Source organism: Castor canadensis, chromosome 7 (genome assembly GCF_047511655.1).
Source record: "Castor canadensis chromosome 7, mCasCan1.hap1v2, whole genome shotgun sequence".
Classification (NCBI taxonomy): domain Eukaryota; kingdom Metazoa; phylum Chordata; class Mammalia; order Rodentia; family Castoridae; genus Castor; species Castor canadensis.
In genome coordinates this window covers 37,093,372-37,194,352 of record NC_133392.1, presented here as the reverse complement: position 1 = coordinate 37,194,352, position 100,981 = coordinate 37,093,372, and the positions used below count along the sequence as shown (strand labels likewise).

The 100,981-nt window shown below is 37.9% G+C and overlaps 2 protein-coding genes across 6 annotated transcripts; one reads left to right on the top strand and one right to left on the bottom strand.

Annotated features, from left to right (window-relative positions):
- Nucleotides 1–8,635: 8,635 nt before the first annotated feature.
- On the top strand, nucleotides 8,636–58,679 carry Pde6c (phosphodiesterase 6C). 2 transcript variants are annotated; one of them, XM_074078743.1, is made up of 22 exons: nucleotides 8,636–9,115; nucleotides 15,782–15,934; nucleotides 16,040–16,129; nucleotides 16,985–17,125; nucleotides 20,897–20,971; nucleotides 21,968–22,032; nucleotides 22,134–22,200; nucleotides 23,850–23,897; nucleotides 28,578–28,727; nucleotides 29,269–29,412; nucleotides 30,446–30,514; nucleotides 35,257–35,403; nucleotides 35,642–35,749; nucleotides 36,132–36,241; nucleotides 41,893–41,980; nucleotides 51,553–51,653; nucleotides 53,364–53,471; nucleotides 53,559–53,622; nucleotides 55,362–55,436; nucleotides 55,551–55,634; nucleotides 56,165–56,321; nucleotides 58,405–58,679. In XM_074078743.1, exons 1-22 carry the CDS (start codon nucleotides 8,636–8,638, stop codon nucleotides 58,464–58,466), a joined length of 2,586 nt encoding a protein of 861 aa, XP_073934844.1. In that variant the 3' UTR covers nucleotides 58,467–58,679. The 2 variants fall into 2 exon arrangements, with proteins under 2 accessions (XP_073934844.1, XP_073934845.1); XM_074078744.1 differs by lacking the exon at nucleotides 55,362–55,436.
- Nucleotides 58,680–59,724: 1,045 nt separating this feature from the next.
- LOC109689969 (protein FRA10AC1 homolog) lies at nucleotides 59,725–100,447 on the bottom strand. 4 transcript variants are annotated; one of them, XM_074078747.1, is made up of 15 exons: nucleotides 99,849–99,974; nucleotides 99,487–99,566; nucleotides 97,215–97,288; nucleotides 95,963–96,058; nucleotides 95,790–95,835; nucleotides 93,179–93,255; nucleotides 92,117–92,200; nucleotides 91,597–91,681; nucleotides 73,969–74,014; nucleotides 72,161–72,274; nucleotides 71,039–71,081; nucleotides 69,193–69,305; nucleotides 67,714–67,752; nucleotides 64,337–64,415; nucleotides 59,725–61,925 (listed from the first exon to the last, which is right to left on the bottom strand). In XM_074078747.1, the coding sequence occupies exons 2-15, from the start codon at nucleotides 99,487–99,489 to the stop codon at nucleotides 61,883–61,885; spliced, it is 942 nt and encodes a 313-aa protein (XP_073934848.1). In that variant the 5' UTR covers nucleotides 99,490–99,566; nucleotides 99,849–99,974; the 3' UTR covers nucleotides 59,725–61,882. The 4 variants fall into 4 exon arrangements, with proteins under 4 accessions (XP_073934848.1, XP_073934846.1, XP_073934849.1 ...); XM_074078745.1 differs by lacking the exons at nucleotides 99,487–99,566; nucleotides 99,849–99,974 and adding an exon at nucleotides 100,218–100,447; XM_074078748.1 differs by lacking the exon at nucleotides 99,487–99,566 and having other exon boundaries at nucleotides 99,849–99,987.
- Nucleotides 100,448–100,981: the final 534 nt, after the last annotated feature.

The following is a 100,981-nucleotide window of genomic DNA, read 5'->3' as shown; positions in this document are numbered from 1 at the left end:
CTGTATATTTCAGATCATCTCCAGATTGCTTACAATGCCTAACACAATGTGTTATATAAATAGTTAGGGAATAATGACAAGAAAAATGTTTGTACATGTTCAGTATAGACACAATCATTGTATGCTGCTATGTAAACAGTTGTTAACTGTATTGTTTGGGGAATAATAACAAGAAAGAAAGATCAGTAGAGGCCTGATCAACCTAGGCCTAGCTACATACTGCATAAACAAGACAGAAGGCAAACAAGTGCTGGAGAGAGACTGAGAGTCTGAGGAGTAGTGGAGACCATAGCAGGGTCTGTCACTCCCACAGATTCAGCATAGTGCTCCATGTGCAGCAAGTTCATTCTGCTTTTTTTTTTTTATCTTCCTAGAATTTTTTTCCTCAAATATTTTTGATTCACTATTGGTTGAATCTGTGGATGCAGAATCCAAGGATAACTGGAATTCCAAACAACCCAAATAAGGTGTGCTGTAGAGCTCCTCCGCAGGAAGCAGGTGTTCGCTGGCATGTGTCTGTGTATAGTATATATCTATATATCTGGGATGGGAAGGGATTTCAGGGCACTTCTATCTCCCATTCAGTGCTTGGATCCCCTCTTCCATGTTACAGAGCACAAGTCTTCCCATTTCTGCTCAACTCCTCCAGTGACAGACAGTGCCTGACTGAGCCTAACTGCCTTTGGACAGTTATTACTACCAGAAAAGTTCTCTGAATCCCTGCTGGCCCTTTCAACTAATTCTCCTAGAAGACACTCCGCTGGTCCCTGTGCACACTGTATGTGGAATAAATGCAGGAGATTTCAATGCATATTTATGTGATTTTTTTTCACAGCAACATGTGTTCATTTATTTCTTAGGTGTTTACAAATCCATTTTTCTCCTCTCCTTTCCCTGTTTTAATGAAACATCATGAACTGTAATGTTGTAGATACCAGCAAGGAAAAATAGTTTATTTTGGCCTCCTCTCTTGGCTTTCTTCATGATAACAAATATGTGAATTCAGGTCAACTGATGTTTTTAATGTCAGTGCTTTGAAATTTATCCTCATAAAATAACTTTTCAAATATGCATATATACATAATATCAAAGGAAAAGTGTTCATAGTGGTTACCTCTGGGTGATAGGACTAGAGACATTTAAAGTTTATTTTTCTTTATACCTTTTGTATTTTTCAGATCTTCTACAGGGAAATTGTTTAATCAGAAAATAAAATAAATACTTTCTTTGCCAATATTTTCCTTGCTTTTTGTCCAGAAGTAAAATTATGTTTTAAATTACATCTTATGATTGTATATAATTCACACAAAGTTTGCCTACTTGCCGTGCTTTATAGAGAAACAGGTCATGTTTAGTTCATGTTGACATCGCCTCCCCACCCCCAGACTGCATAAGAGACTTGTGCGTACGAGGGGCTTGATCAAGAGATGTTGATTCAATTTTTTGGTCCGATGTCACCCTTCCTAATATCTGCTTACTCAGGACTTAGCACTTGTAGCACAGATGGATACTTATCCTTCCAACAAAAGAAATCTGCACTCATGGGTTTTGTCTGCCAGCCCTTTCCTCCCTGTACCCCTTTCCAATACTCTATAAACCCGTGGTCATAGTTCCTGGTCTATGGAATGCGTCACGTGTCACTCACAGACAAGTTTTACAAAAGAGGTCTGTCCAGTCAGTCATTCATGTCTCTCTTTTCTTCTCATCTGCTAGGGTGGAGCCTCCAACAGCCTGGGCCTCCTTTTTTGACTGAATTTATGTGAATGAGGAACAAACTTCTATTGGATTAAGCTATTGAGATTTGAGGGATTACCTGCAGTCCCTCAATCAATGTTAATGTTAACACTAGCAGCAGCAAACAAGTCACTAACTGCTGGAAAATACTGAGAAATGTTACTATAATTGAAAGAAGAGCTAATGCAAGATATTTATGATCTTATCCTCAAACAAATTAAGCATTTTCAACCACTCCATTTTGTACAAACTGACACATTTCCAAGATGACAGAGAAGCCAGGAAAAATGAACAGCAGGGAAACTGGGCAGCATTCATCCTCTGACTGCATTTAAAAATGCCAAAATCAGTGGTTGAAAAAGGAAGACATTAGTAGCCAACTTTTTCAGGTAAAAGGAGTCAAACTAATTTTTTCAATAGTGTTTCTTCAGTGGTTTTAAAGCCATCCATCAACCTTACCAATTTAGTTGAAATTGGTATGGATCCCACCCTCTGAATTGTCTCCGAAATACCTGGTCATAGTCCCCAGTTTGATGCAGAGAGCTCTCCTGAGAGCAATGTGCAGATGAAGGATGTGCCTGAACTCCTGTGCGTCGGGGCTGCCCTTCCATGGTGGACAATGTCGGGAACAGAGGGTGTGGCCACGGTAAGGTGGCTACAGACTGAGTCCAGTGGAATGATCAGAAATTCTCTTAGTTAACCCTGGCTGGTGTCGTTGGCGCTTCAACCTCATATGCACGTTTTTGGTTATTATATAAGGATAACTTTCTGGAGAAATAGCAGCAGTGGAACATTTTCTCAGTGGTAGAATTAAATGTGCTTATATATAGAATACCTCTATACATGCTTATATATAGGATGCCCATGTGTTAAACAGAAAGTTGAAGGAAGTTAAATCATTCTTTGATACATCTGTAGGTTTTTGAAAAAGTTGCATGAAATTTTTATTGAATTCTTATATTAGTGTGAAGCATTTTATGGTACTTGTCTGGATTTTAAATCCCTGAAGAGTCTTTGTATATTTGCAAATGGTGTGATGTCTCTTTCACCTAATTCATGATCTTTTAAATTTGGTCATGACCAGGCTGAATAATACTCCATATTGTATATATACTGCATTTTCTTTACTCGTTCTTCTGTTGATGGACACCAGGCTGATTCTCTATCTTAGCTTGTGAATGATGCGGTAAACATGGGTGTGCTGGTGTCTCTTTTATGGTGATTTCATTTCCTTTGGGTATGTACCCAGGAGTGGTATAGCTGGATCATCTGGCAGTTCTATTTTTAGTGTGGAGGAACCTCAGAATCGTTTTCCATAGTGGCTGAACTACTTCATATTAGTGCACTAATTCTATATTCGTGTATAAGGGTTCTTTTTTCTCCACATCTTTGCCAGCATTTGTTATTAAAACATTTTTTGATAATAGCCATTCTAACTGGGATGAGGTGGAATCTCAATGTACTTTTGAGTTGCATTTCCTGATGGCTAATGATATTGAGCATCTTAATATATTTATTGGTCATTTGCATTTCTCTTTTTGAGAATTGTCCAGTTTTAGATTGGATTATGGTTTTTGTTTTTGTTTTTCTCATGGTACGGGGGGATTTGAACTCAGGGCCTCATGTTGGCTAGGCAAGTGCTCTACCACTTGAGCCATTCTGCCAGCCCTTGTATTACTTTTTTTTTTTAATTGTTAAGTTTTTTTGAGCTTTACTATATTCTGGATACTAATCCTCTGGCATATATTTTTCCCATTCTGTAGGTTGTCTCTTCATACTGCTTTGATTGTTTCTTTGCTGTGCAGAGCTTTTTAATTTGCTTTAATCTCATTTATTGATTCTTGCTTTTGTTTCCTGGGCTTTTGGAGTTGTAGCCAGAAATCCTGTGTCAATCTCTTGAAGTGTTTCCCCTATGCTTTTCTGTAGTAGTTTTAGAGTTTCTATTCTTTGCTTTAAGTCTGTGATCCATTTCGAATTGATTTTTGTACAGGGTGAGCTTCAGGCAAATTTCAAACTCCTACTGGATACCAGTTTTCCCAGCACCAGTCGGCCAAAGATGTGTGAATTTATTTCTGGGTCTTCTATTCTGTTCAGTGGTCTATATGTTGCTGCCATGTAATACTGTGCAGTTCATTGTGTCTATAACTCAGGTATTGTGATGGCTCCAGCTGTGCTCTTTTTTGCTGGGGAATTTTGTACTTCCACATGAATTTTAGGATATTTTCTAGTTCTGTGAAGAATGTCACTGGTATTTTGATGGAGGTTTCATTGAATCTGTAGAGCACTTTGGGTAGTATGGACATCTAACAATATTTATTCTCTTAATACATGAACATGGGAGGTCTTTCTTTTAGTGTGTTCTTCAATTTCTTCCTTAGTAGAGGTCTTTCATGTCCCTGTTAGATTTATTTTTAGGTGTATAGATATTTCTCATGTGTGTGTCTTTTAAATGGGATTACTTTCCTGATTACTTTCTCAGTGAATTCATGTTTATGTGTAGAAAAGCTACAGAGTTTTGTACGTTGATTTTGTATCCTGCTATATTACTGAATTCACTTATCATTGCTAACAGTCTTTTGGTGGCATCTTTAGGTTTTTCTATGTGTAGAATCATATCATTTCACACAGAGATAATTTAATTTGGCTTCCTCCATTCCTATTTATATAACTTTTCTCTCTTTCTCTTGCCTAATTGCTCTGGCTAAAATTTCTAATACTATATTAAATAAGAGTGATGAGAGTGGACACCCTTGTCTTGTTCCTAATCTTACAGGGAATATTTCCAGGTTTTCTCCTTTCAGAATGATGTTGGCAGGCTGGGGTGTGACTTAAGTGGTAAGGCACTTGCCTAGCAAGTGTAAGACCCTGAGTTCAAACTACAGTACACCTAAACAAAGACAAAGCAGAAGGATGTTTCTTGTGGGCTTGCATATATAGCTTTTATTTTGTTGAGATATGATTCTTCTTTTTCTTTTTTTCACAGTACTAGAATTTGAACTCAGGTCCTACACCTTGAGCCACTCTACCAGCCCTTTTTCATGATGGTTTTCTCAAGATAGGATCTTGTGAACTATTTGCCCAGGCTGGCTTCGAACTGCAATTCTCCTGATCACTGCCTCCTGAGTAGCTAGGATTACAGGTGTGAACCACAGGTGCCTAACTGAGGTATGATTCTTCTATGCCTAATTTGTTCAAGGATTTTATCATTACCAGACGTTGAATTTTATCACATGCCTTTTTGCATTTGCCTAGCTGACCATGTGATTTTTTACTCTTGATTTATTTATGTGATGATGCATTACTTTTATTCATTTGAGTGTGTTGACCCATACATGCATCCCTGGAATGAAACCAACCTTATTTTAGTGTATGATTATGGTGCACATGATTGAATTCACTTTGCAAGTATTTTGTTGAGAATTTTTGCCTCGGTGTTCATCAGGAATATTGATCTACAGTTTTCTTTTTATTGTTGTTGTGTCCTTGCTAGGATCTTAAAAACCTATACATAGGTATATCAATAATAATGATGAGATTGAATCCGTAGTAACAAGTCTGCCAATAAAAAACAAGACTGGGACTGGATGGCTTCATTGTTCATTTTTTCTTTTAAAGAAGAACTAATACCAATGCTTCTCAACTAGTCCATAGAATTGAAAGGAAGAAAGCCTTTCCAAACTCATTCCATAAGGTCAATATTACAAGATTAATTTTAGAGAGAAGTAACCTAGTAGTGTCATCTCACATGTCAAAACTTTCCAGGATTCAAAATCCTTAGTTGAACCTTTGAGATCTCTGTAATCTACACCCACTAGACCTTCCTGACTAGTCTCTAGTTGTTCTCCTTATTACCCTACACTCTACACCCCTGCTCTGCTGGTACTGCCTGGAACACACTCAACCTCCACCTTATCTTCACCTACTCTCTATGTGTTCTCTTTGCTGAACTCTCATAGCCATGTGTATTTATCACATTTTGGCATTTGTCAATTCTGTTCAATGGCACACGACTTTCCTTAGACCAGTTTCATCTCCCTTACCAAACCACAAGTGTTGTAAAAAAGTCTGGAACCAAAACTTCTTCATCTCTCCTGACCCATGAAGTGTAAATGTCAGAACTGACTTAACTATGTTGCAGTAACAAAAGACCCTTACATCTCAGAGGCTGGAAACAAAACAGGTTTATTTATTTTGTTTTGGTGGTACTGGGGTTTGAACTCGGGCTTTTTATTTGCTAGGCAAGTGCTGTACCTCTTAAGCCATGCCTCCAGCCCACAAAACAGGTTTATTTCTCACTCGTGCTACATGCCCATCTCAGGTCAGTAGGGGCCTCTGTGCCCTGCCATCTTGACTTTGGGATTCAGGAGTGAATCCATAAGAAACTAACATGGCAGCAGGGAGAAGAGAGAGCTGGAGAGTTTCCTAGTGGAAATTAATCATTGGTCTCTGGAAGTGGCATTTCTGCTTATGGCCCATTGACCCAAGTTAATCTTATGCTCTACAAGAGGAGAAGATGCAAAGAAGAGTAATCTTCCCATGTACCTGGGGAACATGACGCGCCTACAACAGTAGCTACCATAATGCCTTGCTCATAATGGACAATCAATAGACATATGATAAAACAATAAGCATATAAATGAGTGGTAAAAACAAATGAATGCTGACTATAATAGATAATGTTTCTTTTTCAAATTAAATAAGAGAATATAAACACATGTGTGTTTTTGGTTTTTCCCTTTAAATACAAATCTGGGTATGAAGGGGTTGAGGTTGGAGCTCAGTGGTAGAGGGCTAACAACAACAATAAAACCCAAATATGTCATGGAATACAGGTATGCGTTTCTCTACATTTAAAGAGGGAAGAATGGAACCCAGGAATTGTGAGCAAACCACAGACTTCAGGAAGAAGGAGAAATTGCTCCATTGTCACACAAAATAACTGTGTAGAAAGGAATATCCAACACTGTGTTAAAAGAGGCTGACAATTTGGTAGGAGGGGTGACTCAGTTGACTCAACTCTTTCTCTTAGGAAATATACCTCTACATAATTAGGAAATTATGACATGCTAATAGGATGTAATGAAGTAAATAGTCATCTGAGGAGGACCCTCCTGAGGCTAGACTTGGTGTGACATGGAGAGGTACAAGCAAATGTATGCATTTGACAAGATACTTTGAAGTAGCAGGTGGATCTCAGCCATAAGAACCAGTATAACTCAACTAATGCCAGTTTGAGCTCTGTTCCCCTGGAAGAACCATGTTCCAACAAGAACCTCTCAATTCAGAGCCTAGAACCTGTGGTCTTGAACCTGTCTTTTCCTTTTGTGACCAGTGTGATTACTATCATTCTAGCAAGGTGAAGCTTTAAGTTTACAGCAGTAAGAAAAACCTGTACACTGTTTTTTAGAGCCAACTCAAAGGGTGGGCGTATAATAATTCTTAGTGTGACACGCTCTGTGTTTTTCTCTTAAGAGACTGTGTCCTATTAGGTTTGTAGCTTTATTGAAATGTTTACAAGAACTTCCTTAAGTTTAGAACCAGCGTTTAAATATTCCAGACAATTGACTCATGAAATGTGTAGTTTGACTTGTTACATTCATGACAGTGTTCAAATATTTGGGGAAATGTGCTTAATAGATGTAAAAGCTTAATAAACTGAACATTAAACAAAACTAAGTAGGGCTAAGTGTTCTTTCCATGTCAGCAGCCCCTGAGACATTCAAGATCCTAGCAACACAGAAGAGAGCTATTGCCCAGTGGATTTGCTAAACTACCTTGGAGCAAAAATGCATGATGCTCCCCTATTACTATTAACATTTTAAAAAATTCAAGCTAACATGCCTAGCAGGAAAACTCAGCAACGACATGGTTCACTTCTTGTAATTATGTCTCATAACAAATGTCATTATTCAGTTTGTGGATTGTAGGCAAATGTTTTGCTGTGTTCACCTCTGTAGTAATAAGCCCAAGGTTCATATCTTTTTTTTTTTTTTTGAGGTATTGAGATTTGAATTTAAGGCCTTGCACTCGTTAGACAAACATTCTACCAGCGAGTTGCACTCCCTCATCCTGCTCTTTTTGTTTTCAGTTTATTTTTCAGATAAGGTCTCATGCTTTCCCCCAGGGGTGCCTTAGACTGTGGTCCTCCTATCTCTGCTTTCCAAATAGCTGGGATTACAGGCACATACTACCACACCCATCCCCTAAGGTTTTGTATTTTAAAAACATGTCTGAGGTCAATCAAGCTTTCAAAAGTGAGGGTAATTGAGAGGGAAGGGCTTTAAACCAAGCAACCCGAGTGATTAGAAGACTTTTAAGGAAAGAAAAAGATTAGTATTCACTTTTAGGTTGTTTTGATGCTAAACCCTTCCATCTGTCCCAATGTTCATTAAACTTCCTATATAAACAAACAAAAACCCCCAAGCACCTCAAGATCTACACACAAATACTTCTTTTAGCTATATCAAAAGAACAATTTAAATTGCCAGTAAGTGATAACGTAAGGTCAGTGATTCTTCCTTGCTGTGGGTATCAGCAGTTCAGTTATTTTTCTGTAATAGCCCTTGAACCTGACTGATCTAGGATCTAGTCCTGGCTGATCTAGGATGCTCTGAGGACTTAGAGGGCTGATAATGCCCAGGGATTTAGTGTCCTAAAGAACTCTCTAATCCTCTGCTTCCTGAATGCCACCATAAGCCAGGACCTTCTGTCACGTCCCAGGAGTCTTAGGCAGTTTGGAAGCTCTGCTAAGCAAGTTTCCGCTTCACCTTTAGAAGGGTTATGGGTACCATGTAGGGATTCCTCAGTCACTTTGATCAGGATGTCTCTCCTTCCAGTCACACTGCCTCAGGTAGCATTCTAAGAGTCTTCCTTTCTAAACAACTGCAACGCGAGCCCCACCATGGGAGAGATCAGCCAAGACGCTGTGGAGAAATACCTCGAGGAGAACCCTCAGTTTGTCAAGGAATACTTTGACAAGAAGCTGCAGGTGGAGGCACAGGGGCAACTCTTGCAGCACAGCACAGGGGTGAGCCAGACCAGCATGCTACTCCCCGAGCTGACACGGGCAGAGGAGTCGGCCCTGTGCCTGGAGCTGCTGCTGTCTGTGCAGGCAGAGGCGGGCAGCAGCGAGCTGGCGACTCACAGGGCCCTGCAGAGGCTGGCCCGGCTGCTACAGGCCGATCGCTGCAGCATGTTCTTGTGCCGAGCCCGCAACGGCATGCCTGAGGTGGCATCCAGGCTGCTGGACATCACCCCAACCTCCAAGTTTGAGGACAACCTGGTGGCCCCCGACAGAGAAGTCGTGTTTCCATTGGACATTGGCATAGTGGGTTGGGTCGCTCACACGAAGAAAGCCCTTAATGTCCCAGATGTGAAAAAGGTAGGTGCCCTTTTGATAGCAGGGCAGAGGTCCTAGCGGGGTCAGGGAGGAGTCACTGGGAGACAGCTAGCATCATCCCGTGACATTGGTTCAGTTAAAACCCAGGAAGGGCAGGCAATGGGGAAAAAGGCGCAACCCAGGCCAGATTTAGCAAATAAAAATAGAAGGCTTCCAGTTAAACTGGAATTTCAGATGAACAACGAATAATGGTTTTCAACATAAGCATACCCCATGTGATGTCTGACATTTTACCAGGCGATCTGGTAAAATGGGTATGGTGTGTTCCACTTCTGCCCTTCTACTTCCCCCATTGTGTTGGGTGTTATCCTTTGAACAACAGTAGGTGAGCAGGCCAACCACAGGGAGATCAGCCATCAATGCCCACAACGGGGACTTGATCCCGTGTCCCTCATTCACAACCCTGGGAGATTTCTTTGGGATGAACTGGCTCATAAATTGATCCTTTCATCTATAGACCAAATGTGCAAAAAAAAAAAATTACAGCATTTGAAAGTTCAAACATTAGATTTGGATCATTCCAGATGTGAATTTAGGTGATCAAGTGCAGTTGACCACTCCTCCCCCAACTCAGATCTATGAAGAATGAAAGTAAACTGGACATCTTTACCCTCCTGAAGACCAAAGGCACACTGGAACAATACAATGCAGTGTTGTACTTTTTATAAAAACAGAAAAATTAACTCTTCTTCTGTCCATTTTAGAAAAATTGCAAAATGCTAATCAACTATACTCCCTTGCGTGGCAACAATCATGAACACCAGCCTGAGGCGTCTCCTGACAGCCCATTCTCTACACCTGAGTCCCATTATTATGATTTCCTATTAACAAAATGGAAGAGATGGATTATGCTGGAGCAGAGTTGAACGGGAGGGGCACAGTCCCTGAAATGCTCTCTGTCGGGATCTAGTGTCAGCGTGTGATTTAGGCAGCTGGAGAGGCAGGAGGATAATCTCCAAATGCTTCCTGAAGCTGATTACAGGAGGGGCTCACACAGACCTGGAAGGAGCAGTTCGTTAAATATTTGCACCACTCAGCAAACAACTGCAGGACATCCCAGTGCAAGGGTTGCTCTGGGGCACTTAGCATCCTGGTTCTTTGTGGTCCTTCCCTTGGGAGTTTAAGCTGGTTTGAGTTTGCTTTTGAGGCAAAAGCAGCTGCTTCAGGCGGCTAAACTGGTATGTGCCCTTAAGACCAGTTTCTCTTGATCCCAGCTAGAAGTCTCCACAACCTGAGGTTTTCTCATGAAAATATGTTTCTTCCCAGTCTTCAACTGAGTCCATCACTGGGACATCAAACTTAAGAAGTTGACATTTGAGAATTTCTTTCTGAGGATTTTTTTAAAGGAGAGAAGGGAAAATGATTTCTGCTGTAATATATTAAAGAGCTCAGTTTTCCAGTTTGGTGATAAATGAAAAGAAAGGAGCTGCTTAAAAGATGAAGTGGTCCATGGTCACAAAGACAGGGCAGTTCACAAGTGGATATGTCTCTCCTTCTTCCAAGGACTCCTGCCATTCTGAGTGGGACACAGAAGAGTGTGCTGAAGACAGACATCTGCCGGAGCTCAGAGAGGAGACAGAGGCCTCATTTGCACTCCCTTGCTTGTGATTGTAAACATTTCCCCCAGCAGAGCTGTGCTTTTTAACTCTGGCTGTACATTAAAATCAAATTAGAGTAGCTTAAAAAATACTGTTGCTGAGACCCTCAGTAGGTCAGTTATAGCAGGCATGTTTTCAGGTTGCAACATAGACAATGGGATTTTTAAAAGCCCCCAGGTGATTCAGCCAATGTCAAAAACCACTGGTCTATTGGGCGAGTGGATGTAGGAGAAGGAGGTGAATTTCAAATCAACTGTGGAATAGTAGAGATGAACAGGGCTTGGCAAGTCTTTAGCCCAACTCTGTCCTGTAGTGGACGGGAAGTTGAGGGCAGGGAGTTGTACCTTCCCCAGAGTCCATGGTACATGTCAGGGACTGAGAAGGGCTGGAATAGAGTTGAGGCCTCTGACTGTGGCCTGTGCTCTTCCACCAGCCCTGCATCACTGAGGTTTCATCATGTTTTAGTCTTGTGGTGAATCTACAACCAGAGAGGAAGCAGAAACCAATGTTCTGAATGGAATTTCCCACTCATTCTTCACCTCTCCATTGTACTTGGCAATTTACAAAGCATTTTCACATTCTTAATCTTATTTGATCCTGACAAAGACCTTGTGCAGGAGGCAGGGACCCTTTGCATTTCCATATCTGAAGCAGTCCTTCACTCAGGGACAGGTAGGCAAGATGTGGCAGGTCTAGAATGATAACCAGGGTCTTTGAGGCCTCCTTCTTCCTGTCCACACCACTGCCCACCCGATGTTCCTCTAGTTAGCAGTGCGGCACAGGTGAGAGAAAGACTGCTCACACTTAGATGACACAGAGCTGGACACTCCTGACCCTGGAGGTCCATGCAGGTGGTAACAAGGAAGTCACCTGATTTAGGGTGAGCATTTGGGCATCAGTCAAACCTGGGTGCTGATCCAAGACTGAAGTTTGGTAACTGTGTGATGGATTGAATTTCCACCCCTGAGAAATGGAGATAACCAAATGTACAGATTAATAATGCATAAAGTGCTGACTCGTAATGAGTGCTTAGGTCATGATTGCATGCAATGACCATCATTGTGCCAGTAGGAGGTTGGGGGTGCAGAGGCCTGAGGGTAGGTTGCCAAAAAGAGTCAATGACTGTTTTAAACCAGGTTATGACCAGGAAAACTTGTAACAACAGGAAACTGAGAAAATCCTCTTAAAACTAATTCTTTCTTGTTCTATGGGAAGAGCTGTTCATTAACTGTATGATGTTCCTGAATCTGACTGTGGTCTAAAGAAAAGCCACAGGAGAAGGTTGAGGTTTTTCAAAAATTAACAGGGCGCTTACAGTTCCCTTTTCTCCCTCCTCCTTCTTCCTTCCCACCTCTCTTTCTACCTCCTGATCCCAAGAGTTAACTGTTTAGTTAGGATTTACCCACAGTGAGGCCCAGGAGGGATCAGATGCCCTGTGCACTAAACAATGTTCTCTGCTTGCCTTCAGGAGCTTCTTTGGAAAAAGGCCACCAAGAGAATTTAGAAGTCTGAGAAACTTCACTAACAACCATTTGAGCTAGTGAAAATATAAGAACAAGAAAGCCTTACCTCCCCTGCCCTGTAATTTGATTGTTTTTCTAGGGCCTTCAGATTCGGGAATGTGCAAGCATTAAATTTTGAAAGTTATAAGCCATTTTCTTGAAACAAGGATATGTTCTTAAGTTCTAGAATAAAATTTTGTTCTTTATCTAGAATAAAATGACATCAAGTTTTGAAGCTGCAGAGTGAAGTGTGTTTGGAAAGAAATACTACCTGCCTCCACCCCTGGTGCATGTGTCTGGAATTTTGTTTATTCTTTTTGTGTCCAGGACTGCTGTGTAAATGAAGACAATCTGTAATGGATGCTAGGGTAGGAAGAAAACAGGATGAAAGCCGGCCCAGGCAAGCAATGGATTAAGAGAAAGAATCTAAGGAGGTCTGGAGACATCTGCCTTGACAGTGAAGAAGCTATGGGAAGCAGAGAGAAGGAATAGATAAAGTGGTCAGAAAAGAAATATGGCTGGGTCATGGTGAGAGCACTGACCCTCGGAGGAAGGGTGTTTCTGGGCACCAGAGGCCTATATCCTGCTAAGTCAATCCCTCAGTAACTATAATTGGTTAGAAAAGCTAGGACTAGAAGCAAATTGGTAATTGCAAAAGAGAGCAGAAATCTCAGGTTTCTCTTTCCAATATCTGTGGAGCATCTGCTACATGTCACACACTTTCCTTTTTCTTTCCTTTCTTCTTCTTCTTTTCTCGGCAGCATTGGGATTTGAACTCAGATTCTTGCACTTGCAAGGCATGTTCTATCAACCTGTCATGCTTCAGTTATTTTTAAATAGGGGCTCGAGTATAGGCCTGGGACAGCCTGGACTTTGATCCTCCTACTTATGCTCCCCATGTGGCTGGGATGACAGCTGTGTTCCACCATGCCCAGCTTTTATTGGTCTTGCAAACTTTTTGCTCAGGTTGGCCTCAAACCACAATCCTCTTTGATCTTTGCCTCCCCACTAGCTGGGATTACAGGTATGAGCCACCTTGCCCTGCATGTCATATGCTTTTCTGAGTATTCTCCCCAAATTCTTGTTCTGTGTTTACACTGTGGACTTTAGGTAGTAGATAATATCAAATTCCCCCTTTCAGGTTAGAAAACAAGGGCAGGATCACACAGTTAGTAAATTGGGGCCTACTTTCAGGCAAAGAAGGCTGAGTCCAGACCTTCTCTGTTATGCACTGGTGCCTCCCAAAGAAATAGCTGGTTTAGGTGCTTCCACTTGGGAAGGGAATAGTAGAGCCTTGGGCTGTAGGGCCAGCATTGTGAGTGGCCCCATTTCTAGGGATCCTCCCTGGGAGCCATCCCAGTGGGCTGAATATGAGGATTCCCCGGAACACTTAGAAGTGCTGATCCTAAGGAATGCTGAGCCCACTTTAGAAGACTGGAACTAAATGAGTCTGCAGCGGGGTCTTTGACTTATCCGCAGGGATTCTGAGGCACAGCTCACAACTACTCAGTTCAACTCTGAGTTGAGCCGGGAGTTCTATTGGCCAAGGAAACTTTGTTCCCTGGCAGAAATTCTGCCTGGAAATCACACAGTAGTAGACTCTCACAGTTTTTCTTTGGGAAACTGAAGAATCCAGCCTCCAGAGTTTGTGCTGTTTTAGAAGTGCCATCAGCTGGAAAATGAAAATAACTCAGCTTATAAAAGGAATGCCACATTAGCTGTGGTTAGAGAGTTTCAGTGTTGTGCTGAAAAAGACCCTCGTTCAAAGGGAAGAATGTCAGAATTCATGAGGGGCTGGGTCTACATCCATCTACAGTGAGCATTCCCTGAAATTGCAGTGAATATGTAACTGCCTTCCTTGACCTTCACAAGCCTTTCCCTTTGTGCATCTCTCTGAACTTATCACTTAGCCCTCACCATGACCAGGGCAGGCTCATCTGTTGCATCTACTATAGGAAGCTTGTATCCAGAAGATTCGCCTTCATCTCTCCTGAAGACAGAAAGATTGGCCTGGCTTGGTGGTTCATATCTGTAACCGCAGCTACTCAGGAGGCAGAGATCAGAAGGATCATGGCTCGAGGCCAGCCCAGGCAAAAAGTTAGTCTGACTCTGTCTCAACAAACAAGCTAGGTGTGGATGGTGCATGCCTGTAATTCCAGCTATACAGAAGGTATAGGTAGGAGGACTGGAGTCTGATGCTGGTCCAGCTAAAATTGAGATGCTAATCCAGCTAAAATCGAGATGCTATTTGATAAAATAACTAAAACAAAAAGGACTGGGATCATGGCTTAAGTGGTAAAGTACCTGACTACCAAGAACAAGGTCCTGAGTCCAAACCCCAGTAACAACAACAAAGAAAGAGAGAGAGAAATAGAGAGAAGGAAGGAAGGAAGGAAGAAAGGAGGGAAGGAAAGAAGGAGGGAAGAAAGGAGGAGGGAAGGAAGGAAGGAGGGAAGGAAGGAAGGAGGGAAGGAAGGAAGGAGGGAAGGAAGGAAGGAAGGGAGAGAAAAGAAAAAAAGGAATGAAAAAGAAAAACATAAAGGCCATTAGTGTGGTTAAAACATTGAAAAGCTGGAAGCATCTGATGTTGGCAAGAAGGTGGGCTTCTCACATAGGGTCAATGAAAGTAAAAATTTCAACCTTTCATAAAACTAACCTGTGTAAATAAAAATTGCATTTAACCTGTTGATCCAGAAAAAGGGATTCCTGCTTTGGGAATCCCACATATAAAAGCAAGAGCAGCAGTGAGTAGAGCAGTGTTGTTTGTAGTGGGGAGCACTATGAACAGACTGGACCCTTGGAGGACAGTTGAATGGTCACAGAGCATCCATAGTGTGGAGTACTGTGTAAGAATCTGAGATGAGTTCACAGCCACATGCATTGGTCTGGAGGGATGTCTATAAGATGATGTTAAGTGATAAATGCATGACATAAAATTACAAAAGGAAATTTTATTTAAAAAAAGAAAAAAGAAAAATCTTTGTCCCAGCATAGAGACAGGCATATAAGGAGACGTACCAAACAGTTGATAACAATTTCCTTAAGTTGGAAGGAGTTAGGAAAATTCTTGATTTTTTTCTTCAAGTTACAATATGGGGGTTGCCTGGTTTCAAGTACATCTTTACTTTTATAATTCAAGAATGATGTCTGTGGTCTCAGCCCTCTCTCCTTCCCTGTCTGTTGCAACTTTGCCTCCCCCTCCTTCCTTTTATCACCTCATTTTCTAGTTGGCCATGAAGTCACCTCTTTCTTCCTGAGCCAACCTCAGCCTAGCCTAGAGAGTCACAGCTCAGGTGTGAAGTATTCCTTCTAAAAGGGACAATTTCATTCTATGCAGTCATAAAAAGATGGTTGTGTATGAGGATGTTTGTTGCCTCTGTGTCCCTTTGTCAGAATAGGTCATCATGCAGTGACCATGGTCACCTTCCCTTTACCTGGCTTATGAGAGCTCTGGTTATCTGTTGACAAGATTTGGATTAAAGAGAATGTCTTAGATCTACTGCTCCATGATTCTGTGCTGCTTTGCAAATGTGAATATTTTTTTTCAGAACAGCCATTTTTCTGACTTCATGGACAGACAAACTGGGTATGTCACTAGGAACTTGCTGGCAACCCCGATCATGGTGGGCAAGGAGGTCCTTGCTGTGGTCATGGCACTAAACAAAGTCAACTCATCTGAGTTTTCCAGACAAGATGAGGAGGTAATGCTAACCCCAGGTGTCCAATCAGAGGCATGGGAAATGTTTTTGTTGTATAACCAAAAGAAGGTGTCACAACCATAATTTGTTCTTCTCTGCCATCCGTAGGTCTTTTCCAAATGCCTCAGCTTCGTTTCTGTCATCCTAAAGTTTCAGCATACCAGCTACCTGTACAGTGTTGAATCCCGGAGAAGCCAGGTAAAGGGGAGGTGACTTTAGTCACTCCGTGCTGACCTGTTATGACAAAGGGTCCTGGAGGCAACAAGCCAGACCTCTCCTACCCTCCTGAGGATTTAAGTCGTGGAGCAGATCCCCTTACCTTAATCCTCAGGGTCCTCTCATGGTCTCCTCTCCTTTCTTCCAGCTCTCCATCTGTATGCACAACTGGCTGGGCTTTTTTCAGCCCAAGTCCTGGGATCTTTGGTTTCTTCATCTATGGGATAGTGATGATAATTATAGTTCACGTGATTGGCGTGACCATTAAGTAGTCATTAGTTCTCACATAAAGCTTTGGAAGTTCCTCTGTTACAGTAAAAGCTATTAATTCAAATTGAAAAATCACTTCTTTGAGCTTCACTCTTTTTATGAGGCAGAAGATGAGAGATGCTAACAGCCAGAAACCACAACTTCCTCATTCATGCAATGCAGGAGTAGGTGTTGGGATGGAGGTTTCTAAGGTCCCTTCCCATTCTAACTATCCAGGTCAGTTATCTGTAGCTAGCGATGGATGCAGGAAGGAGTATGTGGTTTTCTACCCATGAGGGACAAAAGGAGCCAATGGATCCTCTATAGCCAATGGGAGAGCACTTGCCCCTTGAAGCCAAAATAGTTGGACAATCATGGCTTCCACCCATGGAACCCATATCCTTGCAAAGGTCTCCATATCATCCCACTTAGAGAGTCCAAGTATTTGCTGGACATTTACATATTCAAAACTAGCATCTCAGTGTCTACTGATATGCATTCATTTCATTATGCACCCCATGCTTTCTTTGGGCTAATGTTCTATAGTGTATTTTGTTCTAATTGTTTTCTTCTTAAACCTACTTTCAGATCCTTATGTGGTCAGCCAATAAAGTATTTGAAGAGCTCACAGACGTTGAGCGACAGTTTCACAAAGCACTGTACACAGTTAGAACATACCTGAACTGCGAACGATACTCCATTGGACTGCTGGACATGACCAAGGAGAAGGTCCTCACTGTTCAATACATCTTGTCTCCCTTAAATTCACCTAAAAGTGCATATGAAATGAAACATGATCCATTGAAAAATGAATGCACTATATAAATAATCAATTATGGCACAAGAATCAGTGCCAAGTAAGGCGTGGTACAAAGGCAAAAGTGTGCGTCGTGGGGTGGAAAATGATACAGGCTTGAATTTTGGCTTTTCCATTCCCTAGTTGTATGTATCTTCAGCAAGTCTGTTCTGTTTTTATTAGTTAATTTTTAGATCAGTTTTAGGTTTTTGAAAAATTGAGCCGAATGTAGAGTTCCCATAAACATCCTCATTCCTCCCACGCCTGCCACCAGGTTCCCCTGTTGTTAACATCTTGCATTGGTGGGGTACATTTGTTACAGTTGATGAACCAGTATTGATGCGTTATTAACTAAAGTTCATTCTTGACATTAAGGTTCACTCTGTGTTGTGTAGTTCTGTGGGCTTTGACAAATGCACAATGTCATGTATCTGTTTTTACAATATCATATAGAATAGTTTCAGTGCCCTAAAAATCCTGATCTCTTCCTATTCAGCCTATTCTCACCACCTCCAAACCCTTGGCAACCATTGATTTTTTTAAATGCCTCTATAGTTTTGCCTTTTCTAGAATATTTTATAGTATATATCATACAGTATGAGGTTTTGCAGACCAGTTTCTTTCATTTAGCGATGTGCATTTAAGCTTCCTCTATGTCTTTTCATCACTTGGTAGCTCGTTTAAAAGGTTTTATTTCTTAAAAAAAAATTTAAAATAATTGATCAATAATAATTACATATATTTATAAGGTACAGTATGATATGTTGGTAAATGTACATATTGAAATGATTATATCAAGTTAATTAACATATCTGTCACCTCATATACTTTTTCTGGCAAAAACATTTAGCCATTTTGAAATACAGTACATTATTATTAACTATGGTTATCCTTTTATGCAATAATTCTTGAAAACTCATCCCTCCTGTCTAACTGGAACTTTGTAACATTTGGACAACTTCTCTCTATTCTCCCTGCCTACCACTCCCCCAGCCTCTGGTAACCACCATTCTACTCTGTACTTCTGTAAGTTTGATGTTTTTAGATTTCACATGTGAGATATCACTATTTGTCTTTCTGTGCCTGGCTCTTCATTCAGCATGATGTTCTCCCATTCATTCATGTTGTCATAAAGGATAAGATTTGCTTCTTTCTAAAGGGTGAATATATTCTATTATTCATGTATCCATATTTTCTTTATCCATTCATCCCATTTAATAGACATGTAGATTGATCCCATGTATCAGCTTATCTTATTTTTTTAATTACTGAATAATATCCCTTGGTATAGCAGTTTCTCACTTTACCTATTGAAGGGCACCTTGGTTACTTCTAATTGGAGCAATTAATAAAGCTGCCAAAAACACTGCATTTAGTCTTTTGTATATACATAAGTCTTTAACTCATTTGGCTAAATACCAAAGAGAGCAATTGTTGGGCCATATAGTGAGACTGTGTTTATCTTTGTAAAACACTGTCAGACCGTCTTCCCAAGTGACTGGATCATTTGAATATCCATAGCCTCACCAGAAGTTGGTGGTGTCAGTATTTTAAGTTTTAGCCACTCTAACAGATGTGGTGTCATCTTTGGTGTTTTAATTTGCAAACCCCTGATTACATACGATGTTGAGCATGTTTTCATAAGCTTATTTGCTACTGTATGTCTTCTTTGGTGAAATATCTGTTTAGCTCTTTTGCCCATTTTTACATTGGGTTGCTTGACTTCTAATTGTTTGGTTTTAAGAGCTCTTTGCAGCTACGCATGGTGGAATACACATGCAATCCTTGCATTCAGGAGGCTGAGGTGGGAGAATCACTTGAGCTCAGGAGTTCAAGACCATCCTGGGCAACATAGCAAGACCTTGCATATTCTGGATAAAAATCCTTTATTGAATATGCGTTTTGCAAATATTTTCTCTCAGTCTGTGGCTTACCTTTACATTCTCTTACCACCAACTTTTATAGAGCAGAAGTTTTTAATTTTGTTCATTATTTTAAAAATTTCATGGATTGTGCTTTTTTGGTGTTGTATCTAGTCTCACCAAGTCCAGACTCAGATTTTCTCTGATGTCATCTTCTAGAATCTATAACTTTACATCTTACATTTAAGCCTATGACTCATTCTGAGTTAATTTTTATGAAACGTACAAGGTCTGTGTGTAGATTTGTTTTTTTCCTATGGATGCCCAATTGTTCCAACCTAATTTGTTGAAAGACTGGTCTTTCTCTATGGCCTTCATTCCTTTAGCAAAGGTTCATTGATTATATCTATATAGGTCTATTTCTGAGCTCTCTATTTCTTCTACTGCTCTATCTGTCTATCATTTTATTAACACCACACTGTCCTGATTATTGTAGCTTCATAGTATGACTTGAAGTCTGGTGATGTCAGTTCTCTGACTTTCTTCTTTCCAGCCGATCTTTCAGCATTCCCTATCTGAAAAATGAGAACATCTCTTATCAGTTGTGAAGATTTGAGAATACCCATAAAAAGTATCGAGTACACAGTAGGTTCATAGTAAATGATACTATCATGACCAATTTGAGAATTTTTTCTGAATTCATTTTAAAGTAGAAATAATGAAATATTTCATTTGATTCATAATATAATGCTCATTTCTCATCTTGGTTACCTCTGTTGGAGGTCTGGAGGTCAATATAATAGACACTGTATCATGTATATTTCTTGCTACCCATGTGATTGGTAGTTGCTTTTCAGAGTCATAGGTCTTAATGGACAAATATAGAATCAGACATCAAGAGAACTGGGTTCTGATCCTGGTTTTTTACTTTCTAGCTGAATACATTGTTTAGGATGCTTTCAACTTCAACAAACATCAGATCCATGTAAAGCATCTTTATCAAAATGATGTTTAGAAATCCCCAAATAGGGCAGTTCTAGGGCAGGCCAATTCAGAGCTCAGTATAGTCACTAAAGTCCTAGGTGCTTTCCATTTTTCCTGGCAAGGTCTCTGCTATCTGTAGCACATTGTGAGGTCTTTTTTGATGGGGGCAAGATGGCTGTTGCAACTGAAGGCATGACACATAGACATGACAAAACAGAGACATTTCCTCAAAATGTCACTTTCATCTGAGGAATACCTTTCTCCAACAGCCCCTCAATAGAGTTGTCCCCCTTCTTCACTGGCCAGAACTGGACCACATACGTGCCTTCAAATTTATCCTGGCACTTCATATAGGCCAGTTATTGGCTGGGCATGGTCCATCTTCCCTGAAGAAATTACCACTTAATAGCCAAATTAAAGCAGGTTCTGGTAGTCAGAAGAGGGAAGAATGGATGTTAGGTAAGGCAACTGACATTGTTGGTTGCTCTGAGTGCTCTTGACAAAACCTCTTAGCCTACCTGGATTTAGTTTTGTTGTTTGTAAAAGAGCTACCATACCCTGAGTACTTTGAACTATGTGTCAGAGTAGGTTTTTGATAGGTATTATTCATTTACTCCTCACAACAACCCTACATTATAAATTCTACTATTATCCCTATTTTACAGATGAATGAAGGTCAAATGACTTGTCCCCAGTCAATTTCATAAGCAATATTGCTGGGAGTTACAGATCTTATCAGGTCTAAAATTTCAGAGCTATTGAGATTAACATAAAATATACAAACACATACAATTCAAATAAGGTATGGTTAAGTCAAGAACAGTTTGTTTAATAATGTTTAAATATAATTGTCTCCAGGAATTCTACGATGAATGGCCAGTCAAGCTTGGAGAAGTGGAGCCTTACAAAGGTCCAAAGACACCAGATGGCAGGGTAAAGGCAAACATCATTCTTGCTCTCTGTTGCACGTATTAGGGGTTACACATAAGAAGCTGCACACAGAAGAAAGAGCACTGGCCTGGAAATCTCTTGGGTTTTGTCTTATACTTTCAGTGAGATCCTGATGTAGTAGAAAGAGCATTGGACAAGGAGTTTGAGGCTCAAGCCCCAGCTCTGTCCCAATCAGCTGGGTGGTCCATGCCCCCCACTTCCTCTTCCATGAGGTCAGGGCTTGGTAGATCAGTGGTTCTCAACAGTAACAACATACAAACTGTTTAAAGAAGCACCTGGGCCCATCTGTAATTATGATGGATTGAGAGCTCCAAGGCAGAGCTGGGCTACATTTACTTTCATCCTCAATTGCAAACTTCACAGAGGCAGGATTCTTGCTTGTTTATCCACCACTGTCTTCCTGGCACACAAGAAAGGGGTTAATGGGAGGGAATGTGTCCAGGTCTCAGGTTCTTCATCTGCCCCAATGTGATAGAGAGACGAGTACTCAAGTCTCTTCCAGCTTTGACCATGGACCCACTGATCCCCATCCCCTGGAAACAGCACTGGCAGGGCTGTGTGCCTCCTGCATGATGGACAATTGATTGCACTGAGAAATCATTAGACCTTTTTCTAGTGAAATTCTTCACATCGTGTGTGAAAAGGGATCAGTTAAAAATAAAAACAGATCAGCTGGTGATTAAGTAGTCAAATATACCCACCCCCCACACACATACATATCCCAAAGCTATTTGGGTGAATGCAAATTCTTAAAATGAAATTTAGTCTATGTAACCTTAGTACTTATAAACAGTCAATACTATTTCTTATTTTATTATAAGCTTGCAATTAGGATGAGTCCTTTGGTAATTTATGTTATGCAGGAAAATGCGGCTAGGAAACCAGGTACTGTTTGCACAAGTTTTAAATACAAGTTCTTCAGTAAAAAGTGTTGTCTTTGGGAAACATTATGTGCATAATCTCTGCCTTCTCTCCTAGGAAATCATTTTTTATAAAGTCATTGATTACATTTTACATGGAAAAGAAGAGATCAAAGTGATTCCGTGAGTGTTGTCACAAAGTAGCTGAAAGAGTTGCCATTTTATTTTTGCATATGTTGCATTTCTCTATATAGCAATATTTTCTTTCTTCTATTCTTCTTAAGGACACCTCCTGCAGACCACTGGACACTCATTAGCGGGTTGCCAACATACGTTGCTGAAAATGGATTTGTAAGTTACTGGACAAACTCTAATTCTAAATTCCATCATATGAAACTCATATTAGCTAAGAATAGGTATAATTGTCAAAGCAAGAATGAACCCCATAAGGGTGAGGTAATCACTTCCTTTGGCATAGGATAAAGGGAGAATAGTCGTGGCAATTGAATGTAGGCTAACTTTGAAACTATATGAAAACATTTAGTTAACATGAGAAAGATTCATCCTTCCTTCCTTATTCTACAGCCAGACAAATTTTAGACATTCTTTCAAAGTTAGAGCTATGATTCGTGGTAGGTTTACTTCTATCTCAAATGCCTTGGTCAATGTTTTGAAGAGAGAGAAAGAGAAGACTTCTGAATAGTGAAAGAAAAAGTTTGGTCTCTAAGGTCTTGATCCAACTGTTAATATTCTTTTGAGGTCTTAAAGTATGTTCTTAAACACATATTGCTGATGAAAAGTTCAGAAAAGAGGAAAAAGCTGGGTTTGCCTCTTCAAACCACACTTGAAGGATGTTCAGCCCATCAAATAATGTAATACATCCAAATCAGATTATGAAATTAATGGATAGCACAAAAGATTCTTTAAATTCTCAGGTTATGAATTCTCATGAAAACTTTGATTTTCCTCTCTTTGTAAGAGAAGTACAAAACTGGTTGTAGTTCAACTACCTTTTGAAAGTCCTTAACTGTGGTGCCATGGGGTTTGACAGGGTTTGGTGTGGTGGGTGGGGAACCCCTTCAAACCTACTCCCAAGATTCTTAGATTTTCAGGAATTTTTGAGCAAGTTGTTAAACTGATAGCAGCTTGAAACCCCTCATGGTGGGAGTACTGACACCATGCAAAGGGTAATTGATACCAAGCAAGGCGTTCCCAGCCCGTGGCCAGGAGAGCTGGTTTCCCAGTCTGTCTCTGGAGAGCACCATTCTAGTTTTATCCCATGAATTTGAACAATCACTTAATCTTTTGGAATTTTATTTCCTCATCCTTTAAAAGGAAAAGCTTAAATTTAATCATTAATATCCTTTCAGCCTTATAATGCTGTGATTTTAAGTATCTAATGTAACTTTGGTGGGAAGAAAGATATAGTCTTTATTATGACCGATTTGTGAATATGACCTGAAATACAGATAATTCACAATGACCTTCTTGTTCTTTTGGATGTGAGCAATATTTTCTAAATTCTAGTAGTTAAAGTGATATTGTACAGTGAATCCTTACTTTGGTACAACCAAAAGGCTGTCTGATTTTCTTCCTTCTGTCCCTTAGTCACATTCTTCTTACCTGAATCCCTCTTTAGGAATTAAAAAAGGCAACTCCAGAGCCAATCATGGCTCACCTGCCCCAATAGAATGGACTTTCTGTTCACTTTTCTCCTCTTCCTGGCCTGAACAGTGAGTTGTTTTGAATTTGAAGGGGATTCCTCATAGGCCTGGAGAGTGGGGAGTAGCAGAGATGGTACTGAGTATCACCCAGTGACGCAGCAGAACAGAAGCTAACGTCAATGAGCTGGTTAGGTCCAGTGTGAATAATTTGCCTGCAAGCAATCAAGAGCTATATGAGACCCCTCATTCTTAATGTGCTCTTTCTGTCTCCCTTTGTGGGTGTAATAACTCCACCACAGCACATTTCAGGAAGACTTGTCTCCTCTCCCCTCACAGATATGTAACATGCTGAATGCCCCTGCGGATCAATACTTCACCTTTCAGGTAACCATGCCCACAGCCAGGCCGGGGTGGGGATTAGATGCTTTCCCCTTCCCTTCATCCCGGGTCTGCTTTATGCTCGGGTGTGGCCAACAGGCAAACACAGGGCCCTCACCCTGTCTGCACCGGTGGCCACCTCCCAGCAAATTCTTCAGCAAAAGAAGGGACTAGAGAGGAGAAGAGAGGGGACAGGGGGCCCTGCCATTCCTCCATGCTCTCCTACTTATGGTCTTCTAGTGGCAAGACAGAGCCTAACTCATTACTGGTGTTCAGTAAACATTCTTTGTGTGAATGATTGATTGACTATAGACTGTAACCTGAATCCAGCCCTGATGGTGGCTTTCTCAGTAGCCCTTCCTGCCCTTATTGCAACTGTGATCAACAAAAGAAAAAATTCTTATTGGGTACCTAGATTTTACCCATCTTTCCCCAACACACAGAGACCTGTTTCCTGGAGAATACACTTTTACTCACCACAAAGGTGCCCTTGAACAAGCTCCCTCTGTGTTTGCGGCCTGACTGACCCACTCCTTCCCACCATCACAGCTGTGTCCCCTGAAATTCATATGTTGAAAACTTGATCCCTAAATAAATTTGTTGATGGCATTTGTTGGTGGGGCTTTTGGGAAGTAGTTTGGGTTGCATGAGGTCATGTGGGTGGGGTCCCCATGAGAGTATTAGTGGCTTCATCAGAAAAAGAGAAACTCCGCTGACACTCTTGCCATCTTGCCATGTGATGCTCTTTGCCGTGTTAAGATGCAGCAAGGAGGCCCTCTCAGATGGTGGAGCCGTGCTATTGGACTTCTCAGCCTCCAGAATTATGAGAAATTTGAATTTCCTTTCTCTATAAAGTATACAATCTGTGATATGCTATTATAGCATCAAAAAGTCAACAAAAGCAATGACTTTCTGCTTGGACTTAACCATAGGACTTGGGGGCTCATTCACCCCCTTTTCATCTAGTACACCAAAAGGGCCAGCATGACCTTTCTGCTCCAGCATGACCTTTCTGCTCCAGTGTCCTCTGTCTTTGCCTACCATAGAAGATAAGCTGGCACTTGCTCCACACTCTCTTCTTTCTGCCTGCTGGCACTTATTGCTGTCTGTTCTACATTCAACAGACATTTAATTAAAGCCCTAATCCAGGTTAGGAGTAGAGACTACCCTCCCTCCCCAGTGGGCACTGCTGCTGTCTATCTTTCTGTCTGTCATACAGACTCACAGACACTGCACACACATCTATGCCTGGATGGAAAAGTCGGCTTCCTTGTGGTGTGACTGGTGTAGCCCCTGCCGCAAACCAAACCAGGCCTTGGGAAAATCTGTGTACCCCTGCTTGGTTACATAGAGGGTTTCCCCTGGATCTGCGTGCCCATCACTTTGCTTACTGATGTGAAAATACCATATGGTCCTATTGGCTCTCACTCCTTCCTCCCTATAACAGCAGCCTGCTTGTGACCATACTGTGCCCAGCCTTGACCCCTATATTAATGGCAATAGGGTGCCAGGGTAGAATGCACAGACAGGAAAAAAGGATAGTGCTTTTCTAGTGTCTGAACTTTGAGCAGGGAGTGGGGATGCAGTTCTCCCAGAAGAACCAGGTACTTGCTGAAGTGTGAGGGACTGTGCTTTCTCTCAAAACACACTGTGGATACTGTAGGAGCAGTCACACTATGGGACAGCCTCTCTGGTCACCTTGAGAGGAGGCTGGGACCTCCCTGGGGCCTGGGCAGTTCCCCTAGTGCAATAAACCTCCAATCTGTAGGGATTCCCCAGTACTCCAGGAATGTTGGTGTTTTGCTCATGAAGTATGCTTCTCTGAGCTCCAACTGCCAATGGCCACTGTCCAATGGCTACTGTGCTCTGAAATCCACTGAAGCCTGGCTCTCCAGGGTGCTCCCAGCCAGTGACTGAGCATGGCAGGTATACTAACACAGGCCCATCCATCCTGAGAAACAACCAGACTTCTCTAATGGGCAACATTGGCTCTAGGAATCCCCAACAGCCCTGTAGACTATTCTAGAACTGCACTGTACTTAAGTATTTGCACTCAACCTTCTGTCCTTCCTTTTCCCCTTAGCCAGGGTCAGGACTATGTCTCTAACTGACAGCTTTCTAGGCCCCTTAAGGCTCTCTCCCCCACTTTCTCTCACAAGCACCATTCCCTAGAATAGATGCCCTCCCCAAACCACCATCTCCACCCTCCTTTCCCATTGTCTCTACATATTCATGGGCTACCGCATTTCTTACTATTCCCTGTTGCACCTGATATGTTTGATGGAAAAGTCAATGATTCAAAATGAGCTAATGTCAGAGTAAACCTGGAAAGGCAGTGTTTCTCAAACTATGTCCCTCAAAGCACTTTGGACAAGTTTCTTATGGCTGCTGTAACAAATTACCTCCACTGCCTTGAAGCAACACAAATAAATATTATCTTACAGTTCTGGAGGGCAGTATTCTAAAATGAGTCACACTGGGCTAAAATCCAGGTTTTGGCAAGACTATGTCTGTCTCTGAAGGCCCTAGGGGAGAACCAGTCTCCTTGCTTTCTCCAGCTCCTGGAGGCTGAAGGATTCCTTGACCTGAGGGCCCTTCCATCTTCAAAGCCAGCATCTGCATCACTTGCTCTACCATTTTTATCTCCTCTGATTCTGTATCCACCTTCTTCACAATTTCTAAGGTCATGTAATGATATGATATGATATGATATATCTTGGAAAATCCAAGATACTTTCCCTATTAGAAAACTTAATTCCGTCTCTACTTTAATTCTCCTTTGCTATGTAAGATGTCAAATTCACAGTCTCCAGGGATTAAGATGTTGACATCTTTGGGGAGGTTCCACAGTGCTCTTTTCTCTTACATCAATTAAAGTGATCCTAATTCAAAGTGAGGGAAAAGTACATAGAATTTTTCTCAGTTTTTAAGTTTTTTCCTATTAATCTTTCTTAAATCTTAGGTTCCTTCTATCACTTTGCTGTCGAAGATCTAATTAATGTCAAAATGCATGAATATGGACAGATAGCCAACAAATACTTCCCAAAACACCAAGAAGTAGTTAGGAAAGCTTGTTTTGAAAGCTTTAAGACATGCATTTGGGTATTTAAAGTTGTCGTTCTGCACACATGTGGTAGGCTTCCTGTTCCTGGTTTTGTCCCTAGTCCATTTGATGATATAAGAATAGAAATACTTCTTAGTGTTTCCCAGGAGGAAGCCTTGGAGAACATCATGCATTTCAGTATTCTAAAGCTTCGACTGTTAGGATCCATAAATAGAGATTTAGTTTCTCTGTTTTTTGTTCTATAGTCTTCATAAAGAATAGTGATACACAATAAGCAGGTTATTTGCATTACTTCTTTACATAATAAATAATTGTATGCTCAACACTGCTCTAGCACTTATGTGAAATCTAATAGTTTATGCAATTGTCCCTGACTTTTAATAAGTTTTAAAGACCAAAATCAATAATTTTGAAGCATTTACAAAGTGTCTGGATGCTAAACTCTATAATCTAGGTAAAAATTGCTGGGGTAGAAAAGTAAGAGAAGGCTTCATGGGAGAGGCAAGACTTAACCTGGGTCTCCATGGGGACTAAATAAAACATGGGTGGCTTAAAGAATGAGCAGTGTGGTGTGTTGAGTGCCTGGTTCTCTTTGCCTTAGCTGCATACTATGCAGATACCACATTGTGGTTTTCATATTTGAAAAATCGTCAGAATTCCCCAAGCAGTGTACTTAAGATGCATGCCCAGAGACTGAAACAAGCTAAAATGAATGTGTTGCATGTGGTCCTTGGGTCACGTTTTAAGAAACACTGCTGAACCTTTGTGCCTGTGTCCCTCCACTAGACTGCAAGAATCTTGAGGGTAGGGCCTGTGTTTTAGTCACTTTTGCAACTCAGAAACTAGTCCAGTTCTCGGCACATCATAGGGGCTTGACAGCTGCTTACTAAATTCAATGTACCATAGAACATAAGACTTAATGGATCAGTCAGGAAAATAGAAACACGCTAGGTATTTCAACAGAGAGAATTTAATAGAGGAAATTAGCTAAATAGTCATTGCAAAGTGGAAAAACTGAAAATGGAACAGTGAGGTAACATGATGGTAAGAAACTTTTTCCATCCCAAGGGCTGGGAAACAAAGGGTAAAAGAGTTGTTAAAACATAGCCATTCGGTTCTAGTTCAGAATGCCTGATGGATGGATTGTAGAGTACTTACAATGGCTACATAGTTCAGCCATGCTCTGATGCAAACTGTGAATTGTGCATATAACACACAAAGATTTACTTAAATTAAAAATAAAGTAAGTTGTAGATGGTGGGGTTGTGGCTCTCAAGGATAATACAAGGGAGCCTTGAAGTGATGAAATCACCATCTTGATTCTAATGGTGGTTGAAGACTTTCCCATCAGGTAAATTTGTGTAAAACTATAATTTCACATATGTACACACATGTAGGAATAAGTACATGGAAATCTGGTGAAATCCAAATGAGCTCTGTGGATTATGCACGGCCTCGTGGTTTTGACTCTGTGCTATGGTTATCAGACGTTACGCTGATGGAAACGGTGAGGAGTACTTGGAAGTTCTATGTACATCTCTTGCGGCTGTGGATCTGTAACTATTTCAAATTATGAAGCAAAAAATAAAATAACCTAAATTCCTTTCTTTTCTTTTTTGTAGAAAGGACCTGTTGATGAAACTGGTTGGGTCATTAAAAACGTCTTGTCCCTGCCAATTGTCAACAAGAAAGAAGACATTGTGGGAGTGGTGACGTTTTACAACAGGAAGGATGGCAAACCCTTTGATGAGCATGACGAGCACATTACAGAGGTGAGCAGAATAATGAAGTAATGGCGGTAAGTGAAATTCATGAATTAATAGAGAACACATAATTGTTATTCTAGAATGATATTTGAAAGGCAATTAAGATGTAAGTCATTAATAGTTGTAATCAAAATGTTGTTTTGTGTCATTTCTATTTCCTGACTTACACAAATTTCTATTAAAGTATAAAGTTTTGGTTTAACCCCAATTCTTTCCAATCCTGTAAAAACAGGAAGGAATATTTCTATTTTCCTCCTCTCTTCCCTCTTCTTCCTCCTTCTCAGTCTCACCCTTAGTCTTCTATCAGATTTTTATGTCTTGCTTTATTCTAGTGGTGTTTGTAATTCATCTCCTGCAACAGAGTTTTCATGATGCATGGCCAATTTTATTATGTGGGTAGTAAATTCATATTTTTTCTTATGTTAAAATAAATGTGTTGTTGATGGTGGGAGGACAAGCAATTGGTGGGGACTCATGCAGAGTACTACCCCCAAATCAATTTTCATTTAACTTTAGAGAATGTGAGTCACATTTTTTTACATTCTAGACTCTTACACAATTTCTTGGATGGTCTCTTTTAAATACTGACACCTATGAGAAAATGAATAAGCTAGAAAACAGAAAGGACATTGTTCAGGAAATGCTTATGAGCCACATCAAAGCCACTCCCGAGGAAATCAAATCTATTTTGGTAAGTGGGGAGTCCAGTTCTATGGACATTAGGTGGTATTTAACCGTGGCTTCTGCAAGTCTCCAGGAGTCTGACAAATGAGAATAAGTTCAGTCCTGGGATAAGAAAAGGAAGACAGAGAAAGAGGGGTAGGAAGAGGCACTCAGTGTCCAGTGCACACAGATTATGGCTGGAAATACACATACAACTGCCGTAAGTGGCATGCAGTAATAAACATCTGTCCCTCTCTGCGTGTTTGTGGGCTGGTCAGGCTTGACTGAGTATGGCTCCAAGATGTGAGTCTGGTTTGCTCTGTGTCTTTCATCACTCACGCACCAGCAGCTCTCTCATAGATGCTCCTTTCACAGTGATGACAGAGGCACAGAAGAGCAAGCCCATAGACTTCAAGTCTTCGCGAACTTCAGTTCCTAAAATTCTCATTGACCAAAGCAACTCACATGACCAGGACCAACATGGTAGAGAGTTAGGAAGCAGGTGGAATTTTGCTAACAGTGTTCAAATTATCACAATGCAGAGGGAAAAGATCACATACCCACTGCCACTATTCCTTGCATTTCCCTAGCTTTTCAAGTGTGTGTACATGTGTAGTTTGGGGCAAAGCATTTGTTTGGTTTTGGTTTGCTAGGGGTGCTGAGAGTTAAAAGATTTGATTTGAGAGTTTGAAATGTTAAATATGAGAAGGTTTGGGGTGGAGGGAACCATGTGAAATTGTTATCAGCTATTAGAAAAACAAATGTAAGCTACCAACTTTTCATTTTTTTTTTCTTACCTATATACACACAACCCATAGTTTGATTTGGTTTAGTTTTTAAGATGGTTACTGTTACATGTTGGCAACTAGAGAAATCAATTGTATTAGTTTATTTATTTATAATCAGATGCTACAGGTTTTCTTTGTATCCATCATATGTCCTTGTCATGGAATAAGGATGCAGTGTATTTTGAATATGTTTTAACTGATTTTAATAGTACAGGAATCAGATAGAAATCATCTTCATAGGAATTTCACACCTCAATTGCATTTACGTTCTAGAGATTTAAAGAGAAGTTAAATATGGATGCAATTGAAGACTGTCAAGAGAAACAGCTTCTCACAGTGTTGGTAAGTGTTTTTCTTCTATCTTTAAAGCCTTTTAGATAAATGTATTAGGACATGCTTTCTTGTTTTCAAGTAAATGTTAACTTTCCTCTTCCCTGACATTTTTCAAGACTAAAAACAAAGGAGTTTTTTTTTCCAAAGACTGATCTTTTGATTTCCTGCTTTTCTTCACCTTTGTTCCTTAGAGCTCAATTCACAAACATGATTTACAATCACAGATAAACTAGATTACTGCATGAGGCCTCTCAGGCCCAGAACCTAGGGATATCCTGGCCTCGTTTGTTTTAGCAGTTTTGGATTGAACCTTAGCCACCCCAGAAATGTGCCAGAGGTACAGTAGAACATGGGCCCGTCTAGGTTAATGGCATCTGCCATCTCTAGATTCTTTTCTGGAGTTTAGAGAATTTCATTGCTTCCCTGTTGTTGCTGTCAGGCCAGTGCTATTATTTCTGGTTGAAGTTAATGTCTTCATTTCTCACCCTTGGTTTTCATCATGGCACTACTACAGTTAAATCTATTTAATCAGTTCTTAATTTTAGAGGTTTTTTTCTTTTTTTTAATTTTAGAAAGTATACTTAATTGTTGTTATTGTTGGTTTTTGTTGTGGCTTTGTTGTTTGAGATATGATTTTGCTTTGTTTTGAACTTGTGATCCTCCTGCTTAGACCTTCCAAATGCTGGGATTACAGGCATGTGCTTAATTCTTTTTTTTTTAAGCTTCCAACTCTATGTTGGAACATTTCATCATTTAATCTATTTTGATTATCCTTTCCTCTATTTAAAAAGCTTATTAGTCATAATTCTCTTAAAGATCTCACCTTGATTCCTAAATCACCTCTGGGTCTGCTTCTACTGTCTATTTTTCAAACTTGGGTTTCAGTTATTACATACTGTTTTAAAACCCACTTCATGATTTTTTAAACTAAAGACCAGACATTGTGAGTGAACACTTGTAGGGGCTCCGAGTGCTATAATCTTTTTGCAAAGAGGGTTGGGTTTTCTTTTGTCAGGTGAAGAGTATGCTTTTAGATTCTGTTATGATGTTCTGCAGTTTTGCACTTTCTACTGGGTGGAGCATAGATCTGTGACCCTGTGGACTTGAGATATTTACCAAGATTTTAGAGTCTGACTAAAATTGAAATAATATCACATTCAACTTCCTACCTGCTTCACCCTGTCCTCCTCCACCCCTTCCCAATCTGTGATGTAAGTGCTCCTTCTAAACTAAAACACACTAGCTATCTCATTAGCTCCCTTCCCCCCTGTCCCAATTTATTGGCCCCAATCCTCCCATCCTGGCTCTTTGCCCTGCTGCCAAAGACCAGTGGCCTTTGATCCCCTTGTCAAGGGCTCAGTTCCCACCCTCCATTGTTTTTGTATCACCTGAGGCTTGCCTTCCTTCTCTCACTTTCTTAAATTCCATCTCTGAGCACCACCTCTTATGCCTGGTTCAGAAGACAGCCCTTCTTCCTCCTCACCTGCCCTCAACAATACTCATCTTGCAAAACAAAACTGTAGTCAACATGCATGACACTAGAAATTCTCTCATTCCTTGTGTACAGGAGGAAGGACCTTATGTTGCAGAAGCAGTGAAATGGCTCATATACTAGAGACACCAAACTCTCAGACTATTTTGAATGTAAAATCTACTTTGAGCTAATCCCAAGTATTGTTGCATAAAATTTAGGAAATTAAAACAATAAACAAATATGCCAGTGGAGTCCTCCCAATTACCATGGCATAATTTCTCTACTTGTGGTTACTTGTCCATCTCTGCTCACCTGTGTTGTGCTTTAATTTTAGGTTCTGGGAGGCTCAGCCCTCTTTGCTAGGTGTGACAAGGGCTCTGTGTCTCTTGCCAGGAAGGAATAGAGTTAGCAGTGCTATAATGGGCAAGGAGGTGATGAACACCCTCCAGCTCTCTTGGATACCTTGGCACCCCTTACCCAGCCATGGAAGATTTGCAGAGGGTTTCCCAGGAAAGTGACTTATTCCCTCATCCTGAATCTAATTTTGTCACTTATTCGGCAATCACTGAGACATCCCATAATAAAAGGAACAGTGCTAGGTGCTGAAGGCAAAAGACATTTTGATCCAGGTTTTGGTTCAAGAGGCCGCTAGTATATCATCTGGTTGGGATTCAGTGCATTTGGGAGACAAAACACAAGCAATGCCACTGCCCCACGCATGCGCTTATGAAGCACAACATTCCACACTGATGTCGCCACGCGGAGAGGCATGGTGCTAGGACCTGAGGGAAAGGAAGGGACTGGTGATGAGGGCTGCAGGGAGGTGTGGGAAGCAAGGACAACACAGGCCAGGGTATGGGGACACAAGAGAGCATGCTGTCACACAGAAACCAAATTGGCTGGGTATGACTGGAGCACCAATTGGAAGGAGAAAAAAGCTGCCTGCCGGCTGGCATTGACCCAAAACAAGACTGTGATTTACCTGCATGCTGTGTCTTGGGAAGTCACCTATCAGACTTGGCGGGGGTCTCTCTGGGAACAGAGGGAGACATCCGGGCTGGATGCAGGAGACCTGAGCAGGGCGACTGCATAGCCATGAGGGCTGGGGGAGTCACAGTGCCCACTTCTTAGACCAATAGACAGCTTTTGTCTGTGTCAATCTGTCTTTATCACAGACTTCAAAACTGCACTTCTTCAAAACCTGCCTTTCTGTGTTGGAGTAATATTTTATCGGCTTGCCTGTGACTGCATGTGGGGCCTCGGAGTCATTTCTGACAGCCTCTTACTTTGTTTCCTCGAAAATGCACATTTACACTTTAGTGTGAGTGATCCTGCAATGCAGTCAAAAGTATGTTCACTGTCTTTATGTGACACTGTGGGACAGGGCCTAAGACATTGTCCATCAGGGAGGCCACATGGCATGGACACCCCCACCTCACAGTTCTCTCAGCCTCCTGCTCTGATTCACTTATTGCCTGTCATGTTTCACAGACAGTGACTGTGCCTGCTTCATTCATTGCTTTACCCATAATGCCTAGAACACATATAGGTACCAAAAGAGATTTGTGAATGAATAAATAACAAATGAATGAATAAGAAGAAGGGCCTGCCTGATCAAGAAAGGTTTGAGAGAGAAAGAAGTCGGGGAAGCAAAGTACAGAGTTTGTGAAGTGTTCCTATGGGCCGTGGATGGAATCCTCTCTAATTTTCTTTGACAGATGTGAATGAAAATTGAGATTACTTTTAAACTAAAACAATAAAGAAAAGGGTTATGCTTACTTTCCCATTTCACAGCTGAGGCCTGTTCAGGTGTGGAGATGTATCTCATCAAAACGCAGAACTGAACACTGGTTTCTCGATTCCAAGCCATTGCTTTGCAGGGAAAAACCATCTCTGCCTAAAGGGACCAGTCAGAGAGTGGCAGTGATGAGGAGGGAGCACAGGAGGACATTGGAAACCCCAGCAAGGGAAGGGCAAGAGTGTGAGGGGCCAGCCCTGGCACAGGGGTAAGGGAGCCAGAAATAATAATTTTGCTTAAAGCAAGCACATACCATTTCACGTTGAAATTTGTATCACTAGAGAATGAGCTGTTCAACTTACTGAGGGAAGAGACCTGCCTTTTCTTACTTCTGTGGTATTAAGGACGTACCGTGCACCCAGGAAATAGTCATTGAACTGATTGTCAATAATAGGTCACTACAGGTCCATTGCGTACACCCACCCAGCTGCTGCTGATGCCTGTCTCTTGGTGTTTTCTCTCTGCCATGGAATCCTCTCCACTTCCTCCTTCCTTCTTTCCCTTTCTCCCTCCCTCCCTCTTCTCTCCTTTCCTCTCTTCCCTCTCTTCCCTCCCTCCTTCCTTCCTCCTTCCCTCTCTCTCTCCTTTCTTCTCTCCTTTCCTCCCTTCCTTCCTTCCTCCCTTCCTTCCTTTCACCAGCTCAGCTCCATTCCAGCCCCTCTGGAATCCCTCCTCTTTTGATTAATGTGGGATTCCATTTCTCTCCATCACTAAGAACACAATGCTGTGCTCTCTAATTATGCTAATATCTCACCTTTCACTGCTCTGTAGTTTATAAACGTCATTAAGCTTCTTAAGGATAAGCTCCATATTTTTATTTCCTAAGTCATGGTCAATGCTCGAGTACTTAGTTCACTGTTTTTTCACATACTCCTAAATCCTAATGAGAGGTGAATTCAAAGACATGCCTACACTATCTATTACACACCGTGGCCGTTCATTCATTCATTCATTCAGCAAACATTTACTGAGTACATTCCTGGGACAGACACTGCAGCTTCTGAGATATGGCTGCAAATAAGAGAATGATTCCTGCTCTGGCAGAGCTCACAGTCAAGTGTGAAACCATCACTGAGCAAATAAAGAAAATACTAGAGAACTGAATTAAACAACCACCCAAACTTACTGATGAAGAGAAAGGAGGAGCATTGAAAAAAATGCGTGAGGCTGCTATTGCTAAGCGTTTTATTTTGCCTCATGGAAAGAAAATAACCACTGGGGCTGGATTTGGAGTTGAACCCCATCACTTAAAATGTTTTTCTAATATGGCTGACTCTCAGTTTCACTGCCTGTAACGTGGGAATAATAATGGAGGTTTGTTGTGACCATAACCTATGCAAACTGTACAACCCCGGGCATGGCTTGGTGAATTGCCTGAGGCATTATTTAATCATAATTTTGCTTTACATTCAATGTTGGGTATGTGAGCAAAAAGGGAAAAGCTTGCCTGTGATCTGAAACAAACTGTCCTTTCGACAGAAAGAGGACTTGCCAGACGCTGAGGCCGTGGACCTATACGAATTTCACTTCAGTGACTTCCCCATTACAGAGCACGAGTTGGTTAAATGTGGCCTACGACTGTTTTTCGAAATAAATGTGGTGGAGAAATTCAAAGTGCCTGTGGAGGTTAGATGGTATTTCATTAAATTGCTGTTTGATTCTGTTGCTGGGTTTTACTAATGTTTTCTGCAGTTCAAAAGATTAACTCAGTTTGGATTCTAAATTATCATTAACTTGGTAAATACATCAGCTTAAACTCTGTCAACAAAACCAACACATATTTTTAGATAAGATTGACACAGGCCTTCTAACCTTTAGAATTCTATTCCAAAGTCTGAGTGGTGTTGTCGCCTTTGGGTCACAGGTTCTTACCAGATGGATGTACACCGTGAGGAAAGGGTACCGCTCCGTCACTTATCACAACTGGCGACACGGATTCAATGTGGGGCAGACCATGTTTACTTTGTTGATGGTAGGTACAGAGGACTGGAAATCGTTGTAAACCTGGGAATTTTCTGCTTGAACAGTGTGAGAAATGGGTATGATCCATCTTGACGGATCTGTCATTTTGAAATTCATGGGCACAATCCCACAAACCCAGTCCCCTTGCAGGTGACCCCAGAGATATGGGTTTCCCTGGACACTCGGCTGGATTATCATTCAGACACCCATGGACTTGCTTTCTTCAAGAAAAATTCAGTTGCCTGTTAGGTTGTAGAATTACCCAGAATTCCACAAGACTCACAAGAAATAAAGCACCCTCGAGAAACATGGTGGGTCCTTCTGCCTCGAAGGCTGACCTGGCTACAGAGGTGAATTAATCCACGTAAGTATGTCTCTGTCTATATTTTTAGACAGGAAAACTAAAGAAATACTACACGGATCTTGAAGCTTTTGCCATGCTTGCTGCTGCTTTCTGCCATGACATTGACCACAGAGGCACCAATAATTTGTACCAGATGAAGTAAGTGAACACATGTGAAATGTTGACACATAGTGGTGGATTGTTGACGGCACCCTTGCCCCTTGGCCTATTCAATTCCCCTTCCATATGTGGGCACATCAGGTCCATGCTCTGCTCCCTGCTGAGTTTCAGCCCTCGTGATAACATCTGCTGTTTCTTCCAAGTGCTTCCATCCCCCTTTCCTTTCTGTTTCCATGTTGAACACATTCTGCCTCACTCTTACACTTTTGCCTTTTTTTTTTACCACTTTGTTTAATCAGAATGTTGAATTCACATATTAAAGTGCATTAATCTTAGGTTTACACTTCTGAATATCTCAGAAACGTGCCAGCTGCACCTAGAGAACACTTCCTCCTGGGCTCAGTACCCTTCATTTCCTGGTCCTTTGGCTTCTGCCAGCCCTCCTTCTGTTGGTCATCCATCCTAGGTCAATGCCAACTTCCTCTCTAGCCCCAAGAAAGATAGCACACTATTAGGGTGCAGCCTCAGGGGCAGACAGATTTGGGTTCACAAATTATTTAAACTTTCTAAGTCTCAATGTCCTTATTTGGAAAATAGGAGTCATAATAATGGCATTCAACATGTAAGGTTGTTACACAGATCAGATGGGATTGTGCATATGAAGCCCTCCGCTCATGATGGACTCTAAGGGATTAATAAATATTGGGTGTTATTATCACTCTATATCATTGGCATTTCTCAAAATTCATCAGCAGTGCTCTTGGCCAGTCCAGCTTGTTAGCAATGACTTAAAATTGCTCTATCTGCCTCAGCCACACTTCGCCCCCATTTCTGATGCATGACCCACCCCTCTCCAGAGGTAAGGGAGAGGCGTGTTAGAGATGACAGCTTTGGAGTCTGAACTTGTGGAGTTCACTCCTCCTGGTTGAAGAATCTTGGGCCAGTCATGTAATCTACTTGAGATCCCATTTCTCAGCTATGAAAGGGTGTAACATTGACCTCTCAGAGACTGTTATAAGAATCAAATGAAATTACAAATGCAAAACCTACATAGTAGGCCCTCAAGAAAAATGTATCCTGAGAAAGTGAAGTGCCTTGCAGACAGTGAAGTCTCACCTTCAGCCATTCTACCTACTAGGCTTTGTTTTGAAAGGAGGCTCTCCACTGAGGCTTGAGGCTGGGATGTCTTTGTCTGCAGAGGGTCTAGCCCCTGCTGAACACATGCTGTCCTGATGGCCATTGGAGTTCTCTTCCTCCCTCCCAATCAGCAGTGGATTCAGGGATTCAGTCCAAAGAAACTAACATTTATTGAGCATTTCTTGTGTGCTGGAGAACAAGCTAAGCACGTGATACCCACTGCCTAATTTAATCCTTGCAGCACCCCCACAGAGAAGGTACCATGTACTTCTCTTTTACAGAAGAGCAAAGAAGCTAAAAATATGTAAAGTTACACTTGCCTAAGGTTGTAAGAAGCAGCTGGATTTGATGTGGCATCTCACCTTATAGGTTTTTAGCCCCATTTCAGACCTCTGTGTTGCCCTGAAGTTTAGTCAATTGAAGATTTTGTTTTGTTTTGGGTCAGGTAGTCTAGGCTGGCCTTGAATTTACTACCCTCCTGCTTCAGTGCCCTGAGTGCTGGGATTGCAGGCAGGTACTACCACTCAGAGCTCTCTGTTGGTGTTCTTAAGCCATTTCTCTTCTTCAATCTGGACAGCAGGAATGTGTAAAGATTAAATGAGTTCATGCATGGAAGTGTTTCCCGACTGAGGACTGGGACAATCCTGCCTTCTTCAGCCTTAGCATGTCTCTACACCCTCTAGCAACTCTGCTAACATCCTGGGATGAAATGCAGTCTCTTTGCACACTGTCCTGTGATAACAATTCTTGATGAGTCTTTTTAATGCACCCCAATTGTGTTGGAAGTATGAAGTCCACAAAAGTATTGAGACACTGCGTTGCAAATGTAGTTAATAAAAAAGGTTAACCAAGACCAAATTATTCTTCTTATACAGATGATACTAAGGAGGTTACCTTGAAGTTACCTGAAGCTGTTGGGACACAGATGACTCTGCTTCCTGGCTGGCTTGACCTTGTGCCCTTGGTCTGATTACTTGTCTCCAAATGTCTGACCTCCTTGCTTCTGGCTTCTCCCTATTTCCCAGCCTTCTGCACTTTAACAATGCCCTAAACCTATTCCTTCAAGTTCTTGTGTTCTCTCTATTCACTTCACTTTTCCAGTTGTTTTCTATTTGATGCTGTCATGGTCTATAGATTTCTCTCATCCCCTTTTCTCTGTTTTGTTTTTGAGTTATCTGGTCTTTTGATCCCTTTCATCCTATCCTTGGAGAAATGCAATTATCAGAAAAAAATAGTAGGACTAGCCAGGCATAGTGGTTTACTTCTGTAATCCCAGTTTACTCAGGAGATGGAGCAGAGTATCATTGAGTTTGAGGTCATCCTGGGCAAAGTTAGTGAGACCCTGTCTAAAAACAAAATACAAATAAAAAGGACTGGGTGTGACTCAAGTGCAAGAGTCTGGGTTCAAATCCCCAGTACTGAAAAAAAAAACCAATTTATTGAATTCATCTCACTCTTCCATCTAGTGTAGGCCTCTTTCCCTGTAGACCTTCTTGTGTCTTCCAGTCTGTATTTATTATTTTCCATGATGGGGAATCCACTTTCTCACAAGATAGAGCATTCTTTTTTGGTGTGCTTCTAATGATTGAATGTTCTTGATGATATTGAACTGAAATTGATCTCCTTACAATGTCTGCTTCTCCTAGTGCAAGTTCTCATCCACTAGCTATTCCTGCATATATTAAAGAGAATTTTCATGGCCCTCCCCAAAGCATTTGCTTTTCCAGGTTGAACATACAAAGTTGTTTTAACTGGTTTATTTTTTTTAAGTAATAGTTTCACATGTTGCATTTGGTTGTAAAGTGTCTTTACTCTCTTTTACTCTAGATTAGTTTCTCAATATTTGGTATTGTTCAGGATGTCAATTTTTTGAAGACTCTAGGCTAGTTATTTTGTAGAATAGCCCTCAATTTTGGATTCACCCAATCGTTTCCTGATTACTAAATTCAGGGTAAATATTCTTAGCCAGAATTCTTTGTAGTCAATGCTGTGTCATTCTCTGTGCATTGCATTGGGAGGCCCATACCAATTTGTCCTATTAGTTATGAAGCTATTTGTGGATGATATCCAGCAGGTGTCTTTATGTAAAATAATTTTTTTCTCTTTATAAGTAATAAGTAATATTTTGAATATAACATATTTGGCTGATTTTTTTTTAATTCATATGTATGTACAATGTTTGGGTCATTTCTCACCCCTGCCCCCACCCCCTCCCTCACCAACCACTCCGCCCCCTCCCTCTTCCCCCACCCGCTCGATAAACGGCAGAAACTATTTTGCCCTTATCTCTAGTTTTGTTGAAGAGAGAGTATAAGCAATAATAGGAAGGACCAAGGGTTTTTGCTACTTGAGATAAGGATAGCCATACAGGGAGTTGACTTGTACTGATTTACTTGTACTGATTTCCTGTGCACGTGTGTTACCTTCTAGGTTAATTCTTCTTGATCTAACCTTTTCTCTAGTTCCTGGTCCCCTTCTCCTATTGGCCTCAGTAGCTTTAAAGTATCTGCTTTAGTTTCTCTGCATTGAGGGCAACAAATGCTATCTAGTTTTTTGGATGTCTTACCTATCCTCCTATCTCCCTTGTGGGCTCTCACTTTATCATGTGATCAAAGTCCAATCCCCTTGTTGTGTTTGCCCTTGATCTAATGTCCGCATATGAGGGAGACTATACAATTTTTGGTCTTTTGGGCCAGGCTAACCTCACTCAGAACTATGTTCTCCAATTCCATCCATTTACCAGTGAATGATAACATTTCGTTCTTCTTCATGCCTGCATAAAATTCCAATGTGTATAAATACCACATTTTCTTAATCCATTCATCAGTAGTGGGGCATCTTGGCTGTTTCCATAACTTGGCTATTGTGAATAGTGCTGCAATAAACATGGGTGTGCAGGTGCCTCTGGAGTAACCTGTGTCACATTCTTTTGGGTATATCCCCAAGAGTGGTATTGCTGGATCATGTGGTAGATCAATGTTTAGCTTTTTAAGTTGGCTGATGTTTTTAAATATAAAATAATTAAACACTTCACTCCCTTCTAACTGGAATTGAACTTTATCATTATTATTATTATTATTTTAATTTGCATTTGCAGCATCCCTCTGTTGGGTCTTGGGGGCCCTCCACAATCTCATAAGGCTCCCTGTGGTCCACTCTGTCCAGAGCCATGCTTAAAATTCTGCTGATATCCATCCGCTGATAGCCAGAGTAGTCCTGGGAGCACTGAACCGAGACTGTGTATAACCACTGTTTGGAGTGTTAGAGAATGAAGGACGGTAACCATTATATCCTCCTCTGAATCCATTGGCAGGGCCTTGGTATCCATTCATCAAGCCTCTAGCACCATGGGAACCTCCACAAGACACACCGCGACTGTTGTAGTAAGGCTGGCTGCTCTGAGGAAATCCAGAGTAAGACTGGCAGCATGGTTCAAGTGGTAGCACGCCTGCCTACCAAACATAAGGCCTTGAGTTCAAACCTCAGTATAACCTAAAAAAAATTTTAAAAAAATAAAAATTTCAATGTTTACACAGAGCAGGTATGCTGATATCTGTTTAAATTATGACCAATTATAATATCAATCAGACAGAGCCTAATTGCTCCCCAATATGAGCATTTGATTTGGCTTGCCACATCCATCAGAAAGCTGTCAGTGACTCTTCCCCTCTGTGAATTCTGTTCTCCATGAAGTAAAATAAAGCTTCTTTAAGGCTGCTTCCCATATTTCTGGTATCTTCCTTCTTAAAATGAGTTAATCCATATTTTCAAGTCAAAACTCTTCCCATCGTCTTCAGACCTTTGCCTCAGCCTCTTTCCCCCTTCTCTTCCTTTTACCTTTCTACTTTCAGCATAGCTTCACCTTCCTGGGACAGGAGGCACTAAAGAAACCCAGAGTACCAAAGGCTGAAGATACAGCTGTGACCTAACTCTTAACAAGAGGGAACCTTAAATTTAGATTTATTTACCTTCTTGGGTCGGGGGAAGAAATGATACTTTTCAGTGATACTTTTGTTCCTAAAAAGTCTTAATCAACACTCTCTAGGCAGATAGCTTATGAATTTCCACAGATTTACTGCATGTTATAGAAGTCATTAGCCAGATGCTGGTGGCTCACACCTGTAATCCTAGCTACTCAGGAGGCAGCAATCAGGAGGATCACGGTTCAAAGCCAGCCCAGACAAATAGTTTGTGAGACCCTATCTCGAAAAAACCCATCACAAAGGAGGCTGGTAGAGTGGCTTAAGGTGTAGGCCTTGAGTGCAAGAAAAAAAAAATCATTATGTACCACCACAAGTCCTAGGGAACTAAAAAATTTTAGATACAGGGTACAGGATGAACCAAACTTCCTAGTTTAAACAATTCAATCATTTATACATTCAACAAATGTATATGTGTTACTTTGTGTTACTTTGACAATTTCAGTCAACTGGCTGGGAAGGTAAAGGGGAGACATGAAAAAGAATCGTGAGAGATGGTAAAGATTCTGTATTGTTTGAACTTATGTGTGATCTTTGAACTGCTGAACTTATGGCATACCCTTTTCATCCTAGGTCCACATCTCCACTAGCAAAGCTTCATGGGACTTCCATTTTGGAGAGGCACCACCTGGAGTACAGTAAGACTCTCTTACAAGATGAGGTATGAAAACCTTTCTCTAGGGCAGCTCACGGGTTTGGAATCAAAGCACTAACCTACAGAAAATGCTTGGAAAGAAAGTGGTCCCAAGTTATGGCACTGACAACATGTACCCTTACCTAACTCAATTGACAGAAGTCGATATTGCAGTAGTGTTTGCACCACCAAGCTGGAAGTAGCTGGAACAGAGGATAGGAGAGCCATGGGAAATGGCAGAACCTCTATGTCCACGGGTAGAGAATGAAAAGCATATGGTGGGTGTGAAAGGTCTCTGTGCCCCCTAAAGCACACATAAATAAATATAAAGGGGAAGGAGGCTACAAAGCCACTGATTTTCTTATTCATTCATGGGGCACACACTGCAGAGCATGGTGTGTACCTGGGAGAAAGTAGGGCTTTGGTAGTGGAGGTATATGTGGATTAGAATATAAGACAGGATCAGACAGCTGCCATCAAAGAGGCCCTGCATTAGGCCCTGGAGCTCCAAAGGGAGACGCCACATTCATGGAAGGGAGTAGATCAGGGACAACTTAGGCAGCAAGTGGCTTTGACCCCCTTCCATTTATTATAATTGGCACTTAACGTGTACTACTAACTTTCCAAATATCAATTTTAAGGGGTATATAAGAATGTGGAAAAGTTATGGACATAATCTAATTAAACTTTCTTAAGAAAGTTCCAAACCAAAACAACTCAAATGAGTAGTTATCAGATTGAAGGACCCACTAGTTTTCACAGGCAGAGAATTTGTTAGAATTATGTGCTTATTTGGAAAAATACACTCTGGGAACTGGAGCTTTTCTCACCTTCAGGAATAATCTTTTATTAAAGGCTCACATATCCAAGTGTAGAGATAAAACTCTGAGATAATCTGTGATTATTATCTGTGATTGATACAGCATCTGACACCACACCCATCCTAAATGTGCTGAAGCATTTCTCAATCCACAGTGCCATTGTGTCTTTGCCCACTTTCTACTGCTATAACAGAATACCTGAGACTGCATAATACAGTCCAAGGTTTATCTTGGGAAATCAAAGATCAGGCATCCATATCTCCTTGACTTTTGGTGGGGCTCATCATGGAAGAGCAAGTGAGTGCATGAAAAAGAGACAAAAATGCAAGGGTCTAAGTAATAACCCACTCTGGTAAAGACAAAGCCACTGCCTCATCACTTTTTTTTTTCTTTTTTGGTGGAACTGGGGTTTGAACTCATGGCTTTATGCTTGCAAAGCAGGTGCTCCAGCTTTTGAACCACATCCTCAGCCCCCTTATCACTTTTTAATGGCCCTGCTCTCATCAGGTCTGGGGACAGAGGGTTCTTGGTCTGGTTGGAGAAAAAATTCAAGGATGGAGATAGAGGTAACGTAGTTTAACAGGTAACAGGCTTATTAAGGTGAAAGTACACTCTTGAGACAGGAGCTAGGCAGCTCAAGAATGAGCAGTTGCCCCACGGGTCTTAAGATTTTTAGTTTTTATTGGGTTTTGCATACATGGGGTTGGTCATTCCTCGGAAAAGGGAAGGAATTTCATGGGAATTGAGCTATGTGTCATCATCCCTGCCCACATATCAGGTGAGGGAGTGTTTTTACTGAAGATGGGCAGGCCAGGACAGACACGGCTCCTGGGTAGACACTGGTTATGTGTCATTAACTCCTCCTACATTTCAGGCAGGGAAGTTTTTGTCCTGAGAAGGTCAGACTAGGACTTTCCATTTTTGCAGGCTACAGGGGCTGTCAGTCACTAAGACCAAGCTGCACATCGTGAGTTTCACTGACAGCACTGGGCCAGCATGTGTTTGTTCACTTTTTAAATCAAGATTGAAGCCATTGTTCTTAACCATCAGCTTTCCTAATTTCTTGCCTAACCCCTAAGTCACTATCACCTCTCAACATTGATTTTAACATGAATTTGGGAGGTGACAAACTATATCCTAATCACTACACCTTTGTGACTGTCGATGGTGGTTCTCAGCCACAGGTACTTGAACCAACTGCTTCAGAATAATCAATTTACCAGAGTGTGGGTGGGTAGGCTTTTAATAGCACAGACCCAGGCCCCTTTCCCACTTTCTGACCAGGCGTCCTGTTTGGGGACCCGGAATCTGCATTTTGAGCCAGACCTCTATTAATTCTGCTGTGCAGACAGAACTTCTCCCAGACACAAAATTCACAGCATGGATAATAACTGTTCTATGGTAATTAAAAGAGCAGAGCCGAAAGTAATTCAGGAAGGTAAGAGTAAACTGTCATTATCTAATCTGTCAAGAGTCTTTGTTTTACCTGTGGGACAAACGTTGGTTTCTGAGTAAGACTTTTCTTTACAGCCCTTGTGACATAGTGAGGTAGAGTAAAATACAATCCATCACTTAATTATATTCACTTATTAAGAAAAATGCATCTAAAAAGCTATAACAGAATATGTAAATGCTTAACACTGGAAGGCTCCTAGGGTTTTATATGCTTTCCCTGCTGGGCTTTGACAATTTACGATAGAGGTACAGTCTTCCATCTTAATTTTTTATGTTGTTTACTTTGCACTCTAAACTGGCTTTGATGGCTACATAAAGACTTATTATTCTTTCTAAAAAGGAATTCTGCATCTCAGTAACCCACACTATCTCTTCAACAGCCTGTCTACAATACTATTCAACCTGCTAATTGCAGACTTTTAAAGCTTTGTCAATAGAGTTGCTAGGCAACACAGCCACACAGCCTGTTTAGGTCAAATTGAGCACTAAAAACAAGTTGACACTTTTAGCCAGGCTTTTTATGTTTTAGGGAAACAATGTAGTTCCTTTGTTTTTTTATTCTGTAAAGAAAATACACATACTAATTTCTTTTTATTTTGAATAAGGGAAATCCAGGGGATTTATCCAGCAATTTTGGTTTTTGTGGGCATTACTCAGACATTTATATGGCTTTGAAATGAAATATCCTTATATTTCTGTACAGCTGGACTCACAGCTTTGAGGAACAGAATTGTCTGTATTCTAAACCAGATAAGAACCAACATTTTACCTGAATGAATAGGTAGAAACTTTGTTAATCAAATTTGTAGGAGTATACTTTTTTGTTTGCTGCACTGGGAATCAAATCCAAGGCTTTGCACGTTACATAAGTGTTCTGCCACTAAGCTACAGTTCCAATCCAGTGTATAAATTTAAACACTAAAATATATTGTAGAGATGAAAAAATAAATTACTCAGCCTAAATAGCAGAACTCAGAACATCTCTTTACAAAATATATATTCGTTTTACTTATGCTTTTTCATACCTATCCTTTAGCCTGTCCCATCGTATACAAAGAAATAGCGAGGAAGAAATTAAATTCTTTGTGCAGAGTTACTGGAGAGGACAGGACATGGTGGCAGTATTTTCCTGTGGATGTCAAAGGCACCACATTGAGGGTTAGAACTGTGCCTACTTCTCTGGCTTTGACTTACCTGACTGCCCCAATTAGAATGAAATAAAGCCATTTCTCTCTGCTTTGGCATGCTAATGGAATTCATATATTGCCATTTTAATAGTCAGAGGAGAACAAAAATAGACTCTGTGAGTTAGTGAAACCAGCTGAGCATCAGGAGCTGGCCTGGCTGGAGTGGGGTTGGAGAACAGGCCCGTCTTGTGTTGGTGCATCTGTCCCTACATAATGTTTTCAGCACAGTGTGCAGGGGGAAAATGGAATATCGTATGCTTATATATTTTTAAAAATTAATGTCTTAGAGTTGTTATAAAAATTACATATGCCCTCTAGGAAAATTCAAGCAATAGGGAAAATGACAAAGACAAATACACAAAGAAAAAAATGAAAGACTTCAAATCTTACCATTCAGAACTATTTCCTTCATTAACATTTGGTGAACTTCATTGCAGTCACCCTATGTATCTATGTAAGCAACATGGAAAGAAATAATTTTTGAAAAATGAGATTACAAGCTATTTTTTTAACTCAGAGTTATGTTTTCAATCAACTTTTTTGAATGTGTGTGTGTGTGTGTGTGTGTGTGTGTGTGTACATACACTAAACTGAATCCCTGTAAAGCATACAATTCTATGAACTTTTACCTTTTACTTTAATTATTAATAACTTTTTTGCAGTACTGGGGTTTGAGCTCAGGGCCTCCCACTTGCTAGGTAGATGCTTTACCAGATAGGCCATACCCCAGCCTCTGTTGCTTTTAGGTACTTTTTCAGGTAGGGTCTCATGTTTCTGCCCCCATAGTGGCCTGGAACAGCAATCTGCCTACCTAAGGCCTCTTGTGTAGCTGGGACCACAGGCAGTTCAAGTGGGGTCTAGCTAATTTTTTGCCCAGGCTGGCCTCAAATTGGCATCCTCTTGATCTCTGCCTCTTAAGTAGCTGGAATTACAGGTATGAGTCATCATGCCTGGCGAGTTTTTACCATTTTGTACACTTGGGAAATCACCACTGCAATTAAGATACAGAACATTTTTACCACCCCAGTTGATTGCTTGTGCCCCTTGTAGTTCATCCATCTCTCTGCTCCACTGAAATGTTTTCAAGCCCTAAAGATTAGCCTGCATTTTGTAGATTTTAGTAGGTGCAATCACATAATAAGTGGTCTTTTTCTTCTTTCATGCAGAAAAATAATTTGGAGGTTTGTGTCTGTCAGTGATTCATTCCTTTTCATTGCTTGGTAGAATTCCATTTATCTTAAATAAAAGGCATTGGGTTGGAGCTATAGCTCACTGTCAGAGCAGTTGCCAGCATGTGCGAGGCTCTGGGTCTGACCCCCAGCACTGTAAATAAATAAATAAAATATATATGTATATATATATATACACACACACATATATATGTATATAAGTATATATATTAAATAAGCAATTCACAAAGATCCAACTTTATGGATGTGGGTATTTTTAATCTCCAGTTTTTTCAAAAAGAAGATTGAATGGAGTTTCCAAAACTACATATGATATTAAAGAAAAATAAATGCTAATGGAGAAATAAGGAAAATTAGATGAATCAAGGTAAAGACATACACAGCCAAAATGTTTATAATGAGGTACATTTATTAGACATTGGCCACAAGTTTGGCTAAGAGCTTTCTAGCAACTAATACAAAAACAGAAAACAAGATCTTTTATATGAATCCATATTAATGACATAAAAATAATCAGAAACTTACACTCAAGTAAGGCAGAGTGGCTCAAGTGGTAGAGTGCCTGCCTAGCAAGTGTGAGTCTCTGAGTTCAAACCCCAGTATCACCAAAATAAATAAATAAAAATAAAGAACCTCAAGTAAAAGGATAAAAGAAAATAAATAGATAAATACAAGAATACAGAATTAAGAAAACATGTGGTACATGGTAATACACACCTGCAGTCCCAGTACTACAGAGCCTGAGGTAGGAGCATCATGAGTTCTAGGCTACTCTGACTATAAAGTGAGATCCCATCTCAAAAACAAGAAAAAGAAAAAGAAGACTTACAGAGAGTTTTAGATGAAACTAGTAACAATGATGATATATGCTATATCGTTTGATTGGTGACTGTGACAGGATTTCACTATGTAGCCTAGGCTGGCCCTGATTGGAGACACTCTTTCTCAGCCTCTTTAGTGCTAGGATTACAGGCATGTGCCTAGTAGCTATATTTTAAACTTTGTACTTAGAAATAAATAATATCTATATTTTAAACACCCAGGTATCATTTATAAAATTTGATCATATAGTAAGATGGAAAGCAAATATAGATTATAAAAAGTTTAATGTTCTTACCAATTTTCTCTGATGATAATGGTCATACACTTATTTTTTCCTTCTTTTTATTATTAATGCATGTAACAGGTACAACATATTAATGGATTTCTCTGTGACATTTCCATATATGTATGTGTGTGTGTGTGTATATATATATATATATATATATAAAATCTTTGGTCATATTCACCTCCCAATTGCCTTCTTTTACCCTCCCTCCTTTCCTCATCCCTTACCTCTCCCTACTAGTTTCTCTACTATTTTAAGTTCATCTTTTTTGTTTTTGTAGCTTCCATATATGAGAGAAAACATGTGATACTTGTCTTTCTGCATCTGGCTTATTTTGCTTAGCATGATGATCCATTCTCCTGAAAATGCATGATTCCATTCTTCTTTATGGCTTATACTCCACTGTGTGTCATACATACTGTATTTTCTTTATCTATTCATCTGTTGACAGGTACCTCGGCTGATTCCATAGCTTGGCTATTGTGACTAGTGTGACTGTGCAGATGTCTCTATTGCATGTTGATTTCATTTTCTTCAGGTGTACACCCAGGAGTCATATCACTGGATCACATGGTAGTTCGATTTTTAGTTTTTTGAAGAACCTCTATAATGATTTACATCACGGCTGCACTAACATTCCCACCAACAATGTATAAGGGCTCCCTTTTTCTCACATACTTGCCAGCATTTGTTAGTTTTTGGTTTTTGGTAGTAGCTATTCTGCCTGGGATGAGATAGAATGTCATAGTTTTTATTTGCATTGCCCTGATGGCTAAAGATGTTGAATTTTTTTTTCATATATTAGCCACTGTATTTATTCTATTGAAAAGTGTCTGTTCAGATCATTTGCCCATTTATTAGTTGGATTGCTTGTTCTTTTGTTGTTAAGGGGTTCTTTTTGTATATTCTGGATATCAGTCCTCTGACGAATGGCTGGCAAAGATTTCCTCCCATTCTGTAGTCTATTTCTTTGCTCTCTTGATTATTTACTTTGGTATGCAAAGACTTTTTAATTTGATACAGTCTCATATATCATTCTTGGCTTTTATTTCCTGAACTATTGGAGTTCTATTTAGGAAATCATTACTTGTATCAATATCTTGAAGTGTTTTGCTATGTTTTCCTCTAGCACTTTCAGAGTTTCGGGGTGTTAGATTAAGGTCTTGATCCATTTTGAGTTGGTTTTTTGTACAGGTGAAAGATAGGGTTCTAGTGTCAATCCTCTGCATGTGGATATCCAGTTTTCCCAGTACCATTTGTTGAAGAAGCTACCTTTTCTCCAACATATATTTTTGGCACCTTTGTTGAGAATCAGATGGCCAAAGCTGTGTGAATTTATTTCTGGAAACTTTGTTGGTCTGTGTGTGTGTGTGTTTATGCTAATACCATCTTGGTTTTGTTACTATAGCTTACGCCAATTTTTAAAAATGCAATATTGTTTCATATTGAAAAGTAAAAGAACTTTCATATTACAGCTGTTTTATTATTTCAGATTTGAAAAATCTATCACTTAAATGGAGAATTGACAGTATTAGTCCTGTTTATTTCTAATCTCTCTCTTTATATGTGGCTTTTTCTTGCATACGTATATATACTTATCAAATAGCAACAGGTGTCCAGGCTTACAAACATAAGTAATACGCACTGACATAATTGTTGCATAAAAAATACTGATTTGGTCAATGGTTACAGAGTATATACTCTGTACAACCTGGTAGAGACAAGGAAGTTTCTGACCTCCAGTATTCTTTGAATTCAGCAGTGTTTGACTGTTGTTTGTTTGGTTTTTGTTGTTGTTTTAATAAACAGGGTCTCCCTCTGTCACCCAGGCTGTCTTAAACTCATAATTCCTCTGCCATAACCTTCCAAGTGCTGTGATTACAGATGTGTGCTACCATGCCCAGCTGTTTGCCTTTTTAAAAGGATTCTGTGTGCTGTAAATATTAATTTCTCCACAGCGTGAGGCATTTCCAATCTTCTGGCCCTCCCCGTATCTTTCCTAGCACAATAATCAAGGCTGGTTTTAGGGTTGTTGAATCAGCACAGTTGGTGTGATCAAACCATGTATGTTGCTTCTGGAACAAAAATGTTGACATGCCACTGGGTCACCAAGAAAGGGAAAGCCACCACATACTAAAATCAGGAGATTAAGTGAATTAAAAATGACAGATGACCCACTTCCCTTCCCCCTCCCTAGCTGATCCAGACCAGGTTGAAATAACTTGTTCCAAAAGATTTCACTCAGAGCTTCTGGTCTGATCTGCCCAACAGGGCTGCGCTGAACTGTGCCAAGTAAGAAACTGATTTTAATCTAGACACTTTTTAATTTTTCTTTGTTGTAGTTTGGAGTATTTTCTAGCCATCATTCTCTCCATCCAAAAAGGCTGACTAGTTACTACGACTTAACATATTTTTTAACAAATTCCAACTTTCCTTTCACATATATTTTTTTGTGAAATACCACTTTCTTGTCCTAGAAGATGTTAAAAGATGACTTTAATAAAGATTATATATTGCATAGCATAGTCTTTAGGACTTGAGTTCTTATCCAACTGTTACTTCCTAATATTTCAATCTCCTGGAATGACTAAAAGTCATATTCAGCCTTGGGTTGCAATTCTGTGTGAACCTGGTGCTAGCCTAAAGACTACATAGCAATAATGACAGACCAAGAGTTCAATTTTATAGCAATTTGCATTTTTAAGTGATTTATTATTGCCTTATTCAAGTCAACACTCTATTGAGCTTTATTGAGGATTGACTAAGTGCTATGCAGTTGGTCAGAGCAGCTGCTATTATGCTTGTTTGAAGAAAACAAGCACTCACAGATGTTAAGGGCAGTGTCCAGGATTGTACAACTACCAAGAGGTGAGGCCAGGGCCTACCCCTGGTTGACCACTGTTGAGAGGTACTGTAGGATGAAAAGAGCTCAAACTCATTGTAGGCATGCAGTTTTGATTTAGATACCAGTTCTGCTCTGGTCTAGCTAGTGTGAGGAGATTAAAAGCAATCAAACTGCACTTAAAACCTACTTGCTGGTATGAAGTCAGTTTTGCTATTATATTTGGCTTTTGGTCCAGTATACTTTTTATATTGTGCTCCCTCTGTCTCTACATTGGTTAACAGACTATCTCTTCTTTCCTCCTAAGGTCATTTTTCTGTATTTTATCACTAGCAACTTCATTTGGTAATAGCACTCTACATTTGTCCCTTGGCCTATATTTGGAATATCAGGCCTTTAACCATTCCAAATTTTATACTCTGGTTTTCTACACTACAAAATGAAGCTAATGTATATGTGAAGAGATAATTAATAATAATAAAACCTCTTTGAACAAAGGTCTAGTAAAGTCTTTGACAAATATTATTACAAGAAAATATTTTTAGGATAATGAGATGATTTTGTCATTTCTTCCCTAAATATACATGAGTACTAGAATAATGTACAGTTTCTGAATGATGGTTTCTATGCTCACTCTAAAGTTACCTGGCACATAATGAAACAGGTCAAACAACTGGACATCTAGAAATTCTTTATTAAAGCAACTTAATTAATTCAAGCAAATTTTTAGTCTATTATTTTTTTAATGGTCCTGGAAGAAAACACTTTTATTTACTCTAAAAATTTAGACATGGACTACCTGAACATTAGTTATTAGCATCTATATTTAGAGTTTAAACTACCTTACTCAAAATACAGAAGCAGGGTTTACTTAAACCATGAGATTAAAAACTGAAAGCAAAAAAGCACTAAAAGCCCTAGATTTCTCTTGTTAAGCATAGTTTGTTTGTTGAACAAAGGCAAATTAATTAATTCAATTTTATTTTCATTTTACAGAGTTTAAACATTTTCCAGAAACTGAACAAACGGCAGTTTGAAACAGTTATTCATTTGTTTGAGGTTGCAATAATAGCAACTGACCTGGCTTTATATTTCAAGTAAGTACATACCTGCCCAACAACAGATATCCTTACCCTCTGTGTGAGTCTGCCTTCCACGAACTATCTTTGAACTGAAGTTCAAAGGCATGCACACAGTCTGTTTGCTCTTCTTTGGGGATATCAATTATAATCTCCTCAGGAGAGATTCCTGATAGTGAATTTACTAGTCATTCAGACATATATTTTAAAACGTAAGCTCCCTGTGTTAAGTAGCTTGCTATCTGAAAAAGATGGGATTGAGGAAAATGCAGTGAAGTTTGTTCATTGCCAGAGCAATGATGTCAAGAAACCTCATACACTGCCTTTTTGTTCTGGTGAATTTGCCATGGTCCAGAATTTGGTTATTTGTTGCCTCAACCTCATGAATTTGATCCTGTGAGAGTCTGAGAGCTGAACACACATGAACCAAACTCACACAAGTGAGTTATATGCAGCAGAGGGCCAAGTTATTTATAATAATAATATTACCAAGGAGACCAGATTCTCAGAATGTCTGCACATTTTCTTGTAAGTGAAATATAAAGTTACTTGGTGAACACTGGTTCAAACAAAGTGGGCTAATTATGGACTCCAAATATTCAGTGACTTGGGCATTGTCAAATTTTGCCTTTATGATCTTTCTTAATAAAAAACTTAACTGTGAAATAGTCTAGCTATGAAGACAAATACTGAGAACATAATGAATAGACAAATACCCATAGCCCAGATTTAGCCAATGTTAAATTTTGCCACAGTTGCTTCAGATCTGTTTTAAAAGAGGAAAACAAAATTAGTGATGCAACTGAGGCATTCCTTCCCTTCTCCCAAGGATATCACCATCAGGATATCGATGTATATTCATCTTTTCCATCCAGTTTTATATGGCATTGTTAAGAGTGGTTTACATTTTCCCTTATATAGTTTCATACTGTCTTTACATACCTCTCTGCCAATTGCTTTTTGAGGATTTACCCTTGGTAATCAATGGCGAGCCAATTTATATGTTTCAACTATACAGAGTATTCAGCTGTTGAATATTTCCTAATTAATTTACTCATTCCTAGATTGTTTCTAATTTCTCATCATTGCCTACAATGCTACATTATATGTACTTGTACATACTTGAGAGTTTCTCTAAGGTATATATCTAGGAAAGGGAATACAGCAGGATTTGCGTATGCTTGATGTGCCTCTTTGCAAAACTATGTTCTTGAATAGTTGTGCTCATTTACAATTCCCATTGGCAGTGTATAGTGTCACTGTGATCCCATCTATGGGATACTCTGGATCTAAGCACACTTAAAATGTTTTGCTAATCTAGTGATTGTGCAATGGTATTTTATTGTTCACATTGTATTTCCTTGATTACCAGTGAGACCAAACATCCAATTATTTTGGATTCTACTTTTCTGTTGTTTATATGTGCTGTGATATGCTATCTGTCTGTGGCATCTATGTTTGTTATGGTCTCCTTTCTCACTTGTAACTTAGTTTTAATGCAGTCAGACGTACCTGTTTATTCCCTTTATGTTTTGCACCTTTTCTGTCTCAAGCCTTTTCTATGCCAAAGCTCTCCAGCCATTGCCTGTTTCCTTATCCTCCGGCCCTTTAGACTTCTGTGGACAACCAGAGGCAAACTGAGAACCTGAGATGTTAAAAGTACACATTTAAGGTACTTTTTCTCTGCTTTTATATGGAAAAACTGTTGTACAGCTGTATCTTTTCCAGGAAGAGAACCATGTTTCAAAAAATTGTTGATGCCTGTGAACAAATGCAAACTGAAGAAGCAGCCATCAAATACGTCACCACTGACCCAATCAAAAAGGAGATTATCATGTGAGCAGCCAAGATTCTATTTCTCCTCACAAAAACACCATATTTTGTATTTCTTTTTATCTTAACAATTTTTCTTTTCTATTTAAGGGCAATGATGATGACTGCGTGTGACTTGTCTGCTATAACCAAGCCCTGGGAGGTACAGAGTCAGGCAAGTCCAGCTGTGTTTCTTTCCTGCCACACTCTCAGGTACTGTCCAGATGCCATGAAAAAGTCCACACAGAGGTCTCTGGCTACCTCAGAATTCCATCCTCACAAATTACAAACATCAATAAGACAAGTCATTTGATCAGACACAAGAATAAAATAAGTGCAGGAAACCTGGTCAAGAAAATGCTTTCTTGAAAGAATTCCTTATCACTGAGCAGGTTGGAAAAAGTTTTATATAAATTCCAGGCCTGGTGGCATGTGCCTGCAATGCCAGTAGTTGTGAGGTGGAGGCTGGAGTACAGAGAATTTGCATACATTGCAAGCCCTTGTCTCAAAAAATAAGCAAGCAAGAAGTGCATTTTCCCCACAAAACTTATACAAAAATAACTTTATAAAAGAAGAGGGTTTAAAAAAGGCAAAGCTACATTAGCTTTAACTTCTCTTGACCACTCTCAAGGACCCCTAGTGTACTTCAGAGGCAGCTCCGGGAATAACAGCCATGGTTCTCAGGAACCAAATAAAACTTCCCAGCACAGCACACAGAGCCTGTCCCAACCTTCTGTAGCTCACACTCCTGGGATCATTTCCCATCAGTCTTTCCATGTCCTCACCTCGCACTCCAAGCTCCTACCCACATAAGCTCTGGACAGCCCATTTATCATTGCATACAACCTTACCCTCCTGTTTCCCTGGCAAACTATGATTCACTCTTGATAATACAGCGTAATGCATCCTCCCTTCATGACACCTTTCCCTCTCTCTCCTTGACCCATAGCACTTACACTCTCAGTATTAGAGCACTTACCACATTGATGACATGGCTGTCTTCACAAGATTGTAAGCATTTTTAAGAAAAAGGTCACCTCTTAGGCTTCTTATCAAGCCTGGCTCATGCCAATGTCAAGCAGCCAACAAATGTTCATGGAACATGATTTTTTTTTAATGATATAAGCTAGCCCATGAATATCCTCAGACTTTAATCAAGTAAAGCTATGTACTGATTTGGGAATGTGTGTCTATTCATACACATAGACATGTGCTAGATGCTCACATACAGGACAATGGAGGATTGAAAATGTAGGAGCTTGAATTATAATGGACATTGTTTATTTTTGAGACAAGGTGTTGCCATGTAGCCCAGGTTGGACTTGAACTCATGATCCTCCTATCCCAACCTCCGGAGTGCTGGGGTTATAGGCCTGCACCACCACATCAAGTAAAGCATAATGTTTTATGGAACTAAACATCCTTCCATTCCCCTTCTGTATTGCTAAGAGGTGGTGATACAAATAGGATAGATACAATCAGAATTCATCTAGAACACTAAAATAGGAAAAGAAAGTTCTCTTTCCTCATTTCAATATAATCTGTCAATGGTACCTTTTTCTTTTTTTGTGGTACTGGGGTTTGAACTTAGGGCCTATACCTTGAGCCATTCCACCAGCCCTTTTTTTTGTGAAGGTTTTTTTTTTTTTTTTTTGAGATAGGGTCTTGCAAACTATTTGCCTGGGCTGGCTTTGAACCATGATTTTCTTGATCTCTGCCTCCTGATTAGCTAGGATTACAGGTGTGAGCCACCGGCGCCAAGCAATGATATCTTTTTATAACTTCAGAGCATATGGTTTGATAATACCGCAAGCACTGACTGGAAACTCTACTCTTAAATGACCCTCATGCTAACAAAATGCAAGTTCTGTATTAATGAGCAGATGTAGTGAACTGAGCTGTTTTTCTTTGCAGGTAGCACTTCTGGTTGCAAATGAATTTTGGGAACAAGGCGATCTGGAGAGAACTGTGCTGCAGCAACAACCTATTGTAAAGACCTTGACATAAAATGCACTATTTATTCAAAAGTTCCAGTATAAATAGGTCTGTTTTGTTCACTAAATGTTAGGAAAGCTTCTTAAAAAGATTTATTTCTCTTTCTAGCCTATGATGGACAGAAACAAAAAAGATGAACTACCTAAACTTCAAGTTGGATTTATTGATTTTGTTTGTACTTTTGTATACAAGGTAAGAAACAAATTGAATGAACTATGTAATCATTTAGGTGAGATCTTGCCTTATTCTGGGATCTGATCAAATGAGCTATTTCTTTCAAACTATAACCAGAGTGAGCCAGATGTGGTGGTGAATACCTATAATCCTAGCTCTTGGGATTACTGGAGGCAGGAGAGTCCTGAGTTAAGGCCAGCCTAGGCTATATAGTGAAACTCTATCTCAAAATAAACTGTAACCAGAATTTTTAAAAAGTCACCCACAGGGAAAGCCATTAGGGATGACTGTTTCTGCACATTAGCTTGAAGTTTGACCCTAATTTCACTCAGGGTGGAATAGAAGGTTTGAGAACTTAGGGTGTGAGCCTTGTACAGACCTACTTAGGCAGGCAGCAAAGACCACCTGTCCTCCCCAAGCTTCTAAGGCACTGGGTTAGGTTCATCCCAGCAGCTCTGAGCATTGCACACCTTACAGCAACTTTTCTGCCTGTGAAAAATCCTGAGAATCAGTTCTTTCATTAGTTTCTGATCTAAAATTCTCTCCAGGAGTTCTCACGGTTTCACAAAGAAATCACACCTATGCTGAATGGCCTTCAGAATAACAGAGTGGAATGGAAATCCCTGGCTGATGAGCAGGAGGCAAAGATGAAGGTAACTGAAGAGGAGGTGAAAAAGCAGGAAGAAGGAAACATGATTGGAAAAGGTTAGATGGGATCTGCGTTAGCTCCCTGTGACGTGTCCCCAAGTCAGGCTGAGCTGGATGACATGTGACAAAAGCATAAAAAGTAAATGCAAATAGGAAACCTGCTTTGCTGATGTAGGTTGATGACTGAAAAAACTGATTGGTAGTTTTCAGGACTGTTTCTCCCCCAGGCAAGATCTATGTATAACTCTAGACAGAGTTGGCCAATCCTATCAAAGTAGAGGTTGAAGCTAGGTGTCTTCATCCCTTTACAAGGTGATTTCCTGAGGCACCTCTGCAGAACACTGGGCTTTTAGGAATAATATGAAAGAGCCATGGAATCTGTGGGGTCAGGGACAGGTGAAAGTATAGCTTTAGCTTGACATTCCACATTAGCTATCAAACTCTGAACAATTTGCTTAAACTCGTAGCTTAACAGTCTTCTCTGTATGTTTTGCCAATCCCCAATTTAAGGGAATCCTATCTATGAAGTAAAGCTGGCCAGCTATGTGGAATGACTTGAAGGATACTCTAAGACTTTGCTTGTCCCTCAAATGTCTCCACATAGTGCTATTTTTCCTGGTTGGAAATTTCTGTTCCTAAAGTCACTCATCAGGTGTAACATTGTTTTTAGAAAGCCTGTTAAAATGCTTAGGATTTTAACTATGATTGTCCATCAAATAACTAAAATGTCATCTAGAAAGTGGAATGCTAACTTTAGTTGTGACAATTTAGCACTCTGAAGGTTTTCTAAGAAATTCCTATTGACATCTGTGTGAAAAGGCCTTAAAAGAAGATTCATTTCACCGGGCCTGGTGGCTCATGACTGTACTCCTAGCTACTCAGGAGGCAGAGATCAGCAGGATCCGGGTTCTAAGCCAGCCTAGGCAAATAGTTCGTGAGAAAAAAACCTGTCTCAAAAAAAAAACCTATCACACACAAAAAATGCTGGTGGAGTGGCTCGTAGTGCAGCCCTAAATTCAAGCCCTGTCACCACAAATAAATAAATAAGTAAATAAATTTTAAAAGACAGTACATTCCCTTTCGATTGGTTCTATTGTGTTTGGTGGCATTTCAATAAATTCATAAAGGGCAAGAGTATGCACCTTAACAAAGTTAGAACGTCCTTTAGAACAGAACCAGTAATTTCTGACTCTCTAAACCCATTACTAATTTATTCACTGGGTCTGTTCTGTACAAGACTGTGTGTTGGACAGGCCTCATCTAGAGGAAGAGCTAGGCAGTAAGCAATCAAAGCATAATTGATGATCCAACTGTGAGCCACAGGGAAAGCATGAGTGTGTACCTGGACCACAGGAAGGAGACTGTGCTAAAGTCTCAAGTCAGTAAGCCTTGGCCCATACAGAAAGGGTAGGGGTGGGGAAGGAAGTGGGAAAACAGAATATGCAAAAATGATGTTGAGATGGGAATAAGCTTGCTGTAATTAAAGAATTTAAAAATGGGTCCAGAGAGCAAGGAATCCCAAGTACCAGATGGAGCTGGCAGTGCAGGCAGCAGCCAGACAGTGCACGGCCTGAGGTCTAGCAAAGGATTTCCATCTTCTAGTCAGTAGAGGACTTCAGTAAAGAAAGTCCTCCTGACTTGCACTACAAAAAGATAAGAGAAGTGATTTCTACTGAGCATGTGAAAAGCAATGGTATTTTTCCTTTGTTCCAATTTATGTTAAAGAGACCATCAGGTCCTTTAACTAGCTCCTGATATTTTATTACACAGTACACGAACATAAGTCTTCTATACCTTATTTGTGTAAAAATTTACTTCCAAATTTTGCCAAAATTCTTCTGGACTAAGAGCACTATTTTGTGTCCCCAGGCATCAATTTTTGTGCATCCAGCTCAGATTTCCAGACTGCATAGTATCAGTGAGAAACAGACATTAGTTGGCTAACCACTTGCCAGATATTTTTTTTCAGGTATTATTTTTAAATGAACCAACTGTGAACAAAAATTTCCCTTAGTACTTGCTATAGGTTAATATTACTAATTAGGCTACAAAGTTGACACCACATATCATGCAAGTATTAAAGTAAAAACACTGTATTTATGCTGGTTCCTAATAACATTGCTTTTCTGTTTTTTAACAGCTGCCGAAGATTTAGGAGGTGGTAGTGATGACAAAAAGTCCAAAACATGTTTAATGTTGTAATATAATCCAACTGGTCCACACTTCAAATATTGTCTTAGTTTCTAAGAAAAACAGAAAACACTCAGAAGAACTTCAGGAAACCTCATTCAGCAACCCAAATCAAGTAACAGAACAAAAGGTTCTTCAGAGAAACTATCCTGTGACTATCAAGAGAATAAATATTGCTAGCCTGAAACCACTAAAGGTAAAATAAAGTTCAAGAAAAGTGCAAAATAGGACAAAATAGGTGTATTTTTGGTGCTAATTTATTTTAAATTGAAAAATATGCAATCCTGAAACTAGTCAGGAGTTTTTAAAAAGTTATTATTGGTATTTATTTGCTAAGGTTGCCATAACAAATACCAAGGACTGGGTGGCTTAAACAACCTATTTATTTTTACAATTCTGGAGGCTAGGACCCAGGGGTTCAAGATCAAGGTGTTGGCAGGGCTGGTTTCCGGTAAGGCCTCTTGACTTGTTTTGTCGATGGCCTGACTTCATGTGGACCTTCCCTATCTTCATGTGGTTGTTCCTCTGTGTCTGTGTCTAGTAAGTGCTACTGGATTGGATCTACTCATATGACCTCATTTTAATCTTAATTACCTCATTAATGGCTCTATCTTCAATATGTTGTACTAGGGATCAGGACTTCAACATATGATTGGCAGGTGGGAGGTGGGGGATTCAGCCTGTAACATTCAAAATTGTGATTCATACCTAAAATCACTTACTAAACTAAGAATTTCTCATCAATATGTCTTAATATAAAAGTAAATACAGTATAGAATAACATATGAAAATACAGTATAGATAACAAAGAAAAAAGGATATGTATTACTACCTGAGATACTTATCTTCTCTTTCCTCTACCTTTTTATCCTTGAAAAAGGCATGAAGACCACACTACTTTTGGCAGTTTATAAAAACTGTTTTTGTTCTATGCCTCTCTCACTTCAAAGTCTAAAATCAATTATTTTATGTGTAACTAAGAATATGTTTAACATTCAGAACTATCTTCTCATTGAAAGAACTATCAATTTATAAGACAGTACCTGAATAATCCAAACACAAGTTAAATCACCTAATAAAGATTCAGCATTAAGAAGCATGTGATTTAAGCTAGATGTGTTGGCATATGTCTATAATCCCAGGTGGAGGCAGGAGGATCTTGAGCTCAAGGCCAGCCTATGCTACAAAGTGAGACCCTGTCTCAACCCCATCCCCCAAAAGAAGCATGTGATCTGATTATACAAGAACTTCATCATCAAAACAGTCTAGAAAAACTTCAATTGAGATTACTTTATAAAATGATTAACAGCACTATTTACCAGGCATTCTAAATATTAAACTGTCAAGAGAAACTAATCAACTACTTCCATTACATGGCCTACATTTGTCTACGTATCACAGAAATTTAAGATGTCTTCTCTTATTAATCTATAATTGAAGATGAAGTTAGAAAACAGAATAATAAACACCATATATTTTGTCATAGTTTTTTGTCAAACAGATCAAAATTATAATAAACTGAAGATTTATGTACCTTCAGTATGCCTTGTTATACAAAAGATAAAGTTCAGTTTTAAGCAGCCAAGAAATAAATCACCATTTATTTTCCTTTTAAAGTTAGGCACTTTGTTTCTCACATTAGAATGTAAAAGTCTTGAGAAGGGTGTTTTGTCTGTTTTTCTCACAGCTCTATCTTGGCACCTGGAATAGTGCCTGGCACAAGGTACTCAATAAATATGAATGAATGATATTTTAAATAAATGTTATGAAAAACAGGTATAAATAAGGAATGACTTACCTTGGTAAGTGACACATGCACTCCTTATTTTCATTACTTAAAATAATTTTGAGACTTTACTTCTAGGATCACTATTACTTTAGAAACCACGTAAGAAACTATTCCTTCAGCTTTATGTAGTTTTTGAACCCAAAATATCAGTCAGCTGAAACAATTTCCCCTCCTCAGTCACTAGAAATTGAATTGAGAGTACTGATATGCTTATTGACTGTATGCCAAATATATGAACTTTACTTCAGAGTCAGGGTAAGAAAGCACAACCTCACATCCCTCTGGATCAAGGATCTGCTGTCCATTACTGACTGCACTGAGCTGAAGTGTGAGGTAGGTATCTAGGTAAATGTTTAAACTCATCACTTCAGTGGCCTTTTCAAAGACTCCTTAAAAATATGACTCCTGCTGGGCACAGTGGCTCATGACTATAATTTCAGCTACTTGGGAGGTAGAGAATAGGACTGTGGTTTGAGGCTAGTCCTGGCAAAAGGCAGCAAGACCCCAACTCAACCAATAAGCTGGGCACAGTGGTATGTGCCTTTCATCACAACTCTACATGGAAGATATAAGTAGGAGGATTGTGATCCAGACTGACTTGGGTAAAATCATGAGACCCTATTCAGAAAGTAACCAGAGCAAAAAGGGCGGGGGAGTTGGCTCAAGTTGTAGAGTGCTTAGCAAGCATGAGACCCTGAGTTCAAACCCCAGTACTGTCAAAAAAAATAGATTCCCATTATTTGCTATTGTGTTGAATGGATTACGTGTTGTGGTTTTATATCATGATCTAAATTTATAAATGAACATGATGTCATAAACCACATTTGCATTACCAATCAATATATGAATCTATTTTAAAAGGGTGTGTAGATATTTTTCTCAGTTACCATTTAATTTTTCAGAAAGTTTATTTTCTGATGATCACTAAGCTATGAATATATTTTTATAAGAATACTTAACTATATATATTCCACTACTAATATCAATTTTGTATCAATTTTGCTATTGGACATTTCAAACACTTATCCTCAGAAATCAAGATTCCTTTTTACTCACTATAAGGAGTGAGATGAAAAAAATACCTTCAAGATAGGAGGGGACTTTGACATAATGTTTAACATTAATAAACCTAATTAATTTACTGCTTTCTGACAGAAGCTCAGAAATGACTGCACAATTATTTTCTAGATAGTTCTTTTATGACAATGCCCAGTGCAGTGCCTCCTACATAACAGAAGCCTGGAAAATACTTGCAGACTTAGTGAATAATGATTGTTTAATAAAAGGAAAAATTCAATACTAGCAATTTTAAAGACACTAATTGCTTATTGTGCAGTTTAATGCAAATCATTTCATGTTCAAGTGTCACTTAAAATAGTATATCATATACTAAGGAACTATTGGTGAAACAGAGTTGTTGAAAAGCAACTGAAGATATAGAAGGAACAGGGAAAAGTGTCTCTAACACAACTAATGAGCTTCCCAAGCATGTGTCTTTCCTGAGAGTGGCTGAATGTTTATTACCAAAGACAAACCAATCAAGATGGCAGATAAACGTTCATGAAGATTGTAGATAAGCTTCCGTGAAGTTTCAAAGTGTACTTTCACATTCAGAAATACAGGCTTTCTCTCTCTCATTTCACAGAAACAAATCGTGAAAATACTCATCAAATTCTTCTTCCCTATTTAAAAGAATAATATATATATTGATTAAAATCAATAATTACAATAAAAAGTTATTAGGTAAGACATTATATGAGATTAATAAAGATATTTTAACATATTGGATGATTCTTCTATAAATCTATGCATTTCCATGATTCAACCATTAAATAATTATTAGTTTTTGAATTCTTAGATTCAGCCATCAAATAATTCTAAGAATTATAATATCTATAATCACATATCATATCTATACTCGGATTGATTAAAATGAAAATATTTCACATGCTGGCACCTTTCCCAAAATATATTACCTAAGATTTTGCTTTTAAGTACTTTGTGAAATGTAATTGCTCTCTTAACCTTTTTTGATTTGTTTTATACCTCTCTTTTCTTTCTTTTTTCAAACTACAGTCTGCTTATGAAATGAATGGAAAAGAAACTATTTTTGAGGAAAAATAAGTCTTACTCCCAAGAATATGGGAAAATCTGATTAGTTTGCAGTATTTTATTATTCTGAGAATAGTAAAAATATTATGTACCAGTATCTATTAAAAAGTTTTATCTAAAATGAAGATAGAACTCTGAAATGTTAAGTTTGATTATAATATATTCAAAATACTACGACAGGTATAAAGTATTAAATAAATGTTAGTGCTAGAAGTCAGCATGAGACAGGAGAAATAGCACAGGCTTTTAAATCAGACAGTAACCCTAGTTCTGTCACGTATTAGCTGTGTGAGCAAGTTACTTCTCTAAACTTAGTTTCCCTATATGTAAATAAAAACAATTTACATGCCTTCATAAAGTTGTGAGGATTAAATGAATACAGTTTTTTTTTCTTCTGGGAATTGGGAATCAAGACGGGTAATAAAAAATTAGACAGCCTACCAATCTCTTTAGAAAATGTTCTTTTAGGTCAGATACAATAGGACTTCTAACATTTGGTTTTAAATAATTGAGACTATATAAAACCATCACAACTATGTTCAAATTTAAATTAAAAATTTACAGAATTAAATACAATTAATTAAGGAATTATCTGCACTTTGGTATTTGTCATATGCTACCTTTTCACTAGCATGACAACAAAAATGCACTAGGATTTTAAAAATATATTAAGGACTTACATATACAAAATTGGTGGGATATCTATGCGAACTTAGATGCTTAGCACCTAATAATGTCAAAAGTGTTAGATACAACAGGATTTTTTTGTGTGTGTGGTGCTGGGGGTTCAACCGGGACCTTGCTCATACTAGTCAAGTTCTCTACCACTAAGCCACACCTCAACCCACATGCGTCTTAATTACCTACACAGGTGAGCTGAGTCTATGTCCTCTCCTGTCATTCTCAGATATAAAGCTCTTCAAAGACAGGTTCTCAATAAATGGTTGGAAGTTTAGTTAATAGTTTATATTGGCCAGGAATATTTTACAAAAGTAATGGCTTTTAAAATAATCTGATCTATAATAACTGTATTTTGAGAATTCTTGTTGACCGAAAAAAAAAACAGTAAGGTCACAGAAAAAGAGAAAAAGTAATCTTGCTTTAAAAAGCCTCTTTCTGGTCTGGGATGTAGATCAGTGGTACAGTGCTCACCAAGCATTCTCTAGGCCCTGGGTTTAATCCCAGCACCAAAAAAAACCCCAACAAAAACATAAAATAAAAATTATCTTCCTAACATACATGAATTTTGTCATAGTGAGAACATGCATAATTTGCAAAATGTATTACAATCAGTTTAATGAATTATAATCATTCAACAGGTCTCTTTCTCTTATGAACAACTCTGGCTAGGGACTGATAAAATGGAACTACAACTTAATGAGCATTCATTGTATTTATCTGTAGGCATAGTACCATGTACTTTGCCTTTTTTTTTTACTTAGCCTTCACAACAAACTCTATGTGGTAGTGATTTTATCCATTTTTAACAGATAAAGTTCAAGTGGTAAACGTCCCAGCTGGTAACATTCCAGCCCATACCCAGTGTTTCTTCTTCCAACCTGCAGCAGAGAACAAGGGTACTGATTTATTTGTCTGGGTGTTTGCAAGGAAACGTCCCCATGTGTATAAATCTTCAAGGGGCTTCTCAGTATGGGGTTATTATAATCTCAGTATCATGGAACACACTGACCTGGAAGTTAGTAAACAGCCCCTCTGAAGGAATCCAAGCAAGGTCCAGAGAGTCATCTGTTAAAGTGAACTGATGAAAGTTCATTCACCAGGAGGAACCTGAACACATTGGCTGAGTGTGGTTACAAACAATGGCTGGTAATAAATTCTCATCTTACCAAGATAGATAGTCCTTAGCATTAAATATTCATGATACTGAATTTTTTCATTAATAGTTATAAAGAATGCCTGTGGTCATAGCTTCCTACATGGATTAAAAAGGAATGTATTACCTATTAACATTAGCACTTACTGTGATTTTTCATCTGTCCCTGGTAGTGGACCCTTCCAAAGCTCAGATTCTGAAGCACTTTCTTCCTCATCAGCATTTCCTATACATTTTTAAAAAATTAAATGTATTATATTTAAAACACATTTTGAACCATTCACCCCACAACCTGAATTTAACTGCACTATAGCTTCAACTTTTATGACCCTCTGGAAATTTAATTTATTCTTCCAGATACAATAAAAAAACCAATAATGAGAAATGCCCAAGTCCCAACAAAAATGCCTCATGAAAAACTTCTCTAAGTTACACTAAGTAGAAGCAGCAACTGATTTAGTTTCTTCTTTTTCTTATTCATGAAAAGACATGCAAGTTAAGATTTTTATAGAAAACATATTTATATTAGGACCCCTGCCTCGAGAACCATTTAAATTGATTTATTATTGGAGAGGGATTATTTACTAACATAATTACCTCATGGAACAGTTTTATTTCCTAACATTATTCAGTATTTAATACTTTTTAGTTGACTATTCTATGATGATTCATTTGAAACATGTCTATTTTGTTATAGTTTTAAAATGGAATTATCTTTATTATTTTTACTGATTTTAAAGGTAATACATACTCATTGTCTAAAATGTAAGCATTCTGGATATGTTTAAAGTAGAAAGTAAAAGTATCCTAGGTTCATGGGTAACATAGTCACTGTTTAGGCTTGGCTGGCTCTTACAAACTTATAATACATGTATGTATATAACACATATAATGCCTTTTAACATAATTAATATTGGAATTGGTACTTTAACTCAAATTTGTCTGTCAATGAAGAATGTCCCTTAGTTCAGCCAACACAAAAAATAAAACAACATTGATTTGCCACGGTGGTTCTAGCCTTTCACCCATTGGACTTTGATCTCTAAATCAATGCGTATGTCTGAACTTTAGTCCTAACTGAATCTGTTGTGGCACAAATTTTAACAAAAATAGCAAGGGGGGATGTCAATGTCTAATAATCTACATACAAATGTTGATAAAATTATAGTCAGGAAGAAGATTTCTGCTAAATGACAGCCACCACAAGAACTAGATGCGTAAAATTCTCAATTCTTTTTTTTTTTTTAACGGAAACTCACTAAGATAAAGCACAGAAAAACCAAGTATGCCTAGTATAGTTATCTCTGTTAAGATGTCAGAGAACAAAACCTACAAGGCCTTTAAAAGTGGGAAGCTAATTTCAAAAAATATGCTCCCTGTTTCCTTTCTAAGAGTACTTCCCATATGTCTGCTTTCCTAAACTAATTTTTTGGTATCAGACAATCCAATCGTACTAAAAAACCAAATCAATTTAAAACATTAAAAAAAAACTTCCTTTGAAAGAGTATCCACTGAAAACGTGGTCAAATAGCCTTAGAGAATCAAGTGTACAAGAGTAGACTAAATGACATTTAAGGTCCCTTATAACTGTAAATCTAAAATATCCTAGTTCCCTGAGGAAGACAATCACTGCAATTCATTGATGTAACTGCTACAACCTGCAAAGGTAGGTGGGGTGTTGCTAAGGAAATGAGAACAGTTAATACAAAATGATGCTCTTAACAGTTATCACTGTCAAATCTCTGCAATAATTATTGGCAAGAGGGGATCAGAACTTAAGTCACTGATTCTCTGAGTTGGAAGGGGACCTTGAAGGTCTTTCAATCAAACCTTTTATCCAAACAATTCATCCCTCATTGCAACATCTACAATAACATGTTGCCATCTATCTGTGCTACTTCCTGAGGCAACCCATTTTTTCCGTTCCTAATCTCAAACAGTTCTTAATGCCAAATTTTTTCATAAAACGAGGCAGAAATGTGTTTTTAGGCAATTTTTATCCATAGGCTATAGTCTGCCAACCAGTCACCAAAAATAAGTTTCATACATAGTAATAGCCTCCAAATATCTACAGTTTCCATGTCCACCTCCTTCCCTCCTCTCTCATCCCTTTACTTTTCACCAAGCTAAAATCTGCAGTTCCACCAACATAATTCCTGCTGTTCCAATGACACAATTTCAAGTTCTCGCAACACTTTGGTTGTTCCATTCCTAACCTGCTTCAAGTCTTCAATATTCTCCTTAAAGTATGGTGCTTAAACTGCACACAATTTTCCTAAATGCTCTGAATAATGAAAGCAGGTCTATCATCTTCATTTGTATGGATATCACATGATACTTAAGAACTCACTCTAATGAAGAAATGGCAAAGTCTCCAATAATCATGATAACAAATGGACAGGTTAGATTTTTACAGATTTTACTTTTGATCTAGTCAATTCTAGAAAACAAACACAGAATCTGTTTAATGTCTGGTATTTTTTTTCACTGACATAATAACAATAATAGCTATAGGTTATCAAGGACTTCCTTTGTGTCAGGAACATACTTTACATGTATGTTTTCTCACTTGATTCTGATAATAATCCAACAAAGTAGGCCTCTTTAGTGTTGGGTTTTTTTTTTGAGATAGGGTCTCTCAATCTATTTCCCCATGGCTGGCTTCAAACCTCAATCCTCCTGACCGCTGCCTCCTAAGTAGCTAGGATTACAGGTGTCAGCCACCAGCACTTGGCTACATAAATTATTTTTTTAAAGAGCCTTCTGTATCACAGTAAAAACAACAGAAACAAACAAATGGATGTCCCCTTTTATAAGCCCATAGGTGATTCTTATCTCAAAACTGCCAGGAAAGATTTAACACTGAGTTTTATTATTTTATGGTACTATTAATCATTCTACTGGTGGTTTCACTATTTGACCATTGGGAAAAATGGTAGCAAATCTGTGATCTTCCTTTGTATTATGTAAAACTTTTTGGTATGCATTTGTCTGTATCAATTCTGCCTCTTGCTTTATATTACTATTCTATCTTATTTTTCCATTACTCTAATTTAAAAAAAAATGTAAGTCATTGTGAATACTTTTTGGAATGTTACAGAGAAAATATAGAATTTGCAGCAAACAGTGAAATTACACTTCATGTAATCAATCAAAAACAAATGATTACTCAGATTCACACAATGTAAGAATCTTCCTTGAAGCTTAACCTCCACCCATACTTTTTCCATTCTAGTCTCACGCTTCTATTTCTCTTCTGTCACATTTTATAATGTAAAAGTGAAATGCATATCCATTGTATTTATTGAAAATATTTTTAATATTCTTTATACTTAAAATAAGAAACTTTTAACTTTTCTTAATTGGGGAATAAACATTCACTTTTGTTCCTCTATAATTTTTCTCATATAGTACAAAAACAGAATAATTCATATCAGGGCAAGATATAATTCACGAAAAACCTAAATTACAAATACTCTGAATCTATATATTTCTACTTAATAAAGAAAGGCTTGATACTTAACTAGTTACAGAATCTTCTGATTTCTTTAAGGACGAATGCCCTGAAAAAGAAACAGCATTGTTTTATTAAGTATCCTCTTGGGGTGATATGACAGTTGCAGCTACAGTCATAACTCTTTCCAAGTCTGGTTTTCTCTCACACCTATGGGTAAGGCTAAAGAAGAACTGTGGGCAAAGAAGCTGAGGAAAACCCAAAAAGTAAGAAATAAATCCAGGACAGTAAGTTGATTTGAAGTATGTCAGTAGTTTAAATGCAGCAGTGATGGTAAGCATTTATTAATTATTATGAGCCAAATTAAGGTGATCTGGCTAAAGTGGAGATGAACTCTTTTAATTTGGAATATGTAGTGATTAATATGGTATTATGGTTATGATATGAATGTATAAATGCAACAATATTATTAAATGCAAATAAAAATTCAAAACTCAAGTGACATTTTCACATTCATTAGTTAAATTTTACTTTAGGGTTGGGAAATGATTAAGAGAGACAAACAGGCATTGTTTCAAATACCAACTCTCAATAAACAAGAGAATAACAGTATCTTCTATCTATTAATTTTATCAAGTCTAAAACTTTGTGATAATATATATTTGAGTATTTTAAATCCACTAACATAATGAATATATCATGATACACAAGAAGAAAAAAAATGCATGTAAAAATGCAACTCAGCTAATTATATTCGTAGCTGGAGCAAGGGAGCCCTCTCCTGTCCAAATATATGTTAACAATATATCTAATTTGATTTAGCATTCTGACTCACTGTTACAGCCAATTTGATTCTACCTTATTATGGGTTGAATAAGCTACTAGAAACAACATTCATAGTAGCTAATTATGTGCCAGTGCTATGCAAACTGCTTAATGAATTATCTCATTTCAACTTCTGCATAATCCTATGAGGTGGGTACTATCATTATGTCTTTTACACATGAAGAAACAGGCTTAGAGAACTTAAGAACTGCTAAGGAAACGTAAGTAGTTGAATTTGATATTTGTTAAGTATATTTGCACAGCACCCTGTAGGTTCTGAGGACATAGAGTTAGTGAGAAAAATCACACAGATCATTATAATAAAAATCATAGCATTAAAATTTTATGCTGAATTATAGACTGTAAAAACAAAGTATCTTCACACTCTTATTTGATTCTCTTCAATGAGCTAGTATGAAGGCAGGTATTCACGTTACCCCAACATACACAGGAAAAGTAAACAAATTCAGTCTCTTTCCCAAGGTAACAAGTCTTGAATAAATCAGGAATTACAATGCTATTTGCAATATTATTCAGTATTATAGTACCTGCCAAAAATGAATCAAAACCAACCCTTGTTCTTAAAACTCCTGCAAATCTCTATAAATTCATATCAAAATTCTCAACCAGTTTCCATTCAACTATAAAGCAAAAATTTTAAATGCATTCACCAATTAAATTCCGTATTTGAGATATGGCAGGTTATATTTTATGTTTCTTTTACCTTTATCTTTTTTCTTGGAGGCCTCTTCTGTAGAAGACAATCTAGATTTTTTATATGATGACTCTTCACAATCTTTTTTAGCCTTTCTTTTTTTTGACTTTATTTCTTTTCTCCTTTATTTTAAACAATATGAAATTAAAGTTAACTTTTTCAAATGACCTTACAAAAAATAAAAACCGATGAGCAAAAAAAAAAAAATCAAATCAGTTTAAAGTACTTATTTTTAAATGTAATTTATACAATAAGGAACCTTAAATGACTATGTACATATTTTAGGTGAATATATTAAGACAATTCTGTTAAGATAATGAAGCCTAAACACTCTGAGACAAAGAATTTCCTCTCTATATTTTATCCTTTATCCATTTAAAAGAGAATTACAAAAATAAATTTCAATCCCTCCACTGAAAAAACAGAAGCAGGAAGAAAACTGATGTAACAGCTCAAAACCACTAGTAAACAGAAAATTCTCTTCTTAAGAATAAAGGAATATAATAAGGAAGAAGAGGCTTGTTATCAACTTGTATGTCAACTTTAGACAATTTATAATTTATCCTCTTATTACTGTGGCTTTATCTCTTTATCTCAAGCTTCTCAGTACCATGCTTGGCAAGAAGTTGAACAATATACTTGCTTAAGAAAAAAAAAATACTAAGAAATACTAAGGAGGCCAAGGTGATACCAGCAAAGAGGACAGAGAGACAAAAGAGGAGTTTAAAAAAACTTATTTAACAGAACTTCCAAATTAAGGTACCTATACCAAACGCTGTAATACAATTATTTATAGCAGTAACTGTATTTGCTCTTTTACCACAATCATTTCAATCTTGAAACGAAACTCAAAATTCAAGGTCAAAAACATCCCCTAGTTTCTTAGTGTCAATGTTGGCAAGGGGAAATAAAGGTTTAGGCTACTGGGATAATCTAAAAAGTCCTACTAATTTTAAGAATTAAGAATTTATTATTTAACATTTATTTTCATAGTTAAAACACTAGATAGGCAATTTATAACAAAGCTGATTGTAAAATTAATATTCTTATGAACACATTTTATAGAGCTATAGATTCTCACTGTTAAGACTTTCGACTGTTATTCAGGACATGAAACCTGAGCACTACAATGGCAAGTTACACAGATTTTTGTCTGACAACCTCAATGTTAAGACCTGTACTCGATTTACCATATGCCATATGGCAACACTTTATGTGAATTTCATTTTCATTATTCCCTCAGTATCTCCATTTTTACAGATGATAAAATTGAGTCTTACCAAGGCTTAAGCAGCTTTTCTAAGAAGCCTAGTAAGTCTAGGAGCTGAGAGCAATACTCTGGTCTGATTAAAAGCTAGTGATTTCAATGTCAGGCAATACAGCAGTTACATTCAAGTTCATATGGGCCCAATGTTAGCACTTGCAATGAGTACAAATCCTCTGCAACAAAGACAAACTCCCAACTTCATTTAAATGAATCACAAGATCTACTTTATGAAATCTGCTTCACAACACAGTTTCTAATACTATGGTGCTTGGACATCTGCTCCAAACTAAAAATTCTAAGATCCATCTACCACCCACAGAGCCCTTCACACGTAAAATTGCTTGGCTAAAACAGGGAACAGTGAACTTCCAAATCCCCTGCTTTATGTGGTAATAGAATAATGCCTGATTTTCTGTGCAATCAACCAATTCAGCCATCAACTACCCAAGTCTACATTTGGACACTCACTGTAGGTAAATGACTAAGGATAAGATTACTAACCACTAAAGATTAATTATACAAAATAATGGGTTTCATAATGACATTTCATACACACATAAAAAATGGCACTTTAGAAGACAGTATTACCTGTGATGAAAATTTAATTTAAGGGAACATTCTTGGCATAACCCTAAAAAAACAAACAGACCATTGAATTGCTGAATTGGATAACTATACTGTTACTCTACTCTAAATTCTCTTATTTTTTTAATATAAAGGGGAAACAAATAACCTGAAGAATCTAATCATCACTTCAAAAAATACACATATACCTATATAATAAAAATGATGTCAAAATTCTTAAAGAATAGAAATATTTTAACATTACTTTTAATAAATTGTCAGTTGTGTTCCATAGGCAGCATTAATGTTAAGACATCAAAGATATTTAGTAATAATATACAATAATATAATTAAATAATACGTGCATAATAAGTTGGGTATAGTCATTTCCTCTTAAGTGCTCTAAGAACTTTCAAATGGAAAAAACCTTTTCAAATAGTTCCCTGTGGCTTCTTCTTTTGCCTTAATCTCAGTCTACATTGACTCACTTTTCCTGACAAACTCTTCCAGGAGGAACTCAAAAATCAGTGTATCAATGGCATATGGGTAAACTGGTGACTTCTATCAGGAATGGGTAGAAAACTCTGAAGGCATATTTACTTAGGACCAAGAAAGCTGAAGGCTATTAACACGACGGGGGAGAGAAGCAGCTGACGCATGAAGACTAACTTAAGAAATTAATAGTCAAATGACAGATTCTAAACCATGCATATTATAGGACACTGCTGTCTTTTAGAGTATATCCCTAAACTTTTAACACTGATATCAAGAACAATAATGCATTTCTAAAATTTTTCTCTATGACTGTCAAAAAGAGAAAATTAATTTATTATCCATGCCACAACATTATGGCTATATAATCAGACAACGTAAGATTTTACATTGCCTTTTCTCATACTCTGCTTCTTAGATATGTAACTCCAGCTTACATTTGACATTAGAACTGTTTATATTGAAATGTCAATACACTGTTAATATAAAAATTTTAGGTTCAAAAGTTCTTTGAGATCTTACGAAGCTTGGAGAGCTTCCTAAAAATACTTCCAGGTATGTTAGTTTTTAAATTATATTTTAAGTGCATATTATAAATTCCAAATTAAAGACATCCTTGAAAGAAATCAAGTCTTACATTCCAAGTCAACTTACTTAATTTAACAAGTGCATTTCTCTTTTCACCATGCTCAATGTAACCAAAATTAACTTCCCAACTCTTCAAGCCTTCTTTTATATCACAACATTTATTACCACAAAAAAATTGACCTGCAAAAAAGGAAAGGCTTATTAGCTATGATAGTTGATAGTATTTATCTATATCACCTAGTATTACCTTTGAAGTTCACTTCTAAGATATGTAAAATCTTATCTATATAAAGTCAACATTAAAAAGTAACTGACCAGGGCTAGAGACTTGACTCAAGTAGTAGAATGCAAATGCAACATGCCCTGAGTTCAAATTCCAGTACAGCAAAAAAATAATAAAAAAAAATACCAAAACAACAGCATGTTCCACAAAAGTATAGAGAATTATAAAATCAAAGAGTTGAACTGTTATAAAAAAAAATCAGCCACAAAATAAAATTTTAGTGACTTCCAATTTGGGAATCTTACACTTTGGAAAGTGAGAATATTGAATGTACTCACTAAACCCTGAAAGAAGAAATGCATACTTTCATACCTGGGTGAATCCTTTCAATATTTAATTATAGTATTAAAATGAACATTTTAAGTATTAACATAATAGCATCTATTTACAGTTCTAGCATAAATGGGTATCAAGAACACATTTTAAAATTTTACAATTTGAGGTGAAGTAACCAAATCTGATAACCTTAATTTTAGAATCACCTGTTGCTAGTATTAACACCCCATCACCATATTCACCATACATTAAAGTCTCAAAAACAGGACTAGGACTGATGATCCACAAGGATAATGAAAAAGAAAAAAAGAAATCATCAACAATTACTTACTTTGGTAGGAAAAGACAAAAAACAAACTTTTATCAATATACACACAAAAAATTTGTATCAAAGTAATTTAAACAAAAAGGAACAAATCTGAAATCAGCAAATCCTTTTCATAAAAAGGTAAGAAACTACCAAAATGAATTTAGAACATTGTCATTCAAAAGGCCAATCAGTAAATCAGTCTTAACTCACTCTAAATGAATACTTTATAATCTGCATATGTTTAGTAATGGCTGTTAAATAGCAAAACAAAAATTGTAACTTAAGATAATCACAACAGCAGCTAGCTCTTCCCTTTCCAATTAGTTTTATATTCTCTTATATGAATTTAGAAATGTTCATAATTTTTAAAAGGTAGCATTATGAACTAGCCTGAAAATCTCATTTGGATAGAAGCACAAAAATTTTAAATTATGATAGACATTTCAAGATCTCTCATTATTTTAAGTAAAAACAAAAACTAAAATGTAACCCTAAGAGAAGTTAAAAGTATCTTTAAAGGTATTCTTCTTCCTTTTGTAAGTGCTGTCAGGGATGATCCTTCATTATTTATAGAAAAAAATCCCTACTGTTTAATTTTGTTTTACTGTGTATCTTTTCACAGCTGACACAGCATATTTAATTCATGGGAGATGCTGATAGCATAAATGTTTAATCATTTAAAATGTAAACTTTGTTTCAGTTTTAGAAGATTTTCAAAGTTTAAAATTATTTCCTAAATGTCAGCATATAGTTTTCAAAAATATTAACACTTAAAATGTAATTACTCTATAAAGAGCTAATTTTATAGTATAATACCATATAGAGATGTACAATTTTCAGAACAACTTAATAGATTACAATGATGCACAGAAAAAGCACTAATTGCCAACTACATATTTAGTCTAATAAGCTATTAGACTAAATATTATCCAATGACTTCAATTCACTATCCATACAAAAATAAGCTGTATCCTATTAAGAAGTAAATGTTTAAGAAAGAATTACCTTTTCCTGAAATTACTTCTTTTTCTACTCGCCACCTAAATCCAAACTAAGAAAAAATTAATTTATGTTAAAGTAAATTTAAGTATTAACTTTAAATTATATATGAATATAAACATCAAGTCAATAATAATGACATTATCAACCAAAAAATAAACAATTTTCATTATGATAGGTTTCTCTTTTGATAGAATTATAGGTATGCAAAAATACATTTGAATAATTATCAACTTATCTGTTAAGAATAACCTTCTTTACTTTTAAAAGATACTAAAAATTATAGGTGCCAAACTACAATATCCTAAGTTAATAAATCCAGGTATATGCATGATACAACAAGGGAAAAAAGACCTTATGGTGCAGCAAAGGGCAGTATACCAGTGTAGAAAAGGCCAGCCTTTGGATTCAGATTATTTAGGTTTATGTTTTAGCTCCACTACCTTCTAGGCAAGTTATTTAGTGTCTTTGACTCAGTTTTCTCATATGTAGAGATGTAAGAAATTGCTTCTTTGGGTTGAAGAAATCTAAATGAAATAATACATTTAAAGCACTTAGAATAGTAACTAATACATACTAGGTACAGGTTAGTAAACTATGGCACAAAGGTCTGCTTCTTATTTTTATAAATAAAGTTTTATTATAGTACAACCACATCCATTTGTTTATGCATGTCTACCTTCCACTCCATAGCAGTCGGGTTCTGTAGCTATAACAGAGACCATATGGCCAGAAAAGTAAAAAATACTGTCAAAAAAGTCAAAAGTTATTATCTGGTCTTTTATAAAACAGTCTGACAACTTGAGCAAAGTAAATGCTCAACAATACTTATTGTATATTATATTACTATGATCCTTTCTGGTTCACCAGTGAACATAAGCAGATATTTCCCATATATAACAAGAGAGCACAGGGTTTAGCAGTAGCAAAACCATACCAGTTATCGGAAACCTAATGTAAAAAGTCTTTCACTGATATACAATCCACAATTATTCAGGCATATGTCATTGTGAAAGTTTGGCTCAGAAACAGAATAGGAAAGAGGAGTTGGACCAGTCTGGAGCCTTCATCTGTACTACTAAACATTATTTGGTTTTTTGCCAAAAATGATTTGTACTAGCTGTACTGCCTTTTAAGTTAGTTCACATTCATCCACTAATTGGAAGCAAATTGATCATTCTATAAGAGATTCCTTTGATCTGAGCAGGATGGGGATCAAGCCCATGCCCTGAGCATGTGGAAGAATTCTTAACTACTGAGCCAAACTCCAAGGCCAGGGATAAGAAACAGCACTTCAAACCTGTTTGAACATTGATAATACTTCAACATAAAGACTATTAAGTGATTAAAACTTCCAACAACTTGGCCTCCCAACACAGAAACACAAGAAATATGAAAAAGCAAGGTAACATGACCCCTTCAAAAGTCAACAACTCCACACCAGGGGACACTAATGATATCACCATCATTAGACAAAGAACTCAAAAGAGTAACTTATAAGAATGATAGATGAAATTAAAGAAAATATAAATAAATGCCTGAGTGAATTCCAAGAGAATACAAATGAACAGCTTAGTGAAACAAGGAATACAATGCAGGATATCAAAGAAGAATTTAATCCTAAAAAATAAAACAAATTGAAATTCTGGAAATGAAAAGCTTAATAAGTCAAATAAAAAAATCTCAAGTGAAAGCCTCTCAGTAGATTGGATCAAATTGGAGGTAGGTGTATTAGAACATTTGTACAAAGATAAAGGAAAAAATTAAAAAGTACAAAGGTAACATGTAAGACCTCTGGGAAACCACTAAAAGACAAAACCTATAAATCACGGACATAGTAAAAGGGAGAAGAGGTGCAAGCTAGCAGCATCAAAAATATATGATATAGTAATAGCAGAAAACTCCCAAACCTTGAGAAAGAGATGATCATCCACACACAAATGGCTTTTAGGACTCCAAGCAGACAAGACCAGAAAAGAACCTTTCCACACAGAATAAATAAAACATTAGGTATAAAAAAATAAGCAAAATATGAAAGCTGCAGACAGAAGCACCAAGTTACATATAAACCCGTCAGAATGACAGATTTCAAAAACAGAAACTTTAAAAGCAAAGAGGGCACAGAATGAAGCATTTCAAGTCTTGAAAGAAAATAACTGCCAACCTACATTATTATATCCAATAAAGCTATCCTTTTCAATTGAAGAGGAAATAAAAATCTTCCATGATAAACAAAAACTAAAGGAATTCATGACCACAAAATCAGGACTGCAGAAGAAACTTAAAGGAATCCTTCATTCCGAAGATGAAAATAAACACAATCATGAAAATAAGGGGAATAATAAATCTCAGGGGGGTGAGTACATAAGCAAATGATGAAAAGGGAAGAATTAAACACTACAAAAACAACAAAATAGCAGGAATTACTATACACCTTTCAATAATAACTCTAAATGTTAATAGTCTCAATTTTCCAATCAAAAGACAGACTAGGATTGAATTTAAAGAACAAGACACATCCATTTCTTGCCTATGAGAAGCACAACTCACTGGCAAAGATGAACTAGGCTTAAAGTGAAAGGATTTCCAAGCAAATGGAGTCTGAAAGTAAGCAGGAATAGGCTATACTTACACCTGACAAAGCAGACTCCAAACCAAAATCAGTCAAACGAGACAAAGGTCACTTCATATTGAAAAAGGGAACAACCCATCAAGATGATATAACAATTATAACATATACATTGAACATGCATGAATCAAATTTCATAAAACAACATTACAAGACAAAAAAGCAAGAATAGATCCCAAAACTATAATGCTTGGTGACCTTAATACTCCACTTTCACCGAAAGATAAGTCATTAAGGATCAAAAAACCTTCAGAATTAAATGACACTACAGATCAAGTGGATTTAATAGATATCTCTAGAATATTTCACTCATAAGCTACAAAATATAGATTCTTCTCAGCAGCCCACAGAACTTTCTCAAAACAGATCTTAAGACATAAACCTTATAAAATAGAAGAAAACTGAAATAACATCTTGCATTTTATCAGATCAAGCCAAGTCTAAAGGCAGCAGCTGGAAAAAAATGATAAAGATTGGGGCAGAAATTAACAAAATGAAGAACAAAAGAACAATTCAAAGAATCAATGAAACGGAGTTGGTCGCATAAAAAAGATAAACAAGATTGAGAAACCCTTAGCCAAATTAACCAAAAGAAAAAGGGAGAAGACTCAAGTTAACAAAACTAGAGGTGAAAAAGAGGGTATCACAATAAGTACAGTGAAATTTTAGAGGCTCCTCAGAGAATACTTCAAAAAGCTATGTTCTGGGGATTCCAAGATGGTGGCTAGAGGCAGGAAGCAGAAAGCGTGCCTCCTAAAGTAAAATCTTGGAGAGACGCTGGAGATACACCTTGGAGGCAAAACCACTGAGAAGAGGCAAAACTTTGACCCCTCCACACCTCCAGCCTGTGCAGAGCATCCCCACTTCACGTTAAATGGAGAAACCAGGAGGGCCCCCTAGCCGCCTCCAGATGCCGGCGCCCAGACACCTTGGGAAGACATGGACCACAAGGTGAGCTAAGCGGTATGTGGTATTCCCACAGACAACCCTGGGCCAGATCAGCATAGCCCCCTGGACAGACCGACCCCCACCCAGGATAAAAAAGAGAAACTGAGTAATAAACAATAAGAACAATAAAGACACATAGCAAAGAGGGTGGGGCACGCTGAGTGCCGAAGAGGGGAGTAGGGGAATCCTTCACAGAACTGTAAATAAACAAGCCAGGCTGGAGAAGGCAGGAGCGGCGGCAAATGCCCAAAAACTAGGAGCGGGAAAGCAGCAGTGGGAGGAAAACTCCACAGGAGAAGGGGGAAGACCCACTTCCCATGTGAACTGTAAATAAACACACAGCCCTGAGAAAGTGGGTGCAGTGTCACCTCCCCCAGTATACTTGGAAAGGGGAAAGCTTGCAGCAGCAGCTGGAGCACAGGGGAACTCTGACTAAACAAAGCCTGCAGGGCCAGGTGAGTGCTAAGCTCACCCCTGAGATCTGCATAAATAAAGCCTCCAGCAACAGCAGGCTGACAGCAGCGGGCAGGCAAGCCACAGCCAAAGATAGCCATTCACAGAACTGTCTCCAGACTCTTTTTTTTTTTTCTCTCTCCCTACCTTTGATGAGACAACAACTGAACTATGCCTGAATGCTGAAAAACTTACTGAAACTGTATTGCATTTGAACTTGGGACACTTTCTGGGGTTTTTTGTTTTGTTTTGTTTTGTGTGGTTTTATTTTATTTTTCCCCTTTGATGACACAAATACAGAACAACATCTGAGGCACCATGTCCAGGATTGGAGGCTGAGGGACGAACACCAAAATTATTAAGACTGAAACTTTATTGCATTTGATCTTGGAAATTTTTTTTCTATATATATTTTTTCATTTATTTATATTTTTTTATTTTTTATTTTCAATGCTCTCTAACGCCTTTTCAGCTTACAGTTGATTAGTACACTGTCTCTCCCTGTTTATAACTTTGAAACTTTGTTTCTTTGTTTTGTTTTTTTCTACTTGTTTGTTTTTTCCCTTTTCCTTTAACTTCTTTGCTTTCCATCGCCTCTCACCCTTCCATTCTAAATATCACTAGTGCTATTATTATAAGACAGAAAATACATAACTGCACACAGTACAAGGACAATAACAACACCAAGGGCAATGATGGGAAGACAGAAAAAACAGGGAAAACAGTTTCCCCACAGCAAAAAATTACTATAGGAACCAGAGGGAAATGAAGAAAACAGATACTCAACCCAGACTCCAACAAAATGAAGATAAATTATGCCAAAGAACCCAATGAAGCCCACAAGAATAATCTAAAAGAAGAAATACTACAGGTACTAAATGAGAATTTTATAGAGATGATACTGGATATAGTCAACCAAAATGTACAGGAGACACTCAAGAAATTCCAAGACACCAAAAATAGAGAATTTGAAAAAGCAAAAGAAAAAATAAAGGAAACGATAGAAGCACTGTACAAACACCAAAGTGAAACAGAAAACGCAATTAATAAAGAGATAAATGAACACAGGACAAAAATAGACAACATTAAAGAGGAAATAACCCAGGATATGGAAAACCTCAGAAAAAAGAACGAAACAGAACTGCAAAATAAAACAGAAGGCCAATCCAGCAGAATAGAACAAACAGAAGACAGAATCTCAGAACTCAAAGATGAAATGGTAATTAAAGGAAAAACTGAAGAACTATTAGTTAAACAACACAAGACCTGTGGAAAACAAAATGCAAGAACTCACAGGCTCCATCAAAAGACCAAACCTGAGAATCATAGGCAATGAAGAAGGAGAAGTAGTGCAAATGAAGGGAATGTATAACATAGTCAACAAAATAATAACAGAAAATTTCCCAAATCTAGAGAAAGATATTCCCATACAGATGCAAGAGGCCTCCAGAACACCAAACAGACCAGATCAAAATAGAACTACCCCAGGACATATCATCATTAAAACAACAAGTTCAGAAACTAGGGAAAGGAATATTGAAGGCTGTAAGAGAGAAAAAACAAATAACATACAAAGGTAAACCCATCAAAATCACAGCAGACTTCTCAACAGAAACATTAAAAGCAAGAAGAGCTTGGGGAGAGATCTTCTGGGGACTGAATGAAAATAACTTCAACGCCAGGATACTCTACCCAGCAAAGCTATCATTCAAAATAGATGGAGCAATAAAAGTCTTCCATGATAAGCAGAAACTAAAACAGTATGTGACCACAAAGCCACCACTACAAAAGATTCTTCAAGGGATTCTGCACACAGAAAGTGAAACCCAACATAATCATGAAAGGATAGGCAGCACCAAACTACAGGAAAAGAAAAAGCAAGAAAGTAGAGAGTAACCTCAACTTAGGTATACACAATCAAACCTTCAAACAACTAAGACTACTAAATGACAGGAATCACCACATACCTATCAGTACTAACACTTAATATTAACGGACTTAATTCACCCATCAAAAGGCACCACTTGACGATATGGATTAAAAAGGAAGATCCAACAATTTGTTGCTTACAAGAGACCCATCTCACCGACAGAAATAAGCATAAGCTTAGGATGAAAGGCTAGAAGATTTACCAAGCCAATGGCCCCCGAAAACAGGCAGGAGTAGCAATACTTATCTCTGACAAAGTAGATTTCAAACCTACATTGATCAAATGAGATAAAGAAGGACATTCCATACTAATAAAAGGGCAAATAGACCAAAAGGAAATAACAATTATCAACCTATATGCACCCAATGTCAACACACCCAATTTCATCAAACATACCCTGAAAGACCTAAAAGCACATATTAACTCCAACACAGTGGTTGTGGGAGACTTTAACATTCCATTATCATCAATAGATAGGTCATCCAAACAAAAAATCAATAAAGAAATTCAAGATCTAAAATATACAATAGATCAAATGGACCTATTTGATGTCTACAGAACATCTCATCCAACTTCTACACAATATACATTCTTCTCAGCAGCCTATGGAACCTTCTCCAAAATAGATCATATCCTAGGGCACAAAGCAAGCCTCAGCAAATATAAGAAAAAAGAAATTATACCATGCATATTATCTGATCACAATGCAATAAAACTAGAACTCAACAACAAAAGTAAAGACAAAAAACTTGCAAACAGTTGGAAACTGAATAACTCATTACTTAATGAACAATGGGTCACTGATGAAATAAAAGAGGAAATTTAAAAGTTCCTGGAAGTCAATGAAAATGAAAATACAACCTACCAGAACCTATGGGACACAGCAAAGGCAGTCCTGAGAGGAAAGTTTATAGCCATGAGTGCATATATTAAAAAGATTGAAAGATCCCAAATCAATGACCTAATGATACATCTCAAACTCCTAGAAAAACAAGAACAAGGAAATCCAAAACAAATAGAAAGAGAGAAATAAAAAAAATAAGAGCTGAAATCAACGAAATAGAAACCAAAAAAACCATACAAAGAATTAATGAAATAAAAAGTTGGTTCTTTGAAAAAATAAACAAGATTGACAGACCCCAGGAAATCATCAGAGACTACTTCGAGAATCTAAATTCAAATAAATTTGAAAATCTTAAAGAAATTGACAGATTTCTAGATACATATGATCATCCAAAACTGAACCAAGAGGATATTAATCACCTGAATAGATCTGTAACACAAAATGAATTTGAAGCAGCAATCAACAGTCTCCCCAGAAAGAAAAGTCCAGGACCTGATGGATTCTCTGATGAATTCTATCAGACCTTTAAAGAAGAACTGATACCAACCCTCCTTAAACTGTTCCACGAAATAGAAAGGGAAGGAAAACTGCCTAACACATTTTATGAAGCCACTATTACACTTATCCCAAAACCAGGCAAAGACACCTCCAAAAATGAGAACTATAGGCCAATCTCCTTAATGAACATTGATGCAAAAATCCTCAATGAAATAATGGCAAACCGAATTCAACAACACATCAAAAAGATTATTCACCATGACCAAGTAGGCTTCATCCCAGGAATGCAGGGGTGGTTCAACATACAAAAATCAATAAACGTAATAAACCACATTAACAGAAGCAAAGACAAAAACCACTTGATCATCTCAATAGATGCAGAAAAAGCCGGTGATAAGATCCAACACCATTTCATAATAAAAACTCTAAGAAAACTAGGAATAGAAGGAAAGTACCTCGACATTACATAAGCTATATATGACAAACTTACAGCCAGCATTATACTTAATGGAGAAAAACTGAAACCATACCCTCTAATACCAGGAACTAGACAAGGATGCCCACTATCCTATCTCCACTCCTATTCAACATAGTACTGGAATTCCTAGCCAGAGCAATTAGGCAAGAAGGAATAAAAGGAATACAAATAGGTAAAGAAACTGTCAAAATATCCCTATTTGCAGACGATATGATCCTATACCTTAAAGACCCAAAGTTACTCAGAAGCTCCTAGACACCATCAATAGCTATAGCAAGGTAGCAGGATATAAAATCAACATAGAAAAATCATTAGCATTTCTATACACTAATAATGAACAAACTGAGAAAGAATATATGAAAACAATTCCATTTACAATAGCTTCAAAAAAAATCAAATACCTAGGTGCAAACCTAATAAAGGATGTGAACAACCTTTACAAGGAAAACTATAAACTTCTCAAGAAAGAGATTGAGGAGGACTATAGAAAGTGGAGAGATCTCCCATGCTCATGGATTGGTAGAATCAACATAGTAAAAATGTCTATACTCCCAAAAGTAATCTACATGTTTAATGCAATTCCCATCAAAATTCCAAAGACATACATTAAAGAGATTGAAAAATCTACTGTTAAATTTATATGGAAACACAAGAGGCCATGAATAGCCAAGGCAATACTCAGTCAAAAGAACAACGCTGCAGGTATCACGATACCTGACTTCAAACTATATTACAAAGCAATAACAATAAAAACAGCATGGTACTGGCACAAAAACAGACATGAAGACCAGTGGAACAGAATAGAGGACCCAGATACGAAGCCACACAACCCTAACCAACTTGTCTTTGACAAAAGCGCTAAAAATATAGGATGGAGAAAAAGCAGCCTCTTCAACAAAAATTGCTGGGAAAACTGGTTAGCAGTCTGCAAAAAACTGAAACTAGATCCATGTATATCACCCTATACCAATATTAACTCAAAATGGATCAAGGATCTTAATATCAGACCACAAACTCTAAAGTTGATACAGGAGTAGGAAATACTCTGGAATTAGTAGGTATAGGTAAGAATTTTCTCAATGGAACTCCAGCAGCACAGCAACTAAGAGATACCATAGATAAATGGGACTTCATAAAACTAAAAAGCTTCTTCTCATCAAAAGAAATGGTCTCTAAACTGAAGAGAACACCCACAGAGTGGGAGAAAATATTTGCCAGCTACACATCAGACAAAGGACTGATAGCCAGAATATACAGGAAACTTAAAAAACTAAATTCTCCAAAACTAATGAACCAATAAAGAAATGGGCAAATGAACTCAACAGAACTTTCTCAAAAAAAGAAATTCAAATGGCCAAAAAACACATGAAAAAAATGTTCACCATCTCTAGCAATAAAGGAAATGCAAATTAAAACCACACTAAGATTCCACCTCATCCCTGTTAGAATAGCCATCGTTAACAACACCACCAACAACAGGTGTTGGTGAGGATGCGGGGGAAAAAGGAACCCTCTTACACTGTTGGTGGGAATGTAAACTAGTACAACCATTCTGGAAAAAAATTTGGAGGCTACTTAAAAAGCTAGACATTGATCTACCATTTGATCCAGCAATACCACTCTTGGGGATATACCCAAAAGACTGTGACACAGGTTACTCCAGAGGCACCTGCACACCCATGTTTATTGCAGCACTACTCACAATAGCCAAGTTATGGAAACAGCCAAGATGCCCCACTACTGATGAATGGATCAAGAAAATGTGGTATCGATACACAATGGAATTTTATGCAGCCATGAAGAAGAACGAAATGTTATCATTCGCTGGTAAATGGATGGAATTGGAGAACATCATTCTGAGTGAGGTTAGCCTGGCCCAAAAGACCAAAAATCGTATGTTCTCCCTCATATGTGGACATTAGATCAAGGGCAAACACAACAAGGGGATTGGACTTTGATCACAAGGTAAAAGTGAGAGCACACAAGGGAGATATGAGGATAGGTAAGACACCTAAAAAATTAGCTAGCATTTGTTGCCCTTAACGCAGAGAAACTAAAGCAGATACCTTAAAGCAACTGAGGCCAATAGGAGAAGGGGACCAGGAACTAGAGAAAAGGTTAGGTCAAGAAGAATTAACCTAGAAGGTAACACACATGCACAGGAAATTAATGTGAGTCACCTCCCTGTATAGCTATCCTTATCTCAACCAGCAAAAACCCTTGTTCCTTCCTATTATTGCTTATGCTCTCTCTTCACCAAAATTAGAGATAAGGGCAAAATGGTTTCTGCCGGGTATCAAGGTGGTGGGGGGGAGTTGGAGGGGGCAGGGTAGGTGGTAAGGGAGGGGGTGGGGGCAGGGGGGAGAAATGACCCAAGCATTGTATGCACATATGAATAAAAAAAAGCTATATTCTAATAAACCAGAAAATCTACAAGAAACAGATAAATTTCTAGGTGCAGATGGCCTACCAAAATTGAACCAAGAGGATAGAAACCACCCAAACATATTTATAGTAAGTAATGAAATCAAAGCAGTAACAGCCTCCCAACAAAGAAAATCCCAGGACCAGATGGATTCATTGAATTCTAGCAGACCTTTAAAAAAGAATTAACACCAATGCTCCCCCAGACTATTCCATAAAATAGAGATGGAAGGAATGCTACTAAACTCATTCTATGAAGTCAGTATTAATTACTTTGATACCAAAACCAGATAATGACACAACAAAAAAAGAATATTATAGACACATTTCCTTGATGAATATGCAAATTTTTTCAATAAAATACTTGCAAACCAAATTCAACAACACATTAAAAAGATCAAGTTGGTTTCACTCCAGGGATGTTTGGAAGGATGGTCAACATACACAACTCAATAAACATAACACAGCATATAAACAGAATAAAGGAAAAAAATCACATCATCAGCTCAATAGATACAGAAAAAAACCTTTGACAAAATTCAACGCCCCTATATGATAAAAGCTCAAGGATACTAGAACTAGAAAGAATATACCTCAACATAGTAAAGGCTATATCCAACAATTCTATAGCTAACATCAGACTAAATGAGGAAAAACTGAAACCATTTCAAAAAGTCAGAAAAGAGATATTCAATATTCAAGCACTCTTATTCAATATAGTACTTGAATTCTTAGCCAGAGCAATAGGGCAAGAGAAAGAAATAAAAAGGGATACAAATAGGAAAGGAAGAAGTCAAATTAGCCCTATTTTCAGATGATACAATCCGAGTCTAAAAGACCCTAAAGACTCTTCTGAAAAAACTCTGAGATCTGATAAACACTTTTAACAACATATCAGGATATGAAATCAACATCATACAAAAATCAGTAGCTTTTCTGTACACCAGTAATGAACAGGCTGAGAAAGAAATCAGGGGGAAAAAATCCATTCACAATAGATGCAAAAGAAATTAAATACTGAGGAATAAGCCTAACAAAGGAGTTAAAAGATCTCTACTTTGAAGAAAGAAATTGAAGAAGACCCTAGAAGATGGAAAGACCTCCCATGTTCATGGATCAGCAGAATTAATACTGTGAAAATGGTTATACTACTGAAAGCAATCTAAAGATTCAATATAATCTCCATCAAAATTTCAGTGTCATTCTTCACAGAAATAGAAAAACCAATCCTAAAATTCAGATGAAGCACAAAAGACCCCAAATAGTCAAAGCAATCCTGAGCAAAAAGAGAAATGCTGGAGGTATGACAATACTGGACTTCAAATTATACTGTAGCCATAGTAACAAAATGAGCATGGTACTGGCACAAAATACACACACAGATCAGTGGAATGGAATAGAATAGAAGATTGAGAAATAAGCCCAAAACAGGTCAGCCATGTGACTTTTGACAAAGGCATTAAAAATATACATTAGAAAAAAGACAGCCTCTTCAACAAATGTTGTTAGGAAACTGAATATACACTTGTAGAAGACTAAAACTAGGTCGATAGAGCTCTCATACTGTACAAAAACTAATTCAAAAGGTCTTAATGTAAGAAATGAAACTTTGAAACTACTGTAAGAAAACACAGGGAAAACATTTGAAGATACAGACATAAGCAATAATTTTCTGAATAGGACTGCAGTTACTCAAGAAATAAGAGTAAGAATTGACAAATGGGATTGCATCAAATTACAATGCTTCTGCACAGCAAAGGAAATTACCAGAATCAGGAGATAATCTATAGAATGAGAGAAAATCTTTGCCAGCTATTCATCAGATAAAGAATTGATAGCCAGAATATATAAATAGCAAAAAATTAAATAACAGGGAACAAATAACTCAATTAATAAACGGGCAAATAAACTGAACAGCAAGTTCCCAAAAGATGTAAAAATGGCCAAATAATACATGAAGACATGTTCACCATTTTTAGCCATAAAGGAAATGTAAATCAAAACCACACAGTTAGAATGGCTATCTTCAGAAAACAAACAACATCAAATGCTGGCGAGAATGCAGGGGATGTTAATGGGAATGTAAATTAGTGTATCTACTATGGAAGTCAGTATGGAGGCTCCTCAAGAAACTAAAAATAGAACTACCACATGATCCTGTTATACTACTCTTGGGCATATATCCAAAGGAATATAGGTGGGCATACAATAAAGGCACCTGTACACCCGTGTTTATAGCAACACTATCCACAAAAGCCAAACTATGGAAATCAGCCAAAATACCCCTAAAGAAAATGTGGTGTATATACTCAATGGAGTATTATTCAGCCATAAAGAAGAATAAAATGATGTCACTGGCAGGAAAATGGATGGAACTGAAGATCATGTTAAGCAAAATAAGCCAAACCGAAAAAGACAAATATTTCATATTCTTTCTCATATGTGGAATCTAGATCAAAACAAACAAACAAACAAAACCACTGACATGAGTATAAAACAGGAACTATTTGGAGAGGGAAATGAGTGGGAGGGGGAAGGCAAAAGGAGAGGGGCGAGCAATAATGATTAAAGTTCTAAATGTGAAAACAGAACAATGAAACCCTTTAAAATTGTTTGTAAGAGTAGAAAGGGGATAGAAAGTGCAATATAGGGGGTGAACTAAAGTACATTATATGCATGTATGAAAATATCACAATGAAACCCCTCTGCAAAATGAATGTACACTAAAAAAATATATAGATTCATGGTTGCCAGGAGTTAGGGAGAGTGAGAGATGAAGAAGAGCACAGAGGATATTTAGAGCTGTGAAACTATTCTTTATGATAGTACAATAGTAGCTAAATATACACATAGTTATTTATGTATAGAAATATATATATCATCATATATTTGTTAAAATCCAAAGAAAGTACAATGCTGAGTGGACTCAAATGTTAAACTATGGCTGGTGAAAGAATGATGAGTCAATGTGGGTTCATAGCAGACAAGGCTACGCATGTGTACAGCCAGTAGTATAGTGGAAGTTACTATACTTCCACTCAATCTTGCTGTAAACCTAAAAATGCTCTAAAAAATAAAGTCTATTTTTTCAATAAACTTTTTTGACAGCACTGGGGTTTGTACTCAGGGCCTCACACTTGCAAGGAAGCTGCTCTTACTGCTTGAGCCACTCTGCCAACTAAAGTCTATTTTTTAAAGACAAAGATTCAACTCTAGAATTGTGAAGACCTATATCCAACTCTAATGAATGGTAATGAATAAAACTCTACCATTCTATAACTGGGTAACTTTGAAAAAGTTACTCACCTATTTTATTTCCTGTTTTGTATAAAAATATACAATCTTAATCTCATAGGATCACTGAATTGAGAGAATTCAGATAAAGAGTTCAATGCCTAGTTAACTTTGGGTTTAATTTTTTTAATCATCTATTACTTGACTCTGTCAATTCTGTACCTTAAATGCAGATAAAGGCTCAAAATACTTCGAAACACTCTAAAATTCAATGAATGACAGATGTGGTAGCACATGCCTGTAAACCCAGCCCTTGGGAGGCTGAGGCAGAAGGATCTTAAGTTCAAGGCCAATCTGGGCTATATAGGAAGACCCTGTCTCAAAAAGAAAAATAAAAAAAGAAAATGCTTCAAGTATAGGGGAAAAAGAAGCAAAAGATTCAACATGACTGTTTTAAGTTTATATGTGTGTAGAGACTGCTTGTCATCTGACATGTCTATTGAATCACAGCCAAATTTGCAACAGCAAGTTTCCAAGCTTCTTTCATTCATTAGTCTATTCAACAAATACTTAAGAAGCAACTACTTATGTAGCCCGAGCTGGTGAAAACTTTCTCCATAGCCCAGAGTGGCCTGGAACTCACAATCCTCCTGCCTCTCCCCACCAAGTGCTAGGATTTCCGGTATATACCACTATGGCAAACCTAGACTGCAACTTTTTTCTGAAGGGCAATTCACTATGCATTAATCCAGTATCCAATTCAATTTCAATAAATATTGAGGAACAATCCATAAATGAGCCACAGTTGAAAAAGCTGCTTTGTTATATGCCCTTAGAAAGACTCACTATTTCATACTGATTTGCGATGTAGTAACTTCAAGTCACCCCAACTGTTGTGGTATTTTCTGGATTAGATATGGTAATTAACTGGTACAGAGATGAAAGCTATGGCCTGGAATCCACAGCTAGTTCCTAAAAAGACCACAAAATCTGGGACTATACAAAGTACATGGATTTTTTAAACAGGGTTATGCAAAATGAATATCAGAACTGTCTATATTGAAGTAGAAAACAACATACATATTAAAAACACTACTGAAAAAAATTATTAAGCCAATTTTGATTCTAAATAGATCAAACTATCATAAGAAATTCTTATGACATATACATTTAAGACAGCTTTTTAAATATGTTGTTCTTCTTAAAAATAATTATATAAATATACACTATCCATAACATATATATGCATGCAACATTCCCTCCTCTCATGTTTCCAACTGAGATTGTCTGTTCCCGGGTTACCTTCTCCAGCTACTAATTTGAAGTTGAGCAAGGAATAAAAATAACTTTAATATTAACTAAAACAAATACCTAGGTGTAAACCTAACAAAAGATGTGAAAGACCTCTACAAGGAAAACTATACACTTCTGAAGAAAGAGATTGAGGAAGACTATAGAAAGTGGAGAGATCTCCCATGCTCATGGATTGGTAGAATCAACATAGTAAAAATGTCGATACTCCCCAAAGTAATCTACATGTTTAATGCAATTCCCATCAAAATTCCAATGACATTCATTAAAGAGATTGAAAAATCTACTGTTAAATTTATATGGAAACACAAGAGGCCACGAATAGCCAAGGCAATACTCAGTCAAAAGAACAATGCAGGAGGTATCACAATACCTGACTTCAAACTATATTACAAAGCAATAACAATAAAAACAGCATGGTACTGGCACAAAAACAGACATGAAGACCAGTGGAACAGAATAGAGGATCCAGATATGAAGCCACACAACTATGAGCAACTTATCTTTGACAAAGGAGCTAAAAATATACAATGGAGAAATAGCAGCCTCTTCAACAAAAATTGCTGGGAAAACTGGTTAGCAGTCTGCAAAAAACTGAAACTAGATCCATGTATATCACCCTATACCAATATTAACTCAAAATGGATCAAGGATCTTAATATCAGACCCCAAACTCTTAAGTTGATACAAGAAAGAATAGGAAATACTCTGGAGTTAGTAGGTATAGGTAAGAACTTTCTCAATGAAACCCCAGCAGCACAGCAACTAAGAGATAGCATAGATAAATGGGACCTCATAAAACTAAAAAGCTTCTGTTCATCAAAAGAAATGGTCTCTAAACTGAAGAGAACACCCACAGAGTGGGAGAAAATATTTGCCAATTATACATCAGACAAAGGACTGATAAGCAGAATATACAGGGAACTTAAAAAACTAAATTCTCCCAAAACTAATGAACCAATAAAGAAATGGGCATGTGAACTAAACAGAACTTTCTCAAAAGAAGAAATTCAAATGGCCAGAAAACACATGAAAAAATGCTCACCATCTCTAGCAATAAAGGAAATGCAAATTAAAACCACACTAAGATTCCACCTCACCCCTGTTAGAATAGCCATCATCAGCAACACCACCAACAACAGGTGTTGGCGAGGATGCGGGGAAAAAGGAACCCTCTTACACTGCTGGTGGGAATGTAAACTAGTACAACCACTCTGGAAAAAAATTTGGAGGCTACTTAAAAAGCTGGACATCGATCTACCATTTGATCCAGCAATACCACTCTTGGGGATATACCCAAAAGACTGTTACTCCAGAGGCACCTGCACATCCATGTTTATTGCGGCACTATTCACAATAGCCAAGTTATGGAAACAGCCAAGATGCCCCAGCACAGACGAATGGATTAAGAAAATGTGGTATCTATACACAATGGAATTCTATGCAGCCATGAAGAAGAATGAAATGTTATCATTCGCTGGTAAATGGATGGAACTGGAGAACATCATTCTGAGTGAGGTTAGCCTGGCTCAAAAGACCAAAAATCATATGTTCTCCCTCATATGTGGACATTAGATCAAGGGCAAACACAACAAGGGGATTGGACTATGAGCACATGATAAACGCGAGAGCACACAAGGGAGGGGTGAGGATAGGTAAGACACCTAAAAAACTAGCTAGCATTTGTTGCCCTTAATGCAGAGAAACTAAAGCAGATACCTTAAAAGCAACTGAGGCCAATAGGAAAAGGGGACCAGGTACTAGAGAAAAGGTTAGATCAAAAAGAATTAACCTAGAAGGTAACACCCATGCACAGGAAATCAATGTGAGTCAATGCCCTGTATAGCTATCCTTATCTCAACCAGCAAAACCCCTTGTTCCTTCCTATTAATGCTTATACTGTCTCTACAACAAAATTAGAGATAAGGGGAAAATAGTTTCTGCTGGGTATTGAGGGGGGGAGCGGGAGGGGGTGGAGTGGGTGGTAAGGGAGGGGGTGGGGGCAGGGGGGAGAAATGAACCAAGCCTTGTATGCACATATGAATAATAAAAGAAAAAAAAAATTAAATAAATAAATAAATAAATAAATAAATCTCATTAAGGTGACAAAAAAAAAAATTAACTAAAACAAGATGTAAAGTGGGAATGGAAATCTGCCATTACTAATTAGCACTCATTGAAAAGTTAATTTTACTCAAATAGACATATTTATGTAACAGAAGATGTGCACCTGCCTCTTTTTAAATGGTAATCAATCAAAAAAAAAAAAAACCCATCAACTTCAAACATCATCTGTGAAAGAATACATCATTCTGCAGTGTTAAATCATTCATTATAATCACTGAGGCTCTAGACTAGAGTTAGGATGAAACAAGATCCAGGAGCCACTTGTGTTTAATTTTAGACTTTTCATGCCTCAGCTCACAAAGAAAAACCACCCTTGTCCTTTATAAACTCCACCAACCCTTTGTAAATCTCATGGCTGCAGAGGTGGTGGTAAAAATGTTACTTCACAGGTACAGGGAAACCTAAGACACTTAGACTAGAATTAGCACCTTTAAAAGATTAATGTGGCTCACAACAGAATAATAAAAAATCACTGCTGTGGGAGGTGGGTGGGCATAAGGGAGAATGAGTGTGAATATGGTGGATATATTTTCTATCTATACATGAAAATAGAAGAATAAAACACGCTAAACTTTTTCTAAGAAGGGGGAAATGGGAAAGAAGGAAAATGATGGAGGGGTTATATCTAAGATACACCATAAGCACATATATATCACAATGTATTCACCTGGACAACTATTATATGCCAATAAAGTTTTTTTTTTAATCAATGCTGTACTTGAATAAGAACACCTTCTATAACTACTTAGAGGGCATACCTTATTTTCTTTGAATCTGCTGAGATCTGCTATGCAGTATTCCTTGAATAATTTATCATAGTATTTCTTTGCAAGTCTCTTCTCCCTATATCCATAAAAAAAAGTGTTATACATTTAGAAATCTAACCTACTACTGGGAAGCAAGTCAAATAAATAACACATATGATATTAATATTAATGTTTTAAAAGAGGCCTATTACTTAGATGTGTACAAAATACTGTTTTTTTTCCAGAACAGAAATTGAAGAACTAATAGAAATAAAAAGAATTACTCTTCCTTTTTTTACCTTTTATAATGTTTGGATTTTTAGGTATTACTTTTTCCCAATTTAAAAATTCTTAAGAAGCATGTAATAGTATATTACAAGCCAACACACAATATTGTAAAAAGTTTTATGTTGACTTAGAACTGTCTGATGAAGGGGTTGAATGTTTTGGATAGTGACAAGTAAGAAAACACAGAACAAGAAAGACAGGACTAAAGCATTTGATGCATTATGGTTCTCATAGCTAAAATTACCAAGTCATATCCGTTTCATCCTCCTCATTCCATAGGAATCTATGATTTTCTCGTATAACATCCAAGTCTGTCTTGTCATTCTCCCTGAAAAATTTTTAAACCAATTTCAATTTAATTTGAAAACAAAATAAGTCAAATTAGGGTAAACTGTAATTTTTGAAAACCTGAATAAAAATATAACACATGAAAATATAGTTATATGTGAGTATATATGTGTATAATTATCAGAAATACTTCAATATTTTCACAAGGTACTTATAAAGAATGTTGATACAAAAGCAAATCAAATGGATAAAAGAATTCATCCTTCTCCAGTAGTGGTTTCAATTATATAGAAATGCTAAATTACCAAAGTTAGGGTGAAAAACCTGAGTAAATAAATACTAGATAAGGAAATGTGAATGAAAATAACTTTCAGAATTTAGCCAAAAGTCAGTAATACTACTCTATTGATATCAAATTTTTAAAATATGGAAAGTTATCTTACTACAAAACTGAGTAAAGGGAGGAAGCGAGTTGAAGGAGATGATTTTCAAGATAAAATACTAAGAGTTTGGGGACAAAATAGATTGTGGAGAGATATAAGCAAATTTATAGAGGAAATAAATTTAGGGCCTTACCTATTCATTAAATTAAGTAGGAAAAAAAATTTATGCAAGTCCAAGAAGTTCTGATTAAGAAGCCTCATATAAAAGAAGGACTTTCATTTGTGGAAAATTCTGAGTGAGGTTTCTTGTTTGCTCTACCTTTTAAAATGCAATCTTCAACAGGAAGGTCTAGACATTTCATTGTTCCAAAGGTCCTTGCCAATAAGACGCATGAGTGTTCCTCACATACTCTGTTATTGCTAGGATCATACCTTGCTCAGCAGGTGAGGAAGCTATCTTGAGGTTTGTTGCCAAGGAAATAGAATTCATGAAGAGCTACTTAACTAGAAGCTGTAGATGGCCTCTACACCTATGACATGTTTCCTTGTGACAAAGTCAGAAGACACAGTAGCTGTGGGTCTTTAAGGTCATCCATACTTCCCCTCCCTTTCTATGCAAACTTTATTATACTTACCCCAAACGCCTGAAGTCTTCTTTTTTGCCACCATAATACAAAATATAATCATTTACAAACTTTGTATGCCTTTGATACTGAAATGCAAAAAGTTAAGGATTTTATTCACTTAAGAGTTGTTCTGTGTCATGATGCATTACTGAGTGAAAAAAGGTACAGTATGAACCTATTTAGCTTTTTAAAATATGCAAATGTATACATGCTTATACATATAAGAAAATCTAGGAGGCTATACATTAAACTGTTTAGAGTGACAAATGTGCAGTAAAAGGACTTTCACTTTTACTGAATACTTTTTCAAGAATATATGACTTGAAATGTAAAGTCAGGAATAATTTTTAAGCATGTATTATTCTTGAGATAAAATACATCATCATCAGGGAAGAAAAGATCTTCCTGTTCTATTCTTAGACTGCATACAAACTTATACCACCATTCACTCTAATAGTCATAATATGAAAAATAAAGAATACATGGCTCCTAAAATTAAAGAGTAGAATTTATCTTTCATTATAAAAGATAATTCAGCTATTTCAGTATGACAAAGCCTCTAAGTAGAAGATATAACTTTTACAATATTAAATCTTAAACATAAAGTTTTCAAAAAAAAGCAAATATAACAAATCAGACAATCCATACAATCATGTTTATTTTCAATGCAACATAACAAGATACCTATGCATTTTACTTCTTGTTTTAAAAAACTCAGTGGCACTGTCTCTACAGTCACACATGCACAGAGTTGACCTCACCTTCTATGATACTGTCTGTGACTACAACCTATTATATTTAAGACACACACTGGGCACTGGTGGCTCACACCTGTAATCCTAGCAACCTGAGAGGGTGAGAAGGGGAGGATCGCAGTTTGAAGCCAGCCAGGGCAAAAAGTTAGCAAGATCCCACCTCAAAGGAAAAAAGCTAAGCATGGTAGTTGTCATTCAACCTACTGCAGAAGCATAAATAGAAAGATTGTGGTTCGGGCCATCCTGGGCAAAAAGCAAGACCCTAGCCTCAGAATAACCAGAGTGATAAGGGCTAGAGGTATGACTCAAGCAATAGTGCATCTGCCTAGCAAGTGTGAAGCCCTAAGTTCAAACCCCAGTTCTATCAAAAAAAAAAAAAAAAAGATAATGATTTAATTGATCAAACTGGCTCAAATAGAATACATCATCAGAATATGACACTTCCAAAACTAGTAACAGAGCAGTTAAAGAGAGAGAAACAAACAGAGAGACAGATTAATTTCCAGAAATCCAATTTCAACAGATACCTGGAAACCTGGATTTAAGCTCTTGAATGACCACTAATTGGTCATGTGACCATTTACCTCCATGAAGATGTATTTCTCCTTATTCCTGAATAAACAACAACTAATAACCTTGGACATTATAAATAAAATCAAGTATAAGAAGACTCTGAAAGGTGGGAAGAAGGTAGCCCTCTAGGTAACCTCAGGTTGTACATTTCCTAGGGTTTTTTTTGTCTCATATGCCAGATGTGGAAGTGAAGGTGGCAACCTGGAAATGTCAACAGGCACAGACTGAAGCTGCCTCAACAAAACCCTGTTCTCTCTAACCAAACGACCAAGAGTCAGCCTAGTGAGGTAACTTTTAGACAGTCATTACTCTATTGTAGCCAAACACCCCAGAAAAAAACCTGTAGTCTCCTCTCCACCCATGCCATAAAAGGAGTACCTGGACTTTTACTCTTACCAGGCTTTAACTAGCACTCCAACTCCAACGTAGTCAAAGAAGGCAGAGCACATGTTCAAATGCTAAAGAAACAAGTGGCAGATGACAACATGGGAAAGCTATGCTATTGGTTTAGGAGGTAAGTGGAATAAATAAGTTAGGGATATAATAATACTTCTGTAACAAAGAAAAGAATTAGAATGATGACAAAATGAAACAGATGACTATAAGGAGGCATATTAAATAGACATTTTTCTTTCTCCTAATTCTGACCATTGTAATAATATCTGGAAATACTTCAGGTCTTGCTTGGCCTTTCTTCTCCAATATCCCAGCAGTGATATAAGGATGGCCAGAGTGGCAGTATGATGAGGCACAGTCTTGTTGAAAAACTGAGCTGAGACATAGCTACAACAGAGAAGCAAGTTATAGCTTATAGACAACCTCCAGTTATGACTGAGAATTAAAACCACAGCAGGCCTGGGAACAGTCTTCAGACAGGTCTAATTTTAAATACAAGTTTTACAGAGAACTTAAAACAACCAAGAACCAGGTAGAAAGATAATAAATTCAAATGAGACAAAAGATAAGTGTAGAAAAGGGAAATGTTGAAGCTTGACAAAAACAAATTGGAAAAACTGTTGAAGATCCATGGATTTTTGTAAGCCTGTTTATAGACTATTGGCAATATGTTTCATTATTTTTGTCTCTAAATATTTCCTATATGTTAAGAGAATTACACCCAAAACTATAAATGGCAAAATTCTATATCAGTAAGTGCTTATCTTTAAAAATAAAAAAGGCTTAAAGGCCTATATGACTTCATAACATTTTGTGATAGAAATAAAAATATGATATCTAAGCAGATTTTAAAATAGTCTATTAATTGTAAGTCTAGAAACATTAAAAAAGGATACAGCATCCATTGCTATGAGATGAAATCTTCTATTTCTTGCTTCTTCCCTGTTTAAAAAAATTATTTTAAGCAAATTCAAATGTTTATATCTAATTACTATAATCAAATCCCCTAGTCCAGGAGTTTATAAAACATCTTAAACCAAAGAATGTAATTTACATTGAAATACTATACCTATCCAGCAATTCTGCTGCAACTTGTTTATGGGCCACCTTTCCATGTTTTTCTTTCTGAAATGGTTTTTTGAGTAGCAAATCATCTTCAACTGCCCTGGTGTATTAAATAGAACAATTACTAAGAGTTAATTTTTCTCAAAGACTGTTTCCTAATTATATATTCATAACTGAGCATGCTATAAGGAATTCAAGTCTTAACTTAAAAAAGACTCACTGGCCTTTAGTGAGACATTTTACTCTCCTTAACTTTATTTAATACCTAAAGTAAAGAAAATGAAACTAACACCACCCAGATTCCTAGTTCAAACCCTGACTCAGTCAATTTACCACCTTAATCTTATTAGGATTAAGCTACTTATTTCTCTGTTTGCAAAGGAGGAATGTTAAGTATTTGATAATAAATAACATGGAAAAAGAAAGGTTGATTACAGAGAATATAGACCACAGATGATCAGCCCTAGTTCTGTAGATAAATACAATTTTAGAGCAGAGTATCTAACTAGATTGCTCAAATTCTATTCTAATAATTAAGATATGAAACATCATAAAATGCAATTTTTACTACTCTTTTGGATATTCATGAGGACTGATTATCTTACAAAAATGTTTAGTCCCAGTTAGTATGCCTCATATTTTGCTCTCATTGTGCAATAGTAAGTTTGATTAGTATGGATCAATCAACCATTCCTGAGTTAATGGATAAAATCATGTTTTTAAGCACAGTAAAGCTGAGAACAATGCCCCAAAGCACAGCAACTTGGCCAAAATGTATCCTCTTTCTGATACCCATACTTTATGCTGGCAGTTCTTATCCCTTCCAATTCAGTAAAGCCATCCAAGAGCTTCTTCCTCAACCTGCTCATTTTTATAAAAGTAAGAACTACCCTGCACTGCAATCTCATCCTCCAAACTCACCTCACATTGAAGGTAAATACTAGCAAGACAGCAGCAACATTTGCAAGCACACAGTCCTTGAACACATGAATGAAAAACACATGCAACAGAGAAATCTAAAACCTTTTTTTTCCTTTTCTTTCTCCCTTCCCTTTCAATAAACCCCCTTCACAACACAAACTTATTTTCCCACAACTGCTTCCAATTTTTATCCATTTATTACAGTTAAATGGATAAAAATTCACTCTCTACAGTGGTTATCTTCACATGCAAACATAATCCAAAAACTTTGAATATTTGTTTATACCTGATATCAATCTACAAGGGATATGAAAAACAAATCAATAAAAACCTACTTTTTTTTCTTGCTAGATTGTCCACCATGTTCATCGTCGCTAAAGTCTGAGTCATAGCCTCCATGACCATGCATCTACAAAGGAGTACAAAGTCAGCTATTTAGGCCCTACATTTCCAACCATTCAAGAGACAGAATAGTTAAAAAATAAGTAATCTTAAATAGCCACAAAAGCTTTAAAGAACCATAATAACCAGGTCAGTGATTATGGGTAATCCAATCAGCTAAAACTTTCAAGTCACTTTGAAATAGCAGATTAACCCTTCAGAAAATGTATTAACATTTTTCACCTTTAATTACTATTAGGAGAACAAGGGAGGTTTCTCTTTGGCCCTTCCGTTGAAAACCAAGCCCTGAAGGTACGAAGTGATTGCCTACAATGCTTCACTTTTTATTTGACATAGAGTAGTAAAAAGTTACTGTGTAGTCATGTACCTCATACCTCATAACTATCATTTTGGTCAATGACAGACCATATATATGGCAGTGGTCCCATAAGATTATAATAGAGCTGAAAAATTCCTATTGCCTACTATTTTCTACTGTATTGTTTCTATGTTTAGATATGTTTGGGAACACAAATACCTACTACCTACAGTATTAAGTACAGCAACACACTGTACAGATTTGTAGCCTAGGAAGATACTCAGTCTTCAGGCTATCCCATACAGCCTAGGTATGTGGTACACTATACCATTTAGGTTTGTGAAAACACTACATGGCATTCCCATGATAACAAAATTGCCTACGGATGCATGTCTCCCAACCTGTGCCTCTCATTAAGTGATGCATAGCTGTTATCACCAAGTTGTCCCAGACATTGAAATGCTTATGATTCTGCAAGTTAGAAAACATTATTTCCATTTTAGGGATGAAAAAAATCAAGAACAAATGAAGTAAATCAATTTTTCAAAGCAAATAAGTGACTAAACTGATTGATTTTTGGTTGGCTGGGGTTTTTTTTTTTTTTTTTTTTGGTTGGTTGGTTTTTTGGTGGTACTGGGGTTTGAACTCAGGGCCTTAGTGCTTCCTAGGCAAGCATTCTAACTCTTGAGCCACACCTCCAGCCCTAAACTGATCAATTTTTAGCACACAATTTCAACTATTCCAAATTGCCTCTCTGGAATATGTTTAGCTATACACATTCTACCAGAATTACAGCATTCGTGGATGGTATACTATCAATTACTGAAAATTTCCTGCTTTTTCAACCTACAGAGAGTTCCTATTCTTTTTTAAAATTTTTTTCAAGGTGAATTTCCTTATCCCTTGGCTTAAGTCAGTTTTATCCTGTTTCAATTCATTTTTGAATTGACATTCTTAGACATGCTTAAAGATTTCTTTGGGCTGCTGGAATGGCTCAAGTGATAGAGCACCTGCTTTGCAAGCATGAGGCCCTGAGTTCAAATTCCACTACTGCCAAAAAAAAAAAAAGACCTCAGTTGCCACTCAATTGTGTGGAAAGAAATTCCTGATTCCAGCACTACACTGAATTTGGGACACATGTTAATGGGTGATGGATGGATCATTTGACTATTTGATGATCAGCAATTCACATGGCTGAAAAAAACCAGTCCAAGTCAAATGACATAAACTTTTTAAACTTTAATATTCATGATACCAAATGCAGCAGGAAATTGAAGAAATAACTCCCTAAACTTCACTCCATTGGACCTAAGACAGAAGATGTTTCTTGTCCTGACTACCTTAGGTCACTTCATCTCTTTGGGCTTCACCTGTTAAGTCAGCTACCAAATAATCTTTAAATTCTTTGAGTCAATGATATTTCTGTAATTTAGTTTTCAAACTTAAGTGTGTGAGTGTATACCTGTCTTCCCTGCTCCACTAAATTCTACAGAGATGAAGACCACAGCCAAGCTTGAAGACAAAGGTTAGAGGCCACAGTTCCAACCCTACTCTGGCTTCCATGGTTGCACGTCACACAAGCGGATTTCACACCCTTTCTAAGATCAAGTTGTCTTATCACATGTGAACTCCTACATCATCACTTTCTTCATATTTTGATGAGGTGATGGAGAAACAATGGTGAGAGCTTGACGATGTGTTCTAGAATCAGCCTACTGGAATTCAGCACTTGGCTCTGCAATTCATCTGTATTTGGGCATGTTCCTTAACCTCTCTGCGCCTCAGTTTTCCCGTTTACATAAATAAGGCTGAAAAGAGTACTGACCTCGAGGGATTAAATGAGCTACCACAGCCAAGTGGTTTTGGAACAGTGGTTGGTGCAGTAAACCCTCTAAATGTTTACTTACCATCGCCTTGTCCCCTGACCTGCGACACCACCCTTATTTCTCTGGCGGCGTCATCTATCCTGTACGCATCATAACTCTGGCTGTAATAAAAAGTCCTCACTTCAACTGACAAGGGCCGAGGAAATCTCAAGAACGCAGACGCCGGGGGTCTCCAGAATCTGTCACAACCTTCCTCCCCCAAATTACTAACATAAGGAACAAGTTTCGAGGTCCTTCCGGTGACACCAAACACACCCACCGCCCTCCCCTTCCGTTCCTCCCCACTCCGCCAAGTTCGCGCCGTGAGCCGTGCAGCTATAGCGACGACCCACGGCCTGGGCGGGCCGCTGCAGGACCGACCCCATCCTCCCCAGCCGCGCCACCTTGCCACCGCCACCGCCGACGCTGCCCGTTCCACGCCTCTCCCTACGGGTCCCTCCTAGGACCCGCTTCCGCCCCGACTAGGTCGCTTGTCACATCTAAAAGGCACCGTCCTCCGGGTGCGCTGACCTTGTGCTACAGTCAGAACGGCTCGGGGAGAGCTCGGGCAGGAGAAAAGTTCCGGTAAGGGAAAGCAAAGGCTCTCTGCTTTCCCTAAGCCTCAGCCCCTCATTTTTTTTTCTGGGCCTCCTACCGTTCCCTTCTGGGGAATCCAGCATGTAGTACCGAGTGACACTGCCCGAAGCTCAGCCCACGCCCTTCATTTGGAAATTTGTTTCGCCTGCCTGTCACCTGTGGTCCTCTCTAGTAACCTTAGTAACGCGTGCTCCGAGCATCCTCGACCAGCTTCCCAGATCAGATCAGCCTCTCCCGCTCCCCCAGTAAAACGGTTCTCATAATTAGAACAAAAATAACTTCCGTCGTGTCACCGCCCACACGATAGATACTGTTCCAAATGCAGTGCTGGCTGCAGAAGAGCTCATGGAATTTGTGAAGAAAGGAAGAATACGGAGGAGACATCTCACAGGGTCGCGGGTCCTCTGCCAACCAGGACCTGGCACGTGTGAAAGAGAATCCAAAATAGAATCTTCAAAAAAAAAAAAAAAAAAACCCTCAGGCAGGCAAGAAAATTAAATTATTCTAAGCTCTCTAGGTCCTTCCTGCGCTGCGCATTTCCGGCACCGTGACGTCCCACTCCACTTGGGTCACTGGGTTCGGGTCCCCTCTCTCCCCACCAGCGGTTATGATCGCTGCTTCTCCCTCATGCCCGACATGGTGCCTTGGAAATCGCAAGCGCTAATTAAGTATTTGTTGAATTGAACTGGCATGCCTCTGGCTTTTTGCAACGGGCCTTTTAGGAGAAAATGATGGTACTCAATGCACATCCGTTTTACATCATTTGCCCTAAACGGGAGATAATATCCATATCAGTCCAAAGCTCCTTTTAACCCTGACAGTAAATTAGAAATATATACTGATTTACCCTGTGCAGTGACTGTGATCTTGAAAAGCTATAAGGTAAGTTACATTATTGGTAATTCAATTATTCCAAAATGCATTGGATTATACATCAATA

Excerpts from the sequence above, each read along its gene's own strand:
- Pde6c (XM_074078743.1), top strand. The coding sequence starts at position 8,636 with ATGGGAGAGATCAGCCAAGACGCTGTGGAGAAATACCTCGAGGAGAAC. Across the intron at positions 15,935-16,039 it reads TTTCCAGACAAGATGAGGAG|GTCTTTTCCAAATGCCTCAG; the intron begins GTAATGCTAACC and ends TGCCATCCGTAG. Across the intron at positions 53,623-55,361 it reads CCTGGGAGGTACAGAGTCAG|GTAGCACTTCTGGTTGCAAA; the intron begins GCAAGTCCAGCT and ends TTTTCTTTGCAG.
- LOC109689969 (XM_074078745.1), bottom strand. The coding sequence starts at position 100,241 with ATGCTCGGAGCACGCGTTACTAAG. Across the intron at positions 71,082-72,160 it reads AAATGCACTTGTTAAATTAA|GGTTATGCCAAGAATGTTCC; the intron begins GTAAGTTGACTT and ends TTGTTTTTTTAG. Across the intron at positions 69,306-71,038 it reads AAATTAAATTTTCATCACAG|GAGAAAAGAAATAAAGTCAA; the intron begins GTAATACTGTCT and ends TTTAAAATAAAG.